General features: G+C 37.9%; 1 protein-coding gene and 1 pseudogene across 1 annotated transcript; both read left to right on the plus strand.

The window, feature by feature from the left end:
• The first annotated feature begins 294 nt into the window (after positions 1–294).
• Positions 295–88,289, plus strand: ENPEP (glutamyl aminopeptidase). Its single transcript, XM_024551066.4, has 20 exons — positions 295–1,139; positions 18,198–18,339; positions 20,293–20,424; positions 33,242–33,362; positions 35,729–35,883; positions 36,304–36,417; positions 39,138–39,272; positions 41,223–41,288; positions 46,849–46,914; positions 47,017–47,168; positions 58,315–58,394; positions 66,931–67,067; positions 67,174–67,229; positions 73,510–73,660; positions 77,566–77,639; positions 77,745–77,849; positions 77,938–78,108; positions 80,298–80,438; positions 86,401–86,479; positions 87,493–88,289. The coding sequence occupies exons 1-20, from the start codon at positions 502–504 to the stop codon at positions 87,658–87,660; spliced, it is 2,883 nt and encodes a 960-aa protein (XP_024406834.2). The 5' UTR covers positions 295–501; the 3' UTR covers positions 87,661–88,289.
• Positions 47,452–49,100, plus strand: LOC112320264 (large ribosomal subunit protein eL33 pseudogene; annotated as a pseudogene).
• Positions 88,290–139,407: the final 51,118 nt, after the last annotated feature.

The raw sequence follows: 139,407 nt of genomic DNA on the forward strand, positions 1-139,407 counted from the left end.
TGACAATCAAGAAGCCCTTCGGTCAGGAGAGAGATTGTGCGCACAGCAGGAAGAAGGGAGACCCAGTGACAAAGGTTGAGTTTTTCTATTGCAGGCACACACACCTCTTGCCCAAATGTTTTCCAGAAAGCTGCTGACAGAACTTTGGCCAAGTATCATCCTCCTGTCGGTTGATAAACGAAGCCCTGTTTTATATTTAACTCCCTCCAATGACAGCAGGGTGGGGTGGGATGCTCTGTTTATAAGGAAGCCGGGACAATTTTCTCCTCGGCCCTCTTCCTGCGGCTCAGCCCTCTGCTACCCCACCCCCCGTTTCCGCGGTCCTCCTTAAGGGGCCGGGCGGGACGTGCGGGGAGAGAGGCCAGAAGCCAGAAAGAGGTGCGGGAAAAGCGAAAACAGGCCACCGAACCAGGGCATTCCGTCCAAGTTAAAAAGGAAGTCTGCTGACGTTAGTTACAATTAACATCTTTTCGTGTTTAACTTTTGACTTGGGAAACAAAAATGAACTTTGCGGAGGGAGAAGACTCGAAGAGATACTGCATCAAAACGAAACATGTGGCCATCATCTGTGCGGTGGTGGTGGCTGTCGGGCTGATAGTAGGACTTTCTGTCGGCTTGACCCGATCCTGTGCCCTCCCAGAAGGTACCCCTTCCCCCAGTCCTCCCACGGCGAGCACTCCCACGGCGAGCACTCCCACGGCGAGCCCTCCGCAGGACCGGGGGGCTTGCCCTGCAAGTGCTGATGAAAGTGGAGCCTGGAAGAATTTCAGGCTGCCGGACTTCATCATCCCGGTGCACTACGACCTGGAGGTGAAGCCGGTGATGGAGGAGGACACCTACACGGGCACTGTGACCATCGAAATCAACGTGACCAAGGCCACCCGGCACCTGTGGCTGCACCTCCGGGAGACCAGGATCAGCCAGCTCCCGGTGCTGAGGCGGCCCTCAGGGACGCAGGTGACAGTCCAGCGGTGCTTCGAGTACAAAAAGCAGGAGTATGTGGTGGTGGAGGCAGAGGAAGAGCTCGCACCCAGCGGCAGCGAGGGTCTCTACCGCTTGACCATGGAGTTCGCCGGCTGGCTGAATGGCTCGCTCGTGGGATTTTATAGAACGACCTATGTGGAGAAAGGACAAATCAAGTAAATATTAATTTTTGCTCCATTTACCCTAAACTCACATATTTGCTTTCCATTTCTTTTTCTTTCTTTTTCACTTTCCACCTTTTAATTATTTTGCTGGTCTCATCTTTATTTAAACTTGTTGTCAATGCTGCCGGTTCGTCTGGGAAACAAAAATTACTGCCCTGTTGTATTTTCAGTGCTATCATAAAACTTGAGAATACTGAGTGAGCTGCACAGAGTGAAAAAAAAATCAGTGCTAGTCCTTCATTCCATTAGGACAAATCATAATGTACTGAACCTTATCCTTAATATTTAGTACAAACTAAGATTTGTAAAATACGTGCATTTGATAGATTTAACTGATGATATTCTTGGGCTCTATGGCAATGATTTTAAACTGAACCTTTAAAATGCTACTACACTAAATGTAAGTGAAAGTCAGCACATGTCAATTATAATTTTGACCGTTTTATTGGAGAAAAGACATTGAAAGAGTAAGTGATATTCATGGAATTGTCTTTGTATCTCCATCTGGAAATGAAGGCAGGACTGTGCCCTTTTATTTCATGTGGCCAGAACCATTTACAGATAAGCTTTCAATAAATCCTCACTGAGTCCACACATCAGGGGCAAAACAGATAAATCTTTGCACTTATTGCCTGTAATGCAATATGCATGTAACAGAAAACTCTATTAAGGACATAAAAATATTTTTCCTCCCCAGTCTTCCAAGTGTGTGTGTGTACACACAAGTTCATTTCCTGAGTCTACAAAGACGGTTACTTGCCTTGGCAATCAATCAGAGGCTATTATTAGGGCTGCTTTGAAGGCAGAAAGTCAAGGATCTTAACAAACCTTCACACTGTGGGTGTGGCCCTGTATCAGGGAAGAAGTGGACACCTGAGGTGTTGCTGAACATGAAACTGCTTTGGCCTTTGCTTACTTGGATTCTGACCAGGTAAATGATTAAGAAACCTTAGTGTCACAGCTAACAAAAGTGAAACCGGGGCCAGCTCACTGGGGTCAGCTCACGGATCCTTTAGCATCCCTTTCTTATGTTGTTTTAAGCATCTTATAGAGCAAAGCAAACCTTTTGGTCAAAATTCTTTCTGTTTGTCAGAGACACCCAAGGACTAAAATAAAATGTTTAAATAGCCCTATCTTACTGTGGTACACTAATACATTGAGTAGAAATGCTAGTTTGAAAAAAATATTTGAAGAAGGATGCTTGATGGTGTACCTTAATATTACTAGTAACAAAACAAACTTCTTTATTGTTTATATTTTTCTGTTTATAAAAATTACCAATATTGAAAGCATAGAAAATTATTAAAAAAGAAAATCAATAGAACCCATAAATACTTTTAACATCCAGTGGTAATCCTATTAATATGTTAATATAATTCTAATATTTTTCTAGGCAATCAAAACTGCAATTCTATTATTTCTATGTATCTAGAATCTTTGTTTAATCATATTTCATTGATTATACTATTACAGTTGTCCTGATTTTTCCTCGTTTGCCCCCATCCACCCGGATGGTTGCCAGATGGCGAGGGGCAGTCCCTCAGGCAATCCTCCCACTGAAGTTCATGTTCATAGATCATGTGTATAAGTTCTTTGGCTACTCCATTTCTTATACTGTAGTTTACATTTCTATGACTATTCTGTAACTACCTATTTTATACTTCGTAATCCCCTCACCTTTCAACCCATTCCCCCACACCCCCTTCCGTCTGGCAACCATTGAAACGCTCTGCGTATCCATGACTCTGTCTCTGTTCTTCTTGTTTTTTAGATTCAACTGTTGATAGACACATATATTTTTTTTTTGCCATTTAATAGTTCATAGTTTTGATCTTCTTTTTCTTAAATAAGTCCCTTTAACATTTAATATAATAATGGTTTGGTGATGATGAATTCCTTTAGTTTTTTTCTTGTCTGGGAAACTCTTTATCTGTCCTTTGATTCTAAATGATAGCTTCACTGGGTAGAGCAATCTTGGCTGTAGGTCCCTATTTTTCATGACTTTGAATATTTCTTGCCAATCCCTTCTAGCTTCCAAAGTTTCTTTTGAGAAATCAGCTGACACTCTATGGGAACTCCCCTGCAGGTAACTAACTTCTTTTTTCTTTCAGATTCTCTCTTTATCTTTAACCTTTGGCATTTTAATTATGAGGTTTCTTGGAGTGAGCCTCTTTGCAACCATCTTGTTTGGGACTCTCTGTGCTTCCTGGGCTTGCATGTCTATTTTCTTTACCAAATTAGAGAAGTTTTCTTTCATTATTTTTTCAAATAGATTTCCAATTTCTTGCTCTTTTTCTTTTCCTTCTAGCATCCCTATGATGCAAGTGTTGGACTACTTGATGTTGTTCCAAAGGCTCCTTACACTATTCTTGTTTATTGGATTCTTTTTTTCTTATTGTTCTGATTGTTTTTTGCTTCCTTATGTTCCAAATCATTGATTTGAGTATTGGCTTTATCCACTCTACTGTTGTTTCCCTATAAATTATTCATTTCAATTACTGTGTTCCTTGTTTCTGACTGGATCTTTTTTATGCTGGTGAGGTCCCCCCCTAAGTTCCTTGAGCATACTTTTAACCAGTGCTTTGAACTCTGCATCTGATAGATTGCTTACTTCCATTTCATTTAGCTCTTTTTTCTGGAGTTTTGGTCTGTTCTTTCATTTGGGCCATGTTTGTTTGTCTCCTCATTTTTGCAGCCTCCCTGTGTTTGTTTCTATGTATTAGGTAGAGCTGCTTTGACTCCCTGTCTTCATAGTGTGGTCTAGTGTAGCAGGTGCCTTGTAGGTTCCAGTGGCACAGTCTCCCCTATCACCTAAGCTGGGTACTCAAGGTGTGCCCTTCATGTGGACTGAGTACACCTTTCTCTTGTAGTTGAGCCTTGATTGCTGTTGGTAGGTCAATGAGAGGTTATTACCCAGGCCAGTCAGCTGCAAGGACCACTTATCACCAACCTCTGCCCTCCATGGAGGGTCAGCTATGCCGGGATTGGATGGTGGTATTCAGACATGGTCTGTAGCTATCCACTGTGTGCACTGTCCCTGAGGTTTCCCAGATGGTGCAGGCCAAGGTCAGCCCCAGCCTGTGTTTTGCCCAGGGTCATCCTGTCTGAATTATAAAGCAATCTGAGATGACTGCTACTTTTGCTGAGCTTGGAGATTCCCAGGTGAAGCCAAGCTGTGAATCTAGGCCGATGCTACTAGTGCAGGACCTGGGGCTCACTGAAGCCAGCTGTTGCTTGTTGAGAGGAGTTAGGAAGTTGTGAAGCATGAGCCAAGTCCAGCCATTTATATGGAAAAGCTGCTTGGGTGGGCCTGTAAGTTGGGTGGGGCAGAGTCTCTGGGAATCTCCAAGGTAGGTCAAACAGTGTTAGCCACGTTGATGAAGTCTCAGTTACAGCACCAGATTGCTGGCACTGTGGAGGAAGGGTTTAAAAAAGGGACAATGACGTCTGCATGTCTTGGTGCCAGACACTTCAGCTTCTCCCTATGTCACTGGTGCCTTTCAAGCTGCTACCCTGGTGCTGGCACTCTGATGGAGTGAGTCTGAGTAGGTGAGTTCATGTGTGGGTTCTTTGAGAACTGCTTGGAGTTCCAGCAGTTTCTTGCACTGATGCAATTCCCACTGGTTTTGCAGTCAGAAGTTGTGGGCATATATCTTCCCGGCCCTGGAATCTTGGGCCCCGGGCCCTGGTGTGGGGCTGGGAGTCCTTGCTCCTGAGATATCCCTCCTGAAACTTTTAATCCACCACACATGGGTCAGGGACCAGCCAGCTTCACATTTGCGCTCCTCCTACCAGTCTGGATGGATGTGGTTTTGTTAATTTCATAGTTGTCAGACTTCCATTCAACTGATTTCTGACAATCCTGAGTGACGATTATTGTATATTTTAGTTGTAATTTTTATGTGATTGTGCGAAGAGGCACACCTTGTCTGCCTACGCCTCCATCTTGACCAGAAGTCTTATCTATATTACTTTTTAACTTAACATATAAGAATTTCCCACCCTTTCTTAAATACTTTCAAGAGTCAGGTTTTAAAAATTGTGCAATATTCCATTGCATGAATGCACTTTTATTTTTTGTGTGGTTGCCTCTCATGTGGCCACCACTGGGGACCTGGCCTGCGGGCATCTGCCCTGACTGGGAATCGAACTGGTGACCCTTTGGTTCTCAGGCCTGTGCTCAATCCACTGAGCTACACCAGCCAGGGCTATGAATGCACTTTATTTTTTAAGACCAATTCCCTGTTGGACTTTTGAGTGCTTCCACTATTTTATTACTATACACAAGTCAGAAAAGAACGCAGTTGTAAGTTCATCTTTAAGTGTGTATCTGTGTATTACCTTATGTTAGGATATAAAAGGTATGCATATACCTGGAAACTTGTAACATTTATTTTATTTATTTCATAAATAATATACATTCACTGCAGAAAACTTGGAAGCCAAAGAACATTGTAAGAAAAAATAAAAATCCATTTATAGGTCCATCACTCAAGTATAGTCTTTGTTAATATTTAGGCAGATATTTTTCTAGTATTTCTTTTGGACACAGATAAACATGACATTATTATGCTGTACACAGTATTGTATAACATGCTTTTAGGATATATCAACACTTTACCATGTCATTTGGTATTCTTCCATAAATAATTTAAAGGATACATGGTAGTTCATTGTATGAATCTAATGTAATTTATTTAACTTTTCCTTTAAACCTGGGCATTTAAGTTGCTTCTGCTCTTTTACCTATAAACACCTAATGTTCTAATCAACAAAAGAAAAAAGCAAACAAAATACCACCAGAGACATTGAGGGTGGGAACAGTCTAGCAGTGGCCAGCGGGGAGTGAGGTGGGGACAGTGGGAAGAGGGGATTGCAGGAACTATTATAAAGGACACATGGACAAAATCGGGGGGGGATGGTGGGGGTAGGGGAGGGAGATGGGTTCAGTCGGGGTGGGGGGAGGGAAGGGGAGGAAAGGCATACAACTATAATTGAATAACAATAAAAATATAAATAAATAAATAAATAAACAAACACCTAATGTTCATAAAATTTAATGAACATCTCTATAATAAACTGTGTAACATTCCTAATATTTCTTTAGGAAAATGGTGCAGACTACATTATGTATGAATGCGTGCACACATGTATTTTATACACATGCATGTATAACCTATGCATGCATGTGTGTGTGTGTGTCTTCAAACTGACTTCCCAGAAGTATGTCCCAAATTACCTTCCCACCGACAATGCATGGAAGTACCCATCTCTCTGGGCTGCACTAGCACTAAAATGCTGTTTTAAAGGGTTTGCACTTCATTGGAGGAAAAGGCGTACTATTCTGAAGAATATCCATCTTCGAGAGATTAAAAAAATTCACTAGTGTAAATTAAAAATGAGTCAGAACTTTGAATGATTATTTCTAAGGTTTTAAAACTGTTTCTTAGGTTGTGAAAACAACAGAAATTTCTTCCTAGTAAAGCCATCAAAACACATTATAAAAATTCTGTACACTACAGGAAGGCCAAAAAATATGAAACAATGTTCCATTAATAAATTTCTGTTACATACTTTAAAAAGCACTATATATGAAAATATATATTGTTCACTCTGATTCTTTATGTTATTTTACTGTACCAGTTAATTTTACCATAAAATATATATGTGAGAGCTGGCATTCTGAAACTCAACTGTCTTAATTATTGGCCAAAAAACACTATGCGTCAGTAAGATTGGCCAGGAAGGCCGGTTCTCAGTCAGGTTCTCAGGGAAGACTGGCCTTCCCGAGCTGGTTTGTTTTCATTGGTAGCTTTCGAGGTTCTCACATTACACAGGATGCTGCCAGTTCTGCTCCGCACACATGCTTTGGAATAGTTCGGGCACATACTCAATAACTTCATTTAAGCAACATGGAAGACTTTTGGTTTTGCTTGTTATGAAATATTTGAACATGAGAAAATGCAGTTTTATAAGCCTTTGGACAATGCAAACCTGTCAGGGTTCCCATCTACAATCTCCATATATGGACCATAGGAGTGAGTTCACTGGAGCACCACCATCCTTTCACATTATACAGTGAGCTTTGTAATATTGGATGCTCATACAATTGAAAACTCCATTGTAGTAATAGATTTTTGGTGTGCGACCAAAATGCTGTTCTCTGACTTGTCTGCCTTTATGTGAAATTTAACTCCAAGATTAAGTATTAGCAAGATTGGGATATTATTTGGTGCAACCGTAATGCAAACTAAACATGACTGCACTCAGAAATAACCAAAATTACTTGATTTCTGAAAATATAATCTGTACTTGAACTTCACAGAAAGGAGACAACTGTCTGAGCTTCTTTCCCTCAAAATTGTGAAATAGAGTTGTAGAAGAAGGTGGAGCCAGCTTAACATTCCCTAGTGCCAGTCTCCGCATCATGCTGCTAGGGACGGACTTGTAGTGAGGCTTAGGAGCACAAAGTCTGGAAAACTTAAAAGTTACTTCTCGTTCTCTCTGGTCTGTTCCTTAAGGTCTGAGAAAAACCACTTAAAAGGATGGGAAGCTTTGAAATGTTTTCCTACCCACAACACCAAAACCCTCACTCTTTTCAGTTGTTCTTGTCCCAGGCGAGTCCCCTCCACTCACGTCTCCAGAATATGTAATGATATTTTTTCCTCTCCCAGGTTCAGCATTTCTTTCTCAGCATTTGGATCGCTCTTCCGCAGCATTTCCCAAAGCATGTCCCACAGAGCTCTAGCTGCATGGGTCATTAATAGATTTTGCCAAAACAAAAGCAGGGGAGGGATTCTGTTGCCAAATTAGTTTGGGCAATGATTTTAAATACAGTATGGTTCTTTAATGGTGGGACTTTTCAGAGACTTTTATATGACAGTGTCCATTATGAATTTCCAGAGACTGCCATAGTTGCCGTTTCCCAAACTTATGTGAGTGTGGACATTTCTGTGGGTCTCTGAGAGTACGCCGAGTCTCTCTTGTTCACTGCCTGGCACACAGTGAACACTCAAACATCATTGAATGGATATAGAGAAACAATTTCCCACAGGCCTTCTCCTAATGTCCTCTGGCACAAGCTGGGACAAGCCACAGTGCTGTAGCCCCTTTCCCATGAAGGACTCCAAGCTCTACTGATGACATCTCCACCTCCGAACTCAGTCAGGGTGAAAAACTTCCCTTGGTTTCTTTTATGCCCTTCTTATTGAAGAGAAGCAGAGTCGGTAAATCTTATTTGGACTTAAGAACACAGCCTTTATATTTTTAAGGACTGAGAATATTGGAATTGACAGGAATCACAAAAATGTAAAAGGGGGACAGATGGTTTCCAGTTTGAGTGTTCTGGGGTGTTCTTTGTAACATTGGTAGGCTTAACACTGAATTTTGATATTATGGTGGGATTTTGATAAGCAAATGAGAAGGTAAAAGCAGGCAAAAGGGAAAGACACTGAGTCAGAGAAGCAGAGTGGGGAGATAAAGTTAGTTTGTGTGAGAGCTTTATATGAGGAAGCTAGCTAGAGATAACCCTAGAAAACCTATAAGAAAGAAAGGGAAGGATTGCTAAATGATGGGCATTATAAAAGAAAAAGTAGCTGGTAACTGTTTAGATGTGGATGGTGAAGGAAAGAGCCAAGTTTATACTTGGGTGCATGGGAGACATTGCAATGACCCAGGAATGAGAAGATGAAGATCAGGTAGGACAGTGGATTCAAGACAGATAGAAGAGGACACAGTGGAGAAGACAGTTTGGAGGTAAGGGAGTCAAAATTTGCAAACTGATTGACTATGCACAGGGTTAAGTTAAAGTTATGGGTCTAGGATGCCCCCGATACCTGATCTGAGGTTAGAAGAGAAGGCCACAAGTTCAGTGTCAGGCATGCTGAATGCCTGTAAGACATCTAGGGAGAGATGTCTAGTAAGCATTTGCATAAATAAGTATGAAGCGCAAGGTGAAAGCTTGTGATAAAGATTTAGGAGTCAAATGGAAATATGATAAAAAAGAAATCAGTGTGATGGTCTTAGTGAAATGTGTGTGTGATATATTCTCACATGCATGGACATGCATACTCAATGGTAGTGTTGATCTTGAAATTTTAGTTGTTTGTCAGTTTGTTCATTATATTCTTAGATTGATACCATTGGTCAAGCTATTAGTATACCCATTATCAATAAAGAATCTATTTTTTTTTGGTCTTGTTTACTTACTGCAGGAGGCTTAGTTATTCCCATTGTTTTAGAAGAAAGGGAACAAAATGATTTTACTTGACCTTGAATGTCTTCTTCTTAGGAAAAAACAATTGGAAAAAAAGGTTAATTAATTAATGGGTTAATTCAAACGACCGAAAGCCTGTTGGAGTCTGAATAAGCTGGATGGGTTGTCTGGCACTGATCTGCTTCCCTGCTCAAGTTTGGAGCACTTGCTTTAGTCTGCGCAGGCACCTAGCAACTGGGGCCGCCTCGCTTGCATCGGAAGCCTTTTGTTCAAGGTTTTCACCCAGACCTTGCTATTTATTTTGTTGGATTAAGTTATTAAATTGCTGCCTATAGCCTGAGAGTCTTCACTGGAAATAGCATGCCAGGTGATTTATGATATAATCAAGTAGTTTGGTTCATTTTTTAAGTTGATTCAGAGTAAACTGGCCTGTGACTTGAATCATCACCTTTTCTCTCTCTATTCTCTAAAGCCTCCTTGATGTGATGGAGTCAGAGAACAGAGGGCTGCTCTTCCCTTTTACAAATTAATAAGCTGCATAGAATTATATTTTTAGTGTGCTGAGCCTCGAAAGTGCCTTATTAATGCAGCACAGAGAGGCCCTCATGGAAAAGTGGTTTACCTCAGCAGTTCACCCGGCCCCGTAATTACTCAGGACATGCCCAGCAGTCACTCCCGAATGTATTGTGCTATTAGCCAGGCGTTTTCCATTAATTGGTAACACAACTCAGCTGATTTTAAAAAAGAAAAAAGTTTAATCACTGAGTAAAACCTCCCACCAAGAAGTCGTGGCCTATAATTGTTTTGTACCGCTACCTCATATACCTTGTTTTCAAATTTGCATATCTTTATAAAACTTTAGTAACTTTGGATGGAATTTAGCATATTTAAATAGGAGCTTTTGAGTTCTTCAGGAGTTCATGAGAAAACAAGTTATATTTTTAAAAAAATCATATTGCCTGTAGTATTTACACACAAACTTTAAAAAACTAATTTTGTTCCAGTGCATATATTAGTGTCAAATGAATACATTTTGAAGTCTGTTGGTTGTGGGAGGTGCTACATCAGAAAGCATAGTTAGGCAGGCTCAGCCAGGCCTTGACCTATGTGGCACCCTGGATAGGACTCTGCTTTCTCATCTTGGGATGGTTTATAGGCTTTTACTTTGGAGCACGCTGTGCAAAGCTGTTTGTTTAGAGGGGCCTTGGCATCTGGCGTGGTCTGCAGGATGGAGGATCTTAACTGATCAAGTATGGTCTGCATGGTCTGGACACGGGAGTCCCAGTGTTGTCAATCCTGGAAATAGTCATTCTTTTCTTGTAAGATATATGAATGAAGTGTTGGTGTCTTCACCAAGAGGTGGCATCTAAGGGTTCTGAGGAAATAAATATATAGATCCTTATGTACAGACCTCTGCATAAACAAGTTTTGTATACACATTTAGGATAGCTGTTTTGAATTTATACAGTTGTACATAAAAGTAGCTGTATTATTTAAACCTGTGTCAACAGTTTAGATTTTTTTTTACTTGCACATTTGGGACTTTTTCATTTGGTTGATTAAAGTTACATATGCTGTGTGTACATGAAAAAAAAAGTATCGTTAGCCTTCTAGAATTTAATAAAATAGAATGAGGTGTATCCTAATCCGATTATGTAAGTTTCAAGCAAGTTTCAAATGTATTACTACATGTGACCTAACCCTTCTCTGTGCCCCCAGCCCTGTGAAGAGGCCAGATGTGCTTTGGTGACCAGCTGTTACAGACGAGGGCATTAAGAATCACAGATTTTGTACTTAGTTCAAGATCACACTTAAGGGGCTGAAGTAGAATTAGAATCTAGGAGGTTTTACTCTTAGTAAAGAGTAATTGACTTTGCAATTTAGAAAAAACAGTGCTTATTTTGTAACCCTGCTTGTTAATGAATGTCGCTTTACCTACACCAACGTATGTCCGGATCGTGGTAATGGAGTGAGTTCGCAGTGATTAACTTTCAGTGACAGGACCAGCAAACACCCCTCACAGAGACATCTCTCACGCTGTGTGCCATTTCCAAGGTATCTCTGAGATTTCAGGCACAAGCTCTTTTAAAGAGAAACAGAGAAAGGATAGAAAATTCTTCTATCTCTTGGGTGCAGGGACATAGAGCAGAAACTGGAAAAGAGTATTTGAAAACCTACCCTACCACTTTTGCTTAGGAACCTGGAATTCCACTCCCTCCTCGCCCTTCTCCCCCTCACACAAAGTGCTGTACACACACACATACATACTTCCATTCTCAAATTTCTGAGGTGTGACTAAGCTGCAACATTCTTGCAGTGGTTTTTCCTGTTCCTTTACCTATGCAAGAAATCAGAAGCCAGAACTCAGAATAAAAAGGCAGCTGACAAACACGGGATTGGAGCTGGGTGCAGCTTACTAGAAAACCTTAGTACTTGAGGGAAGTGTACAGATTTCTCTATAGTCTGATGTATTTGCAATTCATGGCAATCTGCACAGTGTTAGAAACTTCAATTCACTAGTTAAATTGTTATCCTCAGAAAAACTCATCAGTAATTATTTTATTGAAGAATACATTCTTGACTGAGACTTTGAGTAATTTTTTATTTTGAAGTAATTTCAGATTTACAGAAAAGTGTCATGATGGAACAAGAGGCTCCTGAAACACTTTACCCAGATTCACCAATTGTTTACATTTGTCCTACTTCCTCTTTCCCCCTGCCCCTTCATTGTGTCTCTCTGTCTCTCTGTCTCTCTCTCTCTCTAAGTATATTGAAACACTTTCCCTCTACCTCTTAACACTCAGTATATATTTCTTAACACACAACATTCTCTAATAACCACAATGCAATTATCAAAATCAGGAAATTTAACATTGTTATAACACAATTATTTAATCCACAGTCATAATCAATTTTCATCAGTTAACCACAAAATGTCTTTTTGAGCTATTTTTTTTCACAATCCTGAAGACAGTCTGGATTCATTATCACAAAGACTACAGTGCCTGTTAGATTCCCTTGAACTAGAACTGTGCCCAAGACTTTGTCTTTCACAACCTTGATATTTTTGAAGGGTTCAGGACACTTATTTTGAGAATGTCCCTCAATTTTAGTTTTTCAGACTTTCCTCATGATTTAAAAATGCAACTTCAGCATTTTGTCAAGAATTTCACAGAAGTAGTGCTGTGTCCCTGTCAAGAAGTCACATCGGGAGACTCAGCGAGTTGGCTTGCACTATTATTAATGATGTTATTATCTTTGATCACTTGCTTAAGTTGGTATCCAACAGCTTTCTCCATTGTAAAGTTAGAGTTTTTCCCTATGTAATTTTTAGAGAGATTTTTTAAAAACTATTTAGATATCCCTTTCCTCATCAAACTTTCACTCATTTGTTTTGGCATCCACTGCCCATCATTTCTAAACCCATCATTCATCCTAAAATTATTGGTAAGCAATCTATTGTAAAGAAGAGCCTCCTCCCCCGTATTTATTTGTTCATTTGTTTTATCAGAGTAAGGATTCTTATTTTATTCAGTGGATTATAATCCCATTGTTTATTCTGATGTTCCAATTCCCTCAGACTTGGCTAGTGGTAGTCCCCTCTAGTGAACCCCTGTGTCCTTTTTACTTGTCCCCATGGTTCTTTGAGAACTTCCTCAGTTTTTGGCACACCAACATGTTCCAGGATCATCTTGGACTTTTCCTGACCCCACACTGCAATCAGCCATTTCTGTAAGGAATCCTAGTTCCTTCCAGTAGAGGATGATATTTCAAAATGATCACCTGGGAACTAGTTGTGTTCATTGCTACATGCCTGTCATTGCTTCCAGTTCTCTTCAGCGGACAAAGCTAGGAAACATGTATTTTTATATCCTTTTACTGATATCTACTTGAAAATCATTCAGTTTATACCAAACCAACATTTACAATTTAATACCAAGGCTACATTGTAAACCTCCCTCCTTACAAATGTATAAATTATTTTCCCCAACAGGGAGAAAGCCGCTTTCCATTATTATTATTATTTTTACATTTGGTCAAACAGAGAGAGCTTTTTCTGAATTGCTAACCTATGCCACTGCAACAACACAAAACTGCTTACTGAGCTCAATATTCATGTATAGTTATTTTCAGGTAAAATTTATTTTTTATTTTTTATAAAAATATGGTCAGATTTATTTGTGATCAGAAAAATACAGCTTAAAATGATAATGAGGTATCACATCGATTAGACTGCCAGAAATTAGAAAGCCGAATAATGCCAAAAATTGGTGGGGAAGTCACAGCTGGTGGGAGGAGCCCAGGACACCCATTCTGAAAAACAGTCCAGCAGCAATGAGGGGAATCACACATCGCGCGCTATGACTCTAAAATCCAGCTCCTCTTCCTCTTCATCTGTAAAGCCCATGGGTTGGAGGTAGGGTCTTTGAGTGGTCCAGCCTGATGGTCCCTGGTTGGACACAGCAGTGACCTTTCTCCAGGTCACTCAAGAGGACTTGAAGGCCCCCCAACACTGGTGGCAGGTTTCTCCACAAGATGGCCCTCCTGGCTTTTCCATGTTCTTCGTATCTTAAGAAATTAGTGTATGGGGCGGTAAACAAAAGAGAACTGTGACTTGTGTTTTGCAGTCTGCCAAGCTGACTTCATGCTCCTCTGATGTGTGAGTGGTGTTCTGTTAGAGAGGCAGCATCCCAGGTCCCAGCCCTGACCTGCTGACTCAAAGCCTGCGTTTCAACAAGATCTCTGGTGATTCTTGTTTATGCTGAACTATGAGAAGCACTGCTCTGGGCTGTCCACACCACTTCATCCCACTCCATTTTTTACAGCCTTTTATTTTGATATTTTCCACAAGCAGATCTAATCTCTTGTACTGCCTTCATTTACTGAGCATCAGCTGTGAAGCAGACACTATGCCAGCCCTGTATCAGCATTATTTTATGTAGTCTTCCCACCTGCCCTTTGAGGTAAATGCTGTCATAAAATTCTACTTTTTAAAAATATGTTTTATTGGTTATGCTATTAGAGCTGTCCCAATTTTTCCCTCTTTGTCCCCCTTCTACCTGCCACCCCCCCCTTAACCTCCAGCAATCCTCCCCCTTAGCTCAGGCCCAGGGGTCATGCATATAAGTTCTTAACTCCTTTCCCTCTACTGTTCTTAACATCCCCTGTCTATTCTACACCTACCTGTTTGTACTTCTCAATCCCTGCACCTTTTCACCCACTGTCCCCATTCTCCCTCCCAACTGGTAACCATCCAAATGATCTCCGTATCTATGATTCTGTTTGTGTTCTGCTTGTTTGCTGTTTGCTTTTTAGAGTCAACTGTTGATCATTGTGAATTTATTGCCATTTTAAAGTTCATAGTTTTGATCATCTTCTTTTTCTTAAATAAGTCCCTTTAATATTTCATATAATAATGGCTTGGTGATGATGAACTCCTTTAGCTTTACCTTGTCTGGGAAACACTTTCTCTGCCCTTCCATTCTACATGATAGCTTTGCTGGATAGAATAATCTTGATTGTAGGTCCTTGCTTTTCATCACTTTGAATACTTGTTGCCAGCCCCTTCTAGCCTGCAAAGTTTCTTTTGAGAGGTCATCTAACAGCCTTATGGGAACTCCTTTGTAAGTAACTCTCTGCTTTTCTCTTGCTGTTTTTAAGATTCTCTCTTTATCTTTAACCTTTGGAATTTTAATTATGTATCTTGGTGTGGACCTCTTTGTGTCCATCTTGTTGGGACTCTCTGTACTTCCTGGACTTGTATGTCTACTTCCTTCAGCAAATTAGGAAAGTTTTCTTTCATTATTTTTTCAAGGAAGTTTTCAATTTCTTGCTCTTTCTCTTCTCCTTCTGACACTCCTATGATTCGAATGTTGGTACATTTGAAGTTGTCCCAGAGGCTTCTTAGTCTATCCTTGTTTTTATGGATTCTTTTTTCTTCTTGCTGTTGTGACTGAATGTGTTTTTCTTCCTTATGTTCCAAATCATTGATTTGATTTTCAGCTTAATTCACTCTACTGTTGATTCCCCGTAAAATTTTTCTTATTTCACTTAGTATAACCTTCATTTCTGCCTGGGTCTTTTTTATGTTGTTAAAGTATCTAATGAGTTCCTTCGGTATCCCAATAACCAGTGTTTTGAACTCTGCATCTGGTGGATTGCTTATCTCTGTTTTGTTTAGTTATTTTTCTGGAGTTTTGTTCTGTTCTTTTGTATAGGCTACATTTCTTTGTCTCCTTGTTTTGGAAGTCTCCCTGCATTTGTTTCTATTTATCAGGTAGAGCTGCTTTGACTCCCTGTCTTAGTAGTGTGGTGTATTGTAGAAAAGCACACCAGTAAGTTGAATGGGGCAGAGCCTTAGGTAATCACCAGGGTGGAGAAACTTGTGTGAATCAGGTTGATGGAGTCTCCAATATGGTGTCACTGCTCTTTGGCTCTGTGTTGGGGAGGGCACAGAAAGGAGACAATAGCTGCTGCCTGGCCTCTGGGGTTTTGTCGAAGGGGTATCTGTCCCCCAGTACTTGCCCTGATGCCAATCACTTCAGTTTCTCCCCCTATGCCACTAGTGACATTCCAGGAGGCTCTCTGGGCTGCCCTGGTGCTGAAGCCCAGGGGGAGTCAGTCTGTGTAAGTCCTAAGTCTTTTGCGGACCCTTTATGAGGAGACATGTGAGAATCCTACAGTTTCTTCTACTGCCCCAACTCCCACTGTTTTTACAGCCAGAAGTTATGGGGACTTATCTTCCTGGCACTGGAACCCTGGGTTGGGTGGTCTGGTGTGGGGCTGGGATCCCTCACTCTTTAGTATCCCCCCAATTTTTATCCACCACATGTTGTGGGGGGTGGCCCATTCTGCATCTCCACGTCTCTGCATCGCCTCCCCTACTACTTTTCTGTATGAATGTGACTTCTTTAATTCCATGGTTGTCAGACTTTCACGCAGCTCAATTTTCTGACGATTCTGGGTGATAGTAGTTTTGTAGTTTAGTTGTAAGTTTTGCTGTGGTTGTGTGAGGAGGTGAGCCATATTTACCTATGCCTCCATCCTGCTATTTTTAAGAAAAGCTGTGTACATTAAATGCACAAATCTGTTGGGCACAATTCAATGAATATTGACAAATGCATACACCTTTGTTACCTACACTTCTATGAAGATAAAGATTGTTTTTCAGGCACCACAGAAAACTCTATCTCTTAGTCCATAGTCTCTCCAGAGAGACACTTTTCTGGTTGTGTTTTTTACATAGATTAGTTTTCTTGGCTGAGTTTTTAACAAGTAATTTTTATATCTAGAGAGGTTTCTAAAATAAATTCAAAAATATTTTAATTTCTTATAGATGGTTGTTGACCTATGACATACTATCTTTTAAGTAAATTAATGTATATAATACACCATTGAACCAAAATGAAATCCAGATTCTTACCATGGCCTCTGCTGACCTCTCAAACATCTCTTTTGCCCAGTCCCTCTGGTTCACTGTACGTCAGCCACATGGGACACTTTTCAGGTCCTCAACCACATTAAGGTCATTTCCACCTTAGAGGCTGTGCACTTGCTGTCCCCTCTACTAGAACACATTTTCCTTAATCTGTGCCTATCTGGCTTTTTCTCACTGTTTAGATCTCGGCAAACCATCACCTACTATAAGAGACTGTCCCAGACTACCCTACTTAGTGTGGCTCACCACTGCTCCTGAGTCATTCTCTGTCACTCTCCCTGTTCTATTTTGTATAGAGCTCCCATCATGCTCCTTATTTAAATACTATTCATGTATCTATTTATATATCTGTTTATTTTGTTATTGTTATAACTTCAGCACCCAGAATAATGCCTAGCAAATGTGTGCATCTGTGAGAGAGAGAGAGAAAGGAAGTAAGGGGTTCAATAAATATTTGTTGGATGAATGAATGATCTAATAATTTAGCTTGGTAAACTTTATGATAAACCTTCCTTAGTTCCTGAGGATTTTGAAGGACAAAATATTTTCTTTGCACAAAATATTAATGCATATAAGTCAACATGTTTCTTACTTTTCCTTTCTTTTATATTTTTCACTTTGCTTATTGTTCTAATGAGTAACACAATAGTAATATTATCTTACTGTGATATTACTTCACATAAAAAGTATATATTCATTGGTTTTTTGAGGAATTACTCAGAAAAAATATTTCCACTTTGAAATGATGGAAACATTAAACATTAACGTTTTTGCTTACATAAGCATATGCAAGTTAGAACCATAAAGAAATGCTCTCCTCAAAAATGAGCTTTAAACCTGGCCCAAGTTTGCTTCCCCTGGGAGGATACTCAGAGCCTGCCTTTCCTTGGAAATGAAACTGAGTGTTTCCTCTGGTGTAAAATAAATAAGAAAGAAAGTGCCCTTAGGGACAGGAGCAGTGACTCTGAAATATGCTTTTCTCCTCCATGACAGACCACAGCTGCTCTCTCTCACGGGCTGTCCAAGACAAGCCCCTGAGGTGGCTTTGGGTTTACGTACTTTTTGTTCAACAGCTTTGTGGTGAAGGGAGTGATAGCTCATAACTGGGTTCATTTTTGCTCCTCTACAGTCGCCATATTTTTAATTGTGATGCCAAAATAGCTAAAAATTCATAGAAAATATCTGAAGTTGTCTCTGGACATTCATTTATTTGTTACTTTAAAAATTTCAGAAAAGTCTCGACAACTCTTTGATTGTTTCTGGATGGAAACTCATTTTAAGAAATGTAATGGTTATAATGACACCGTTGATTGTTTTCTATGGGAATAGAAACATAGGGGCTGTTAGAAGAGATCACATGCATTTTGGTATTTGTATGTGCGTGTTTGTTTTTAAGGAGCATAGCAGCCACTGATCATGAACCAACGGATGCCAGGAAATCCTTCCCTTGTTTTGATGAGCCCAACAAAAAGGCAACTTACACAATATCTATCATCCACACCAAAGACTATAAGGCACTTTCAAATATGCCAGTGGCGGTGAGTATTTAAAAAAATTTTTTGTTTACATAGATAGTCTGTTTAAAATATTGGGTAAACTACTTGATTTGCTATGAAAGAATCTTACTGATTTCTAAAATTGAATATGCTCTAGTAGCTTATTTAGAGGTTTCAAAACACATTTTGGGAATCTCTTTTCTTTGAATCCCCAAAGTCTTTAACCCAAGAGATCACAGTCCAGTCAAGAAGCCACCGTGGGTTTTTAAGCTACAGAGAATACCGTAGACAGACAGCAGCTGGGTTCTGCTTTACTGAAAGAGTGACAACTTAATGGCAAAGTAAAGAAATTACTGGCTGAAAAATACTCAAGGGCCTTGTCACTATTCTTATTTGTATTTAAATATAAATCCAGTTTTTAAGATAGATACATTGCAAAATATCATCACTTAAATATTGGAGTGTAGAAGCCAATTTCAGGAAACAACATATGCACAAATTTTCTGATGAATTAGACATACTCATTAAACATTAAAAAAAGTAGGCTACAGTAAGTTCTGTCTGTAAAGTTATTAACATAAGACTTTTTCCACAGTTACTGCTCCTCATCCCCATAATGGGCAATGTAGTTAACCAAAGTGACATTACCTTAAAGTTGAGGTATATTATACCTTAAACATTTGACATTTAAAGGGCAGTGCCTGTCCTTAGACATAATTCTCACCTAACTAGTATCAGAAGGACACTCTGCCAAAATTGTATTTCCCATCTTTCTGATTGACTATCCGAAATATCATTGCTGAAATCCATCCCTTTTTGTTATAAATATTTCTCCAAAAAAAGCTTCTGGGTGAATCAGTTCATCAACTTGTTTTTCTCTGGTGTCAGGTACCTGAGCAATTGAGTTTTGATTGGAGAAGAAACAGGAAAGAATAAACTTAAAATATGAGACACCAATCCAAAAAACTGGATCAGAGGAAAATGCCATTAGAACGTGGAATGGGGAAAGTGAGGTTGGGAGGAGAAAGAACACAAACTTTACGAACTTCTGCTTAGGACCTCCCCCATATTACCTTTGGCTTTTGCAGAGTATATTTCTGGAAGTCCTGGAAAAAAGAGACTATTCTGTATAATTAGATCAGAACTAACACCAGTAAGTTTTTATTGCAGAGCATCTTACTGTGCTGGGGCTTCAATACCAGCACATGTGTACACATGCTCGCCTTGTCAACCATGCATCAAGTTCAGCTTCCCTTGCTCAATTCCTTTTTGAAGCTTCTCCCTGTTGTGTGACTTACTGTGTGGCTACAGTGCATGTGGAAATGTTTACACAGTGGATGGCAGGAGTGGGAAAGCATTCATGGATGGAGTCTGAGGACTGGTGGTCGGCAGGGAGGAAGGCAAAGCTGGCATGGACAGACAGCGGACAGATGGGGTCAGCAGTTGCACCAAGCAATGGAACCCTTCTCTTTCTCCATGACCAGGGCAGGACTTTAGTAGTGACCATACCTGGGTCTTCGATATGGACAAGCAGAGATGGAAAGAGAGCCCGACATCCTGCTATGCCTGGTACAGCCAGTGCCCTACACATACTCAAATCAGAAAATACCTCCTTAGTTCTTCCTGCGGGCAAGGCTTTGAGCACCAGCCTCATCTTCCTTAAAGAATCATAGCAGCTCCTCAAATATTAGGGCCAGGCTTGTGCGTTTCATGTAGAAGGATAACTAAACTGTCCAATTTATATCCCAGTCAAAATTATATTTCTCCCTGAGAAACTTTACACAGTGTATAGTTCCATCAATCTTTCTTTCACAGTACTAAAACTAAAATAAATTTTCCTTTAGTCTTTTCAACATCACCATTTAGGGGTAAAAAGAAACTTTACCCTTAAGCTTTGGCAGAGGAGTTCTGAGCAGAAAGCCGGGTTCGGAAGAGTCATTTGTCTTTGTACATGATTGATCTTTTGATAAGTAAAAGTTTGTCTGTTTTCAACAGAAAGAACAGTCGGTGGATGATAAATGGACTAGAACAATTTTCGAGAAGTCCGTCCCCATGAGCACTTACCTGGTGTGCTTTGCTGTGCATCAGTTCGATCACGTGCAGAGAATGTCAAAGAGGGGAGTTCCTGTGAGTCACATTATATTATTTTTTTAATTTATCGCATGCATTTTTGGTTCACTTTGTATTTTTTGAATTTCTTTTTTCATACAACAGAGTAGAACAGCTCATTAGTTACCCAGGCCTGTGAGTTTGATGGTACCCTGAACAACATAGAAAAGATGTGAAGTAAAAGGACAGGTGAAGAATAAACAAACACAACAGACATAGAAATGGGAGTCTCAGATTATTGGGGTAGGCCCAAGTTAGTAAAGTGGTTGAATGTGTGTGTCTGGGTGGGGTCCCAGAGAGCCCAGAGAGGGAGAAGGAAACCAGAGAGAGATCAATATTCTTTGAGTGACTAAACCCTGAGAGGTTTATAGTGCTATTCCTATATGTAATTCAAAGTAAGACAACAGCAAAGGGTCAAAAGCATTTTTTTAAATGTAATAAAATATAAAATTTTTTTATCAAGATGAGTAATTCAGTAATTTTCTTTTGAAAAACCAAATACTTTTACCTAACCATTTTTCTCATTTTGGAGGCCCCCATTTGGCTTATGTCCTAAACACTTACCTTGCCTGTTATTCCACCTCTGTGCTACAGTATGTGTGTGTGTGCATGTGTATGTGTATAAATACTACTTAAGTAATTTCTCTGTCAAAGCTGAGTACATACGCTCTATCTTAAATTGGCAAAGATTTCCTCTTTTGAGTGGGAAAAATAAGATAATACTGTCATAATGTATTATTTTCTGATCATCTGTTTGATAAGAGAGGAACAGAAAGCCAAAGTCTCTTTGGATACTTAGCAGAGCTTCTGGGTCAGGAGAACTCAGTGAAATTGGGATGTGCAGCTGAGCAAAGTGGGTACCCCTCCCTCGGCCTCGTCTATAGAAGACATGTAGCCAGAGTTTTCTCTCTTGCAAAAACCTGTGGGCTGTTTGCCTCAAAAGTTGAACAGAATATGAAGGGAGAACTTTAAGGCATCCAATGTGAATGACAATTTATGGTAAATTCCACCTCTTTGACACTTAGGAAGTTCCCTGCCTGGCTCCCTACCCACTCACTCTAAACTGAAATCCTATAGCTGGCGACCAAGCACAAATGCTCCCAGCACAATTTCTCACTGCAGACTTACAAAACAACAACGCCCCTGCTTACATCTACTTAAATGTAACAGTAGAGGGGACCCACACCGGACTGACAGCACTGTGGGTTCTTAGAGCTGAACAGATAACCTGACACAAGCAGGCATGGGAGGAAAACAAGCAACATGGAAGAGAAAAATCCAAGACTTGGTGGGGGTAAATGGTGATAATTGAGAAAACAAAAGACAATCTCCCAAAATAACACACAAAATTAAACGCTTACACACTCAACCTTTGATTATTACACTCAGAGATTCAAGAAGCTATGGTCACAACAAATAAAAATAAAAAGTTAGGAGAAAAAAATCAGAAAAAGTACTCAAAGTTTAAAAACGTGGTTTCCAAAGCATGACCTGGCTCTGACCCCTAGGAACCTATTTCTGTCTCTTCAAAAACCAGCGTCTGATAAGCTTGTGCTTCAGTTTTTGCCCACTTCTTTGTGTTTTTGTCAACTCCATGGAGATGCCTATGTTATTTAAAGCCCTGATATGTCTCATGGGTTTTCTTTGTTTTTAATTGCATTTGCTATTTCTGTATGTTAGGAGCAGTGAAGGCATATCAAAGCTTCAATTTATTACTTGACCCAAAGTCCTTATGTTACTCTGTTAGTTAAAAAAAAAACTACGTAGTTATTGAGTAATACAATATTTTTAGTAGAAATTTCATGAATCAAAGGACCATTCTTATCCACTTTGCTTCTGACAGTATTAATTCTGATACATTAATCACCTGCTATTCAGAATCAGATTATACTGTGCAGTCCAAGAATCTGTAATATCCTGATTAAACTTTCTTGGGTATGGTCACCCTTCTAGCAAGAGTTCTTTATATCAATAAACACAGAATCAATAAACTTAATCAAACAGTTAAGGTCTTAATTGTACACTTGGAGAGAGCATAGCTGATTGAACCATTCATTATCTTGAAATGTCATTGTTGCTTATGAGAAAAATTATATTGGAGGACCCAGTCCTAAAAAATTGTTAACAAAAAAAGTAACTGAGTTTGAAGGTAGTTCAGAAGACTTTTAACTCTGCATAATTTTTGAATATTAGTTGTATTGCATTTTGATTTAATCTTGGAAAAAAAAACAACAGAGCAACTTGAAGAGTAACTTACAGTACTTTAGCAGAAATTGAGGCCTGTCATTGATGAATTTTTTCACAACTCTGTTGGCAAGATATCCACACCTGAAGTCTTTTTCAGGTTTAGTTGGTTGGTTAAGGGTTTTAAAGTAAATAATCACTGAATTCTACCCCCAAAAATCAAAAATAAAATACTCTAAACTGTACAAAATGTAGAGAGATTACATGACTTTTTAGTTATGTGAGTGAACTCTTGAGTTACAATGGGCTTCTCTTGCAGGAGTCATGTCTTAGGAAACAATGTCCCCAAGAAGCATATTATTAACCTCTTTAAAAAGATTTTATTTATATATTTTGAAAGAGAAGGGAAGGGAGGGAGCTAGGGAGAGAAACATCAGTTGTTTGCCTCTTGAATGCCCCCAACTGGGGCCTGTCCTGCCACCCAGGCATGTGCCATGACCAGGAATCGAACTGGCAACCTTTTGGTTTTGCAGGACTATGCTTAACCCAGTCAGCCACACCAGCCAGGGTGTGTGTTATTAACTTGATAGTTCAACTCAAAGTCTCCCATTGGGATATACTGAAATCCATTTTCAAATCCAGAACAATGTTATTCATATATTTTTAAGTTTTTAAATTATAGGTTTAATACACATACGTTATAGAACATTTGGAAGAAATAAAGCAAGTAGGAGAAAGGAAGCATTTCCATATTACCACATGTAAAGTTGTTTTAAATTTTTAGGTTTGTGATGCTGAGGTACACTTGAACTTCGTCCCTAGTAATTTGTTAGAATTTTTAACTTTGCAGTAGTCTCCTAGGAACCAAATTTAGGAAAAGTTAAACGGCAAGGGTGATCTTGTTCCTGAAAACCAGTAAGTTCTAATTAAGTCTTGAATTTCTTTGGGGCGTTTGACCTGTGTCTTCTGTAAAGAAGGCTGTGCCAAGAGGAGCAGTTACCTTAGTGGAGATTATTTCCACTCTTGACTCTATGAGAAGAGGAAGCGGGGAAGATTCACTCACTAAGAGAATGCTGGTTGAAAGCATCTGTTTAATATGGTAACTATAACCATATTAATTCTAATAACTTAGTAAGAGATTATATTGTGCCTTCTTTTGAAAAGTGTTACAGGATGATTTCTGAATAGTGGCACCTAGAATTATACCTGTGAATGAATCCTTCCTACTTGCCTATGGCTTTTTACTTGCTTCCATTTTGGTCCATTGTTTGTCTGAATTGGAAAGATTGGTTGAGGGCAGAAAATATTCATGTAATGAATTTTTTTATTCATTCTATTTTTTTGAGTTGTTTTATTTAGGTTTTTTAATTTATGCATTATACTCTGGTTTCTCTTCAGATCGTACAAATCTTTTGCCTTCTTTTATGTATGCATCCCTTACATGGAAACAGCATTATTAGGAAAAGTTATTGTTTTAATACTTAGATATATTTTTGAACTTTGTATTTTGAAATAATATTGGATTTGCAGAAGAGTTGCAAGGATACAACAGAGTTCTCTTAAAATGCTATTACCCAGACTCTCCCAATGTTAAAATCTTACATAACATTTTATCACTTACTAAAACTAAGAAATTAATATTTGTACAAAAATATTAACTACTACAGCCTTTATCTGAATATCACCAGTTTTTCCAGCTGATGTTCTTTTTTTTTAATTTGAAGATCCAATAGATGAGACCACGTTGTATTTGGTCATCAGGTGTCCTTAATTTCCTCCAATCTGTGACATTTTCTCAGTTTTTCCCTTTTTTTTTTTTTTGATGATCTTGACACTTTTGAAGAGTACTGGTCATTTTGAAAATGTCCTTCAATTTGGTTTTTTCTGATGTTTTCTCATGCTTATACTGGGGTTTTGGATTTGGGGAAAGTATTGCAGAAGTGAGGTGCCCTACCTATCACATCGTGTCAAGGGTACATGCTATCACAATGACATAATGCTGCTGATGCTAACTTTGATCACTTGGTTAAAGTGACGTGTGCTAGGCTTGTCCACTGTCAATTACTTTCTTTTCCACACTGTTTGTTAGAAGTAATCACTAAGTGCAACGCACATCCAAGGGAAAGGGAATTAATCTCCACTTTCTGGAGGGAGGACTATCAAAGAATTAATGGATATTATTATAATCACCTCAGTAATTAGTAAATACATGGGGAGAGATCATTAAAGGCTGTTTAAGTATCTTATTTCCCCTTATAGTTTTGAGCAGTCATTGTCGCACGCACCAGTGGGCCTTGCCTCTAACAATAACAGCTCTAGTTTTCTAATGGCAGTCGTTTTACTTCCCTCAGAGATATTTTAGCACAGGCTTATTTTACTATCTTAAAAAGATATTTTTGGCATGGTTTAGCTAAGTGATTTTCTGAAAAAATCATTCTGAATGAATGATTTTGAATTTTATAACATTTTATGAGTTAAAAATTTTTTTAATGGAAAGATTATTCTAAATTAAGGGCTCTGATTTTCTCCAAAAAAGTGTATTTAATTCAGGAAGCCATAGGTTACTGCTAGTGATTCTTATTCTTTATATAAATTTTTAAAAATGAAAACAAAATGTTAATGAAAATAATATAAAATTCTATGAAGTAAGTTAGGTTTTTCAAATGTTTATTTTTAGCTTTTAAAAAATGCTACTGCAGTAATAGTAATCACCAAGCATCGAACAAACTTTGACTTAAATGGAAAGTAAGCTGCGAGGAAATGCCTCCGTGTCCGAGCCCTAAGTGACAGTACTGGGTTTCTCCTCAAGCAGCGCTTCATAGCAGCTGAGTTCTGAACTCAAGGTTCTGAACATGTTTTCAATATCCATAGTTACAGCAGAAAAATAATTCTTAGTCACCCAAACATCACACCAAGGTTGTGCATATTTATAATTTATCTATGGGTCATGGGCCAATTAAAATTTAGAAAAAATATATCACAATCCTGTGGTAAGGCAGTCACAAACAAAACGTGAAAAAAAATAATGTGTCACTCTTTCTTTCTACCAAGTATTACCCCCACTCGACTTTTGCCCATGGTTAGAAAAACATATTGAAGACCATAAACTTGTAAAATTAAACAAATTGGTATTATCTTCTGTAATACCAACTATGTACCTTAAATATGCATTTATGGAATTAAAAACAATATAAGATTACTTTCTCTTTACCATCCTGCTAGCTCAGCCTTGATAATGAAACAGTTCCTTCAATCAGATTGTTTTATTGGTCTTTATTGAGAACCTACTATGTGCAGAGGGAAGATGCTAAGCTCTGAAGGGAGTGAAATATGCTATCTGTACCTCAAAAGAGATGTGAAATAAAGGTGGCTGCACTGTCTAGTGTCCCCCAAGTACATCTTCAGGTCTTTGCAGGTCATAGCATCCCTTTGACTCCTCACCTTTGGTTTTAGGAGTCCTGCAACCTGCTAGGCCATTTAAAGGGGTGTGTCTCCTTGGAGCAGTTCAGGTGAGACTGCAAAACCTCAACAGATGAACGAGTGTTAATTCTGCTGTATGATAGGCAGTAGACAGGCAGGCTTTTGTGGATAGGTAAAGTGACCATACATTTTACCATGTATAAAATATAAATAATAAGGTGTTATTAATTATGACAAGAGGTATAAACAGGGAAGCAACAAACTTGGAACATTCCTAGGCAAAGCTGGATGGATGGTCACCTTTATCAATAGAAAATGCTCAGCAGACAAGTGCAGGAAGGATGTGGCCCCAGGGCACAGCTGGCCCGCAGGGCTCCCAAGTGACGACGGGAATCCTGCAGGCATTGGCCCGCTTCTGACCAGGGGGATAGTGCAGCAGTGGCTTGCAGTCTGTTCAAGCTGATTCCTTTCTGTTCCTGTGGCCTGTCCAAGTTCAGCGCCACCTTCACCTCATACCATAAAACACCCTTCCAGGTTCTTGCTCCATCAACCTCACTATTCCTCTCCTGGCCCAGGTGACTTTCATCAGTTTTTTCCCTCAATTCTCTTTCCAGGCTATCTTTACACTATACATTCTTTGGTTTGCTTTTTTCTGTGTTTATTCTAAAAGCCTTTCCTAACAGGGTCTTGCAGAGCAAATGGTTTTAGCTTTCAAATTTAGTGTGTACTTTGGAAGTAAAACACTTAACTTTTCCTTTTACCCCTGCACTCTCCTAACGGTTCTAGTGGTCGTGTGGATACCACAATGTGGAGATCACCAACATAGGCGGACGTACAGGCAGGGAACATCAAACGGTTAATAACTCTACGTATTAACATTTCTCTAATGATGCCAATGCTCTTGATGAGACACAAAAAACTCTCACGTCAAGCACTGCTTAGGCTTCAGCGTGGTTAATGCTCACAACAATTCTATGACATAGGTACCATTGCTATCTCTGTTTTGCAGCTAGAGAAACTCAGGTTTCAGTGGTAGAAACAGAGGGAAAAGGCAGTATAACATAGTAAAAGCAAACTTTGTACTGAATTCTAATGTCAGTTCGGCCTCAGACTTCATTTTTCTCATCTATACAATAAGGAAGTTTATTTTTAAAACTGTTCAAATGAAAATTGTAGTTAGAGGTCTACAACTTTATTTAAAACCTGTGTGGCTAGTTGAATGTGGGACAGATTTGTGAAAAGTAATAATGTGAAAATACTCTATTTTATTAACTACAGTTGGATCTGGGGCAGCACCTTATAATATTTCTGCAGCAGAACTTTTGTAGAGAAAAATATAAAGAATATTAAAAAATCCCATCAGTTAAGGTTAGATGAATGCCAAATTTGTTTATTTTGAACGTATGAATATTTTTTGATTTTCAGAGCTCTCTCAACTTTATAATTGTGGAAGCTGGACTAGTGAAAAGATTGGGATAAAGTTATTATCAGTGATATAAAATATTCCATTCCATTATTAATAATATCAGACTCATTGAATTAATGTGTAGTGTGAGACATCATATGAAAAATGCTATATGACCTGGACATTTTTTAAGTACTTGGTAAGGCTAGTGATGACTCATAACGTGAGCACTGCTGGGCTTTCTACTGCTTGGTTTTGGTTTCAGGACCTAATGATCGTTGAATGTACTGAGGGTACATGGCCTCATTCAGTTGTTCTAACGAGGGAACCTAGTAGGTCTAATCATCACAGTCGAAGGGGCACATAAAGGGAGTGACAGTGACCAACCAGGAATCGGGACTTGGATCCAATTTCTCACTCCTGCAGACTCTGGAATAGAAGGACAATATTAAGCATTCTAAAACCATTCTTTACGGTAGGTTCCAATGTGATAAGAAAAAAAGCAGCAGCCATAGCAATGATACGGCGGGTGTGTCACACCTCCCAAAAGAAGAATCCGCTGCATGTGGGCTGTAGAGAGCACTGACTTTTACAACTGACACTAGCTCAATAGATTCAGTGCTGTGAGATATGACTAATGGTATCCAACACTGCTGTATCTCGGTAATTTGGTTCGTTAAGGGAACATACTGTTTTTATTTTTATTTTTTAAAGATTTTATTTATATATTTTTAGAGAGAGGGGAAGAGAAGGAGAAAGAGGAGGAGAGAAACATCAGTGTGTGGTTGCCTCTTGCACACCCCCTACTGGGGACCTGGCCCTCGACCCAGGCTTGTGCCCTGACTGGGAATTGAACAGGCGAACCTTTGCTTCACAGGCCAGTGCTCAATCCACTGAGCCACACCAACCAGGGCTTTAAAAACTAAATATATGCATACTAGTTAGTCTCTTGAATGATATTTAATTATAATCTAATTTGATATTTATATATGAAGCTTACATTTAAAGTTATAAATCTTATGTATAAGCTTGCCATTTAACTATTAGTAGATTCCTTGAATAAGAAAGGCGTGTATGACTCAGAAGGTAAGAAGAAGAGAGAATATGCATACGTGCCTACCTCCTCACTCTAAGCAACTTTAATAGGGCTAGTCATTTCCTTTTTAAAAAGTTATCTTGGTCAAAGCCTGCAGGTGATCTGGGAAAATGACATTTATTACTAAACAATGATGACAATTCATGGGTAATTTTCTGATCTTTGCCATGGACAGAAGTGCTGAGGCTTAGCAGATGATGGAGGGGTGTTAGCCCCCTCTCTAAAGTCCACAGAAAGGAGGAGAGGATGCAGACAACGCCTGGTCTGAAGATGAGGTCAGCAAGCAGGAAGGCTGAGCTGAGGATGAGTGAAGGCACCAGCAGAGAGGAGGATACTTTAAAAAATCACGAAATCTAAACATCACAGGTGCTCTGCTGTTAAATGGATGCCACATAAGCTACTTTGAAGCTTCAACTAACAGACAATGTTGACATGTTGGCAGTGTTTTAAAAATAAAAATATGTTTGTGATGTATGGCAAACTCAGATATGCTTTGTGATGTAGGACCCGCTCAAGGACTTGCTTTGGCTAATTACATTATGAGATGAATACTCTGTGATTACTTAGCTCAGTTGATAAAAGCAATGGTTGATCTATGATTCTTTGAGGTAAGAATCGTAGCTCACAGGTGATATGCAGACAGGCTAGACTGTAGAAATGGAACGTATTTCCATGGGGTTGTGTTTCTCAGAAACAAAAGAGGAAGGGGCTATTTTTATTCTGGTTGAATTTACATGAATATCAATCCTATTGAAGGACCCTGCATTCCTGTTGCTGCCAATAACAGAAATACAGAGAGTAAGAAAAACTGGATTATCTTGCCTCAGCAGCATTCTGCTTAAAGGAAGTCAGACCACTGGCGTGGGAAATGAGAAGCTTTTGGTGGAAAAAGCACATGTCTTTCTCCTCCATGTAGGATGCAGGCCTCACCATTGTCTCCTCTTCCTCTTTCTAAGCCCCCTCACTCTGCACACACTATGTGCAGCACAGAAGCGAGGAGTGTGTAGACAACAGTGGAATGGGTCCAGAGAAGCTGTCCTTGCTAAAGTTTTTAATGGTAGAAAACAGAGATAGTAGAAATTCTTAGGGAGTTTGGCCACACTAATTTATTCAGAGATGAAAAACTCAGAGAAGCATCCTTTAAAACATGACCATCTTGTGTGAATGCGATGGTTCTGATTTCTTATGGAGCAATCACCTGTGCTCTGTTCAGTAGCCGTCAGCTGGGTCCTAGTTTCAGTTAACCTTTTGGAAAATACTTGTCATTGAGGCAGGTCAGGAGGGCAGAGAGGAAATGTACCACCACTTACAGCAGGTTAAAAAAAATCTCCAAGAACATTGGGATGCTAATTGAGTGAGTTGTGTTGCCTTTGGAGGTAGACAGTCACATCTTTTCTCATGCAAATAGAGCAAGGACATCAGTTATCAGTGGACGTGAGAACAGTGAGGTAGCGCTGGCAATTTAAGGGATGCCCTTTCAGAAGTTGTCCTTTAAATTATTGATTTCTCCATTGTGCTTCACATCTAAAAAAAGATGGCTCAGATGTGTGCCTAAGTAAAACCAAAATTAGCAATGCATTTGAAATAATAAAGAAGAAAGTAGGCATAATTTTCTTTCTTTTTTTCTTTTTCTTTTTAATGACAAGGCACCTGTTCCCATGAGGTAATATTGGCCAGATGACTGCATCTTTTGCTTTACTTGAGGATTTTGAATCATTTCTGAAATTCAAATATACTTTATTTGAAGTCTTTACAAACTTTTTTATTTTATTTTTTAAAAGATTTTATTTATTTATTTTTAGAGAGAGGGGAAGGGAGGGAGAAAGAGAGAGAGAGAAACATCAGTGTGTGGTTGCCTCTCACATGCCCCCTACTGGGGACCTGGCCTGCAATATAGGCATGTGCCCTGACTGGGAATCAAACCTGTTACCCTTTGGTTTGCAGGCCCGTGCTCAGTCCACTGAGCCACATCAGCCAGGGCTTCATAGGCTTTTTTAAAAAGACATTTTTAAAGCAATTTTTAAGTTTAGCTTACCACTAAGTTAAGGGAAGGTACAAAGATTTCACATAGAAGGGAGGACCCAAAAAAACCCCCAGAATTATCTTCTGGAGGGCGGACCCATTGTAGTACAGGCTTCCCCCACTAGGTTAGTGTTCTAGGAACCCCTTTGTATCAGTGTACCTGCTGGAGTTGTTGTGAGAGGCTGTGGTTGACTTCAGTGAATTTTTTTGAAGAGTCTTTCAAAACATTTGCCCATTTCATGATGGGTTTATTTACAAGTACACCTGCCCATATTGCACTGGGTGTTCAGCAGTTTTTGACCAAAAACAACATGCCCCCCATGCCCCACCCTCCCTATTCACCTGATCTCTCCTGAGCAACTTGATGTGGAAAAGGTGAAACAAAAAATGGCAGAAACACTAAAAGGCATCAAAATCAGTGAGTTCAAAAACTGTGTTGAGCAGTGGAAAAAATGTCTCGATAGGTGTATTGTGTCAAATGGAGAGTACTCTGAAGGTGAGCGAAGTTTAAATGTGTAAGAATAAATGTACGATATTTTATATACCAATTCCACGTTTTTTGGGTCCCCGCTTGAATGCTCCCTGCTCTCACACATTCATAGCCTCTCCCATTATCAGTATCACTCCCCCAAATAGTATTTTTTTTTACCCAGGATGAACCTAAAATGGCACATCATGACGCCCAAAGTCCATAGGCTACTTCAGTCAGGGGCAAGCCTTGGTTACACATCCCACGGGTCTCACCAAATGCGCAACGATGTGTGTATCATCATCATATCGTGCAGAGTGTTTTTACGGCTCTGAAAACCCTCTGTGCCTCACCTATTCATCTCTTCCTCCTCCCCCGTAGGCACCCAGGCAATCTCTTTATTGTCTCCACAGTTTTGCCTCTTCCAAAGTGTCCTGTAGTTGGAATCATACAGGATGTAGCCTTTTCAGATTAGCTTGTTTCATTTAGTAATGTGCATTTAAGTTTTCTCCCTGTCTTTTCATAGTTCCATAGCTTATTTCTTTTCAGAAGTAAATTTTCCATTGTGTGAATGGAGCACCATTTATTTATCTATTTACCTACTCGAGGATACCTTGGTTGCTTCCAAGTTTGGGGAATTGTGAGTAAACCCGCTATAAACGTCTGTGTGCAGGTATTTGTGTGGACATGTGTTAAACTCCTTTGGGTAGATACCGAGGAGTGTGGTTGCTGGATCATATGGTAAGAGTATGTTTTGCAACAGCTGCCATACTGTCTTCCCAAGTGGCTTTGCAATTTTACATTCCCAACAGCAATGTGTGAAAGTTCCTGTCCTTCCTCATCCTCACCAGCATTTGGTGGTGTTAGTGTTCTGGATTTTGGCATTCTAGTAGGTATGTAGTGGTATCTCGTTGTTTTAATTTGCATCTCATTGATAACACATGATGTAGAACATCTTTTCACATATTATTTGTCATCTGTATATCTTCTTTCGGAAGGTATCTGTTAAGATCTTTGGTCCATTTTTAATCTGGTTGGTTGTTTTCTTCTTGTTGAGTTTTAAGTGTTTCATGTATATGTCACATAACATACCTTTATCAGATGGGTCTTTTGAAAATACATGTTCTCGGGCTGTAGCTTGTTTTCTCATTCTCTTGACATTGTCTTTCACAGGACAGAAGTTTTTAAGTTCAGGTTATCGATTATTTCTTTCACGGATTGTGCTTTTGGCGTTATATCTAAGAAGTCCTCTTTGCATCCAAGGTCATTGCGGTTTTGTCTTATGTTATCTTTTAGGAGCTTTATAGTTTCATATTTCACATTTTGGTCTATGATCCATTTGGAGGTAATTTTTATGAAAGGTAGAGGGTTTGTGTCCAGATTTATTTATTTATTTTTGCATGTGGACGTTCTGTTTTTCCAGTACGATTTGTTAAAAAGACTGTCTTCCTCCAATGTATTGCCTTTGCTCCTCTGTCAAAGGTCAGTTGATTATATTTATGTGGGACTATTTCTGGGATGTGTATTGTGCTACATTTATCTATGTGTGTATTCGTTTGCTAATACTTCATTGCCCTGTTACTGGAGTTTTACATTAAATCTTGGAGTCAGGTAGTATCAGTCCCCCAACTTCGTTTTTCCTCTTTCAACATCGTGTTGGCTATGGTGGGTCATACATGCTTAGAATTGGTGGTGGGAGGGGATCTGTACTTGGTTTGATTTATAAATGATGTCACAAAAATTCCTGGAGACTTACAGAATGATGTAGCTTATCAAGCTTCTTCCCTTTCAGGAAATTTTGAATCACTTTATTTTAGATTCTTGGAGTAGAATACAAATGATGGACAGACAGATAGGTATATAGATAGATAGATAGATAGATAGATAGATAGATAGATAGATAGAGGAGAATGGACAAGTTGGTAAATGCATAGATACATAGACATTAAAAAGACAGTATGTATTCTAAGTAGAAAAAAAGTAATAACGTTTTAAAAATATATTGAACAGTATGCCAATCATTGTCTCAAATTATTTCTAGTGATTGAAATCACTCAGTGAGCTATGCAGTATTATTTTGCTTTACATATGAGCCTCAGAGAAGTGCAGTGAATTGCCCATGTAGAACGAGATTCAGATTAGACTCACTTGGCTCTAAAGCTGACCTTCTTTGCGCTACTTCATGTGTTTTATCAAATGAGGAATAATTTTCACTGAATGTTTGTGTTTTGTTTAATAGCTCACTGTATATGTCCAGCCAGAGCAAAAGCACACAGCTGAATATGCAGCAGACATAACTAAAAGTGTGTTTGATTATTTTGAAGAATACTTTGCTATGGATTATGCTCTTCCTAAATTAGGTGAGAATCATTTTATTTTCTTATTTTTAATATTTCTTTTGTTTTCATCTAAGTTAACTCACTTCCTCCAGTTGTATCATCCTTAGTTAATACTCATCCCCGAGTCCTTTTTGTGTGCCTGCAGTAGGTGTGTAATACTTGGTTGACGTGGAAAGATCCATGCTGGATCCCCCAAGAATAAACTCTATGCTCTGTTCCTACCTGATAAATATGTAGTCTTTTACTTAACAAAGAAAGATTAAAGTACTGTATGTGCACAAAACTGCAGATGTTGATAACGATGGAGCCAGAAATGGCAGCCTAGATCGGCTGATTTCAAAATTAGTACCTATCCTAACAGCTTACGTTGCTTCCCTGCCATCGATGATGAGTTAGGAAATAAGAATAAATGAGGCTGTCAAAGTTCCGTGTGCCTCCAGTCTTTCTATCATTGCACAAGACTAATTCCAGATTCTCCAGCAGTTAAAATGAAACAATGGTGCTCCTTCCATGAATATTTTTCTAATGTGGAAAAGTTTTATTTTTAAATAAAAATTGAGCTATAATCAAAATAGTGTCAGTATGACACTTGTATCAATAGCAGAAATTCTTTATTAGTAAGCTTGGGTGGTATTAGCAAAGACTTCACATGGAACACCCATATAGATGTCTGAAGAAATGAAGTAAAAGCGACAAAGAAGCAAACCAATCAACAACCGACTTCTTTATTTCTTTCTGCCCTTATTTTGGTATAATTCTCAATGCAAAGCAACTGGAATGCTTTGTTTCTCCCTCTCCACCACTGCCACTACCACCCCCACTGCGACTGCCACCACTGCTACTACTTCGTCTACTCTTACAGTGATGACGACGACTCCTACAACTACCACAACTACTGTCGCTACCACAACTGCTGTGACCACCTCCACTAGTACCTCTGTTCCTGCAACTACTACATTCATGACTACTAGGACTGCAACTATTATTGCTACTATAACCACTACAATAACAGCTATTACACCTGCTTCTATTACAATTGCTACCACAACTACTACCACAGCTACTACTACAACTACTGCAACTAATACTACAAGTTCTTTTCCTCCTTATCGTCCTCCACCTCCTCCTTCTTCATGCCTTTACATGCATTTTAACCCTTTCAGAATTGACTCTATCTTAGACTTTCCTTAGAAATGACTTCTGCATTTATTATACGTCCCCAAATTAAATTCACTGGAGTTAATTATAATGTCAATGCTCAGCCAAGAAACTAGGTTACAAAAACTTCCTTTTTTCCAAGCAGTAGGTGCAAATTACACTCCATAATATTATGGAAAAAAATGGCCTTGTGGGGGATATTTCTCCACCTTTTAAGTGGTAATCTTGTGAAAAAAATAACCAAACCTAAGAATGAAGATAACACGAAAAGGAAACTATAGCTTTAATCTTGACTTCCATTTAAGATAAATCTATTTTCATTCTCTTATAAAAACCTTTAAGAATCATTATTTTAATCAGAAAAGGCCTTCCTTACATGTAGATGAAATTTTAATTTATTTTCATTTATGTGCCTCATTTAAATTCTGTGTAATGATAAAGAAATTATAGTCTTTTTATAGTTCATTAACTGGAGAAGTTGAACTCTGTCCAGTATTCAAGCTGAATATTTTCTGTTTTGGGATTTAACACAGAACTGGTCAACACTGCCTCTTCCTGTTTGATAGTATGTCCAAGATAATAAGCCCCGGAAAAAATAAGGAATAGAGAGTTATGATAAAATTCAACATTTTAGACCTGGAAGGGAATTTAGAGGGAATGTGGTCAATTTCATATTGATCCAGCTAATTTAATACATACAGATTTAAGGTAAGTTACTTAAGTCATAGAGAATCAGGCTGACCTCAAATTGTACAGAGTTAGGGAAAAAATAGAATTTATATTTTCTAATGTTCTATAACTTTAGATAGAAATATATTTTTGTGCACTTGGAAGCTCTGTACTTCTAAATCCTCATTTGAAAAGTTTATTCTCTTAATTTTTCACAACTTATCCCCAAAACAGATACTCTGTGTTATCTAAGTGAAAATTATTTAAAAAGCTAATAAAAAAGAAGCACAGTAAGGAACAAAAGACACAAAATTATAGAGGACTTGAAAAGAGCATTGCCATTAGTAAAAATGTGTAATTAGTAAAATTGTCATAGAAAAAAACAAGACGCTGATATCTAGAGCCAACAGGAAAAGGTCCATGGAAATTCTGAGTTCATGAAGACCGAGAAGTTATTTTTAGACTTTTTAAAATGCATTCATCCAAAGAACTTAAATTGGTAAGAAATGTCATGAACAAATGGAAAGAATGTACTTCTCACTGGACTCTTTTTTCCATAGATAAAATCGCTATTCCAGACTTTGGCACTGGGGCCATGGAGAACTGGGGACTCATCACGTACAGAGAAACGAACTTGCTTTATGACCCCCAGGAGTCGGCCTCATCAAACAAACAGAAGGTGGCCAGTGTGGTTGCCCATGAACTTGTGCATCAGGTATACAATCTTTATATCAGATTCACTCATTTTAAAACATGGTTTAGACCACAGGAATAATTGAAATGAATTATAACTTAGCAAATTAAAAATAGCCAACTCAGAAAGTCCTGCTTGAAAGTCTTTCTTAGTGCTGATAAATATTTTACCATAGAGAAACTTTTAAGACACATTGTTTTGCCTTTAATAAATACACAATATGACTTCTTATAACCTTAAATATTCACAATACCTAAATCAAGACAAGAAACTAAAGAAATTTTAAGATCATTTTAAAACCAGGAGATAAATGCTAAGGATGCCTTCCACTTCTGTGTCAAGTGACAAAATTTACATGAACAAATGATTTATTGAAATGTTCTAGGTCTCTCTACCAAAGCCATGAGAATTTAACTCTCACTTTACTGCTTATAATTTCAGTGGTTTGGGAATACTGTGACTATGGAATGGTGGGAAGACTTGTGGCTGAATGAAGGCTTTGCTTCCTTCTTTGAGTTCCTGGGAGTAAGTCATGCAGAAGGAGATTGGCAGATGGTGAGTCCTGAACACATGCGCTCCGGATCTCTGTTTTTCTCATGCAGAGCAGATCGAAGCGTTTGGACTATCACCCTGAGTCAGGGGCCAAGTGAAGGGGTGAATTGGGAATTCCATTGTGAGAATGGGGTGCGGCCAGCTTCTCAACTGAACTGTGCCTTGCTTACAGCCTCGGCCCAGGCCCACGAGGGCAAATGGCCACCAGGATTTGATAGATTTACTCAGGAACATGTGTCAAGGCAGGAAAAAAATAGTTTAGACAATGCCAAGTCTGTGTTCAAGAAAACACCTGTAGTCCTAACCCTTTGAAAAATGTCTAAGCTTAATTTTGTAAATGACTTACCTTACACAGGTTGCTTAAATAATGTGGAAAAAGATGAGAGCAAAAACTTAGTAGTTAGACTCAAGTTCAAATCCTGGATTCATTATTTTTTAGATGCTTTCCAGGGAATGTGACCTTGAGCAAGTTCCATATTCTCTTTGAGTTAGTTCTCTCCTCTATGAAAGAACACTGTTCTCTGTTTTATAAACTTAAAAGCTCCCAAAATGTACACACAATTATTATTATCATACTCTGTGTCCCTGAGGGGCCTACAACGGAGGCTTCTATGAACTCTACAGATATTTCTTTCCAAAAAGCTATAGGTTTTTGTATTTATATTTAGGTAGTGAAAGTATTCTTATCTGTGTGTAAGTATGAAAGTATAAAGTGTAGATGCTTGAAATAGAGAATTACAGTTGCATACTGTATGGACTACTGCCCTCTACTGGACAGAATAAAAAGACAATGTTAAATGCTGGAAGCTCCTAATTTCCACTACTTTAAAAAGTGAGAAAGTTAATTTGTAACAATTGTTTCTTTACTAATTTAATATTCACCAGGGTTTTCAACCATGAAACTATTGACATTTTGGGCCAGATAATTCTTCATTGTGGGCTGTTGTCCTGTCTCTTGTACAATATTTAGCAGCATATTGGGCCTCTGTCTACTAGATGCCTGAAATCATCCCATTCCAGTTGTGAAAACAAAAATGACTTCCATATTTCCAGATGACCCCTGGGGGACAAAAATGTAGTCCCTTAATGGAAACTACTCATCTATTCTGAAAATTGCTGATTTCATAATTTATTGAAATTAAGCTATATAAATGAAAACATTTTGTCTTTTATTTTCTATAAAGTAATCTGGTGCACTTCCTGTGTCAAGATATTATAAGCAATTAAAACATTTTTATATTGCTGTATATAATACATAATATTTTAACATTCCAATTGCAGTTTTTCAAAACACTGTTTAAATTCTAGAAGAATAGTGTGCAGTTCTAAATGAAATGTACTCACATGATTTCAACTCATTCACTCATTCCTCATTCAGTTAACACTATGAAGAACCCAAAACTGAATAAAAATTTGTCCTTAAGAAGTTCCCAAATTAGTGCCTTGTGGGTAGAAGAGACAGGTAAATAAAGATGCATCGTGAGGGAGCTTGGTAAGCACCACAATCGTGGAGCCTCAGTTCACAGGTGAAAATCTCATGCCCAGGAAGGTAGTATCACTTTCCATCATCACACAGACAGTCGGCTGCACATAAGACTAAAGCCAAATGTCCCCACACTGAGAACCAGATCCTGTCTACTTACCTAAATGTCTTACAGGGACAGAGGGAATTAAAGTCCCAGTCAAAATGACCTTGATTGGCAGTCATCACTCTAATATTCTGCATCCACCTTGGAAGCACGGTACTTCTAAGTCCTCATCTGAAAACTTTATTCTCTTAATTCCTCACAGTTTAACTTGACTGACAATAGTGCCTTGCCTATTGAAAAGGAGACCACACAATGAAAAACGTAAACTAATATTTTTAATTCAGTAAGACCAATAAAGGTTATGATCTTTTTATTAGTAGTGATTTAACAGTTAGATTTTAGAGTCTAATTGGTTAAGAATCAAAACAATAATAGCAGCTGTGTTAGGTTTTCCCTCTATGCCCGTTGCTGTGCTGACTGCTTACCATGCTTTAGCTCATTGAACTGGCTGCACAATTCTAAAAGTAGATGCCATCATTACCCCTGTAACAGTTAAAGGAGCTTGTTTACACTTATGTCCAAGAAAATGGAAAAACTGAAAAATGGAATAAAGGAAGCCTGACTATAGGACTGGATGGCTCAACTACTTTATTTTGCTGAGAAAACAGGACTGGGATGAAAAGATGATTATTAATTAGATCTAAAGCAAAAGTTGTTTTCTTCAATTAATTATGAGTCATCCAAGTTCCAATGATTAGTTGACAAAAAAATTTTTTTAACCTAAACATCAATTTTTGACAAATCAACTTGCCTCCTCACTTAAATCTCAGAACAAATCTGTGCGATGATATCATATTCCCATTGCACAGATATGGAAACAGGGCTTGAAACGTTTGGCACCTGTTTGAAAGTCACACAGAAGTAACAGAAACAGAATTCACAGGTGCTTGTGTCTTCTGGGCCTGTAATAAATATAGAGGCAAAATGAAAGGAGTTATGAGAAGGAGAAGGTAACATAATCAGTACAGACCAACTAGTGGAAAACATGATTAATTTGAACACTTAGTGCTTGTTTTGAATATTTTGAGTCATTTGTATTTATTTCCCCCAATTTGTATTATATACATGATACGTTGCTATATGAATCAGTATGAAGAAAGTACTATATTTCTTGGGTTCATTCTGTCATTTTAGCGGGAACAGATGTTGCTTGAAGATGTACTACCTGTACAAGAGGATGACTCTTTGATGTCTTCACACCCAATTGTTGTCACTGTGTCAAATCCTGATGAAATAACATCTGCTTTTGATGGAATATCCTACAGCAAGGTGAGGAAAATGTGGCATTGTTTGTAATACCTTCCTGCTCAGTGTTTTTTCTTTTAGTAAATGCCTAAAAGCGATGGTAAGATAGTTAGACCATGTTAAAGGGCTTTAGAAACCGTGTAGAACGTTCTCTGAGTGTTGAATATCCAATGGCTTGTGTTCTTCAGCGGAAGTGAACAATGCTGATCACTGTGTCCAGATTTTGAATCACAGTTTTAAAAAATTTTCTACTTGTGTTTATAAGAGCTCTCATGTTGATAATTGAACATTTTAACTTTAAGCATCAAATTTAAGATTGTTTTATTTGATTTTAAAAAATACAGTAAAACTTTTTCTGCCATGTAGTCAATGAGAAACGCCATGTATGTGGACACCTTTTACAGTAGAACCCTTCTGTACTGCTAATTGGCATTTAAATCCAACTCAGTTTGAGGAATTGCTTTTACCTATTTTTAGATAAGATTTAATGACGACTTTGTTAACATGTAAATGAAGCATTTTTACCCATTATAGTTTTGTGGGAAGTTGCTGAAAATCTTCGGTGACCCACAGTTTCATGTTACCCAGTTTCTCTTACAATATCTCCTACAACTTCTCCTCTAAACACGTTCATGCCTGAGTGCAGTATCGTTCTGTACCCACTATATTAAGTTGCTCAAAAGCCACTGAAAACTGATACATTTTGTTATTCTTGGTGATATTTAAAGTTTCATATGAGATGAAAAATTATAATTACTAAAGTGTATCTTAGATAAAATGGACCAAAGCGAGCCTGGTGGGCGCATGCCCAGGTTGCGATCCCCGGTTGGGTTGCGTGCAGGGGACAGCCGATCGCTCAGTGTTTCTCTTTCTTTCTCTCCCTCTCCCCCACTTCCCTCCTTTCTTGAATAAGAATAAAATAAACCTTTTAAAAAAATTGACTTGAGTGGGGGAAAAAAGCTTTATATGTGTCTATGTATATTAGTATTTGAAATATGTAGCATCATCTTTTTTGTCTTTTTCTCTCATATTATCCCTATGGGATTGTTCGGGCTTCTTTTATTTATTTTGCTTTCACATCATCAGTGATTCTTTTTCTTCTGTTAAAACGAAAGTTTCCAATCCAGAGTATATTCTAATAATTCACAAGGTGAAGTTTCTATTTATTGAATCAGCTTTTTCCTGAATCCTGGATACTCCATAGGTTTGAGATATTAGGCCTGAAATAAATAATTATTTATAATCCTCCTACTATGTACAAAACCAATTTATAGTAATCAATAAGTTATAGTAAAAATTACTAATTTAAATGTTTTTCTGGTCAGTTACTTGAAAAAATTGATTAAAAAATCTATTAACAGGAAAAGTTAGTACTAATGTTATAACATGGAAAAGACTATAGACAGCAGGGGTAGCAATCAGACTCTTCAGACTAAAGAAAACCCAGTGAAATAAATCACTTTTGAAGAACGATTTTATACCTAAATTATACATCTACCTATATTAAACTAGTTGACAAGGTAATACCTCAAATATCTGCTTCCTCTGTTAAATGTAATTTTTTCAATTATTTAAGTATACCTTACAAACAGCCAAAATTTTATTCTGAAACTGTTTTCCTTATTCATGAAAGAACCCAATTATTTCTAAAACTTTCCTCCTTCATTAGGAAAGCCCCCTCTGCTGGTTCATTTGGTGAAGTGCAGTGATTTCTTGAACCTCAAGTCACTGAAATGCTGGCCATTTTATCGATTCCTCTTTACCTTTAAGTTATTTCAGAAACACAGACACAGGGAGCATGCCAAGTGGTATTATAACCCTAAAATCACAAAGCTATAACCACATAATTTACCAGAATCATATTCAAGAAATCTCATAAATATGATCATGAAATACTAGTCACAATAGTGACTACTGATATTTGTCCCTTCTGTGTTTTTTATTAGTTTAATTTCTCATTCTTTTTGATCATAGGGAGCTTCCATTCTGAGAATGCTTGAAGACTGGATATCACCAGAGAACTTTCAAAAAGGATGTCAGGTATGATTTAGCATTTTTGATGATATTAAAAGTAAATTACACTGATATGTGGCTGATGAATGTTAAGATATGTGATTAATTAAGGGCAATTCCCTTTTTACTTTTACTTTCCTTACTCAAGGATAGAGAACATAGCAAAACATTAAAAAGGGATTTTACATCCATTTAAGTGCCTACATTGTGTCGGTAATTACCATGTGGCAGGGGTTTCATGGAGAATTTTAAACAGATTACTTTGTTGTGGTGGTTTTCTAATCCTTTACATGTGTGTGGAGCTGCTGGGGTTGCCATAACAAAACCCCAAAGTATCACAGACTAGGTGACTTAAGCTGCAGACACTTACCTCTTCACAGTTATGGAGGCTGAGGAGTCGAAGATGAAGTTGCCAGCACATTCAGATTCTGGTGAGAGCTGTTTTGCTGGCCTGCAGATGGCTGTCTGCTCCCTAGGTCCTCAGGTGGCCGAGACATTTGAACCTAAATACCTCTCAAAGACCTCATTTCCAAATACGATTATGTTGACATGGAGGATTAGGGCTTTACTGTATGAATTTCTAGGGCTTTACTTTATGAATTTAGTCCATAGCAACATGATAGAAAAATATAAACCCATCTATTAAAGTCTTCTCTTACAGTTTTTAGAAAGACTTTTTCCTTACTACTGGATTTGAAAATGGTTAATATAAACATCCCTATTATGATGGTGTCAGTAAATAAAAAGACCCTGCTTCCTTTTGGAAATGGAAATGACAATAAACTTTCTAAAGCATTTCACATATCCCACTTAATCATATTACTGTCATTAGATGTTTTGGTTTCATTTTGTTCTTCTAGCAGACTCTAAGCCAATTCTCTCAGGGTCTTATATTACCGAAGTAGCTCCAGTGTGTCCCTAATCCGGTCTGCAGGTTGGCCCCTCTGCAGCCTAGAGATGGAAATGTCTTCCTAGTGTTTGCCTTCCACCGCCAGCCTCCCGCTCTGACGTCCCAGGTAGTTAGGCAGGGCAGTGCTGATGGCGCCCAGCCGCTAACGCAGGGCGCAGGTCAGAGCAGCGGCCCTCTAGCCTTCCCGAAGAGTAACGGGACGGCGGTTCCTGTAACTCTCACTGCCACCAGGTCTGCCTATGTGGCAGTACTGTCTGTACTGCCCCCAAAGGAAATGGTCCCCTTCTACCTGATACAAAAATTCCCAGGTGACTATTAATGTAAGAAGTAAGACTAAGATTTAGGAAATATTCAGGGAGTACATCAGTACCTTTTCCTTCTGTCCATCGATAAGGTATTCTGTGCGGACATTAGGTGGAAAGGGAGAGGCTATGTGCCTGTTCTTAGATGTACATTAGAAAACCTTGTAAGCTTTCCATCCGCCTCAAACCCAGATTTCCTCGTATCTTTGCTCGGTGTAGGCACCGTTGGTGTGGAACTCTGCCATCCGTATTTGTGCATGCCCCCCAGTGCCTAGCAGGATGCTTTACGCGTGTTAGGTGATCCCAAAAATGTTTCTGGAATGAATGAGCGGATAGTCTATGATAAGTAATACAGAGATAAGCAGGCAATTCCTTTTTAAAAAATTAAAATTCCATTTTCATCATTTTCATTCCAAATTAAACTAATGAACAAAACATTCCTGGACTCTTCAAAGCTGACTTTAAATTAAACGATTTTTCATGTTAACTTCTTTAGAGAAGTACTGGAAGAGTCTTTACAAGTGAGTAACTACTCTAATAATTCAATAATAATGTTGCATTTTCTTTAGCCCAGGATCTGTGGAATAATTAGTTAAAAATGCAGCCCTATCTAAAATGAATATTCCTAAAGTTAAAACTGTATTCCTTCACTCTAACTGTGATTATAGATGGCGCCAGAAGCTGAATAGAAAAATAGATATTAAGGTTTCATACTATTATAGTGCTATGAAGTGAATTTACCAATAAATAAAAATAAAACCCCCTGCAAAAGAGTAACTCTTTTCCTCCAATCTTTAAGCACTAGCTAAAATCTGAAAATAGTATATGAGGCCACACTCAATAAGCCTCAATAAACTCTCACACCAATTGGAACATCCCTTCGCATAGTTCAAGGATGCAAACAGAATTTTACCTTGAGTTATCATCGTACTGCCTGTCATTGTCTGAGATCTTTCCCTTGCAAATACTAACGTTATGCCAAAAGCGGCTCTTTATTAGCTAACCAGGTGCGGCACTAGCTCTGGGGTGGCCGGCTGTCTCTTCTCTTTCATGCTCATCGCCTTTCCCCAAGCACAGATTAGACAGCAAAGCAGGTGTGGAGTGAGGGGAAATAAGAGCAAAAGCACCAACTGGAAGCTCTTTAAGGCTGTGCTCATCCAGAAACAGAGCATAATAGATAATAGTGCCTTCGTAACAGTATGGTCATGAAATGTTCAGAAGCTCAGAAACATATCCATCCTTTCTTTTTCTCCCAGTTGTCAGTAGTACCCTTGATAACACAGGAATGGCTCAGCTGGAAAATGTTCTTTCCCTTCCTGTGATACTGGTAATAGCAATGGTCCTTTCCTTTTCTGAGGGACTATTATTGGTTGACCTAAGTCATCATGAAATTTTTACTGGAATTGTGATCTTTCAAGGTGAAGGAGAAAATTTCTTAGTATAGAACATTCAGAAGTACAAATCTAGACAAAATAAAATGAGTGGCTTTTTTACATTTAATACTATTCTGTATTAGTTTCAGGTGTACAGCATAGTGGTTAGACAATCATATACTTTACAAAGTGTTGCTTCTGATATTGCCGGTACCCACCTGGCACCATACATATCACGATACTATCGACTGTATTTCCTACTTTGCACTTTACATCTCTGTAAGTATTTTGTAACTCCCCATTTGTACTTCTTTGTAAGTATTTTGTAACACCCAATTTGTATGTCTTAATCATTGCAGCTTTTCACCCACTCCCCCAAAACCCCTCCCCTCTGCAACCACCAGTCTGTTCTGAGTCTGAGTTCATCTGTGAGTCTGTTTCAACTTTGTTTGTTTATTTTGTTCTTTAGATCCCACATATAAGGGAAATCATATAGTATTTATTTTTCTCTCTCTGACTTATTTCACTTAGCATAATACCCTCTAGGTCCATCCGTGCTGTCATAATTGGTAAGATTTCATTTTTTTATGGCCTAGTGACATTCCACTGTATGTATGTGCCACAGCTTTCTTATCCCCATCTATCAGTGGGCACTTGGGTTGCTCCCATATCTTGGCTATTGTAAATAATGCTGTAAAGAACATAGTATTGCATATATTTTTTTATATTAGTGTTTTGGGTTTCTTCAGATATATACCAGAAGTGAAATTGCTGCGTCATGAGGAAGTTCCATTTTTAGTTGTTTGAGAAGCCTCCATACTGTTTTCCACAGTGGCTGCACCAGTCTGCATTCCCACCAGCTCTTGTAGTTTGTTGATTAATTGATGATGGGCATCTGCAGGTGTGAGGTGATATCTCACTGTGGTGTGCATTTACATTTTTCTCCTGATTAGTGATGTTGAGCATCTTTTCATATGTCTGTGGGCCCTCTGCGTGTCCAAAATGAGTACCTATTAGTATAAATGTTCATTTAACCTCTAGATCAGTAGAAGCAAGCAAATACAATTTTAAAAAAGTAACAGTAACTGCAGTGATGAAAACCACACAAACTGGTCCAGGATTCAGAATTCTTTACATAGTAATGTCAGGCAAATCTCTTTACCTCTTCAAGCACCATTTTCCTTTGCTCCTCCCTGAAAATATGGGAGCTGTATTAAATAATATGTAAGGTCCCTTCCAGTTCCAATATGGCTCATTTCTAAGCTCAAGACATTGTGAAAATACTAATAAATTCCTCTAAATTAATTTTAAGAAGCTACTATTAACTAGAATTTGTAATTAACAGATATCTATGGTTATAATTATTAGTATTCTGAGTATGCAGTTACTTTACTAAGATAAAATGAGTGATTTATGCAAACTCTAGAATGAATACCTGAAATTGACAGAGTATGTACCTGTCCTTTCTTCTCCCTTCCTTTGCCTGCCCTCTGGTGGCAGGGCTGACTGGTGGACTAACCAGAAGAACAAATCTGAAGGCAGCATTCCAGACCGGCCTGGGCCCTTTCAGGCTCCGTGGAGCAGTCTGCCAATGCTGTTTTATCTCTCCATGCCTAAAAAGGAAAGGGATTTAGAAGCTAATGTGACTTAGGTACAGCACCTCCTAAAAATTATAGCAACTTAGAGTGAACATTATATGTGCGAAGTCAACCACTAGTTATTTTCTTTGAAAGCTGAAAGAATGCTAAAGAAGCTTCTGCTTCTGTCAAAGACGTCCCACGTTTTAAGCGGGACCACACTAGAGAGAAACAGAGGAGTGATGCAGGGGGAGCAGTGCAAGGGTTCCTGGAGAAGCAGGGGTGGGCTCGATTCTGAGGTTAGGAGAAGACAGGGAATGTGCTCTGGGAGATGTCACATTATATCCGGAAACTCAGATGTAGAGAGATTTTTGTGAGTAGAATTGCCTACAAGGGAAGTCCTCTAGTTTAAAAATTGTATTTTAAAAATATTTGAAGAGTGAAGACTTATTTAAAGTGAATAACTTCCCCAATTTACCCACCATCGTTATCGTCGCTATTCACAGGCTTGCATACTCATCTCACACTCATTTGTGGAGCAGGGCCTGCAGACCGCTGCCGGTGGGCAGAGTCTGGCCCGCCACTCAATTCTGTAAGGCCCACAAACAAAATTCTTTCTAAATTTTTAAATGGCTTAAAAAAATCTGTAAAAGAGGATTATTTCAGGACACGTGAAAGTTATGGGGAATTCAAATACCAGTGTGCATAAATGGAAGTTTTATCGGAAGAAAGCCGTGCTCATTCATTTACATATTACTCATGGCTGCTTTTCTGGTGTGGAGGCAGAGTTGAGTAGCTGCAACAGAGATTTTTATGGCCCACAACACTTAAAATCTTTGCTGTATAGGTTTTTATAGGAAAAATTTGCCGAGCCCTGGCTTAGAGCCAAGCTCCTTTGTTTTATGTTTGCACATCACTTTAATCTTTCATGTGTGTGATGGGGTCATATAGCATCCGAGGTGAGAGAACAGCAGTATAAATGAAGGTAGGAGATGCAGCCGGTAGTGGACAGGTTTGCACCACTAAGCAAAATCACAGAACTGTGGATCTTTCTTCAGAGTGGATCAGAAATGTTAGGGACTGTTGACGGCTGAACACTTGACTCCCCGTAAGTATCTTATATTGCTTGTCCTGGAGAAATGAAACTCTTTCTCTCTCTTGTTCACAATTCCATTGATGAAAAAAAAACCCTATCTCATTAATAAGAAAAATATTTCTTATGCTTTATAAGTAAGTTATTGTTTGTGCAGTGTTTTTTTAGGTTAAAAATGCTTTTCATACAGTGTATCATTTGATTTTCATTCTAGGTACACTTGCTATCTTATACTTCTCAGTGAAATATTTCCAGGGTGTTCAGGTCATGTTGGGAAAGCAAGAGAAAAGCAAACAGTGACTCCTAAAGAACTTGTTATCTTTCACATACAGGCTTATTTGAAAAAATACAAATTTAAGAATGCAAAAACTTCAGATTTTTGGGGAGCACTTGAAGAGGTAAGGAAGAGTATGTACCCAAATATTTCTTTGTTTTATTAACAAATGATTTACCAATCGTTCCTTTATCTGATTAATTATCCCTTGTTTTTAAAATCTTAGGCAAGTAATCTACCAGTGAAAGAAGTAATGGACACCTGGACCAAACAGATGGGTTATCCTGTACTAAATGTGGAAAATAAGAGGACCATCATACAGAAACGCTTTCTATTGGACGCAAGAGCTAATCCTTCTCAGCCACCTTCAGATCTTGGGTAAGGGCCTATAATGCATTTCAAGAGAAAAGCAGGAATTTGATGGAAATAATGGCCATTTGTTTAGATCTTGCTCTTCAGTACATGATTGATGGGTGGTAATATAAAAGTACCGTGTCTTTAGGGAAACAAAGGCATTTAAAAATAGCTCAGTGGTCTCCAGGTTCAAAATGCATCAAAGTCCTGTTCTTCCCAGATATCACTGAATAAAGAAATAGAAGTGCTGAAAGAAAGAAACTTAGAAAAGAAAAGAAAAGAAAAGAAAAGAAAGGGAAGGGGCTACATGTACCAGAGCATTCTAGAAGAAGGAAACAGGAGAAATATTGACAAAATACAAAGTAAAGAAGATGCAGCCAATGAAAAGACACTTGCAGTGTAAGTGAAAGCTGATCTTCCCTTGCCCTAGACAGGCTCTGGGCTCAGTGTCAGCGAGAAGAGTTGGGGGCAGCAGTGAGAAATGAGGCTGAAAATAGGCAACTAATTTGAATTCTAGACTCAGGACATTGTAGCCTCAGAACTTGCCCTCTGCTTTCCCTTTATCTACTGCCATTCTTCCTTCTGTACAGAGCTCTCAGAAGTCTGGCAAAGTCTGGCAATGACCCAAGGCAAAAGTCCCGAGGTTTTTTGTTTTTGGGGGTTTTTTTTGTCTAAAGAAATTGACTTAATCAGTAGAGGAGAGCTAAGGATTTCCCTTAGGTTGAGACATCCAGAGTAAATCTTGCCTCGTTACGGTAGGATGGATGGGAGGAGACACCAGCTCCCCTCATTCATGCACAGAGCTCCCAGTCAGACTTCCTGTTCTTTGGAGAAGACAGTGTCAAAAAAACGTGACTCCTGCCCTGGCCAGTTGGTTAGAGTGTTGTCCCCATATGCTTGGCTGTGGATTTGATCCCTGGTCAGGGCACATACAGGAATCAACCAATGAGTGCATAAATAAATGGAACAACAAATCAATGTCTCTCTCTCTTTCTTTCTCCTTTCCTCTGTCTCTCTAAAATCAATCAATAAAGTGTGTGTGTGTAATGACTCCCTTCTCAACAGTAGAGTGGTTACATACAAGACACTAAGAGTAATCAATTTTGTCCTTTCTTAAATATGAATGGGTGATCAAGGATAAAAAAACACATGAAAAGAATCTAAAATCATAAAGGATAAAATCCCACCTGAACAAACATAACACCTGTCTCTGTAAGAAATATAATTGAGGAAACAGAATAAATTTGTGGAATAGAGTGAGAGATCAAAGAAACTATTCTACCCATTAACTAAGAGCAGAATGACTTTTAAAGGATAAAATGAGAACACAAAAGATCTCTAGAAGATTAAATTTTGGATTGTAAAAACATTTAATAGACCAACTCTAAATAAATGTGGGGAATTTTCTAAAAATATAAGGCAAACACACATAGAACTGGCAAATAGGAAAGAGAAGACAAATATGGAAAGTCTAGCAGCCAACTGATAGAAGCCGCACATTAAAGAAAACAGAGAAACTTGAGGGGCAAGTTATATCAAAAAATAATAAAGGTCTTTTTCGCCATCTTGAATCCTGTGGTGCCTGCCAGAAACAGGACTTCTACAACAACAAATAGGTCTGGAAGGCTGTGGTCCAAGGCCATTTTTGCTGGCTATAAACAGGGTCTCCAGAACCAGAGGAAGCACACAGCTCTTCTTAAAATTGAAGGTGTTTATGCTCGAGATGAAACTGAATTCTATCTAGGAAAGAGATGTGCTTATGTGTACAAAGCAAAAAACAACACAGTGACTCCTGGTGGTAAACCAAACAAAACCAGAGTCATCTGGGGAAAGGGAACTCGAGCTGCTGGAAACAGTGACACGGTTCACGCTAAATTCCGAAGCAACCTTCCTGCTAAGGCCATTGGACACAGAATCCGTGTAATGCTGTACCCCTCCAGGATTTACACTTATTGATAAACAAATAACAGCTCTGACCGTGTGGCTTGGTTGGGGGCCCTCTGGCAAAGCAAAGGATTCTGGGTTGGGGGACATGGGTTGCAGGTTCAGTGCCTGGTCAAGATGCAAAGGGGAGCCAACTAATGAATGTTTCTCTCACATGTCTGTGGTTCTCATCTTCTTTTTCTCCCTCCCCTCTCAAATAAGTAAATAAAATCTATTTTAAAGAGTAAAAAAAAAAAAGAAATAATGAAGGACACAAGGATTCTGATGAAGAGACCCCATTGAGTACACATGTTTTTGTATTGCGTGCACAGATACCTAGCTACGGCCTCCTAAATTTCAGAAAACAAGGATGTACGAGTTTGTGGGGCATTAGTCTTCTTCACATCAACCCTGAATGCAAGAAGAAAATGGAGCAACCATCTAAAGCGATGAGGCAAAAAGTATTTTCAACCCATTCCCATTCTCTACACAGTGAAACTAAACCAAATGCCAAAAAAGCACAGCGAAAATGTTTTCAGACATGCAGTCCCAGAAAATGCTTTCCACACAGCACTTCTTATAAGTTGCTAAGACTGTGCTCCAGGAGGTTTGGAAGAGGGACAAAAAAATATGAATGCATCAATAAAAGAAGAAATGAGATCCAGGCAACAGCGCATCCTACCTAAGAAAGCCAGGAAAGGAAACCCAGGCCAACAGTGATCCAGGGCGCAGGGCCCTGCGTCAGAGCAGGTGCCTGGGTAAGGTGGGTGATCTCCAGGAAAAAGTGGGAGGATGGAAAAACTTGAGGACTTGATGAAGGCCCATCATTTTGCTCAACTATAAAGAGATAAATAAACAGTTACATGTAAAAATTGTGATTAAAAATATGAAGCAGGTAGAATGATTTCATGCCATTGGTAAAGTATCAGAAAAAAGGGTCCATTTGACCCTTATGTTAGGACGTTAGAGGAAATTTTATTTATTTACGTGACTCTTGGCCATGGAATTAGACTGTAGAGAAGGACATAGGAGTCCTGTCCAGAAAAAGTCCAGCCATTGTTAATATAATATGAATGATTTTCGTGACTTCAATGTAACCGGGCAGCCAAGGAGAGAGGACTGGCCTGCACATGGATGAGCAATGACAACATCACTGTACTCGTCAATTGGGGCAGTAGACGCCACTGAGTGAGCATGTGTACTGTGTGACCATCACATTCAAAATGACTTAGCGAGTACAGCAACGAATCTGCATCAAATTTTGCATTAAGCTTGAACATTCCTCTGTGGAAACTATTTGGATGATTCAGAAGGCCACAGCTTTGGGCAACTGGTGATGGACAGCTTAATCAAGACAACGCACCTGCTCACGTGTCATGTCTCGTGCAGTTTTTTAGTGAAACATCAAATCACCCAGGTAACTTAGCCCCGCTACAGCCCAGATTTCATGCCCTGAAACTTCTGGCTTTTCCCAAAACTAAAATCACCTTTGAAAGGGAAGAGATTTCAGACCATTGATGAGATTCAGGAAAATACAGTGGGGCAGCTGATGGCGATCAGGAGAACTGTGTGAGGTCCCAAGGTGCCTACTTTGAGGGGGACTGAGATGTCATTGTCCTGTGTACAATGTTTCTTGTATCTTCTTCAATAAATGTCTCTATTTTTCATATTACATGGCTAGATATCTTCTGGACAGACTTTGTATAACTCCAACACACTTCTTGTCCAATAATTTGTGTATAGTATAATTCCATAAATGTTATTTATTGGCTTTTAACTTTTATAATCAACCAATGGATAACAAATATAGAAATCTTATTATGGTGGCAGAGTAGGTTGTAAACAAAAATATTCAACATTGTAATAATAAAAAAAAGGTGACAAAGAAGGAGCTAGAAGAGGGAGAAAGGTGGAAGAAAGCTGAGATGCTAATTCAGTCATGTGCTGGAGCTGGCTCCAATCCTAACGCAGTAACATCATGCTGGTACCTTGAAATAATTGGTCATAATGTGAGTTAATGGAAATGAGCTAATACTACACCCTCCTCCCCTAAGCCAGTTTATTACCAGTACTCCACAAGATATCCTTCCTTTACAGTTAGAAGGAGTATCAGTACTCACATTTATGAAAGAAAAACAGCAGAATGAGTATATTATTTAAAGGAACAATTGTGACCTACAGAAAGTCTAATAATAATAATTTTACTTTATTAAATTTTGACTGTTAAAAGGGGAAATATGAGAAAGTAATATAAGTAACTAAATCACCCTCTTTCTTGGGTGAGTTAATAAATACTATCTAAAAAAACAGAGGTGTTGAGAGTTACGGAGTTAGACATTGGAAGAGTTAAAACCAGAAGCATTTAAAAGAGGTTGCTTCTAAGAGGTGCTGGCCTGTGGGAAGCATGGAGAAGGAGACTGTGGCTTTTCAACAATCCTTTTTCTAGATTTTGATTAAGGATGTTTTACTTACTAATTATTCAAATGAAGTTTCCCTGAGCACTTAAACAGCAATTACAAACTCAAATTCCCTTGCATGTATCACTTATAAGAAATTTTTGAACATCACTTAAAATTTCATTAAATTCCACTTATAATTTCAAAATACAAACACCTAAAGACACAGATTTATAAATCTAATTTTAAAAACCTTCCTATACATTTTTATGAATTTAACGAATTAAAATTTATAAATACAGTATATCAAATTTCTTGGGCATTTTCAACATATTAAGAATCAAACCTTTAACTACAAAATCGGGAACTTTCTAGACAAATACAACTGTGAATTAAGGTACTCTAAGAATTTCAATTAAAATTACAAATCAAATATGTCATTTCCTCTAGTTTGCCAGACTTTTAAAAATTTGAAATATGTAAAAGCTGACAACATGTGCAACACAGCTGATAATTTCACAGCTCATCACCCTTGTATAAATGCTACTTGTACAAAAATCTTCATACTGTGTCCCTTCGTGTATAACTGACGGGTTGTTTTTGTATATGTTTCTGAAGTGCCAGCCACTCCCAGCTGGAGAGAACAAAAATCAGGATCTCGGGACCTCCAGCCCCTCAGTGTACCCCTCTGGGGTTATCACTCCAGACCCCCATTACCCAGCTGAGCCTCTCCCTAGGCTGGATCCTGGCTACATGGGAGCAACACAGTGTGGCACTGGTCCCCTTGGACATCGTCCAGTCTCACCCATGCTAATTTTCATTGTCCCTTCCTTAATACAGTTCTTGTGAAAAAAATTTTGCACCCACCCCAACTCAGGTGGCCTCTAATCTTCACTGCCTGATTTCCACGGGAAAGACCTTTCACCCTCTTTATCTCTTTTTTAATAGTCTCATTGGCCTTATTTTATAGTCACATATATAAATCATCACTGACCAATTATTCAGTAGCAATTAGGATAACACGAGGAAGGAGAATTATAGGATGTGAAATGTCTCAGAAAGTATTTTATTTAAGAACTGTAACCTCCTCTCTTTATAGTTATTGTTCTATGTTCTAGCAGATTAGATTGGCCAAATTTAATACTGGTGGAGCCTTTAGATATTAAAATTTAAAAGTGTTTCTCTCTTGTGAAAGAAGCTTCCATTCGGAAGTTTCACAGCAATTATTCTCTCCTGTTGTACGTATCCACTGGCAAATTCAGGCGGAGTTAATGAGTAGGTCAGGACGTGGGGTGGGGGGGGGTAGGAGGGCTACAGAGGACTTTCTTTCTTGAGGAAGTGATTTTTAAGCTGTGGGGGTTTGACCAACAAGGATGTTCAAAACAGAAACTATGTGCCTGACGGCTCCGGAGTCAAAAAGGAGCATGAAATGTGTAACATGCAACACTCATTGAGAATTTTCTAAGTAGCTGGCACTATTTTAAACCCTCTATAGTGTATTATTACAACGGATGGGGAAGCAGAGGCAGCAAATGATTAAATACTTCATGCACAGTTGCACAGAGTATAAGCGATGGGGACTTGAACACAGGCAGTCTGGCCGCAAGAAACCGGGCGATCGGGAGGCACTGGGAAGAGTGGTGGGAGATGCAGCTGGAGAGGAAAGCAGATGCCTGGCACGCAGACCGTGTTGAACAGAGGTGTGCTAATTCAAGGACTTTAAGGAGAGAATTGGTGGACCTTATTTACATTTTTCAAAGTTCCCCTTGGCTGCACTGTGGAGAACAAACACATCAGAGGGCAAAGAGTGGGACAGGGAGACCAGTTGGCAATGCTGTGGGGAGACGGGAGAGACGATGGAATGATGCGCTGCACTGTGGGTGGCTGGAGAGCTGTGGCCGATGTTTCAAAGTTTAGGCTGAGCTCAAAGTCCTAATTAAAGAATAAACAATACTCAGGGAATTCGGTCAGATGCATTTTGCAAAAACAATCTCCTTTTAGAATATTGTTGTATAGTGTTCATAGCCATTTTTCTAGAGAAATGCAAGATCTTTACAGACACACTTTGTGACATGTACTCTATGCGGTAAGTAACAGAACCTGTTTTCTGGCTTCCGGTTCAGAGCTTTGGGAATTAAGTCACCAACAGCACACTCAGTGTTTACAAAAATTCAAATTGGCAAAATACTTTCTGTCCGTGGCCTCAGAGAATGAAGAGCACTGAGAATTGTTAAACGAGCTACTTGCATGGTACTGGTTGGCACCTGCAATGGAGAACCACGGAGGAAGTCCGCCGTGCTCCCTGTGGAGCCTGCTCCCAGCCCCCTCCAGCAGGCCTCAGGCAGGCAGCTCTCCCAGCCTAAAGGAACCTCAGAGACACTGCATATCATACGCTCATCCAAGTTCTGAAAATTAATAGTTCTCCCCAAAACAAAGGAAAATTTGAGTTCCTAGACCAAATGAGATCAGTCAGGGAGTATCTGTGTATACTTCTTTACCTGTTGTTTACTTTGGAAAGCACAAATTATGATGACAAAAACTTTTTTTTCACTCTTTCTTCTTCACAGTATAAGAATGAATGGAAACAGAGAGGTGACTTGTTATCAACATAATAAAGTCTGATTGCCCTGTTAACTATAAACTTTATTTTATTGTTACTGTTTTATGTTCTAGCAAATTAGATTGGCTGTATTTAAAATTGAAAAAAAGATTTCTGTCTGGAGAAACAAACCTCCAATGGGAGAACATCACAGTAATTGCTCCCTTCTGTCTTATGTACCCACCGATTCCTTGGGCCAAAGACTTATAACACTGTTTGTGAACCAGAGAAATTGGATTTTTTAAACTACTCCTTGGTTTTGGATTCTTCTTCACACAGAAAAAAAACAATTATTTAGAAGTGAACTAAATATATATTCACATCTAAAATTATGTTTTAAGTCATAATAAAACTATAAATTGCATTCACGTTTTAAAACATGGAATTATATTAACATTTGCATTTTCTCTAATATTTTCTTTAATGTCTACCTTCAGCTACTGTTTTTACTTTAGGTTGATAAATGCATGATTTTTTAGTGCTCATTTATCATAAACTCAATCAAATTGTACCATTTAAAAAAAAACAGTTACATATGCATAGAAAAATTAACCTGGGAAACAGATGCTTCCCTGTTGAGACCATTTGTTAGAAATCGGTAGTTGCTCCTGAGCAAATAAGTGAGATAAAGACATATCAAAAGTCATTCTTCCATATTTTTCACTTGATTGAAAATTTAGATTGTAATATATTCCTTCACGCCCCCAGAAAGTAATGAATTCCTTCTCCAACCCTAGTGGCCTCCCACTCCCTGTTTAGATATATTCGTGACAGGTGGAGAGTGGTTGGTTAAGTCGCACTATAAACTCAATAGCATCCTCCTCTTTCTCGCTGTTTAAATATTCCCAGGTTAGGGAATTCTTATGACCAGAAACTTTTTTATAATCCAAATGGTGTAAGTTATGGTTTTAACGCTATGGCCTCAGCCATCTCTTAGAAATGGGCGCCATCCACGTCTCCATCAGGGGGAACTCGCTGTCAGGCAAACTCATGTCTTAGACAGTCCACTCAATGAGCAAGGATGGGAGTAGGTGTGTCATCTGGGCCAAAGTCACTTTCCTTATTGAAAATTAAAGTGACCGTATTTAATACTGCCAGAGCCTGTTATATTGTCAGATATAAAGATAAAAGTGAATTATACTTTTAAAAATGAAATCTGATACTCCTGAATTTTAGACAACATATAGGAGACTCTATTGCTTCATTGATGTGATTTCCATTGCTTGACATTTTGTATTTTATAGTCTATTATTTTACTTGGCTTCAATTAGAGTAGCTCCTGGAAGTGATTCTTTTTTTTTTATTTTTATTTTTTTATTTTTTATTTTTATTGTTATTCAATTACAGTTGTATGCCTTTTCTCCCCATCCCTCCACCCCACCCCATGTGAACCCACCTCCCTCCCCCCTCTCCACCCTCCCCCTTGGTTTTGTCCATGTGTCCTTTATAGTAGTTCCTGTAATCCCCTCTACCCACTGTCCCCGCCCCCACCCCCCACCCCCGCCCTGGCTATTGTTAGATTGTTCTTAACTTCAGTGTCTCTGGTTATATTTTGTTTGCTTTTTCCTTCTATTGCTTATGTTCCTGGAAGTGATTCTAAAACTATAAAACTATATAGCCTCAACCCTCTATCCTTTTTGTCTTAATGATACTCTTACAGACCTTGGAGCAACATTTTTAACAGGACCGTAGCAGTTTAACTGCTGCCCACTTTTGGAACAGTGCAGCCCCAGACACCACATTTTAGAGGAAACAGTTGAGTGTGTGCACGAGGCTCTGTTGTTTCCATCAGGTTGGCGTTGGGGACAGGCAAGGAGAAATGCAATAGTAGTAGTTTACATGCAGCAGCAATGAGCAGAGCAGTGAAAGAGTGAAATGTGTAGGTAGGATGTGACTTTTAAAAATGCTTCTTTGTCTGTCTGAGAAGCTACAAGGGATCACTCTTAGGATGGCTTCCTTAAAAGCAGACCATAAGGTGATCACTCCAGTGAAAGTCACTCATTAGGATTGTTTCTAAGAAAGACTGGCAGCGGACTGGGAAGTGGGACAGAGGACTGGGAAGCAGACAAGGGTACAATATCAAGCAGGTCTTGCAGAAGACAGTGTCTAGAGACAGTGCTTCAGAGAGGTCCTGACAGATGAGGCAAGTCTCTGCCCATCCGTCGCTGGCTGAGGGCTGCATCCAAGAATGTAAGTGCCCTGGCTGTTCTGGCTGTCCTTGCTCAGGCAGCCAGAGGGCAGTCCTCCGACAGGGAGACCCAGGTGCGTTGTGGGCTGTCGCAGGGAAAGCACAGTGGAATCTGGGGTGTACAAAAATGACAAAGAGACTCCAGGGGTTAGGGGTGGAGCACTGACGTCGTCTGCTGCAGCACCCAAGAAATGATTTATTTTGGTTCTATGAAACTTACAACCAAAAATATTCCACTGCAATAGAATCCTCCAAGACAGCTAGTAAAAACTCATCCCTATAAAACATTTCAGTTGCTGGGAAACAAAGCACAATTTCTTTCATGTAGATAGCAAAATATATTCTCCCCGAATTACATAAAGTTTATTATATACTGAAAATAGGAAATATCACTCCCCCATTTTCAATTAGGGGCTTAAACAGAAGAGAAACAAGGCCAACTGTGAGTTTAAACCCAAACACAGACTCTTCTCCCTAGATTTCTTGTATTTTTCTGACTGATAGAAGATGATATGAGAACAAACAATGAAAAAGACATTGAAGATCTCATTTAATTTGTTTTTTATCTAGTTTATTTTTCAATTACAGTTTACATTGATTATTATTCTGTACTAGTTTCGCATGTACAGCAAACAGTTAGAAAATCATGTACTTTACACAGTGGCCCGCTGCTACTGCTTCAGATACCCACCTGGTCCAGGCATCCCCAATCCCCAGTACTGGTCCTGGTCCAGAGCTGGTCAGGAACTGGCTGCACAGCAGGAGGTGAGCGGTGGGCCAGGGAGTGAAGCTTCTCTTGCATCATCTCCTGAGCTTCGCTCCCAGTCCTCTCCCTGCCCCTTCACCCCACCCCATCCATGGAAAAATTGTCTTTCACAAAACCGGTCTCTGGTGCCCAAAACATTGGGGACCACTGATCTGTCCCCATGCATAGTTACCAGGATATTATTGACTCTATTCCCTACCTCTGCTGTAATCTACATCTCTGTGACTATTCTGTAACTATAAATTTGTACTGCTTAATCCCTTCACCTTTTCACCCAGCACCCCCAAACCTCCTCCCCATGACAACTGCCAGTCTGTTCTCTATATCTATGAGTCTGTTTCTATTTTGTTTATTTTGTTCTTTAGATTCCACATGTAAGTGAAATCATATGGTCTTTGTCTTTCTCTCTCTGGCTTATTTCACTTAGCATAATACCCTCTAGATCCATCCATGCTATTGCAAGAAGTAAGATTTCATTCTTTTTTTCTGGCTGAGTAGTATTCCATTGTGCAAATCACAGCTTTTTTACCCACTCATCTATTCATGGGCACTTGGGTTGCTTCCATATCCTGGCTATTGTAAATAATGCTGCAATGAACACAGGGGTCATATATCATTTAAAATCTCCTTTATGAGTTTTCAAGACTAAAATGTTAAATATATATTGTATCAAAATACAAAGGTAACCGCCCCCACCCCGCACCACAAGAAAATACTAAGTAGCCAGAGGAAACTGAGACATGCTTGCTTGATGGTGTTTTCTTGGTGCACTGGTTCACATGGTTCTAAATAGGAGATTTTTAGAGCGTGAGAAATTTGAAGAGATGATGGTGGTGGTATAATTTCGGCATAATTTCTAAAATGTGTTATTTCCTTTACACCATTTTAAGATTGCCCTCTGAATTCTAAAAATGCTCTGTGTTCCTTGACAGAAACTATAGCATATTAGAGCATGTGCAAGTATATGTATGAATGTTCGATATTATCATATGATGTTATATTTATGCAATATCTTTCTTCCAAAGCCTCGGGGCATTTTATTGAAATAATCATCTTTGTCTTCAGCTATCTTTTGATCCAAAGTTCTAAGTTTTAGAGGCTTATAGACATTGAAAGCAATCACATGGCCTGTCTCCAGCACTCAAGAGTGTCGTATTAACTGTATTCATTGTAGTGCCTACACTGGGTGATCACTTACAAAGCACATATGCTTGTCTCATTTTTTAATTATATTTACTTTGGATATGTTTTAATTTTTTATTAACAAAAGTCAAATTTTTCTTTTTAAAACACTTTAGTTACACGTGGAATATTCCAGTTAAATGGACTGAAGATAATGTGCCGAGTATTACTTTCTACAATAGGTCAGAAACAAAAGGTAATTGTCATCAATTTATTTCTTCTTTGGACTAATATAATACATTAAACTGATACAAATGTAAAAACTAACACTAAAGCTGGACTTACAATGCAAATTGCAGCTAGATGAGATATCTTAAATAATTTATTGATGTGTACAAATACTTACCTACCACCATGAGAACTTTCCTACCTTGAGATATTCTTTTTATGATTTACCACGACTGACACGGTATAAACGCCCTTATTCAAAGGAGAAGTGTCACGTGCTCGACAGTTGGAAGATCAGTCTATGTCGTCTCCTTTTCTTTCTTCCTTCCCTCCCTCCCTTCTTTCCTTTCTTCCTTTCCTTTACTTCTTTATACCAGATTAGTAAGCTACTGAATTTTTAAAAATGTTATATGACAAGCCTGGTTTTTTAAATGCCGTTATTAACTTAGACCTACCATTTTCCCGAATCAACATATTGGAATCTTCAAATTATCTCTTCTGAGATGTGAGTAGTCATTAATGGCTCAAGACACTACCAGTATCTACATCCACCCACCCATCCATCCATCCGTCCACCCATCCATCCATCCATCCACCCACCCATCCATCCATCCATCCATCCATCCGTCCTTCTGCTGTCTCCCTAAATGAATTACCTGGGACTTGCCTGTGTTAAAATTCAGCTGTGCCTGTTCTGCTCACCTAAATTGAAATATATGTATTTCTGTATCCTGTCTCCATTGATTTGCCTTTCTTGGAAAGTTTTACTTATATAAAAATAAGGAGAACTTACAACATGTTGTTTCCTTCAAATCACTGAAAAAATAATATAAGGCATGTTTTAGCACCCATCCCAGAAGAATCCTGCTTTTTATACTTTTACCACTGTATTTGTTATGTGTTCCCAAACCATTGCTTATCTAAGACATGAGACACTTCTTCACCCCCTCACACTAAGACTTGGTTTCAGAATAGCATTTGGTAAGGGAGGGAGGTGGGTTTGGCTGGGGTGGGGGGAAGTGGTGAGGGGAAAATGCAGACAACTGTAATTGAACAACAATAAAATAATTATTTAAAAAAAGAATAGCATTTGGTATGAAATTTCACCCTTGGCTTCTCAAGCATAGAAGTATTTAGATCACCTATCTTTTATTTGCGTATATCTATTTGCTCCTGCAAAATATTCTAAAATATTAGTTAGGTATTATTTCCCCTGGCATTAAAATTTTACTCTATTTTCAGTAGATTATTTATAAAAACAGCTTTATTGTGATAAGATTCACATGCTATGCAATTCACACATTTAAAGCGTACAGTCCAATAGTTTTTATTATATTCATAGGTACGTGTAACTATCACCACATGCAATTTTAGAACATTTTAATCACCTCAAAAAGAAACTGCATACTCTTTAGCTGTTAACACCTCCATCCTCCCATAACCCTCACCCTAAGCCACCACTACTCTACGTTCTGTCTTTATGGATTTGCCTGCTTGGGAAAATTCATGTGAAAGGAATGGTGTAGGTAGTATTTTGTGACTGCATCTCACTTAGCATAAAGCTTTTGAGGTTCATTCCTCTCACAGCTCGTGTTAGTATCTCATTCCTTTTTATTGCCAAGTTATACCCATGTCATGTCAATACAGCTTTTAAATGCCTAGCTATCAGTTGATGGGCATTTTTTATTGTTTCTGCCTTTGGACTCTTTTGAGCAATGCTGCTATAAACACTTGTGTAGAAGTTTTTATGTGGATAGAGTAGGTTTCTTCACTTTTGGTTTTTTTTTTTTTACTTTCTTTATAAATTGTTTTTGTGATTTTTTTTGTACTTTTACTGTAATCTCTACCAGCTTGCAATTGTCCAGCTAAGATCCTTTTTCTGTGGCTCTTACAACACAACTTTCTCTCAGTCATTTATGCTACGATGACTTTAATTGTTGTCATCGACAACAATTTAATTGAGTGTTTCTGAACTCCTCCAGAACTCCCGGATCAATGCCATTTCGTCTTGGTGCTTTATGATTATGCTGTGTTTGAGTGCTAGGTTCTATTGTTTCTGAACTGTCCTCGGATCGTTTTCATACTCGTAAGCACATTTGCCAAAGGAAAATTGAGAATCAGAAAGAAGACACCTTTAAAAATGTGTAATAGCCCTGATTAAAGGCATAATGAGGCCAAGATTCCATTGGGAGGTTTTCAGTAGATTTGGTTTAACTGTTACCACATATTTTCCCCATTGGTCACTGTTGGTTAACTGAAGGTTGGAGAAACATCTTGGAAACTGCTTGATTTGCTGTGTACAAATTTAAAAGCATGAATAATTGATTTACACTGACATAATTTGCCCATAATTTTTATAAAGTGAGGTTTCCACACCGTGAATTTCCCAGATAACGAAAGCTTACTCAAGTGTTGGTGTGGCTCAGTGGATTGAGTGCCAGCCTATGAATCAAAAGGTTGCTGGTTCAATTCCCAGTCAGGGCACATGCCTGGGTTGCGGGCCAGGTTCCTGGATGGGGCAACCATGTATCTCTTGCACATTGTTTGTTTCTCTCCTTCTCATTCTTCCTTCCTTCCTTCCCCTTTCTCTAAAAACCAGTAAATTTAAAAAGTTAACAACAATATTTATATATATATTATTTATATATAGAACATTTGAATAATAAATTTCATCTTTAATTAATTAAATAAATAATCGATTCTTTCAAGCAGGTATTTATTGAGGACTAACTATGTGCCAGACACAGGGATAGGCATGGAGACAAACTGAAGGGGAAAGTAGCGCAGTCCTTACCCTGTGGCACTTACTACTTAGGGAGGATGTGGACTCATCAGCAGGCAAATATAATATTGCGTCGTAAGTGCCTCCTGCAGTGATAGCCAAGGGTGCTCCCTGGAGGAGCACCGGCCTAGATTTGGGAGTTCAGGGAAGGTCATAAAGAAAGAAAGAGACATCTAGGCTTAGAGTTAGGGGGCCTAAAGGTAGAGTTTCAATGGGTGCTAGACTTGCCCGAGTGTAGGCAAGAGCTGTGCTCTGGACGGTGGATACTAGCATGAAAGTGGGAGAGCAGAGGGCTCTCCCAGTAACTCTCCTCTGTCCGTCATTAGTTAACACGTTTTTTCCCTATAGCCACTGACTCATCTGTCTCGTCCCTTTCCATAGAATATTCCTTGAGGAAATGGAGCTTGTCTTTTGTTGTTTTTCTATATCTCCTGCATGTACCTAGTAATTGTTTATTGAATGAATGAATCAATGAATCAATGAATTAATTAATAAACTCTAATGCCCACAGAGCTTTGAGGACAAAACCTATTTTTATCAGAAACTTCAGAATCATGACTAGTCAGTCACTTAGCCAAAAGCAAACTAGTCATCTCTTCCTACCTCAAAGTGCCTGCTCCATTCTTAGGCTATACACTAAGTTCCTGTTTCCTGTTTGGGGACACCCTCAGCTCTCAGCTAAGTGTACTGAATAGGCAATCAGCTCAGGTTACCAGCCTTACCTCTGTCCTCTTGGCTGCTTTGATGACTCATCAGTTAGAAATTTCCCAGGCAATGGTGGGACTTCCCCCAAGGTCTTTTATTTACTTGCTATATAAAACAAAAGGAGAGAACCTTGCCCTGAAAAATCTCTCTTCTTGCCATCTGTCATGTATTTTTTGCTGTCAGTTTTATTAATCCTTATTCCTAGTATTACTACCTTATATTTTAAACAGCACCATTGCTGTTTAAGTTTCATGTGATTTGTCTTTTCTTTTTAAAGTAAATTATAAGCTCCTTGAAGATATAAACTACGTGTCAGACTTCTTGTCTCCTGCCCACCCCGTTCCCAACAGGGTGCTGTGCGCATCTGAAAACTTGCTAAGAGTTTAGTAAGTCATTGCTTAATAAAGGCTTGCTCGCCACCACACTGCTGTGCTTTTAGAGATGACCCGTGCATCCTTCATGCCTCTGTCTTAGGTATTACCTGCTATTTGGGCTATTGTCAGTGCATCTACCTTTAGTAGTATTCCACCTTTTTGTTTTTAATCTCCCGCTTTCTAACATTTAGAATAATTGAAGGTTATCACATGATACCTGATAACTGATCTTGCTAAAACACAATATTTTAAAATAGGCATTTCTCAACACATAGGATCTTGGAGAGGGTCTAGGGCATAACCCTTCATCAGGACTTTGTGATGCCTGATTTCATATTTGGGAACCCATTCTGGATGGTGTAGATGGCCAAATTCTGACTACATATAAATAGAATATTACTAAAATTTGATGGTAGTCATATTTAAATTTTTCATATTGAAATAATGATGGGAATATATTTTAAGATTTAATAACAAAGAAAGAGCAAGAGATGTTCTTTATTCTTTCAAGTTGAGCCTTATGGAATGTTTAGATTTTGATTGGATCATTAATGATTCAGTTTTGCAGGTTTAGAAGCTCAGTTTCATTAATTCAGCCCTGGTCAACCAAGTCTTGGAAGATTTATTCACATAAGTCAAGAGTTTCAGAACATTATTTTATTATTTACACAAATAAGAATATGCTTGCCAAGGTGAACCAGAATACTCATATCTGGTAATGAGGTTATCTCTTTCCAGGAAGAAAGTTTATTTAATAAGGATAAAGGGAGAACTAAGGTAGATCAGTTATTTAGAGCTGTCGTACTGTGGTAGCCTGATGTGCTACATTAACCAGGGGTGTCTAATTATTTAATTTAGAGGCTATTAGTAGTGACTGCATGAAATAAAAATTTCTTGTTCATGCAATAGTCCAAGAGAAGTTTTCTTGACTTGCCATCTCTCCTAGGCGGTTGTCCCCCATATAAGGACTTAGAAATTATTTTTTTACTTCTTATGGCTCCACCTCCCTCCTGGATCTTGGACTCCCCTGCTGGATCTTTGGCATTTGGTCCCATGACATGAGAAGATAATGAAGGCACCAAACCTAGAAGGGCACTTACTAGTTTTGCCCACGTTCATAGCCAGTTTTCAGTCGTGTATTGCCGCCTCACTGTAAAGTAGGCTAACAAATACAGTGTAGCTGTGTACCCAGGAGGCAGTGGGAACGGTGTGCTAAGTAACTGACAGGTCTCTGCCACATACACTGTTCTCTATAGGAGCAGATATGTCAAAAGGCCTGGAGCACATATACCAGCCCACTAGGTACCTGGTTCCCTGGACAGACTGGAGACACACTATCCTTCACTGTCCATCCAACTCTTCTTTGCAATTACACCTTCCCCATCGCCAAAATCACAGCCCATGAGAACCTTCATCAGGATAGCCAGTTTTCATTGTTCCAGATTCCTGTTTATGATATGTTAAATATTAATATTATGCCTTTCCTTTCTGGGAGATTCTCTAGGCCATGTGCTGAGTTTGAGGAGGGACAGAACCATTAACACTTTCTTGAATAAGTAACTTGGTGAAGACATTGCCACAAATGGATAAGCGATGCGTTTGACAATGTTTCATGTTAGTCTTAGTTTCAGAGATAGAAATTTTCTTCTTGACCCCGAATCCTGATAGTGCATCATCCTACTTGAAATTTTTAGCTCCCCAGCACAATTTGTGTGTCATAAGTAAAAATTACTACCCTTTACCTTTCAGCTGTTTTACTATTGTGTGATATACAAAATTTAATAATATATAAACTGCCATTTTACACTGAAAAATAATTCACATAAAAATGAATGCAACACAGCATTCTTATAGCCAAAGAAAAAGATATTTATTTTCCTAGAAATCTCAGGCTATCACAAGTTGTCTAGTTGTCTAAAGTTTGTTGTAATTATTTATATAAAATAGTACATTAAGGAATTATTATGTGTGCTCTCTTACCGAAATCTATTTGGGTTGAAATTAAATAGCCACTGCATGAAATTTGGAAATGGTAGTTATTTGTGCTCTATATCATCTAAGAATAATAGAAAAAAATTTTCTAGAAGGAGCACCTACCCAAAAATTAATTCATTCAATGTGTAACACTTTTGTGCATAAAATTACCAAGAAACAAAATAAGTAATTCATAAATTGAGTGATAGAGTATCATGTGACCATTAAATTTACATTTTCATGTATAGAAATCAAAATTGCAGGTGTTTACAATATAATTCCAAATGAAAAAGATTACTAATTATAAAAACAGTAAGGTTCCATTATGTGCATTTTCTGTGCATGTGTGTGGAAGATACACATTCATACAGAAGATAAAAACATGTTACTTCCATTCTCTATCTGGAATAAGCATCAGTATTTTAGTCCTGATTACTTCATTATGTAACTAAACAACCAACAGTATTTTGCTGTTGACAACTGTTCTGAAAGTAGCATGAGCTTGGAAAGTCTCTAACTACTAATTTCCTGGATCTCAGCTTCCTCATCTATAAAGTGAGAAAAATCACAGTAACTTTAGACAGGCTTAACTAGGTATATATAAAGCACACTAAAATACTGCAGTATTTAGAGGGATTGCCAGGTACTTCTCAATGTTATTTATATTTGCTTTGCTATTTATAGAACTGGAGGCATATCCCCTTTCATAATAAGGGGGATAGTTACCATCTGTTGCGCACATAACTATATGACCAACACTTTACTGTGTTATCTTATTTAATCTTCACAACAACCCTGTGAGGGAATTTTATCCCTATTTCCCTCATGGTGAACTGGGACATAGAGAAGTCAAGTGATTTGGCCAAGATCAAACCACTAGTAAGTCACAGAGCAAGGATTTTATCCTTGATCTGTCAGCCTTGAAAGTCCATGCTCTTTCTCCTGTAACGTGTGGCTCTGTGCTTAGCAAGAGGCTCTCCTCCTGATACAAACATTCAAAGTGAATGTTGCCCAAAGATTAGCTTCCTTTTAACAACTTGTCCATAGGAGAATGACAAAGAAAGAAATGCTACATGAGTGAGGTAAAAGTTTATAATTTGTCAAGTGCCTACTCTGAAAGGTCCTAGAGAAACTTATTGTCTTGTTGAAGAGGGTACAAATACATTATGAAAAACTACGGTGTCCTGGGTATCTTCTAAACCATGCAAATACTTCCAAAATTTAAATCACCTTTCCTCCCAAACTGATGCATACTCCTCTGTTCTCTAAGGGCAAATTCATTATTCATGCAGTCACGCAAGCCATTTTCCCACTGGCTGACTCTCCACATCAAGTCAGAAAGAGAATTGTGCTGATTTTATCTCTTGTATACATCATCTCTTTTCTATTTTCATCATCTCCACTTTAGGGGAAGCCCTCCTTCTCTCTTGCTCCACATTACTACAATGGACTCTAGAATCTCCTTCCACTATGTCTCTCATACCACTATCAAAATTCTTTCTAGAAAACAGACTTAAGCATGTCGTTTCCCTGCCAAAAGGTCTTTACCATCTTACCATCCTCAGAAGATGGATTCCTTAACGTGGCTTCACAGTGAAGCCCCAGCCCGTATTTCCAGCCTCATCTCCTATTTTCCAGTACCACATTCTACACTGTCAGTACACCAAACTATTTGCAATTCCTCAAATATACTAAGTAATCTCACACCTTATTTAAATTGTCCATTGTCCATGCAAACTATACATATTTATTTAAAAGTATAGGAGTAATCCTAACAAATCTGGTCATGTCAGAGCATAGCTATTATGTGAAGGGTGTATTTTACCTAAAACATAAGTCTGTGTTCCTTCAATGGTGAGCTCCTGAAATCTATTTACTGGAGCCTTGTATAAATAGTGGGTGCTACTTTAAAAAGTTAATTCAGGGGACTCAAAGAACTTGTATGTATAACCCATGGATGTGAATTAAGGGGGTGGGAATGCTGGAGGGTTGGGGGGGCAGGGTAGAGGGGGAATAAAGGGGGAAAAGTTGGAAAAACTGTAATAGCATAACCAATGAAAAATACTTTTAAAAAAGTTAATTCAGAAAAATCTATTGATAAAAAAACATGAATGTAATCAATTGAAATAAAGTAGAAGACTTTACAAAGATAAAATTGGAAGAGCAAGCATGAAATGGATTATAAAGTCAAAAATGTCACATTTGGATTTCAGTTCTAGCACAAGTCTTCTTGACATTTTAAAAGGTTTGCTGCTTCTCAAATCATCCTGCATAGCAATAGCCATTTCCATCAATTTGAATGTTGATTTTAATAAGCAAACTATTCTTTGAAATGTTTTTACATGTTTGTCCCCTCCCCAGGCTGTTCCAGTGAATATTCTTTGTATAATTAATCCATCACGACCTCCTTGTTTTTAGGCTTTGTTTTCTTTTATTGAAGGATTGATAAGCACAAAATTATTTTACCCCTTTGGTAAGCTTCTGCCAATAAAATATACAAATCACAAGTTACAGGACACTTACTTACATTTCTTTTTTTTTTCAGTTCACAGTGACATTCTAAAGTTGGGCAACGAAATAAGAATTAGGTTTTGGGGTTTGGATATAAGTCAAACTCAACAATTTGACCTAATATTTCTTCTCTTTTTTCTTTACCCTCTGGGCCTAATTTCTCTGTGTTTACATTATATGCAAATGTGTTTCTCATTAGTGTTTATTTACTACCACAGGAATCACTTTGAACTCTTCTAATGTTAATGGCAAGGTTTTTCTCAAAATAAACCCAGATCACATTGGGTTTTATCGAGTAAACTATGAAGTACCAACTTGGGACTCGATAGCTACCACTCTTAACTCCAACCCCAAGGTAAGAAGAGTAGCAATGACTGTGAGTTGTTTTGTTTTTGTTCTAAGAAGAGCATCTTAACACTTTAAGCATCCCGTTTCTTACCTCTTTTTCTTCCTCTTTCCAGGACTTTTCTTCTGCCGATCGTGCAAGTCTTATTGATGATGCTTTTGCCTTGGCAAGGTGGGTTTTGGAATGAGATTAGATCACTTAAAATACTGTGGATTTTGTCATAAATTTTCAAAATGAATTACAACAAATTTAAGAATTAATTTTAGTTTAACATATCCAAAGCCACTATTTATAACATTGTTCTTTTCTTTAACTCATGTTTTAAAATTCATAGGAACCTCATAGCCAGAATGCCGATGATACCCTTAACATCCACACAAAAACTCACCCACCTTGTTGATTCTGACTTTGTCTACCTCAGAGTCCTTGAGCTAATTAGGAATGAAGTTTGCAAATGCTCAAAAGTACACCTTCCTAATTTGATGTAAAAAGACAAACAATGTGTTTTGTAAACTCAGTTCTGTGAGCAGAAGCCCATTGTAAGATTTTTATGGCTGGAGTCATCAAATATCGTTCAGGTCCCTGGAGTAAGGAGAATGAGACACGGTGTGCTAGGATTGTGCAGAATTAAAATACCATTAGGAAATCTGACTCCTTTTTCATGGCCTGAAGGTAACCTACCCTTAAAAAAAATAATTAACAAAGACTGGGAGAATGGAGTAGTAACTATAGTAACTCTAAGGTTGGTTTTTTTTTCAGGTAGTCTAACATCAGTAATTCAATAGGTATTTGTTGAATTTGTGGCACTTTTGTGGGAGCTGACCTTTTTGCTGGCCGTGTAGTGGCTTCATGCTAGATATGAGCTATGTACCGAGATTGAGACGCAACTCCAGTGCATGCTCAAAAAATTGTAAAAATGCACCCACCACTGATTAGTGGCAACAAGGAAGCATTTAGAAAAGCTCTTCTGAATTTGTAATGTGGAGTCCCTTTTAGGTAATAAACACTATGATTCACTTTATTGAATCTCCAAGTTTAATCTCCTGGGAATATAACAAATTAATGATAGTAGTTGCCCCTTATTTGTGGTTTGCTTTTCATAGTTTCAGTTACTTGAGGTCAACTGGAGTCTGACACATAACTTTTATTACAGTATATTGTTATAATTGTTCTGTTTTATTCTTAGTTATTGTTGTTAATCTCTTACTGTGCCTAATTTATAAATTAAACTTTATCACAGGTAAGCATGTATTGGAATATATATATATTCCAATGTACAATGGAATGTACATACATACATACATACATAGGGTTTGGTACTCTCCACAGTTTTCAGGCATCCACTGTGAGTCTTGGAACATGTCCCCTGTGGAGAAGGGGGAACGATATTGTATTTTCATTATATTACAGTAAGTCAGTCACTTATTTAATAAATATTCATTGAGCACATTACTCTGTACCAGGCACTGTGTAGACCTGGGAAATTATAATAGAACCATTAGAAATTTTTTTCGGAAAACTCTCCTGTGAATATATAATGACATTTTCCAAAGCTTAGCATCTTTGCTGTTAAAAATTACACAGATCTGTGATGCCGTTATAGCTTAATTCCCATCACGGCCCAATGCACACAGTTCTTTTTGCTTTAAGAAGTGAAAGCCACTTGAACAGCTATCTCGGAGGAACCGTGTATAAAGCAAATAACTCACACAAGTGAAAGACTTTCTTACATTTGCTCAGCTCCTTGGCCATAGCCCCATAAAATTTTGAAGAGCTGCGGAAAGGAAGTGAAACAAATTTGAAAACCAAAAAACTTGAAGAATCGCACAAAATCAATCCAGAAAAGACCTAAAATATGGCCTAAGCTATTGAGCTGTCCTCCATTTCCTTTTGCAACACGTGAGCAAAACAGGACTCCGAGAGGAACACAGTCCGCCAGTTTTAGCTAGCGACGCATCCAGGCCAGTCTGAAACCTTAGGAGGAAGAAAAGGAGAAATGTTTAGTGAAATAGGGAAGTGCTGTGGTAGGACTAGAATTTATGCAGTTCTACTCAGGTAGAACTCAGGTGTTCAAAAAGAAGTGTAACTACAAGATATCATGTTGCATAAGCGAGACTAAAAGGGCGCATCTAAAAGTAAATGTATTCTTGCTTCCCTTGTCCCGAATTTGAGGAGCTAGGCCTCTTATTGCCCTGGATGGAATATCCAGCCAGATACATTTGTTAAGATAAGGTGTAAAAATTCACCCGGTCACTTTGAGTCAGTCCCCCAAACGAGCTCAGTTTGATGATATGCCCAGCCCAAAGAAATCATCAAAGTTGCCAACTTCAAAGTTTCTCCCAGCCCCCAACTCAGGCCAGCTTCAGCCCAGCCACCTGCAGGGGGCACAAGGTGCTTGATTTCCTCTCCATTTCCCTGCGTGGAACATCTACTTCTCACCCATTACGCTGCCTCTGGTCCGTCCAGCCTTAAAGCAAGGAGAGCAGGTGGAAGGAGGAAACTCCCGACATGCTGTCTACTTTTGCTCCTCTCTGAACCTTGAAGACGTTTAACACTGATTCTTCTTGTGTGGTGTCTTCATGGGTTGTTGCTGCTCACACCCATTTCATGGCCAAGGGTTTCTCCTGCAGTTATCTTGAGGGGCAAGTGACTACCTCTGACGCACTTCTGGTCCTTAGCAGGCATTCATGTATCCTTTGCCCTGACAAAGTCTGAAAGGACAGGCCCCTCCATTGTCCCACTACTTCAGTCTGAGGTCGTAGCACTAGCCAAGCATGGCCTCTTATTCTTTAGATTTCTCGGGGTAGGGTGTCCGACACCAGGCCGCCATGCCTCTGAGCTCCAGGATGCACATGTAAAATTCTTCAGGTGGTCCCATGAAAGGCCCCTTTCTTAGGCTTGATGTGAGGGGACAACCTCACAGTAGTCTGACAGCACTCCCAAAGCCCTCTTCTAAAATGTCCCTCTCTCCCGCTTAGTCATTCACCCTCTCTACTAGGATGGTGGTGGCTTATTAGCCAAGGGTCACAAAACCTGTTTCTGACCATGTTAGCTCCGATTTTGTGGGCTGCATCTTACTTTGGAGGGTAGGCCAAAGGGCCGAGTTTTGGGTCCTTGCCAAAGCTGAGGCAGAAAAGAATTCTTTGTTGTATACCTGTTACAGTAGATTTTATCCTTTTCAATAGCTTATGTTGTGCTCTGCAGCCCACTGTGTGCTAAAGCCAGGAGAGGGGTCAAGACTAACAGAAGGGAAAGCAGAGCTGACTAACAGGCCCATGGTGGGGAGCAGGAGTTTCTGGGTGAGGGAGGAATGACACAGAGGACGGCTTCAAAGAACACCTAAGCTGATGATACAAACAGAATTCCGGCCAAGTTTAAAGGATCAGTGGCTCCAGTGCAAGGTGAGGGCCAGGTTAGCAAATAAAGACCACCAGGGGGGCATCAGCCATGCCAGGATGACCGGTTTTACCATTTTATAGGTATTTGCAGTGGTGCAGAGGACAACACAGAACTGGATAAGCAATGTTCCTGCCTCCTCATGGGCAGTGCTTTTTAAATAATAGGGAGAAGTAGGCAAATGGAGAAAGGTAAAAAGGTTTGACTGTTTTAAGCCAGAAATCTGAATTTCACTGGCAAGTTAACATTGAGAGACCAGATACGTGGGAACTTTCCAAGCTCTCCACACTACCCTAAGGCTTTGTTGGACATGAGCACGTGGGGCCAGCTCCATCCACCCAGGCAGGCACCCCTCTCAAGTGTTCTAATATCCCCTTCCAGAGCCGTGTGTAATAAGACACTATGCTTAACCCAGGCTTCTCTGAGAAGGACCATCCAGTCACACCCAGGGGAGCAAAAACAAACCTCTGTTACAGGATTCCTCACAGTTCCTGCATGCCTCGGCCCGGGACAGGAGAGCATGAATTCTCTCGGAGGACCCCTTTGTCCTCTTCTCCATCGAGTTTGGGAGGAACTTTCTTTAAGTCATAGCCTCCATCCTCTCTACACTATGAATTATAAGAAAATTCTATGATTTGAGTCCTTCAGGCTGGGTTCTCACTGTATAATGGAAGATTATGGAATAAAGAAAATTCTCAATCAAGTCTGGCTTTCAGAACTGCTGTTTGCTATGGATTTAAAAAGAAATGAAACTTGAGACTCAATGTTGAATAAGGATGCTGTCTTAGGTAAAGTTCCCTAAAAGCAGAGTCTGAAATGGGAGGTTTTGTACACGTGGTTACTGACACAGTACTCTCTCGAGGCAGAGAGTACATGAAGCAGGATGGAACAGGAGGAAAAGCTGAGCAAAGACTTGATCTCATCTGGAGCCTGGCGTTGTCAGATTCTACCAGAAAGCTACGAATTGTGCCACAGAGAGGGATCAAGTACAGGAACCCAGGATGGCGTGTTGCATTCCTGAATCCGATGATTGATTCGTGGTCAGGAGTAAGGGTTGTATAACCTCTTAGGCAAGATAGATGTTTCTGGCCTGCAGAAGGTGGCAACTGTGAGCCAACACAGAGCTGTAAAGAGATACGGGTGGGGCACTATAAAGTCTCTGTTCTAAAAAACCTGTTCTTCACCTGTGGTCCCGGCAGTATCAGCGTTGCCTAGCAACTTGTGAGCAATGCAAATGCTTAGGCCCTACTCCAGACCCATTGAATCAGAAATTCTGGGAATGAGACCCAAGAGTATGATTCAACCAGCTTTCCAGTACTGCTGATACAGTCTTAATTTGGGAATCATGGTTCTAAATGGTATTGTTTTTCCTCTGAGGTATCAAATACCACTGATCCCATGGGTAGGAGCTGCAGAGTAACATGGCTTGTAGGAAATGAAAAATGCATTATCTTAATTCTCAAAACATTATCATCTGTAATATCAAGCATCAAAAATGCACTCCCATTCCAGTGTTCTGTCCATATAACTCAGACTTGAAGAAAACAAGTGATACCAAAGTGGAACTGTTGCATCGCTATCAAGTATACTGGGAAAATAAGACACCAGGGAGAGATACTGGTTTTTCAACATTGGGATACATAGTACTTACTCGGGGCCTCTAATCTTTGGATCATCAGGTGTATAGTGCCCAAATAACCAATTCTTCTGGTCCTAGGAACCAAGACCCTTCTAATCTCTCCACCTCCCAGGAATGTGCAGCCCACTTGATTTCTGACCAAATTATCTGCCGTTCTTTCTAAAATTTCACTAACCGCTTTGCTAATTTGATCCTCAGTGCAACAACTATTCTTCAGCACTATCGTAAGAAAACACTGATTAGATGTAATCGTTGCTCTGTCCTCCTGGGAAAATAGAGAATGATTAAAATTAGCAAATTATCAAGTTTCAAATGTCAACACAACGTTCTACAGCTTTTTAGTTAACACATATTCTCAGTAAAATACTCTATTTCTCAATATTATTTATACTTTTATTAAAGGAGACTGAATGCTCCAAAATATAACTCCTAAACCAGATCAGGAACTGAGACAAGAAGAGAAATCAGCTCCTTGAACTGAAAAGAAAACACCGTATCATATCTCATTATTAAAAATCATGTGATGCTAAAAATTTTTATTCTTGTCTCTCTCTGATACTAGTTTGATCCTCTAATCAAACTCTTAGGGAGAAGTCAAGGTATAATTACATTATTCTTTATTCACAAAATGACCTCAAACATAATAGCACTCAATGCTTCAGTATTACTAATTCAATAATTTAAAATGTATTTTTAATGGAAACTTACAAATATGATTTGGAAAAATAAGATTCTCATAAAATTCTTTCTAAAACCTAGGCTAAAAATTGAACCATGACAGATTTCTAAGAGTATGATTTCAGAAGATTGTAGAGCTCTTTCTAAGGAGGAAGAAATGGGATTCTTTAAACTTTTCAATGCCAATAGTAACTTCAAATTTTCTGGAGCAACAAAGTTTATTTTTATTTAGTCATATTATTGGGCAATCTGTAAAACAGGAGATGTTTTATGGGAAATATAAGTTCACTTGGAATGTTTTAAGCATTCAAGATTTGTGAGTACTGTTATTCATGTTTATTATTCATTTCAAATGCAAGTAATTTCATTCAGATACATTAATAATGATGTATTTATCTATTATAATTAGTTTATAAACCTAACATTAAAAAGTTTCTATTCATCAATATTAACCACATAGCTGAATGACTTTTGTTTTATCTCAAATTTTGCCACAGATTTTTCAAATGTACATCTTAATGTTCTATCTTTCCATTTACTATTGAATGTTTGAAAGCATAATACATCATTGTAAACAAAACTATTCGCTTAAGCTTCAAAAATACATAAATTTTCTAAATTGTGTAATAGAAGGATTCTCATTAACATTGAAATCTGTAATCCCCATATTAATTCTTTCAGTTAAATGGAAGCTAATTAATCTTTTTAATTAACTGTGGCTTGTTTTTCCTTTTTTAGAGCTCAACTTCTGGATTATAAAGTGGCTCTGAACTTGACCAAGTATCTCAAAATGGAAGGGGATTTTTTACCATGGCAGAGAGTCATTTCAGCTATAACCTATATTATTAGCATGTTTGAAGATGATAAAGAGCTATACCCTATGATTGAGGTGATGTTAATTGTATATTGTATGAAAGTAAATGTTTAGTCATTAGCAGAATAGGAAAATTTCTGAGAGAAGGAGCTCCTGGGAGATAAAACATAGCTTTCTTGCCAAGTGAGATCAAAGGAAAGTACAATGACTTGATGAGTCGAAGCAAAGAGGTGCTATTTTTTTCCATTTTTATTTTATTTTAAATTATATTTTATTCATCATACTATTACAGTTGTTCCAATTTTTCCTCCTTCTCCCTACTCCACCTAGCACCCCCCACTCCCTCAGGCAGTCCCCACACCGGTTCATGCCCATGGGTCATGTGTGTAGGTTCTTTGGCTACTCCATTTCCTATAGTGTACTTTACATCCCCATGGCTATTCTGTAACTACCTATTTGTACTTATTAGTTCCCACACCTCTTCACCCATTCCCTATAACCCCCACCTATATGGCAACCATCAAAACACTCTCTGTATCCATGTTTCTGTCTCTGGTCTTATTGTTTGCTTAGTTTCTTTTTTATACTCAATTGTTGATAGTTATGTATTTATTAACATTTTATTGTTCATAGTTTTAATCTTTTTCTTGAATGAGTCCCTTTAACATTTCAAATAATAATGGTTTGGTGATGACTAACTCTTTTAGTTTTTTCTTGTCTGGGAAGCTCTTTATCTGTTCTTTGATTCTAAATGATAGCTTTGCTGGGTAGACCAATCTTTGTAGGTCCCTGCTTTTCATGACTTTGAATATTTCTTTCTTGCCAATCCCTTCTAGCCTGCAAAGTTGCTTTTGAGAAATCAGTTGACAGTCTTATGGGAACACCCCTGTAGGTAACTAATTGCTAAGATTCTCTCTTTATCTTTAACTGTTGGCATTTCAATTATGATGTGTCTTGGAGTGGGTGTCTTTGCATCCATCTTGTTTGGGATTCTCTGTGCTTCCTGGACTTTCATGTCTATTTCCTTCACCACATTAGGAAAATTTTCTTTCATTATTTTTTCAAATAGATTTTCAATTTCTTGCTCTTTCTCTTCTCCTTCTCGTACCTCTATGATGTGAATGTTGGGAAGCTTGAAGTTTTGCCAGAGGCTGCTTACACTATCCTCATTTTTTTCTTTTAATTCTTTTTTCTTCATATTGTTCTGGTCAGTTGTTTTGTGCTTCCTTGTGTGCCAAATCATTGATTTGATTCTCAGCCTCCCCCACTCTACTGTTGATTCCCTATACATTATTCTTTATTTCAATTATTATATTCTTCTGTTCTGACTGGATCATTTGTTGCTGTTGGGGTCCTCACTAAGTTTCTCGAGCATCCTTATAACCAGTGTTTTGAACTCTGCATCTGATCGATTGTTTATCTCCATTTTGTTTAGTTCTCTTTTTACAGTTTTGTTCTGTTCTTTCATTTGGGCCATGTTTCTATGTATTTGGTAGAGCTGCTATGACTTCCTGTCTTGGTGCCATGGCCTAATGTAGTAGGTGTCCTATAGGGTCCAAAGGAACAGAAGCCTCCGCTATCACCCAAGCTGGGTACTTGAAGTGTACCCTTCATGTGGGCTGAGGACACCCTCCTCTTGTTGTTGAGCCTTGATTGCTGTTGGCAGGTCGATGGGTGGGATTTACCCAGGCCAGTCAGCTGCAAGGACCGGCTATGACCACTGACCACCAACCTCTGACCTCTGTGTAGGATCAGCTGTGCAGGGGCAGGGTGGTAGTACTCTCCTATGATCTTAGCTGTCCAATGGGAGGGCAGGCTCAGTGGTTTCCAGGGTGGTGCAGGACAAGGTCAGCCCCTACCTGTGTTCTGCCTGAGCTCACTCTGCCTGAGCTATAAAGCAATCTGAGGTGGCTGCTGCTTGTGCTGTACTTGGAAGTCACAGGTGAAGCCAAGCTGTGACTCTAGGGTGACTGCTGCTAGTGTCCATCCTGGGGCCACTTAGCAAGAGGTACTGGGGCTTTAGGTCACTGAGGACAGCTGTTGCTTATTTGAGAGGATTTAGGAAGTTGTGAAACATGAGCCAAGACCAGCCATTCATATGGAAAAGTAGCTTCGGTGGGCACATAAGTTGGGTGGAATAGAGTCTTTGGGGATCTCCAGAGTAGGGCAAACAGTGTTCACCAGGTTGACGGAGTATCAGGTATGGCACCAACCTGTTGGCTCTGTGGCTCTCTTTGGCGAGTGTTCAGAAAAGGGACATGGTCTCTGCCTGCCTTTTTGTCTGGGTGAAAGCTGTTCCCCAGCTTATGCCTTGATGCCAGATACTTCAGTTCCTCCCTGTATGCCACGAGTGCCTTTCAAGCTGCTACCCATGCAGAGGGAGTGAGTCTAAGTAAGTCCATGTGTGGGTTCTTAAGAGGAACTGCTTGGGACTCCAGAAGTTTCTTCCACCAACTCAATCCTCACTTTTTTTTTGCAGCCAGTAGTTCTGGGAACTTTACTTCCTGGCACTGGAACCATGGGCTGGGGGTCTGGTGTGAGGCTAGGATTTCTCACTCCCAAGATATCCCTCCCGAGTTTTTATCCATCATACATGGATATGGGACCAGTCTGTTCTGCATCTCCACCCCTCCTACCAGTCTGGATAGATACAGTTTCTCTTATTCCATAGTTGTCAGACTTCCATTCAACTCAATTTCTGATGGTGCTAAGTGATGGTTTTTCTATATTTTAGTTGTAATTTTGATGTGGTTGTGTGAGAAGGTGCGCCGTGTTTACCTATGCCACCATCTTGACCAGAACTCTGCTATTTATTTTTTCACCATGAAATGTATCAATATTTCTGGTTCAATAAGAGCTGAAATAATAAATCACACAGAAGAAAACACAGGATCTCAGCCTTAGAGAAGATTTTATGAATTTGACCTCAAAGGCAAGGGAATTAAAGGTATATTTTAGCGTTACAAGAAATACAATAATTAGTATTTTATTTAAAATAGGCTACATTTTTCGCTGATGGTGTGGCTCTGTTGATTGGGCATCACCCTGCAAAGCAAAAGGTCACTGGTTGCATTCTGTTCAAGGCATCTGACTGGGTTGCAGGTTTGGTCCCCAGTTGGGGCGCGTATGAGAGGCAACCAGTCAATGTTTCTCTCTCACATTGCTCTTTCTCTCCCTCTCTTTCTCCCTTCCTTCTCCTCTCTCTAAAAGATAAATAAAACCTTTTTTAAAATAGGCAACATTTTAAATCATAGATACTAACTAAATCCTATCTTTTAATGAATTCTAGGTCAAAATGAATTTATTCTTTCCAAAACATAACATGATATTTCTTTATTATTACTATAGTTATTTTTACATTGAGATTTTATTATAATATATTCTAAATACTTTGCTTTGTGATTTCTGTAGCACTTTGGCAAGGCACTTGTAATTTTAAACAAATTCTGGATTAGAATCTCTGTATCTTCCCCTTGGTAAATGAAAGAACTTGGACAAATGATTTAATATTTGTGAGTCTTAATTCCTTTGAACAGTAAAAATGTCAGCACTTGGCTGCCTATGGTAATGGGATAGTTAAGATTATATAATATAAACAACCTTTGTAAATCCAAAGGCAATATACAAATATTGGAATAATATTATTATTTCATTAATACTTGAGCGAACTTCTCAGTGCAGCAAGTATGTCAAGTGTTACTCTATTTCTTATAAGTGTTAAGTAAGAAGTGGAAATTAAAAGGGGCTTACCCAAAGTTTTATAAAACACTGGAGAATGTTCAGGATGTCATTATTTTCAGGATTGAAGCAATATTACATTGTGATAAGAACCGAATACATCTCTTTCCTAATGACAGGCCCAAAGTTCTCTGAACTAGTAGGAAAAAAGGTTAAAACTGGGGGGCTGTAGATTATAATAACTGAAAGACTGTTGATAAATAATGAATGATTACTCATTGTACGTGGTACTTTTATTTCAGGAATACTTCCAAGGTCAAGTAAAGCCAGTTGCAGACGTTCTGACTTGGAATGATACTGGGGACCACCTCACAAAGTGATTTTTTACATTTTTAAAGCTAATATCCATTCAATATCTGTTTGTTTTAAGTTGTGTTGAAAAGTACGTCAGGCCCACCTTTGTGTGTGTTTGTTTTCTAAGGTTGCTCCGTGCGTCTGTGTTAGGGCTCGCCTGCAAGTTGGGAGACAAAGAAGCCTTGGACAGTGCTTCCCAGTTATTTCAGCAGTGGCTCACTGGGACTGTAAGGTGACTGTTCACCATGTTTTCATTTCTAGAAGACTTTAAATTGTGAAACAAAAAATTAAAATTTTTGAAACACTTTTTATTCTTCTAGGATTCCTGTAAATCTCAGGCTCCTGGTGTATCGGTATGGAATGCAGAGCTCTGGCAATGAGACTTCATGGAACTACACTCTCGATCAATACCAGAAGACCCCATTAGCTCAAGAAAAAGAAAAACTGCTGTATGCATTAGCATCCGTGAGGAACATTACTCTGTTGTCAAGGTAACTTTTAGCTTTTTTTCCCCCACTTCTATGAATGATATTTGATGGTTTTTGTGTTACAGTCTCTTATAGATGCTATTAAAGTATATTTTTCCAAGAAAATCTATTAAAAATTATTTTCCCTGCAAGAAACAATCTATCTGTGTAATAGTGGCTTAAACAGTAAATACACGTAATCTCATGTGAAAAAATTCAAAAGGTAGATAGTTTTAAGTTGTGAGCAGTGGTTCAATATTCACCCAGGACCTGGGCTCTTTCTTTTTCTGTTCTGTCATCCTCAACATGTTGGATGTCTCCTGACCGCCAGAGTTCCACACATTTTGTCTTCCTACATATACTCCTATGTTCAATGGAAGAAGGGCAGGAGCAAAAGAGTTCCTCCTCACGAGGCTCTGTCTTTTATGTTAAGAGATCAGTTATCTCCACTTCCCCTCACAATCCAGAAGTGGGTCACACTTGATTGTTCTTGGTCATACACTGGGTCTATCACATGATCATTTGTGGACGAAGATGAACTTGAATTATCTGACTGGCTTGGATCAGTCAGGCTACCCTGGAGCTGGGATAGGAGTCTAGCTTTCCTAGGATCAAGGACAGCTTGACCCAAGCCCAGAACAAAACTGGCGTGTCAGCAGAGGAGTGTCTGCCAGAATATGCATACGCACACAAATAAAGTGTATTTACATTTCATTCAGAAGGTATAAAGGCTTCTTGAAGCTCATCTGTGAATCTTCTACTCCACACCTATGCCACAAGTCAACTAACTTCTGCCTTAATGCATTTTTTGCCTAGTTATGGTTTCTGAGTTATTTATTAATTTAACCAAATCTTATGTTATTTCTTTGTATAGATTGTGGGACTAAAACTGAATATGATATGATATATACCCTTGAAAAACTTAAAGGTTCATGAGAGAGGCAGAATGTACATTATAAATTACAAGTGCAACAACCAGTTTAGGATGACTACCAGAAACTGTTTATACCTGACAGGGCCAACAATGCACCATCACCATCTTGCTTCAGGGCTGTGTGTCGATTCTGCTCACTGCTCTAAGACAGTCTATCAAGAGCTTGATCACCCTGACCGGCCACAGAACATTACATTGATCTATTACTTGGATGGCATTGTGCTGATTGTATCTGATAAGAAAATTAGCAAAAACTTAGATGCCTTGCTAGACTCTTGTGAACTACAGGGTTAAAGGTAAATTGCACAAAAATTCAGGGGCCCACCACTCCGGTGCAGTTTCTGGAAGTTCAGTGGGCTAGATCATGTTGAGATATACCCTACATGTACAGCCATGGCATAAATTTAATAAAAATCTATTGATTTGGTCACTTAATCTAGTGATTTGGACTTATTTGAATTATACTATAATTATAACCAGCTAATCTAACTACACAGGTTATGTTAAGAGATTGTTTCTTACAATCAATGAAAGAACAAATGAGACTTAACTGTTCTCCCACAGAAATCAGAGCATAAGTACTTTCCCTTAACTTACTGGCTTCTTTTTTATAGGTCAGTGGGATAATAGGTAAGTGGGCAAAATGCTTCTATTCAATAGATAGAATTATTTTTTATTTTTGTTATTTATTGGGGTGATGTTCATTAATAAAATTATATGTTTCAAGTGTACAATCCTATGATACATCACACAAAGTCAAATCTTCTGTCACTGTATATTTGACCCCTTTGCCTTTAAGTCTGCCCCCCCCCGCCAACCACCATACTGTTGTCTGTGTCTATGAGTTTTTGTTTGTTTATTTGTTGCTTTCAGTTTTGTATGCCACATAGAAGTGAAATCACATGATTCTTGACTTTTCTTGTCTGACTTATTTTGCTTAGCATGATATTTCAATTTCCATCCATGTTGTCACAAAATAATTAATAGTTAAAACTGTGTTTTTTAAATTGTTTTTAGTACTTTCAAAATAATTCAAGTTTTAATGTTTCTGTAGTTTTTACATCACACTAGCCCTCAAAATTATAGGTTGCTTTTTTAAAAAAGTAGTTGAATGTTTTAGAAAATTTTAAATTGTGTTTTATTATTTGTCATGTTTAATTAACTTGGTTAGTTGGTGCCTCAAGAATTGAATTACAGGAATGAAAGCTATGTTCTAGTGGAATTTAGCTAAGGATGAATGAACATTAAAAGTTCATTTTGAGTTTTTGGCTTCTCTTAGGTATTTGGATTTGCTCAAGGACTCAAACCTTATTAAAACTCAGGATGTGTTTGCTGTCATCCGATATATCTCATATAACAGCTACGGGAAGTACATGGCCTGGAACTGGATACAGCACAACTGGGAATATCTGGTCAACAGGTGGGATGGTCAGATAATGGTGTGTTGTTCTCCTTGTTGGATACTGTCTGCAATTCTTTCTCTCCTTACTGTACTATCTCTGATATTTATCAGTATCTGAAATGGCATATTACCAGAGGTAAAGGGTCATGGTGTCTTCCTTCCAGGGAAGCAATGTACTAATTAATTTTCATCATAATTTATTTGTGGAAAGTATTCCACCTCATCTGTAGAATTCTGAGATCTGAAGAGATGCCTAAATCACATTACTTTTAGTTTGGTTAAAACAAGTTAATATAATTCTGCCTGTTGTGATAGTACCTGGCATAATGCCAGGCACATATTTAGTTTTCAATCAATATTTAATGAAAAATAAATGGGAATTCTGAGACCTGGGTTCAGATTGGAGCCCTATATCTTACTGGGCTTATATGAATGATACATTTTATCTCCCTTGACCAGATAGTTAAACTTCAGGTAATTTGAAAAGTTCTTAAAAGGAATCTACACTTCCCAGGCAATAACTGTTTTAAAATAGAAAACACCAAATTAATTAGAGAAATTCTTTCCCAATATTTTAATTTCTTCAGCCCCCATACAAATGAAATATTGCTATTTTTGGTCCTGATTCTCTAAATGTAATGCTTATTTTCCATTAAAAGGATATTTCTTTCACAGAGCAAAAAATATATATAGATTATATATCCCAAACAAATATGAAAACACTGACTAGAAGACCTTTACCATATGAAATCCCCACACCAAGAAATAGATTCTGTTGGCCCCTTCCGGTCTCTTCTGTCTTCCCATCAACACTGCCTAGTTAACGGCCTTACCAGAAATATTAAATATGGCAACTTCTCTTTATATTCTCTTTTCAACCCCACAGTTCACCAGGAGGCCATCATGTTGATTCATATTTCCCATCCTTCTGAGATCCAGATTAAGTCTCTAGCTCTCAACCAAGTTATCCTACATTGTAGGGTTTTTTTTTGCCTATTTGTGATAAATTTTTGCCTTTTTTATTCTTGCAATGATTGATAGTAACGGCTCAACCATCTCTATGGAGACTGGTGCGCATGCGTATGATACTGTGTTCATCTGTAATTATTCGATAGAATGCTTGGTTTAGAATTAACAAATATACTTATTCAGAACATGTTATCTAGGGGTAACAGTTCATACTATGCAAGGTAATGCCTTTCACTTTGAAAGATATATGCCTAAGGACAAACACTGTGTATTTTGTTTTAACTCAAAAGACTGTAAAACTTTTATTGGTGTATGCTGCCTGAAACCTATGTAGATGAAAAACAATGCTTACTTTTGAATTATTGTGAAAAGACAAGTAAATAATGTTCATTTTGCAAACTGTTTATTACAAGGCTTATTTAAACAGCTCCGGTGTAATTTATTTCAAATAATGCATTTTTCACTTTTAAAAATTAGTTTATTGTTATTCCTCTTAAAAATTAAGAAGTAGAAAAAACAGGTGTTATCTTGTCATAAAAGTTAGAAACGTCTGGCCTTAAAATAAATCTATTAGACATAATACTGAATTTTTTCAAGAAAAATGAATTGATAAAAAATTTCCAGTGCTAGTTCCAAAACCCTCACCCAAGGGTTTTAGTATTCCTTCATAGTCTAGCAATCTAATTCTCATAAAGTATTATTTCAAAGAGCTCCAATGGAAAATTACGTAATAACCACATGATGGACACACACACCCAAGATACTCAATATTAATTATGACTAGTTTGAATAAATAAAATTTTCCCATTAACATTGGATAGGACAAATTAAACAAAAATGAACCAAGCTTTATCCAAAATTTCTAAACTCTTGAACATTTTCCAGACTTTGAAATGAGTGGTTTTATTGCCTCCATTTCTGAACAATTTATTGTCATGCTACAATAAATAAGCTGCTTTTTAATAAAGTTTTTGTTATGTGATTTTTATGACCACATCACTAATGTCCTTTTCCAGTTTGAGACTTAACCACGAAGTTCCAAAGATACTGCAGAATTTTTTTTTTGCTTTTATTTATTCCACTAAACTCTTAGAAACTGTGAAGTTGGATGAACACAATAAATCAATAGTGTAGTAAGGTAAAATTTGCTTTTAATTTATGACTCTAGCTGAAAAATTAAGTCAATGGAATATGACTGAAACCATTCAAACACTACCCCATAAACAAAATAATTTGAGAAACAGAAGTTTCATGTATGTCAGAATCACTTGAAAAACATAATACTTATGTAAATATTAAATCCAAGAAGTTTATTTTCATATTAATTCTTATTTTAGTTTTAAAAGTAATCAATATGATAAATGTATAAACATATTTCTTCTTAAATGCTATATACTTTATATGATACTGGTTTCTTGGGTATGAATATATTTGTCCTTACAATTCTAGTATTTAAACAGATAGTCGTAGTTTTTATTCAGTCTATTCATTGCTAGTTCTCAAATATATCCTTTAATTTTTAGTCTCTAAGAACAAAACAGAGGAGGAATATCACAGAAATTATGGAAGGTTACTGATAAAAAATGTTTTCTTACCTGTAATTAGCAGACTTTCTTTTAATCTATAGATTAATCTATAGATTAAATCTTTTAATCTATCATGATAGCAACTTAAGTGTAGTTTCTTTTTTTAAATTCCCATTTTCTTATTATGAGTTACTGTTTTGTACAAAATGCAGGTAAGCAAAATTAAGGATATAAAAATCACCCATAATTCTACCTAGAAATAACCCCTGTTGTCACACTACTGTTTTTTCCTTGAGTCTGTTTTTTAGGAGAAATAATCTGGTTCCCTATTTTTATGGATCTTAAGAGTCTAGTGACAGAGACAAATATTGACCTGAGAATCACACAAATTCTCGTATACTTAAAATTGTAATAATTACAAATAGAAGAGGTTCAGAGCACTCCGAGAGAGTATAAAGGGAAAACCAACCAAGTCAAGAGAAGTTGGAGGTTAAGGGCTTTCCTAAAAGAAGTGATGGTTGTGTTCAGTTCTGAAGGAAGGGCAGGAGTTAATGGGGTGAACAAGAGTTGAAGCATTCCTGACTGAATACTTACTATCAGCAAAGAGAAAAGGTAAGTGCCCAGCTTTGCAGGGTCATGTTAAGACTTGAGCTTTTGTTCTAAAAGTGGTAAGTCACTGAAGGGTTGTAAGTAAGAAAATGAAATGTTCAGTTTTACTTTGAAAAGAAAGCTCTGGTGCTGAGATAAAGTACAGGCCTAGATGGAGGCCAGACTGAATTCGGGAAAAGCAGTTGGAAAGACATTGCAGTAGGTTTGGCAAAAGATAATGGTAGATTAGACTATGGATGTAATGATGAAGATGAAGACATAAAAAGAACATTTAGAATTGGGTGGTAGAGTAGAAATGGAAGACAAATGTGAGGTGTCAAAGATAATGGCTAGATTTCAAGAAAAGATAAGATTTGCAGAAGGAGAATGATGAATTCAGTTTGTTATGTGTAATGCTTTTGATTCTCTTTCAAGATGTTAAAGTGAAAATTGGTTCAAGGAGATTATAGGTCAAATGTTACTTAAGGTTTAAGTAAACTGAAGACAAAAAAATTCTCATTCGATTTGTTGGCATAAAAGCCATTGTAACTCTAGAAAAAGTTTTCCAGTGGAGTGATAGGAGCAGATCTCAAATTAAAACAGACGATAGAGTCAGTGGTGAGGAGATAGAGACAAGAACTGTAGAGAAATATCTTGAAAAGTTTGACTATAAATGGGGAAATGAGAGAAAGGAAATTGAGAGAGATGCCAGATCAAAGGAAAGATTTTTTTTAATTATGGGAGAAATTTTAGTATAGTTAACATATTTAAAAACTGGTAAGAAAGATCCAGTGAAGAATGAGAGATTTAATATGTAAGGCAGAAAAAAATATTTTTTAAATAAAGTTTCTAAGAAAGTAGGGTAAAACAGGAACCACAACACAAGTGATAGGAGGAAAATTGATATATTTGCATATTTGTAGGATAATAGATATAGGGGTTACTATGTATTTTTTCTGTGAAGTAAAAGGCAAGGTCATCTTTGGGGGGAGGAAGGAAAGCGGAGCATGTTCAGAGGTTGGAAGAGAGTGAAAACATTTGAAAAAAGCAATTCAAAGAGGAAGAAGAGGAGTTGGCCAGAGTAATGTAGGAGGATTGTCAAGGTGGAGAGCTTATTTAAGATAGATAGCCATGAATTTATAGTGAGACATTATGGGGATAGTTGGGTGACCTCCCTTGATAGAACTTGGCTGCTTGGTGCAAACACAGAGAAAATGGCTGTTTATTTCACCAAAGCTAGAGTTTAGCTAGACACAAACAGTTAAAGTATAAGGGAACAATGACCGGTGTGGTTTAGTTGGTTGGGCATTGTTTTGTAAAGCGAAAGGTCGCTGGTTCAATTCCCAATCAGGACACATGCTTAGGTTGAGGGTTCAGTCCCTAGACGGGTCACATTTGAGAGGCAACCAATAAGTGTTTGTCTCTCTCATCAATGTTGCTGTCCCTCTCTTTCTACCTCCCTCCCCCTCTCTCTAAAAATAAATAAATAAAATCTTTAAAAAATATATAAGGAAGTTCAGGACTTAGGCAAAAATGTTATTGAAAATGGTAGACTGTGAAATCTAAACTATGTAAGGAAATAAGCAAAAGAAAAGGAAGAGCTGATGGTCCAGGAGGAAGTAGGAGTAAGGATGCTCGAAGGGCCAGATAAAGGGAAAAACTGGTCTAATGGAAACTGAATGATAAGTTATGTCATGGAGGGTGCATAAACAAATCATTTTGGAGGAAGAGTACTTAAGGATGATCGCAAGGTATGACAATGGGAATTGATAGCTGAAATAGAGTAAAGAAAATATCACTAGAATTGAGGAATCAAGAAATGAAGGAGCTAAAATGTTATGTTGACCATCCATGTGAACCTTGTAATTGCCCAGCATGATCGAATGGCTTGGATTTAGGTACCAAAGTATATCATAAATGAGGTGAGGAGGAATAACCTGAAGGAACATATGTTTTTAATGATAGTGAAAATAATGGTCTGGAGGCAGCAATGAGAAGCTCTGCACACCTATTCCATTTTTGACCTGGTGCTACAAAGGGTGTGGGATAATACACATTCCCCAAATGCAAAGTGGTATTCCCTGGAAAGGGATATTTCCAGAGAACTAGGGTGAAGGCTTGAAGAGACTGGGGCGATCTAGGAAGCTAAGACAGAGAGACAAGGCGGTACACATTACGGGGACAGTGTTGAGAATACATGCCTCGGGGGTCTTAGATTTGGGATGATGACTGCTGACATTAAGTGAGGGGAAGTTGCTCGCCTTAGACTTCTAAGACAAAAGAGGAAAGACATGGGGGATTTAAATTCAATGGTGTCCAGGATAAGAGTGGACATTGGACCTAGTGCACTGAAGATCATGGTTAATTATTAGAACTTTTTGTCTTTTACACACTGGTATATTTTCTCTTTATATTTCTTTTGCCAACTACTGATTCATTATTTTGCTAATTTCAGGTTTGCACATTGCTCCCTCTCACTGATTTAAAGGATTCTTTATATAGGGAAAATATTTGCTCTTTTCACATCAAAGTAATAAATTATGACTTTTAGTTTGATGGCATTTTTAGTATAAAACTTTTTTTAAAGTGTATGCAATGAACTTTATAAGTTTTTATCTTTTTGGTTTCTGCTTTTGCTAGGTGATCATTTTTAATGTAAAATTTCTCCTTCTGCTTGTTTACTTCTTTATCTATTAATGTATTTTATTTTATCCTTCCCTAAGATTTCAACAGTTCACATTTTTAAAATTATGTTTTATTGACTCTGTTAGTCCTGGCTGGTGTGGCTCAGTGGATTGAGTGCCACACAAAGTACAAAGGAAACGTTTGCATCTAGAGAAAAGATTTCAAGTTCTGTGTGCTTATATTCTCTTTTACTCCCCTAAATTCCTCTTCAGGTACACCCTCAACGACAGAAACCTTGGCCGGATTGTCACGATAGCAGAGCCCTTCAACACTGAACTGCAGCTCTGGGAGGTATGGAGACAGATTCCTCTGTAACTCATCTTGGAAGGGACACAATTAAACTTTTCTGTAAAACAGAGATGGCATTCTTTTCTGTTCAGATCAGAGGAACAAGGAGAAAGAAATAATTCTCGTATCTAGTTAAATGTACACCTATTTTTTCCTAAATGGAACAATATCAAATAAGCGAGAAACAGACAAAGTTTAAAATCTGAGAAAGGCAAGCTTTAGAAGTCTTCATGGGATCGTTCAGCTTACCAATGCAGGAACAGTGGGCCTTTCCTTTCCTGGTAATTGTTACCCAGGAATAAGTTGGTCAAGATGTTATTCCTTTCAAAATTCATGGTTTTGGAATGTCAAAACTTAACCCAAATCTTTTAGATTTCAAACATCTCAGTTCCCTGATGGAAAAATGTATATTAATGTTGGGCACATTGTATGAATTTTCAGTATCCGTTTATTAAATATTGGAGCGTGAACATTCTTCTGTGTGTTAAGAAACAAAATAATTCTTCTTTTTTAAATGGCAAATAGTTGAGTTTTAGGGAAAGTTCTGGAGGAAATCGGGAGGATAGAACAAATTTAACAAAGATTTTTTTATGAGTCCTTAATAAGTGAACTGAAAGTATATGAAAATGCTCCTGACTCCTGCAGTGAAAGGCTAAGCAAAGCCACATCCCACAGACCAGATTTTCCAGGAGTGCCCTGAGGCGTGCACAGAAAATAGAGAAACCAGCAGAAGCAGGAGTGGGCGTGCCAGCTGTTTGTTGCTGCCCTCCTTCCCCAGTATGTTAAGAGTCTTTTGTGGCTTGATGCTCTGCCGGGCACCCAAAGCCATGGGTGATCATGACTGTTTTGAGAGATTGGCTCAATCTAAATGATGGACCAAAAGATATATCTCAGTGTTGTGTAGTGATCCCAAATTTCCAGGTAAGAAGGAAACCAACCCAGTTTTGTAAATGACATTCTTGAAGACTAATTGGGCTTTAAAATGACTTGCTTAATTATTTCCCTCTCTTTTACAGGTGGAGAGTTTTTTCAAAAAATATCCAGACGCTGGAGCAGGAGAAAAACCGAGGGAGCAAGTGCTGGAAACAGTGAAAAACAATATTGAATGGGTAAAACAAAATAGAAAGAGTATAACAGAATGGTTTTTGGATTTACCTAGGAATGGTTCAAATATCATATTTTAATTTTGGGAATCTGTTGTTTCTACTATTAAGCATTTGGTGACCTGATATACAAGCACTGTGGGGGGAACCTTATGCCCAGATTCTGCTTTTTCTGAGTATTATGTTTTATGTTTTGCCAGGCTTTAAAATTGTTTGTCTTTGTTTATGAAAGAAGATACAAAAGAGGAGATAATGTACTCAGGGATTTCTTCTAAGTGTACTTCATAGGAGATTCTTTTCAAAGTGAAGAGAATGTAATAGCCATTTTAATATCTTTAAAAGTCATTCTTTTTATTTCAAATCTATAAAAATAGAACAATTGGGTCTTAGCTTTACATTTTCAGTACCAAAGAAACACCACTAATCTTTTCTCTTGATTGATTTTTAAAGTTGAATACTGGCACTTGAGGGACCAATATTACATCTTAATCTTTATTTTATTATTCAGAATTATACAGATCTAATATCGTTTCATTCACATATGTCTTATTCCTTTAAATCCTACCAAAGTAACTGAGCTTAAATTTTACTCAAGGATTGCATAAATTAGCCAAAGAAATGGCTGACTGTTGCCTTTGCTCTTATAACATCAACATGAGAACTCTCCTCTCCTTTTTGAAATAAATCTGAATGATCACCTTGAAAAAATATGTATTGTTTTTCAGTGTCACTTTACTCTTGAATAACAACAACTGTAGTGTTCCCTGAATAATTTAGCACAATGCAACCCTGATTCAAGAACCCCGCCTTTTTCATGCTTGGTGCTCCATCCACCTGTTCCATTCCCTGCAAAGCTCCCTCAAATATGCTATGAAATTAGAGGGAGGATAGCGCTTAACTCTGCTCCGTGGACTTTAGAGGGAAAAGGCTGAATAATTGGAAACTGGTCAGGAAGAAGCAAAGGCTGATTATTCTATAACACTAAATGGAATTAAAATTTAGCTTCAACCTAACCTAGCAATCTAAGTGTGAAAATGAGGAAACACGTGGATGTCTACAGCATGACTCTGCATATCTGAGGCTGTATCTTCTCATAGTAACTTTTATGCATTAACCCCTATCCTAATCCATACAGAATAGCATGGATCAAATTTAAATCCGTGACTTGATTAAAGACATCAGTTATATTTAATATGGTACTTGATGCCTAGTAGATCCACAATTTAAGTAGAAAAGATGGTAAATTACTATGTCCTAATCTTCTATCTTTAGAAAAATCTAAATTTATTTAGAACCTTCTGAAGTATAAAATCATTTAAGATTGGCTTGATGGTAATTGAAGCACATGAAAACAATCGAAGTTTTAGCATTGCCCTTATTTTCATAACAATGTGTCCTAATCAAATCTTGTCAAACTTTGTAAACTTTCTTACTGCTGTCTCTCAATGGTCATTTTCTCAACCTACACAGATAATCTGACAAATTTACATGTAGACTGGGAAGAAATCAAAAGATAAAAACGAAGAAATTTCCAGACCAAAACTTAAAAACTATTATTTTAAATTACTTCAGAAGAAAAGACACATTAACATTCTAAGTCATCAGGAAAACTACACCATGAACTTCAAATTAACCACAATCGAAACCAGCACTTGAAGTCTAGTATTGTTTCAAGTATACAAATAAGGAAGTAAGATGGTTTATTCTTTGGCTTTATGTAATAACTAAATTTTTAAAGGGAAAAATATACGATGGAAGTAAAACAGATTTTGTCTTGTCTACAAACCATTCTGTTTCATTCTATTTTAAGCACTAAAATTGGGAAGGAACTGTTTAATCCCTTTACCCCACATGAAGAAGAGCTGTGCATACTTTGCCATAATTAATTCACCGGCCCACCAGTTGTTCTCTTTTTTTTTTTAATATTTTAAATCCTCACCCAAGGATATGCTTGTTGATTTTAGAGAGGAAGGGGGAGAAACAGAGACAGTGACAGAGAGAGAGAGAGAGAACATCCATGTGAGAGAGAAACCTTGATCTGTTGACTCCCTTACGCACTGCAACCAGCATCAAACCCACAACACTTCGGTGTACGGGCCGGCGTTCTAACCAACTGAGCCACCTGGCAAAGACAACAGCATCTGGTTTTTAAAAGGCTGATGAGCAGTAGGCAGACCTGTGCCAACCACAACTTACTACTGTAAAATTGTGACTTGGTTTTGTCACAATTTTCACAGGGGAAAATTTCGTATGTTGTTTTCAAAATTAAACCACAGTAAAACCTTCAACTTTAAAAAAATAACTGGAAAAAAAAGATAACTGGAAAAATGATCGGCAAGGTCATGTAGCCAGAGGCAGAGCCAGTGGCACTGCCTTCCCTCTGGGCAGCCCGTTCCTGGGTTGCAGGTCGTTGTGGTGCACCCACATAAAATAAACTGGAAGTTTAAATAATGAGCCAGGAATGTAAAAGTGACAAGCAAGGAAGGCCTGGGAAGCAAAGGTATACAGCTGGGTTGAAGGCAAGGGTATTCCTACAGTTCACCCTCCATGTTGTGAAGTATTAGTCCAAAAATAGATAAATATGAGATGGGAACAAAAGTCTCGACTAGTAATTCTCAAAGGAGATTAGGGATAAAGAGGGGTAAAAGGAAGGGGGGTAAAATTACCTATAGAGCTTCCCAAGACCTTGTTAAATAACAACAATATCAAACAATTTTTTAATTTGCCAGGTACTATTCTAAACACTAGCACTGCGAGTGCATTGAGTTTTACATTTAAACTTTACAAAAACCCTATGACATGGTACCGTTAATGCCTCTATTTTACAGATGGAGAAACTGAGAGAAGTTAGAGAACTTGCTGAAGGACATAAAAGTAGTAGCTGGCACCAGCCAGGATTTGAATCCAGGAAGTCCATCACCAGAACCTATGTTCTTAACCACTATGTCAGAGGAGAAACACGAGTGTTAAAGTTAGGGTGATCTGGATTTGAATTGCAGCTATTTGTGATTAAGAGATTAAGTCCAGTGCCCTTAATGTCTTTATCGTTCAGTTTCCTCATCTATAAAAGTAGAGATAAAAGTGATAACTACCTCAAAAGTAGTTATGAGTTGTTGTGAGAATTAAATGCAAAAATGTATGCAAAGGATGCACGTATGGGAAACAACCGTTCAGTAAACATTAGTTAAGTTAAAATAAAAAACTAATGAAGGCCAGCCTTGAATACACCCTGAGCGGTCAAAACCAGTTTAGTCACATAAGCAAAGCTTAATTTACCTTTGTTTTCAGGACTAACTTGACCTGGGTCATTTCATGTTTATATCTCTGGAAATCATAAACTAAACAACATGTTTCCCAAGGTTGACATGAGGTAGCCACTAACCAATTCCCTGTTGTGTAAGAAAATTCTAGTATTATAACCAATCACCCTGAAAAATAAGCAGACATTGCCTTCTCACTGTCTAAGCTACCTTACAACCATTTGCCTCTGAGCTTCGCTCATGTTTTGGTTAGAGTGCTCCCGGTCCGTGAACTATCTTTTTGGTGTGTGCACAATGAATTTTTACTAATTACTACTTCAGTGGTTAATTGGTTTTACTTTAGCTGTTTCTAAACGTTTGACAGGTGCTATTACTGTAACTATTATGATATCTCCCAGGCCCTTCCTTAAGACACTAGTTTGGAAAATATAATACACTTGTTTCAGAACTAACCAAGCCTAGGCACTAAGGGGAGGCAATGAGTCAGACTACGTTATTGTTCACAAATGATCACTTCTCCCCCTGGGAGAGGATTCTGTTATGTCACCCAGTGAAGTCTGCATGGGTGTGTGACGTGCTTTGGCTACTGAAATGTGAGGGAAGGTGATGTGTGTTGACTTCAGGCAGAAATGTTCAGAGCCAGCAGTGGTTTGCCATGTTCTGCATTGTCCTTCTGCCACCAGATCTAGCAACGCTCCTGATAGAGGCTGGTCTTTTAGCCTGAATGTGGAATGAAAACAACATGGAGCAGAACTTCGGCAACACAGTGCACGTGCGTTGTGCATGAGAAGTACCCTTTGTTATTGGCACTCACCGAAATTTTGAGGCTGTCTGTTACCTCAGCATAATCTAGCCTCACCTGTCTAATATAAACACCAAGCTAACGTGGCGCCCTACCATAGTTATTTAGTTATTTATTTCTAGTCCTTACTCGTCCTCCTTCCTCTATCAGGGTTAGCAGCTTTGCCTGATTATTTTTGTAAGACCTGCAAGCTAAAAATAGTTTTTACTTTAAACTGGTTGAAAAGTCAAAAGAAAAATAATAGTTCATAGCATGTGAAAATCATATGAAATTCAAATGTCCGTGTCCTTAAAGTGTTGTCGGAACACAGCCACACACATTCACGTATGTATCAATTCTGCCTAGCTTCCTGCTACAACGGCAGTGCTGAGTGGTCACGATAGAGATCATAAGGTCCACACAGCCTAAAATACACACTATCTGGGTGTTTTACAGAACACGTTTGCCCACCCCTGCTGGATCTCATCTTTACTCCTTTCCTTTTGCATTCAATTCCCCTCCCCCACCCCCTTCTTCTTCCATACTCTAAATAAGGGTTTCCCACTATTGACTTTTGGGGCCTGTGAATTCTTTGTTGTGGAGGGCAGTCCTGCATGTGGTGGAATGTTTAGCAGCATCGCTGGCCTCTCTGTCCTCTAGTCAGTGGCACCTCCCCCAACCAAAAATGTCTCCAGACATTGCTTACTGTCCTCTAGGAGGTCAAATCACCCCCATTGAAAAATGCTGCCTAACCTTGAACTTGGCAATAGATGTTATAGTATTATTTAGCCATCCCACAAGACAGGTGAGGAGAATACTGCGGACTGAGAGCAATTGTGCCTGGAGTTACAGTAACTGAAGAACCAGTGAGAGAGAAAGAGGCTTGGAGGAAAGAATGGTAATGAAGAGAATACTGGATAAGACATTCATTCAAATAACTAAGATTTATAAAGTACCTGTTGCATGACAAACCTTGTTTCAAGTACTGGTTGTCCTGGATTTAAGAGTGAACTTAGAAGACAACAGAAAGAAAAATTGGAAAATCAAGTCAGGGTAGCAGTGGAGTAAGAGGAGACAAATGGGCAAGGAGAATACAGGAAGGCAGTGAGTAACTCCAGCAATCGGCAATATTATGACCTGATACTCCACTAGAGAGCCCTTCAATACTCATATTTGCTACATATATAAATAAAATGTTTAGGATCTAAGACAATTTAAGTAGATTTAAAGACGTGCTAGATATTGTCTACTGTCACTGGGCCACCATTTCTACCACCTTCTATGTACTAATCTTTCTCCATTGCCAGGCTGGGATCTTAAAAATGACAGCTCCTAGGTTCCTATGTGATTTACCAGTGTGTTCTGCTGTCATTATGCGCTTGCATGAGATTTGGAGGGAAAAGGAGAAGGATTATTAGAGAACACTTTTGAGGAGAGTGCAGGGGAAAGCAGGTACTGGGGTAGACATGAGTTGGCAGCCTCTGGACACTGCCCTCTTGTGTATTGGCCATTTCTGCAGCGCCAAGAAGCTCTGATATGACACTAGCACTTCCTCCCTTCTGGATGAGGTGAGTGGTTTCTGGTATCTGGGCCAGGAAAGCAGTGATGTGCAACCTTGAAGCCGGGGAGCCTGGCAGTGACCCTGTAACTTCTATTTCTCCAGACCCTATAATGATATGTAAGTGCCTAATTCCCTGAAAAAAATCCTTTTCTGCTTGAAAAATCTCGTGTATTTTCTTAACTGACCCCTGAATGATACAAAGTGGAACTACAGGTTTTGTTTTGCTTTATAGCAGGGCTCCTTTCCTGCCCGTTGCCCTTATGATATAACAAGCTGCAAGGGGCATCTTTATTTGGGAAAGATGAATGAAACAGACTGACCCTCAAGGAGTCTACTCAGGACCTGAAAATTTTTAGAATATGGAAAAAGTTATGATAGACAACATTTGGAACACACTATTCCCCGTAGTAAAGGAAAAGGAGCTGGAGCAGTGTGTTCCCTTTTGTGTGGGAGAGGGGCACACAGGTTCATTGGAAAGTACCACTGATAAACCATCACTGTTCACTCTCCCCTTCCCTCATGTTAAATATAGAGTTGCCAAGTGACCCATTAATTCCATTCCTAAGAATATACCCAAGAGAATTGAAAATACATGCCTACACAAGAACTTCTATGTTAATGCTCATAAATAACCAAAAAGTGGAAATGTCCCAACTATCCATTAACTGATAATTGGATAAACAAAAGGTGGTACAGCTATACCATGGAATATTATTTGGCCATAAAAAGGAATAAAGTAATGGTACATACTTTAACGTGGATGAACCTTGAAAACATTATGCCAAGTGACAGATGACAGTCACAAAAGACCACACATTCTATGTCTATGAAATGTCCTGAATAGGCAAATCTATAGAGATAGAAAGTAGGCAAGTGGTTATAAGGGCTTGGGAAAGGGGTATATGAAGTGACTGCTAATGCTTCCTTTCTGAGGTGATGACATGACCTAATCCTAGATAATAGTGATGATTGCACAACCCTGTAAATAAACACACACACAAAATCCACTGAATTGTAATACTTTAAAAGGGTTAGTTTTATGATGTATGACTTGTATCTCAATAAAGCTATTATTTAAAAAGCTGTCTTCCTTCTTTGGAGCCTCGCTAAACAAAATGACAGGGGGTGCTGGATCATGCAGAAGCCCTATATTCTCTGCAATAGTGGCAACTTCCCTTCTGCCAAGATGTACAAATTTGTCTCCTTAAAATTGTTTCTACTTCCAGATTCAAGAATTTGCCTCCTTAATTCAAAAGATGTTCATATTTTCATTCAAAGATAAAGCTGGTTCTTAAATTGAATTTTCATCATCAAGACTGCAGGTGGTCTTGACTGAATTAGAAGTCACCATGCTGAGTTCCCTCACCTCCCATCCTTCCCACCACAGTCCCCGTCCCGAAAGCACATTGGTAAACTCGAGTGACCACTCTACTGAAGCAGAGAAAATTAATGTATTTTTGGGTTATGATATATGAGCATTAAAAAAGAAACATTTTTCTTTCTGCTGGGGCTGCTAAGCTAGCAGATCCTCAGAGCGGATCTATCCACATGGAGAAGCTGAGCAGAAATAAACAGTTAAGCGTAGAAGGATAGAGTCCTGACTATTACTTGAGCCCCTGAATCTAGTTGCCTGTGTATAGACTGTCCTTAGATCTTTGAAATACATGAATCTATAAATCTTCTGTATATTTAGATTAGTTTAAATTGAGTTTGTCTCTCTTTCAATGAAAAGAGCCCTAATACAATGTTGCTTCACATTCTCCCTTCGTCCCCCCCTCCCCGCACAAATTAATTTTGTAGGTAGGGGAGAATATTATGGAAAATAAATTACTAAGGCTAATTGAAAGGGTCAACAATTTTTACTGGATAAAAGGAAGAAAGGAAAAAAGAAGGAAGAAGAAAGGGAAAGGACAGAGGAAAGGGGCACTTCATTTGAAAAGGAAGGAAATCTAAGAGAATGTCATAATTTTTATCACATATCAGCATGTAACAGAAGGGATCTTCTGATTTGTCTTCCAATATTCCTACAGGTAATTTTTCCATCCATTTTAAAACAGATAAAATTTTATATAATAAAATGTTACCATTGATCTGGTTACCAAGATCAATGTAATAGTTATTACCATCCAAACGAAGGCAATCATTGATCTTCCAGGACCACGCGAAAAACAAGCAAACCTCTCCCTGCCCCAGAGGAAAAAAAAGACTAAGAATAGATACTGAGGGAATAAACTAAGTTACTTGAAGAAAAAAACAAATTAATGAAGAAGGATGAAGCACATAGCCTAGAAAATATTGGTTTGTTAATTTAACCATGTGTCATGTTACATTATGTATTTTTAAATACCTAGGGATAATTACATGTCTAATTAAAAGAATATGATCTTATAATCTAAGGAAGGATAAGGTCCAGAGGTGTGATTGAGGGCAACATAGTTTTTACAGAACACTTATAACTCCTATTTTCTATACATGTAACTTATATAGTCGGTATTCCTCTCAACCAGAGTTGCTCTCTTTATTTTTCTCAATGTAATACATCCTTTCCTACATCAAAAATTATGATTATGAAAAGAAAATTCCCCAAAAATGTACAGAACACTTCACCCAACACCAATTTGATACCCGTTCTTCTCAGGTGCACACGGAATGTTTATGGGACATAAAATAAGATTTAATACATTTAAAGGAATTTAAATCATAAAAAATATGTTCTCCACCTACAATGGAATTATGTTCAAAATCAAAAACAAGAGGAGATTTGGGAAATTTGTAAGTATGCACAAATTAAATGACAGTCCAAAATAACCAATGAATCAATGAAGAAATCACAAGAGAAATTAGACAATACTTTGAGATGAATGAAAACAAAAACACAACACATCAAATCTTACGGGATACAACAAAAGTAGCTCTCAGAGGGAAATTCATAGCTGTGATTATCTATATTAATAAAGAACAAAGCTCTCAAATAGATAACTGAAGTTTCCACCTTGACAAACTGGAAAAAGAAGAGCAAACTAAACCCAAAGCAACTAGAGAAAAGGAGATGATCAAGATTAAAGTAGAAATAAATCACAAAATAGAAAATATCAACGAAACCAAAAATTGGTTCTTTAAGAATAATGACAAAATTGACGGACCTTTACCTAGGCTGATCAAGAAAAAATAAGATTTAAATTCTAAAATCAGGGATGGAAAAGGGGATAATACTACCAACCATACAGAGATAAAAAGAATTATAAGAGAAAACTATGCCACTGTATGTCAATAAATTATATAACAGACAAAATGAACAAATTCTTAGAAAAATACAAACTATCAAATTGACTCAAGAAGAAATAGACAATCTGAATAAACCTATAACAAGTAAAGAGATTGAGTTAGTAATTTTTTTTAAAATTCCCACAAAAAACACCAGGACTAAATGGCTTTCTTAGTGTATCCTACCAAACATTTAAAAAAATTATTAACACGAATTCCTTTTTCACAAACTCTTGTGAAAAATAGAAGGGAAGCCTTTCTGCTGGACTACTGCCACTGTCATGGACACAAGTCATGTGCAACCTATCAAGCTAGCCAGGGTCACTAAGGTGCTGGGCAGGACCAGCTCCCAGAGACAGCGCATGCAGGAGTGTGTGGAATTCAAGGACGGCACAAGCCACCCCACCATCTGCAGTGTGAAAGGTCCTGTGCTCAAGGGCGCCACCCAACTGGAGTCAGCGTGAGAGGCTTGAAGGCTGCACTGAGTTGGGGTCTGAGTCTTGGATGTCTGGGTGGACCAGATGGTCCATAGGGATGACATTCAACTGTTAATAAAGCATTTATATTGTATGTAAAATAATAGAAGGGAAGGGAACACCTCCAGTTCCTTCTGTGAGATCATTATTGCTCTGTTTGTTACTAAACCAGGTAGACAAGAAAAAAAAAATCACAAGAGAAAATAACCCCCAAACTACAACCAATATCTCATTTGAATATAGACACAAAGATCCTCAATGAAATACTAGCACATCAAATTCAGTAACATAGGAAAAATATTAAAGACCATGACCAAGTCCCAGGTGAAATTCATCCAGGAATGAATTTGATATATGAAAATCAACCAATGTAGTATACCATGTTAACAGAATAAGAACAAAAACTGCATGATCCTCCCTACAAGTGCAGAAGAAACATTTGACAAAATACAATACTCTTTCACAGTAAAACATTCAACAAGTTAGGGATAAAAGGGAATTTCCTCAACCTGTTGAAGGACATCTATGGAACACCAACACCTAACCTCACAATTATAGGTAGAAGACTAAATGCTTTCCCCCTAAGATTAGGAACAGGACAAGGACATTCTCTTCTGTCAGTTTACTTAACTTTGTACCAGACATTCCAATGAGGGCATTTAGGTAAAAAGTAATGATGATTAATGAAAGACATCCAGATGGAAAGGGGAAAAGTCAAATGATCTCCAGCATCAGATGACATGCTCTTATACATGGAAAACACACACTTAAGGACTACTAAATGAGCTTGGCGGTTGCAGGATACCACATCAACGTACAAAATCAGTTGTGGTTTTATACACCGGCAATGAAAACTCTGAAAACGACATTAAAATCAATTCCATTCCAAGACTACCTAAATGGATAAAATACTTAGAAATAAGTTTAACAAAAAGTGCAAAACTTGTTCACCTAAAACTATAAAACATTGAAAAAAATTAAAGATCTAAATGAATTGCAAGACTCCTCAGGTTCATAAATTGGAAGACTTAATATCATTAAAATAACAGTAGTCCAGAAATTGATACAACATTATCCCTATGAAGTCCCAGTGTGCTTTTTTTTTTTTTGCAAAAATTTGATCATAAAATTCATATGAAAATGCAAGGTATACAGAACAGCCAAAAGAATCTTCAAAAATGAGAACAAAGTTGGAGGACTCACATTTCTCAATTTTAAGACTTACTACACAACCACAGTAATTGATACAAAGTGGTACTGACATAAGGGTAGACACAGAAGGCAATAAAGTAGAATTGAGGTCTCAGAAATTAATCTTTACATTATGGTCCCTTGATTCTTGACAAGAGTGCCAAGACAACTAAAGGGTGGGAAAACAGTCTTTTCAACAAGTGGTACTGGGATAATGGAATATCTACATGCAAAAAACAAAAAAGAAGTTGGACCTGTTTTGTACACCATACATAAAAAATTAACTCAAAATTAACCATAGACCTAAGAGCTAAAGCTATAAAACTCCTAGAACAAAACATAGGAGTAAATATTTGTGACCTTGAATTAAGCAGTGATTTCTTAGCTATGACACCAAAAGTACGAGGAACAACAACAAAATAGGTAAATTAGACTACATCAAAATTAAAAACTTTTGTATTGTGAGTTATACTTTCAAGAAAGTAAAATGACAACCTGTAGAAGGAAAGAAAATATTTGCAAATCATATATGTGATTAAAGATTTGTGTGCAGAATATATAAAGAATTCTTATACCTCAATAATAAAAAGACAAATAGCCCAATTTAAAAATAAGTAAAAGACTTGAATGGACATTTTCCCAAGATATAAAAATATCCAATAAGCACATGAAAAGATGCTCAACATCATTAGCCATTAATTAAATGCAAATTAAATCCATACAAGTCAGGGGGATGTAAAGTACAGCACAGGGAATATAGTCAATTATAGTGTAATAACTAGCATAGTGCCAGGTGGATACTTGAAATACTGGGAGGATCACTTTGTAAAGTATATGAATATCTAACCACTATAGAGTACACCTGAAACTAATATAAAATAATATTAAATATAGACTGTAATTGAAAATAAAATAAAAAACATGAGATGCCACTTCACACACACTAGGACGGCAATAATAAAAAAGACAGACAATAAGAACTGTTGGCAAGGACATGAAGAAATTGGCACCTTCATACATTGTTGGTGGGAATGTAAAATGATGCAGCTGCTTCAGAAAACAGTTTGGCAGTTTTTCAAAATATTAGATATAGAGATATTTTATGACCCAGCAATTTTGCCCCTAGGAATATATCCAAGGGAAATAAAAACATAAGCCCATGCAAAAACTTGCACACAGATGTTCATAGCAGCGTTATTCATAATAGTCAAAAATGGAAACAACCTGAAAGATGAAGGATTTAAAAATATGGTCTCTCAATATAATGGAATATTATTGAAAATAGAGTGAAGTTCTGATACATGCTACAACATAGATGAATCTTGAAAATAATTTAATTGTATGCTTTAAATGGGTGAATTTCATGGTATATGAATTATGTCTCAATAAAGATGCTTTTAAAAATCAATCAGAAATTGAAGAGAGAGAGAGAGAATGTCTTCAAATATATAAAATCAAACTAAAGAAATATCATTTCCAGTTTTTACCAATCAGATCACCAAAATTAAAGAGATTGGAAAAATTCACTGTTGGTGAGGGGATGGGAAAATGGCCCTCTTACCACTGCTGCTGGCAGTGTGTACTGAAATAGTCCTTCTGATGAGAATTTGGCAACATATACTGTATTACCTTGGTATCTTTTGACCTGGCAATACAATTTCTAGAGATTTACCCTGTATATCCTGCACAAAGACCTTTACATAGTATACAAGGATAAAAGGATTTTCACTGCATAGCCCCTGAAAGTAAAAAACCTATGCCCACCACAAAACTTTTACATTAATTATGGTTGCCATACACTGCAATAAGATACCAGCATTCATAGCCATATTCTTTACCTTCTTTGCTATTACCAGTAAGCTTGTAGCTAAAGCCAGTGCACTAAGTCCCATCCTTATTCAACTCTAAAAAACACTGCACTAGTAAATCTACATTCTCTCTTACATCATTGGTGTTTACTTCTCTACTGGACTCTTTGCATCAGCAGAAAAATATTATTTCCCCAAAAGTTAAAAAAAAATCTCTTTATCCTGTTTCTCCAGATCTCTCCTTCTCTTTACTGCAAAATTCATCTAAAGAGTTATCTATGCTAAACATTTTAGAAAAAATATCTAGCAAAAACAGACTTCTGGTCAAGATGGAGGCATAGATAGACATGTTTTGCCTCCTCATGCAACCACAGAGAGAATTACAACTATATCTCAAAACAAATAACAACCAGAACTGTCAGAAAATTGAGCTGTATGGGAGTCTGACAACCAAGGATTTGAAGAAGCTACATTCATCCAGACAGGTTGGAGGGGCAGAGTCATGGTGTGGCATGGAGATGCAATGGTGGAACAGGTGGTCCCACATTCACATGTAGTGGATAAAAACTGGGAGGGATACCTTCGGAATGAGGGATCCCAGCACCAGGACAGACCCCACAGCCCAGGGTTCCAGCACCAAGCAGATAAAGCACCATAACTTTTGGCTGTAAAAAAAAGTGGCTTTTAGGTGAGTGGAAGAAACTGCCAGATTTTCAGGAGAGGCTGTTTAAAGGGCCCACACAGACTTAGAACATACATAAACCCACCCACTCTGGGACTTACCACTAGGGCAATAGCTGGAAGGGTGCCAGCTGCATACGGGAAGTGGATGAAGTGACTGGAAAGGACGAGTGCCGGCCAAACCTCCAGAAGCCAGGCAACAGCACTGTCCGCTCTCTGAGCCTTCCCACTATGCAGAGCCACACAGTGGTGCAGTGGGTTGCCTCACCCTGGCAATTACCTAAGTCTCCACCCCACACAATTTACAGATGCCTTTTCTAAGACAGGGAGTCAAAGCAGATCTACCTAATACACAGAAACAAACACAGGGGAGCTGGTGAATTGGGAGAAAAAGAAATATGGCCCAAATGAAAGAACAGAACTAAACCCCAGAAAAAGAACTAAAGGAAATGGAGATAACCAACCTATCAGATGCAGAGTTCAACACACTGGTGATCAGGATGCTCAAAGAACTCATTGCAAAAGTATAAGGGAAGAAATTAAGGTTACACTAAGTGAAATAAAGAAAAATCTATGGGGAACCAACAGTGGAGGGGATGAAGCTGAGGATCAAATCGACAATTTGGAACCTGAGGAAGGAAAAAAGCATTCAATCAAAACAGCAAGAAGAAAAAAGAATTAAAAACAAAACAAAACAAAACATGGATAGGCTTAGGAATCTCTGGGATAATTTTAAATGTACCAACATCCAAATCATAAGGGTGACAGAAGGAGAAGAGGAAGAGCAAGAAATTGAAAACTTGAAAAAATAATGAAAGAAAACCCCTCCAATTTGGCAAAGGAAATAGATATGCAAGTCCAGGAAGCACAGAGAGTCCTAAACAAGTTGGACCTATGGAGGACCACACCAAGACACATCATAATTAAAATGTCAAAGGTTAATGATAGAGAATCTTAAAAGCAGCAAGAGAAAAGTAGTTAGTTACCCACATAGGAGTTCTCATAAGACTAACAGTGGATTTCTCAAAAGAAACCTTGCAGGAGAGAAGGGACAGGCAAGAAGTATTCAAAGAGATGAGATGCAAGGGCCTACAACTTAGATTATTCTATCCAGTAAAACTATTATTGAGAATTGAAGCCCAGATGAAGTGCTTCCCAGACGAGATAAAGCTAAAGGAGTTCATCATCACCAAGCCATTATGAAGTGAAATGTCAAAGGGACTTATTCAAGAAAATGAAGATCAAAGCCATGAACATTAACGTGGCAACAAGTTTACTACTATCAACACTGAATCTAACAAAAAACCTCAAAAAGCCAAACTCAGCAAACAACCAGAACAGGAACAGAATCATAGGATGGAGATCATTTGGAGGGTTATCAGCTTGGAGAAGGAGGGGGGAAAATGAAGAAAAAGGTGCAAGGATGAAGAAGCATAATTGGTAGGAACAAAGGTAACAGGAGGATGTTAAGAACAGTATAGGAAATGTAGTAGCCAAAAAACTTATATGCACGACCCATGGACATCAACTAAGGGGTCGGGACATTGTTGGATGGAAGGTGGGTACCCAGCAGAGGGACGCAAAGGAGGAAAAATTGAGACTACTGTAATAGCATAATCGATAAAAATGTATTTTAAAAAATTATCAAAAACTTTCTGATTTTAAATGGGTATGACATCAAACCTTGCAATTCCACTGTTGGGATCCCTAAATCTTTATATGTGTCCACTTAGAGACAGTCATTTATTTGTTCCACCAATATTATATAACATTTTTTATGTCCAAGGTCTGCTAGAATCTGGCACCATTTCTTTTGTCAGAGAATAAAAGACTAAAAACAACAACAACAAAGAGTTGTCTGTGCTTATCTAAAGTTTCTTCTTGAGCCCATTCTAACTGAGCTTTCGTCCCCACTATTTCACTAAAACTGTGCTTTTTAGGTCACTTTGCTAAATTCAAAAGTCAATTCTCAAAGCAATTCTACAGAAAGGTAAGATAATAGCATCCAAGTATATACTGATACCTGGCTTAACTAAAGCTAAATTTAAGATTATTTAGACAAATGAAATGGGCTGTATTCTTTAGATAGTCTCTCAAAAATAACATTTTAAACTGAGTTTTAATAATTATATCACAATAGTGAGTTTGAATGCAGATTTCCTCCCTTGATACTTTAATAGTCAGATGAACTGAGGATTATGTTGACATATTCTTATAAAAGTTGAGACGCAACTGTCTGAATGGAAATCCACTCAAAAAGTAGAACCATTGTTCAAAGCAAGATCTTCCCAAATAATGGTTTTGCATCCGTCTCCTCTAACACATAGGCTGATTATTGGCCCCAGAATTACAGGATATAGACTATGGATCTCATTGCTTTAACCTGTTAAAGGTTTTAGGAAAATATTGCCATTGTTCTTCCTCAGCCGTCATCCCTTAGAAGGAAGAAGTAAAACAACTTAATAAAGTATTAATAAACTCTATAACTCTAATCAATACATCTTTGCAATTCACTTCAAAATAAATTGAAGGTGTATTATAATGGGAAGGATCTGTGTCAACATTATAACAATGATTATTCCTGAGTGATGCAACTGAGTCCTACACAAGGAATTAAAGTTCCAGGGCTAAGGATCAATAAAAGCTCAAATAAATGCATGCTCTTCCTAAAAGATTTATCCACAACGTGATAAGAAAGAGAATCCATGCTCTGATTTTTTCAGAAAAGTCCAAACTTGAAGTTTACCAAAAAGGTAGCTGTAAAATTTAGACAAAATGCATGGAAAACTAGCAAGTACCTGGTCTGGGTTAGTACAGGGCTGTGGGGAAGTGTGTGTGTGTGTGTTTTCATCTTTTAAGTATGAAGGGATAGACTACATTCTAGATCCAGCTAGGATTAGTCGATGCCTGTACCTGTAGTGTCAAAGCTTAGCTTAAATTTTTAAAAATCAAATGTACACTCATAAAATGAGAATGTAACAGCAACACAGGACCTTCCATCCTGTTCAGAGGGGCTGGCCTTGGTTTGTGAAAGTGAGAAGTGCCCCAGTGGTCCATGAAGATCTGATCTTCGAACCCCACTCACCGAATTCCTGTTTCACATAACTGTGCCCCAGAATCTACCCTAAGTCCTGGTTCTGGCTGTCATGCTCAGACTTTCCTTACATGGATATTTTTATTTTCATATTTCTTGATGGCACTGGGAGAGAAGTCTCTTTGTTTTTAGGCAATAAGGAAAAACATTGAAGTATACAAAATCTCATGTGGACACTGATATGGCCATAGTTTTAGGCACGTCTTCTTTTGTCAACTGCCAACCTCTTTCAAATGAGACACTGTCAACAAGAGGAAATTACGAGTATTAACTCAAGGGTGTAGCTCTCTACAAAGTAAACTCAAGAATTAAGGCGATATTTTGGTTGTTTCAGAATTAGTAGAAGAGAAAGATTCCATTCTGCAGTTTTCCAGAATGTTGATGCAAATGCTATAAATCCCTAGGAAACTTCTCTGGCAGGAATCTTTCCTTTTCTTTCTTTCCAAATGTTAGGTGAGAATTTATTTTCAACTCCTAATGTGTCCTTCAATGTGGAGGTACCTTCCAACAGAATGTAAGTACTGGCCTTTCTCTGCCTCTTACTTCTCTCGTCGTATTTAGGAACTGGGAATACATGGGTCAGTCCTCCCCTCCCCTTTCTTTCCTCTTCCAGGAGCCTTCCTGTTGTGCAAGCATATGCTCTAACCCGCTTTCAGCAACAGAGCAAACTTAGCCATGTAGGCTCCCTGTGGGGAAGGGAAGTGGGCATAACGTTGCCGTGGGGCTGTGACAGGGTGGCGAGCCTACCTAATGCTTTGGGTTCATTATTATCACTGCACACTGAAACTATGTCCTCCAACCTAGTCTTTATGGTAATAGTCCCCTATTTATCTCGCAGTTGGCTGAGAATTCGGCTGGGGGCAAGGCGGGACACAGATTACTGATGTGCTGAAACTCTACACCAATACAGAGTCCCTCCCAGGGCTGCACAGAGCTACCTTTGCCCAGCTGTACCAGTTAACTGACCTACCACGTGGGGGTTTTCAGAGAAACGCAGGATTGTCTGACGAGGATTATTTAGAAATATTCCCAATTGTCCACTCTTTGCTTCTGAATATACATCTTTAAGTGTATAATGGTAAATAAATATAAATTATTAGCTTTCAGCTGGTATTTTAATAACAGAAGTTAGCCTAAACAGTAACTTGAAGACTTGGCCAAGTCCTAACAGAATGAGGACCTAAACTCTGACTTGAAGAATTAGTAACACAGAGCTAGAAGGACACGACAAAGTGGGGAGGCTGCAGTTTTTAATAAACTGGATATATGTATGTAGAAAAGAGGGAGGGACTAGGGCCAAATACAGGATCACAACAGTGAAAAGGAAACCTGACCGGTGTAGCAGGGTCCAGAATATGTGAAGTCTGGAGGTTAACCTGAGGCCTTTATCTTATAGGCAGTTAAGGAAGGTGTTGGGGCTGTTTATTTGTGTTCCTCCATTGCAGTGCTGCCTTGGCATCCATTTGGCTTGGCCAGTGGCCTGTGGGATCCTTAATCAGACACTAGACTCCCTCATGTATGCACATCCCCTAGATAAGAGCCTACAGAGTCACAAGCAAATGCCAATTCCCAGTAAGTCTTCCCAACAGCCCTTGTGACCACGTCTCCCCTGCCTCCCAGGACTTTCCCCTATGTGCTCCTGAGATAAGACTCCTGTGCGGCTTGTCAAAACCCTGCTCTTCTAGTTTGAATTGATCAATTCCACCTTAGCCTGAGACCCTCAAATCACCCACGAACCTAACAAAGCATGTTCCCCAGGTCTTGCCTCTCTCTCCCTGCCTTTACTTTACCTTGACCTCCCCACGGGGCCCTTTGAGGTGCGTTGTGTACCTCTGCCAGGACCTGTGAGTAATAAAACTTCTCTACCTCAATTTCTCTTCCGGTCTGTTGCTGAGCTGAAACTCACTATCCAGCATCCTGTGCTCCACTTAGCAAATGTTATTTTTAACAGAATCATAACAGAACTACTAAAATCTTTAGGCAAAGAAATAATACACTGAAAATAAAGACTTAGAAATACTAACTTGATGTGTTGTAATGAAAGGTGGATAGAAGTTGTAACAGAATCAAGTACAATGATGCAAGAATTCACAAGTGATGAGAGCCTTAAGAAACTGCCTTTCCTCCTTTTATCACCAAGTCTATTTAAAGCAAAAATCTATGATTAATCTTCATTTGGTCACCTGGTATTCACTTCTCAATTCACCCGCATTATTATTTCTGCATTGGAAATCATTCTCCTGTATTACTTTGCTAACCCAGTCATAACCCAGTACTACAGACTGGTGGCTTACACAATGGACTTCCACTGTGTCACAGCTGTGCGGGCGAGACGGCCGAATTATGTTGTGTGCAGAATTGTTTACTTCTGAGGGCTGAGGAAGAAGGGTCTGTTCCAACTCTGTAGTCGGGATGTAGACAGCTAGCCTCGCGTTCACACGGCACTCTTCCTGAATGTGTGCTTGTCCAAATCTCTCCCTTTTATTAGGATGCCAGTCATGTTACATCAGGGCTCACCCTAATGATCTCCCTGTAACTTATCTCTAGTAGAGACTCTATCTCCAAATAAGGTCACATTCTGAGGTATGGGGGGACTTCAACATATGAACTTGGTTGGTGGGGGGCACGCCTCAACGCTCTCCTTCTTGACGTTTTCCTCTCCTGGCTTCTTTAGAGATGTCTCTCACACATCTCTGACTACTCCTTCTCACTCTCTTTTTCTGGCTTCTCTTCCTTCACCTGATCCTTAAGTATTGGTGTTTCCTAGGATTTTCTGCTCCTTCTTCCTGTTTTTCATTCTACCTACACCCTCAAGGGCCCTGTGCCTGCATGGCTATAACTGTCATATATGTAAGGGGGCCTCCAAACTGTATCTAAAGCCCCATCTCTTGCATTTGTCAAAATCCATAGAATTTTACAGCACAAAGAATAAACATTAACATGTACAAATTAGGAAACAAATTTCATTTAGGAGGACAGAGGATCCAGAATACACAATGTGACTAAAACAATTTAACTTATTACAAATCTATTTACAACTTCACTGAATGGGGTAGAGGAAAAGGAGCCAACCTGTGTAACTGTGAAGATCAGTGGAATCTGTAAGACTAAGGGCAGAAAAAACAATACAGAAGCGTCGTACTTTAGTTGATGTAGTTTTTTCCTAAAGGAGTTCTGGTTAAGAATTCTAATACTGCTACATGTGGTAGAATTGAACCATTAAGCAAATGGATGGCAGATGGTGGGAGTCAGGTTTTTCACTATTGGAATGGAAGCCTAGAGATGAGCAAAGGGAGGAAGCTAGAATAATCCACGTGGTAACAGATTAGACTGTGAGGCATCGGTATGAACTTGTGTTTATTTTAATATGATCACAGGTGGTTACATATAGAGATACTTACAGATATGTATATACAGAGAGATCAGTTTACACACGTATTTCCTTGCTTTATCAGCTGACAAAAACTGGAAGCAATGACACCCCAGTAGTATTGAGCACATTTAGTATGCATGTTGGTTTCTAGGACTATTCTCCAATAAACTAAACCAGGACCCCGTGGAAAACTGACTGATTCTAGGATTCTGGCTGGAAATACACAAAACAAGCCTGGAGCACCTTATAGTGCCAGAAAGTAAGGAAGTGCTGAAAAACAACACAAGACAAAAACCTCCCAATTATGGAGGTAAGTCAGAGGGACACAGGAGCCACCTGAAAGAGCTAAAACGGCCCAAGTTGGACTACTTTGATAAATGAAGTAGTACTGAAGTATAGCCCAAAGTATAACATAAATATCCATGAGTCACAGTGATCTAAATAAGTAATTAAATAAATTAATAAATGGGGTGGGTGCATAAATCTCCCGTGCAGAAGTCCACATAATTGGTGTAGATACTCCACCTTCAAGGAGGTGGAGCACACACCTCCCTTTTGCTGACTCAGTATTTGCCTACTGGAGGTCTAACTATATCTTGCCTATTTAAAAAGTCCTTTTTTTTAATTGCGTTTTTAAAATTTTATTGTTGTTCAAGTACAGTTTTCTGCCTTTTCCCCCCACCCCAGTAAAAAGTCCTTTTTGAATATGCCTTTTATTGAAAACAGTGGATAACAGAGAAAAGCCAGTTAATTCACTATAATGATTAATAAAAAAAAGTGATAGGCACAATTTCGGCCATGAATTATGCCTTAGTAAACAACTAAAAAGTACTGGTAGGTTTTCTGCCTAATTGCAAAAAAAGGAAATTCAGTAACATCAGCCAGAAACATCCCAGGCCTACGTCTATGCTGACGTACAACAGCATAGGCCAAGAGTAAGTGTGCCTTCATCTTCTATTTAGACACCACGAGCAAAACATGAAACGGACCTGATAGGAGCCAAAAATGATAATAATAATGTAAAATAAAAGAACGGACTGTTAATGGAGAAAAAACCATCAAAATGGGAATGGCAAAGACACACTATTTTCAAAGTAATTTCCAGTTCCTTACTGACTCCGGGGGGGAAAAGCTCTTTTAAGTAGATTAGTCCTCGCATGCTAAGAATTAAGAGCAACCTCTAGTGGCAGGTAAAGGATTTTACAAAGTGGCCTTGCAGAAACCCAAACAGTCATGTGCCACATGACTACATATATGATGGTGATCCCATAAGAGTATCATGGAGCGAATATTTCCTACTGCCTAATGGTGTCAGAGCTGTCTTAAAGTCATAGCGCAACACATTGCTCACGTGTTCGTGGCAATGCTGGCATAAACAGACCTACTGTGCTGCCAGTTGTATAAAAGTATAGCACATACAATTATGCACAGTACATAATATTTGATAGTAATAAGTGACTATGTTATAGGTTTATGTATTTACTATGCTATACTTAAAATTTTTTTAAATTAAATTTATTGGGGAAACACTACTTAATAATGATTTAGTTTTCAGGTGTACAAGATTATAATTTGACATCTGTGTACTCTGTTGTGTGGTCCTCACCCAGGTCTAGTTTCCTTCCATTGCCATATATTTGACGCTCTTTACTCATTTTGCCCTCCCCTGCCCTCTTTTCCCTCTAGAAACCCCCATTCATTTAGTACACCTTTTATTGTTATTTTAAAGTGTACTCTTCCTACTTGTAAAAATAAAAGCTTGCTGTAAAACAGTAGTTCAGTGTTATGCATACAAACACATACACATGCAGCCTTATATTCTCTGTTTACCACATCACTTTATTCCATCATTTTTTCTTGTGCTTGATTTAATTTCATGTTGTTTTATTAATTTAGTGTAGCCTAAGTGTATGGTGTTTATAAAACCTATGGTACTGTGGAGTAATGTCCTAGGCCTTCACATTCACTCACCACTCACCCACTCACTCAGTCACCCAGAAAAACTTCCAGTCTTGCAAGTTCCACTCATGGAAAGTGCACAATACAGGTGAATCATTTATCTGTTATACCATATATTTTACTGTGCCTTCTCTATGTTTATGTATGTTTAGATACAAAAGTACTTGCCATGGTGTTACAATTGCCTACAGTATTCAGAAGTACAGTGGCACGCTGGACTGGTTTGTAGTCTAGGAGCAATAGGCTGTACAGCATGTATGGCCTATGTGTGTAGTAGGCTATTCCATCTAGGTAGTGTAAGTGCACTCTCTGATGTTGGCACAATGGTGGAATCACCTAATAGTGCATTTCTCAGAACATATCCCTGTTGTTAAAGTAGTTTATGACTGTAGCTGTATTTGCTTTGAGCGGAAAGTATCCAAGGAACCTGAGGAAGATCAGAGCCAAATTTTCTAACCAACTTTGGCAATTATGCATAGTTTCACCACACATTGAGTGTTCTTAATACTTATACTTTATTTGTACTCTTTTTTTATATGTGTAGTTTAAAAATCTTCAAATTCTTTGTTGACAGCCCTGGCTCATTGGATTGAGTGCCAGCCTAGGAACCAAAAACGTTGCTGGACTGATTCCCAATCAGGGCACCTGCTTGGGTTACAGGCCAGGTCTCCAGTAGGGGGTGCTCAAGAGGTAACTATACATTGATATTTCCCTCTTCCTCTCTTCCCCTCTCTTTAAATAAATGAAATCTTTTAAAAAAGTTCTTTGTTGATAGAGATAGGCTATCAACTGAATCAGCTATTATCTGAATCATGGGGAGGAGGTGAGTATTTTATTGTAAGAAATAAACCAACAGACAAAATCCTAAATGAAGACAGAGGTTTGATGAAATGAAATACAGGTCTCACTTAGGCTTTTCTAGCTCTCTGAATAAAGAGTGAACGAAAGTAGAAATAACTTTGAGGAAAAGAGAAATATCTCCACCACCTGAGAAACAATGAGTTTATATGAATCTTATTGCATTTTTTTCAAAAGGGGCCCTTTTCTCCAACAAGGCAACAGAAAGGCTGAGAATATACCAAATAAATATTTTTGTTGTTGTTGTTTTATATTCCTGTTTTTCCTTCCTCTGAACTCTAGTATACTCATCCAAACCGTTGGTTTCTAACCTCTTATGAAATTAAAGATGAAAAAATAAATAAAATGTGTTCTTTCTCATCAATTATCGCTACAAAGACACCAGTGTTACTTGTGAATAAAACTCAGGAGACGTAAGGGATCTAAGCTACTGGGATGTAAGGTTTGCCCACAGTGACAGCGCTACTGCTGTGGCAAACGACGCTCACAGGACACGCCGCCTACAGGAACAATCAGAAAGTTCTGTGAATATCCAAGGGTAGACTTTTTTATAAGTTCTCCCCAAAAGAAAGTGCCAGAGAGTAAGACAGGAGTTACTGCGTTCGAGAGGCCCTGCACGGAGTTTCACATATCCTTGCTTCCCTCGGCTTTTGATCAGGCACCACCATTTAGAAAGGTGTGGAATGGCGAGGCCGCAAACCTCGCGCGCCTCCCAGGAGTGTGAACACCCTTCCCTGTTCTCAGGAGCCCCAGGGATTGTCCTGCGCCGCGCCCGCAGGGACCACCCCCGAGCCCAGTCCCGCGCCCGGCCCCCCGCGCCCGGTGCAGCCTCCGGCTCCAGCGGTCCTCGCGCAGGTCGGAGCGCGCGCCACGGCAGAGCCAGAAGCCGGGGAGGCCCGGGGCCGGGTCAGAGCCTCGGGCTCTTCAGCAAATGGCGCGCTCGGTCTAGGAGAGGAAGGAGGAAGCCTCCGGACAGGCGTAGAGGACCTAGGTGGGCTCCCCACGAGGACCCAGGTGGGCTCGCCTCGCCACGCAGACCCGCGGCCGGCGAGCGCGCGACGAGGATCCCAGGGACCCGGGAGGCAGGCCGGCCCGCGATCTGCCTGCAGCCTTGCCCCTTGCCTAGACTTAGTCGCGTCTCCATGGAAATAGTGCCAATTGTTCCTTCGCTTGAGAAAAGAGAGTGGAAACAAAAATTTTGAAACCTTGACAGGCCCCTTATTCCCATGAGATCCTCCTGAAATTACTTCAAGGGAGAGTGATTCATTAAACAGTATTGCCTTCTTTCACATAATTAATAAGTCATTTAATTTTTTTGAGTTTCTCTGCTTGTCTTTCACAGGTGCTTTCAAATAAATTAATCTAGAGTATATTTTATTATATTTTATTTATTAAAATTTCCTACCTCCTCCTAGGAGTGCTAAAATGATGAATTAATATTTGCTGAGCATTTGGAAGGTGGAGTTACTTTATTATTATTGATACAAAAAACAACTTGATGGGATTGGTAACCCACGCCATCTGCTATATTAACTGAGATTACAGTGTAAAAAGGCTTTGCCTATTCAGGCAAAGTGGTTGAGTATAGAAATAATTATCCAGGTAATTTAAATTTCACAGAAAATGGAATCCTGCTTTGAAGAAGACTAAGTCTCCTGATTAATTTTGTTTTGTTTTGCCCTATTATTATTGCCATGTTTATTTTAATCGGTTGTATAAATGTAATCACGTGTGTAACTCCTCAATTTTAATTTCTCCTTCCTGTGATTTAAAATAAATTATTTTAAAACCAGGTCTGCATTAGCAATTGGAGAATTAAACAATGCTCTTCCTTTCACAGCAACCCCAGTAGTTTACTTTATATTCAGGTATAGTAATTTAAATTTAAATAAAACTCCAAAGCATTTGAAATATTTTTATATCTGTATCATTGTTTGCACAGCATTTCTGACTAAGAGGAGTAAGGTTGATAATGTCTAATTTTTCTGAGGTATATGGTAACCAGAGCAAAGACAGCCATTACATCTAGAATTAGATTTCCAGTTAAACTTATTCCTACCATAACGCTTTATTGGGACAACTGCTTTAATTCCCCCACTTTACGTTGGTAGTGTCAATATGGCCATACATCTCAAAATAACATGGTTCCTAATGGGATTCAAAAGCAATCTGAAGAGTTTTAGAAATAAATTATTTTTTCAATGCAGGATTTTTAAATGTACTGTTCTAAAATATCCAGCAAGCAGCTCTAATTAATCACTATGAAACTTCCCTATATCCAATCACAGAAAACATTAAATGCAATATCACAAAAGTAGGCCAGACCACTATCATCAACCTAATAGTCATCATTATTTATGTCATTTATTGTATTACTCAGGGCCAACAGTGCCAAAAAGTGAAGTAATATTGTGAATTCACTAGAGGGAGCAATTTTTTTTTTTTTTAGTAAATTAGTATTACTTTACTTACTTCTGTATATTTAGTAGTCCTAGACTGGATTTGGACATTTAACATAATTTGAGTAAAAATATGCAGAATTTATGAGAGAGATATCAGTGAAGATGTCATTTCCAGATTTGTTTAGAGGTTTTCTTTAAAACATCTAAGAAGAGCTTGAAAACACAAGATAGATCAAATCCAAGGTAATACTCAAGCTAACATCTATCAGCATTTTCATTTTATTTTAATTTTCACATACTTGTACTTTTAGGCAAGACATTATTGCTTACAAGAAATTACTGGCATCTAATCCATTAAAAGTTCAACAACAATCACAGGAACAATAGCTAGATTCCAAGTGTTTGATATAAATATAGTCAGATCCAGTTGAATGAAGATACTTATTCTAGTTAAAAACAAGAGACAAATGTTCGGATCTACTCATATTTTTGCTATACATTTCTGTTTTCTAGCTGTTGATAACTTTACCTCAACAATTCATTTAGATTTGCATCCTATTTGATATATTTAATGCTTAGGATTTAGCCAGAAAAAATATTTTATGCTAAAATTAATATGGAATTAATAAGTAGTATTTATACAATTGCGCTTAGTTGTATTAAGTTTTGATCACCTGTTAAATGTTAATGTTTAATGATATAGATTTGGCCCTTGAAAACAGAATAAACTTTGAGTTATTATTGAACTAACCCCAAATTTAATAATACCAAAGATGCTACATTTTAAAGGGTAATCTTATTTTATTTATGAAATAATTCATTCAATATATATTTAGTGAAGTTCTACCTGATGCTGGGTACTGTTAGGATCTGAGTATATAAAGATAAATAAGATCCATTTTAGCTCACAATTTAATGATCTTTTTAAATAAACATTTCCCTAATAATTTAATTACATTTATGTCTCTTAACTGTGTGTTTAAAAAGCTTTCTCAAATCCTTTATTGAAAATAGTGACATTTCTCTCCCTTCCCCTCTCTCTCTCTCTCTTGCTCTCTCTCTCAACACTGGAAAACAAGCACAGGAGCTCAGAATTTAAAGAAAAGTTTTAGACTCTTCCAATATATGAGACATGTTTAGAATATAAATTGTCAATTCTGGCAGCTCAATGTCGAGTAATCACTACTGTTTATTTGTATGTGGATGGGCCAGATGTTCTCCACACTGCATTCTCCAAACTCTTTTCCCTAAAACATGCCTCAAAAGAATGTAATCTGAATATTTGTGTTATTGAATTAGCAGTTTTGATGTTGTTTTCACTTAAGAATGAAGAAACAGGATAGGTGACTTAGGAATCTCTGGTAATGAATGGTCAGGGTATCCCGCACTGAATCTCTATTTTCCTATTACATTATCTAAAACAGTACATTTTTCTACAGTGTTATAATGTACTGAATTAATCATAGTCTTTTATAAACCATAATAATGTATCAAAGTGTCTATGATATCACATTCTAAAATATGAAGCTCTATATCCTTTGTCACACTGTTAGTGTATTCCAAATGTGATTTTATGAATTTAAGTGTAAATATCAGAGCTACCAAGGAAGAACCATAATTGAAACACATTAAGGACTAAGGATTACAAAAGTTGAGGATGGATTAATTTTCATTGAAGTCAAACTCTGTAAAAACTCTAAAACTTTAAACTATGACTTAAAAAGAATATTGAACTTTCTTAAATATTCTACATACCAATAACAATGAGATATTTTGATACTGGCATTTAAGTTAAAGAGACAATTGAGAAAATAGAAATTCATTCACTCTATATTTACAATTTTATTTTCTTTTAAAGTTGTGAGCTTACCCCCTATTATAGAAAATAAGTACCATAGCAATAAGTAAAATTATATTCAGTATTAAAATTTTACTTGGTTTATGTCATTTTGTCTTAAGACTAAATCTTCAAGCATGGTTAATTTAGCAGTAGTTTTAGAATTAAAGCCCTCAGCCTCTGTAAGAAGGGAACTAACTGGCCCTGACTGGTGTTGCACAGCGGGTTGGGCATTGTCCTGAAAATCAAAAGGTCACTGGTTTGATTCTGGTCAGGGTGCATACCTGGGTTAGGGGCATGCAAAAGGCAACCGATCAATGTTTCTCTTGCACATTGATATCTCTCTCCCTCTCTTCCCCCCTTCCTTCCCCTCTCTCTAAAAATAATTTTTTTTAAATCTTTAAAAAATAAGGGAAGTAACTATGTTAATTTTTCAGTATTTTACATATTTAACACTGTCACACACAAATAGCCATCCAATGTGAAAAGTGGATACTCCTATCATGATCAGAAATATACTGTCTCAGAAGATTTCCAGATTCTAAACCCAGACCAATGAAGTTTTTAAAGAAACTAAATTTAATTGCAATATACATTGAAAATGAGTGCTCTCTATTCTCTTTAATGATAATTAAGATTACCTCATTTTACCACTCCAAGGAAAATAAAATTATACCTATTTGGAAAGCCTTAGCCCTTAGGTATTTGTGTACTTGCAATTTATAAATGTTAATCACAATGGATCCCAGAGACTGGAGGATGCTCATAGGCTGGGAACATATTTTGTAAGGCATGAAAAAAGCAGACATTCTTCCTCAGTTAGAAAGCAAGGAATTTTAAGAACTTTGAATTACAATCTGAAAATCCTGGCATATTAACTAAGATTTTGAAAGGAAAGTATCTTTGATTGTTGATGTTTTTATGAGTACTTTGCCTTATATATTTTCTTCTTAATCTTTACTGGTAATATAAAATAAAATAATGATGGTAGAAAAATAACTTGGGAGGCTTAGCCTGGAGAAGCAATGATAAAAAATATTCTTCCATTAAGAATTTTCTGAGAAAGCAATTTAAGAATGGGCTTTTGCATTCTTGAGGAAGAGCTCAAAACACTGAGCCAGTGTAACATCAAAAAAATTGTTCACTTAGGCTAAACTTGGCATATTAATATACATTATTCTAGTGAAAATATGATTACTATCCTAATTTGAAAAATGAAAATATTTTTAAAAATGTTTGTTGACTTCTGGTAAAGATGGAGGCATAGGTAAGTACACCTTGCCTCCTCACACAACTATAGCAAAAATTACAACTAGACTACAAAACAAATATCACCCAGAATTGTAAGAAAATTGAGCTTTGTGGAAGTCTGACAACCAAGGATTAAAAGAAGACATATTCACCCAGATGGATAGGAAGGGTGGAGACATGGAGATGCGTGGAGAGATGTGGTGAGGTGGAGAAGCACTGAGAGGCACAGAGATGTGAGACGGGCAACCCCACATCCATGTGTGGTGGCTAAATATTGGGAGGGATACCTCAGGAGCAAGGGATCCCAGCCCCAGGCCAGACCACCCAGCCCAGGGTTCCAGCACCAGGAAAATAAGTCCCCATAACTTCTGGCTGTAAAAACCAGTGGGGGTTGGAGTAGCAGAAGAAACTGCAGGGTTCTCAGGAGACTCCTCTTAATGGGCCTGCAATGGACATAGGACTTACACAGACTCACACCTTCTGGGATTCAGCACCAGGGCAACTGCTGGAAGGGCACCAGTGGCATACAGGGAGAAACTGAAGTGACTGGCAACAGGGCAAGTGTCTGGAGACAGCTTCCTTCCAGGCAAAAACTCCAGTGGCCCGGCAGCAGCTTTGTCCTCTCTCTCTCTTTTTTTAAAGTACATTTTATTGATTATGCTATTATAGTTGTCCCATTTTTTCCATTGCTCCCCTTCTCCAGTGCTCCCCTTCTCTCCAGGATTCCTGCACCCCTTAGTTCATGTCCATAGGTTGTGCACGTAAGTTCTTTGGTTTCTCCATTTCCTACTGTTTTTAACATACCCTTGTCTATTTTGCACTTATGAATTATGCTTCCTAATCCCTGAACCTTTTCTAGAGTTATGCCTCTTCCCCACTTATAACCCTCCATGTGATCTTCATTTCTATGATTCTGTTCCTGTTCTGTTTGTTTTCTTAATTCTTTTTTGTTTGTTTTTAGATTCAGTTGATGATTGTTGTGAGTTTGTTCTCACTTTACTGCTTGTAGATTTGATCATCTTCTTTTTCATAAATAAGCCCCTTTAACATTTCATATAATAAGGGCTTGGTGATGAGGAACTCCTTTAGCTTTATCTTGTTTGGGAAACACTTTCTCTGCCCTTCAATTATAAATGAGAGCTTTGAGAGATAGAGCAACCCAGGTTGTAGGTCTTTGCTTTTCATGACTTTGAATACTTCTTGCCAGTCCCTTCTTGCCTGCAAAGTTTCTTTTGAGAAATCAACTGATAGCCTTATGGGAACTCCTTTGTAGGTGACTGTCTGCTTTTCTCTTACTATTTTTAAGATTCTCTCTTTATCTTTAATCTTTGGCATTTTAATTATGATGTGTCTCTTTGGGTCCAACTTGTTTGGGACTCCCTGTGCTTCCTAGACTTGCATGTCTATTTTCTTCACCAAATCAGGGAATTTTTCTTTAATTTTTCAAGTAAGTTTTCAATTTCTTGCTCTTCCTCTTTTCCTTCTGGTATCCCTTTGTACAGGAGACCGTTCTGCATGGCGTGGGCCCAGAAACCACTCAGAAAGGCCAGTGGAGAGTGAGATCCAGCACACAGGACCCACACCCACGGATAGGTTCTCCCGTGGGGAATCAGGCCTTCGTTGTACCTAGGCCCCTTTGATACTCGCTTTTTGCTAAAACTCCCTCACCCTGAATTGAGGCAGTAAATGTTTACTGCATATCTTTAAAGTAACTTCCTAAAATCTATGCTAAACCTTCCAAGGATGAGTGTAACCAGCTTAACCACTTTTCCCTTTACATTTGCAAATATCCTTCCTCTTTTATTAGCAACATCCTCTCCTTCGTTTTCTGTAAAAGGTAACCACATAAAGCGAACCTGTGCACAGTAAATGAGGATCATCCTCAATGTAATGTGCCCAGAAAAGAAATAAAAGTCTGTCAAGGCAAGGGTCGAGGTGCTCTCCTTTTGAGAGAGTGACCAAGCCGTCCCTTTTCCTCCACAGGACTCGGTAGTCCATGTGAATTTGTCCATTGCTGCCACAACACATGGCTGGGATCCGCATCACCTATGATCTGGATGTTGGCATATTTGGAGACGTGACAAAGTTTTCTTATTCTCTGTTTGTTTTTCTGAATTCTTCTTTCTACGTTCTGTTCTGGTTGACTATTTGTTTCTTCCTTATGTTCCAAGTTGTTGATTTGATTCTCAGCTTCATCCCCTCCACTATTGGTTCCCTGTGGATTTTTCTTTATTTCATTTAATGTAAATTTTATTATATTAAATTAAGCAAATGAATGAAGCAAACAAACAGAACAGGAACAGAATCATAGAAATGAAGATCACATGGAGGGTTATCAGTGGGGAAGGGGAAGGGGCATAAGTCTAGAAAAGGTTCAGGGATTAGGAAGCATAATTCATAGATGCAAAATAGACAAGGGTATGTTAAGAACAGTAGGAAATGGAGAAACCAAAGAACTTACGTGCACAACCTATGGACATGAACTAAGGGGTGTGGGAATCCTGGAGGGAAGAGGAGCACTGGAAAAAGGGGAGCAATGGGAAAAATTGGGACAACTATAATAGCATATTCAATAAAATACATTAAAAATATAATTATTCATATCAGGGTCTTCGTTTTCAAAGTACAACAGATAATGAATCAATGTTTGCATAACATTCTCATATGCTCTATATGAATATTACTTTATTGATGGTAAAACTAAGAAAAGATTATTTTATAACTTCAGACAACTCGTAAGATTGGTATTGTTTTTCACACTTCTGTTTAAAGAAATATTATTAGATAGTTTTCTAATAAATAAAATGTTGCAGATATATTGTTGTTTTTAATACTACAAATACTATCCTAACAATAATTTCTAAGTTATTTTTGAGGATGAGGACATCAGTTGATCTTCTGTGTAGTTTTATTTTTATTATTTAAGAAAAAAATTATATGTTTCTAAAGACCCCAAAATTATGAGTATTACCTTGAGAATTAACAGTTAGGAATTTTAAGTTTTTTCCAATTCTGTCATCAACAATTATATGACTTTGTTTAAATGATGATGTAGTCGAAGTAACACATAATGTTTTTAAGTACTTATTTCATGCTATTGTCTCATATGGAAGTTGGAAATTACTGTATTAGTTATCTGTTGCTGCATGAAAACCTACCCCCCAGAATGGTGGCTAAAACAACAAACGTTTTTTGTCTTACAGAATTTCTGTGGTTCAAGAATTTGGGAGCAGCTTAGCTGGGTAATTTTGGTTCAGTGTATCTCATGAAGTTATAGTTTAAATCACTGCTAGGGCTACAATCCTCTAAAAGGTTGCTGGGGCCGGAAGACCTACTTCTAAGAGGGCTCAATTACACGGCCGTCGGGTTCATGCTGGCTCAGCTCCTTACATACTGAGCTGTCCTGAAGGCTGCTTGACATGACTCTGACTTCTCCAAGAGTGAGTGATCCAAAAGAGAGCAAGGCAGAAGCCACCATACCTGTTATGTTCTAGTCTTGGAAGCCACACTTTGTCATTCCCATAATATACTATTGGTTACACAGGTAGGCCCTGTCTAGCATGGGAGGAAACTACACAGAAACATGAATACTAGGAATTGGGGATGATTTAGGGGCAGGTTGGAGGCTAGCACTAGAGTGCATCTTCCCTCCCTCAGTGAGAGAGGTTATAAGTAACCTCTCTCCCACATATACTCACATTTTAAGGACACCAAAAGTTTCATCCTATTAAATATTTTCTCGAAGTCTAGAATCTTATCATCCTAACTAGGCTCAGATGTGGATGAGGGTTTGAGGTGTTGTTTCTTGAGCACAGCTCCTTAGAACAGTCTTGTGATCTGAAGACCTGTGAACTAAGGAGATGAGATACCTGCCCTTCCACCCCCACTCCAAACATACAGTGATAGCGTAGACATTTCTGTTCAATGGGTGGAAAACAGGAGGAATACAGGAGCCACTGGTCCGCAGTGATTCCATAATCCAGCTAGGTAAATACTGAAAGTGCTTTCTCTAGAACTTATTGCTACTGCTTCCTGGGAATGATTTTCCATGTCTCTTGGCTCTTACCTTTAAGCTCTTGGCTCTGCCTTCTGAGCCAACTTATTTTCTCATGAAAGGTAGCCTAGGTTTGCAGCTCTGTAGTTTTCTCAGTCTGGTTCCTGCCTGTAGAAATTTTCAGGTCCAAAGACCCCTTTTCCTTTGTTCTATCTTTGTTCCTTTCAGTCCACACTGCTAATGTTTCTAACAATTGAATACTCTTAAAAACTCTGTGGTTTACCTCTGAACTTTACTGGGGTTTACTACATTGTGACAAAGCCACACCTATAAATCTGTTTGAGATAGGCCCTTTTCTACTCAGGGTTCTTGCTGAGATTACTGGGAGAGAGTACCCTTAAGCTCCCTAGAAGCCCTAGTGTCTGACTGAATGGCTCTCTGAGTCACAACACTAGATCTTCCTAAAGTTTTAGCAAATGACTTTACAACCACACAACCAAAGAGCTTCATTTTTATATCCTGATTGCCTGGCAGTGTATGGATTTGATCTTTGCCCAGAAGCCATTTCTTTGTTTTAGCATTTTCCTCCATCTTGAGAGGCTGGCAATTTTCAAGACTCACAAGTCTTGGCTCCTTTTGGGTTAACAATTCATTCTTTAGCTTATCTTCCTCCCTCTCACATTTTACTGTAAACGACAAGAAGAAACCAAGCAGCACCTTCAACACTCTGACTGAAACGTCTTTGTTAGATCATCCATTTTATTAGATATATTTTCTAATTTCCATATCACTGCAGCTGACCGTGTTGCTCAATTTCTGCCACTATATTAAAATTATCCTCCTTTCCTCCAATTTCCAATAATGGTTTCCTCATCGTCACCTCCTCAGAAACCATCAGGCTTATAATAATAGTGTTTCCAAGGCATTTTCTACTGCCACCAGCACTCTTTTTAATGTCTTTCAGTCTCTGCCACTGCCTAATTCCAGTGCCTCTCCTATATTTTTTGGATTTGTTATGGCAACAACCCCCCTTCTAGATGTATTATCTATTAATGTGTAGCAAATCACTGTGAAAGCCAGTGGCTCAAAACAAAATAAACATTTACTGTTTCAGTTTCTGCGAGTCTTGAGTTTGGGAACAGCTTAGCTATGTAGTCTGGTTCAGGGTCTTTTAAGAGGTTGGATTCAAGACACTGGCTGAGGTTATATTCATCAAAAAGTGTGACTGGAGCTGTACATTTGTCTCAGAGATGCTCCTTCACACAGCTGGAAAGTGCATGCTGACCGTTGGCCGGCAGCCTCAGTTCCTCACCACACGGACCTCTTCACAGGGCTGCCTGAGTGACCTCCAGAGAGAGTGACCTCCAGAGAAAGTGACCCAAAGGAAAGCAAGGAGGAAGCTGCTATATCTTTTAGGTCCTAGAATTGCAAGCCACATATCATCATTTCCACAACACCCTATAAGCTACATAGGTCAACCTTATTATGGGAGGAGACAGCAAGAATATGTGAATATAGGACCTTATAAGAATTATTGGGGACATCATGAAGGCTGGCTACCAGAGTCACTAAACTCCCTGATAATTTAATTTTAGGAGTTTTATTAAACTAGCATCATCCTTTTGGCATTTATTGATTTTTTTAAACCTAGAAATTCTCTGTATCTATCATTAACTTTCAATTGTAGCTTTAATTCTGTATTTAAATACATTCAGATATTTTTATCACATCAACAACACTTCCCAGCTTTGAATCACTGGTAAGTATGCTAAATTATGGATTTTAAAAATCCAATTTATTGATAAAGATGTTGCTGAACATTTGTGTCTCTAGGTCAATTCATACTTTTAAAGTTGATAAAGTAAGTACATATATCCTTACCTGCACCATTATAAAATGACACTTGCATTAAGTCCATTCTCTGTCAAATATCAGCAGGGATCCCATTCTCTCATGCACCTTGATAATATAGTGTGCTAAGCAATGGGAAGCTCCCCCTTCATCAGGAAATCTTAATATGTTTTGAAAGACTGATTGATTAGACTGGCAAACCCCTCAATTAATGAATACTAAAGATTACAATGTCTAAAATATTCTAATTTGGAAACCTGAAACATATAACTTAATTGCTAGGGCTGTACACAAAATACCAACCTTTGGTAAAATTATGAGGTAAGGTAAATCTGTTATCCTCTGCATACTAAATTCCTTAAGAATAGAACCCTGACCTGTATGGCTTAGTTTGTTGGGCATTGTCCCGCAAACCAAAAGGTACACAGTTCAATTCCCAGTCAGGGCACATGTCCAGGTTATGGGTTTGGTTCCAGGTCAAGGTGTGTGCTAGAGGCAACCATTGATGTTTCTGTCTCACATCAAAGTTTCTCTCCCTCTCTTTCTTCCTCCCTTCCCCTCTCTCTAAAAAAATTAATAAATCATTTTAAATGGAATGGAAACAAGGTTTTTATCATTGTTGTTTTCTCCCATTGGACTTAGCAAGATGCTCTATACACAGATTTAACAAATATTTTTAAATTGGTGCATAAATTAATAACTTATTGACAGATTATGAATGTCCCTCCCCCAAGCTTCTAGGTACCTGATTCCTCTTGCTTGTACTGGCAAACCTACCACAGTCTTCCCTCAGTGTTCTAAAATAGGAATCTTTTTCAATCTCTTTCTATCTAATCAAAATTTGATTTATTTTGATTGGGAAGAAGTTGAACAATCTAATAACATTTAAGGACATTTTATTGTCAACATCTGGGTCCATTAGGTCTTCTAATGGTGTAGATTATCTGATACAGTTGAAAAATGAAAACTTTGGGGCAAGCTTTTGGCTGCCTTGCAAACCATAAGTTAGCATCAATTTGACTTCTTAGTTAGGATCAGTTTTGGCTAAATATGTCAGCTGGTAAATACTCTACCAGGGAAACTTTGACCTTCACTGATGTTGAGATACCAAGACTATATTTCTCAATATCTGCCTTGCCGTCATTCCTTTTCTTGTTCACTGAAGTTAAAATTTTTTTAAATGAATAGCATTTCCCTATTTCTGTTAATGGTCTCATCAGTCAGTTAGTCACACAAACTCAAAAACTTTCAGTTTGTAAAAAAAAAAACAAACCAACTTTCAGTTTGTGTGAATATGTTCATTCCTTAAGTCCTTTCACCCAGTATAGTCTTTGGCTATCATTCTCAGCCCTATCTCTTTTCTTTCTACTATACCCCATTTTGAACCTTTTCTTTTACTTCTTGTTGCAATTTGGTTGCACATCTTTGTCACATTAACTTGCTAAAGCAGAGCATGTATTCATTCATTGTTGTGCTCAAAATCTCACTTTTATCCTCTTGGTGCCTATACAATGGACTCCAAACTTCCCAGTCTAGCTTTCAATGTCTGCTACATCCCAGCCACAACTTCGCTTTCTGGCCTTATCTTCCACTACTTCTCCACACTGGGTTAATCTTGTTTAACCAAACTCATTCCACGTTTACTATTAAGTCTTTCTAGTGCTTTTTTCTTTGCCTGAAACGTTCTCCCTCTACTTCTGTTGAAATCCTACCTATCTTTCAAAGCCAAAACCAAAAGGAATCTCAAACACGACATCTTGATCCTCCCAGAAGATCAAGAAGTATTCTCTCTTTTCTGAAAGTTGAAGGTACTTTGTAATACTCATAAGGTACTTACTGAATTCTAACTTAAGTTATATGCATACGTAATTTATCTCCTCTTGTATATTTTAAGCTTCCTGAGAACAGCAGCTGTATAAGTCTGTGTGTAAGTAGTTAGCACATCTCCTTTACTTAGAGGTGGTTGTTTCTGAGTTGGAACGATCATGAAATGAGTTTGGTAAGTATTGTAGGTTGGTTTTGGGGTGGTGAGTAGGAACACAGCAATATGTGGTTAAGAGAAAACCCTTTGGATGTCAAACAATCCTATATTTAAATTCAGTTTTACCAGTTTCTAGTTAGACGATCTTGGGCAAATTAATTATCTCTTGGTGCCTCAATTTCCTTATCTGTAAAATGGGAAAGCAGTGCCTATTTTATAGATTTGTTGTCATAATTAAATGAGGTGGTGGGTATAGAACACTTACTTTAATAGATTATTATTTTTATCTCCTATTGTTTCTAGACAGACTTGCAACAATGTTCAATAACTTTTGATTAAATAAATATATTATTTAGAAAACAAAAAACAGATTATGAATTACTGTATATTTTAAATATATATATACTTAACAATTAAGAAAAATATTAGAAGAGTATAGAAGATTGGTTAAAAATGGAAGAGCAAAGAAAGAAATCAAGATATAATATGTATTTTTTAAAGTGAACAAGAAGAAATTTAACTTTTGACATAGATTTATAGTTTTAAGTCTACAGAATATGCTGGAAATTCCTCACCATTTTCTAATGGAAAAAAAATCTAATTACCTATTTTTAATTCTAACAGTTCACATCTTAAATTACATGTAAAAATGTTTAAATACTGCAGCTAATGGGAGGCCCAGCCAGACTCCAGATTCTCAGCCACTGGGGAATTTCTGTGTCAGACCACCCACTGTGAAAATGAAAAGTTGGTGCCTTTGCCAGTGTGGAAATGTCTTTACAAGAGAGCTCTAAGCTATTGTAACCATTTTCCCTGAGGAAGAGCGAGGGAGTAAAAAAACACGTGAGAAATTACTGGACAAACACTAGTTGTCCCAGTTTCAAAGTAATAATGAAAGGTGGAATTACTGCCTTTTACACCACAACTGTCCCGAACTGAAGTCTGTTTACATAGATTTGGGCTTACTGGTTTCAGTTCACTTCTTTGGAAGACACAAGCTTATATGAGTAAAGCTAGGATTTCAAGGCAAGTCATGCTATTCAATTACAGTTTGGTTTGGATTTTTTGTCCATGTTTTATAATTTTTCTCAAAATATCTTTAGAAACAAGTCATTCAAAGAGTAATACCAAAATAGCAGTTGCATTTGAAATCTTATTTCAAATTTCTTGCTATAAACTTTTATTATGAAAACAAAAGCGACATCCAAATGGTGTTAGACCTGGAAAAGGTACAGAAAAGTGAACAGGACAACAGTCTTTGCTCATAACTTTTCTATTCTGTAAAGACTAATGTTTAGCATCTTTTATCTTAAAGGTGTTATCTCAACTGTAATTAGGATCAGTCTGAAAATTTAGTTTCTTGAACTAATGCAGGATAGATGTTTGTGAAAGTGCCTTCAGTAAATACTGTGTTGGCAAAAAAGCTTAACAGTTGTGTGTGTGTGTGTGTGTGTGTGTATACAACTCTCCTTCACTGCCCGCCCCCCCCGTACTTCCCAGGCAGCGTTAGCAGAGGGCCACTAGAAGATACTTTTTGACTTCACTGAAGGCTTTTATGATCCCAAAGGTTATCTCAAGTCATGGCTCCAAATGCACTTTCTTCTGCTCTCCCCAGAGGAGAAACCTATTTATGGAGGTGGGGAAGGGACAATTTAAAAAAATATATAAAGTACACTTGGTATAGTTGGCATACATTATTATATTAGTTCAGGGGTATAATATAGTGATTTGACATTTATATACCTTAAATGTGATCACCACAGTCAGTAAGTTTAGTAATCATCTGTCACTGTGCAAAGTTACCACAATATTGACTATATTCCCTTTCACATTTTTCACCCATTCCCCCACCGCACTCCCCTCAGGGAACCATCAGTTGATTTCTGTTTCTATGGCTCAGTTTTTGTTTTGCTTTGTTTTTAGATTCCACATTTAAGTGGAACCATATAGTATTTGTCTTTGTCTGACATATTTCCCTTAGCATAATACCCTCTAGGTCCATCCATGTTGCCATAAATGGCAAGATTTCATCCTTTTTTATTGCTGAGTAATATTCCATGATTATACATACACACACACGCTCACACACACCTCTCCTAGGTTGCTTTCATAGCTTGGCTATTGTAAATAATGTTGCAATGAACATAGGAGTGCATATATCTTTTCAAATTAGTGTTTTTGTTTTCTTCAGATAATGCTCAGAAGTAGAATCGCTGTGTCATATAGATAGATCTTTTTTTAGTTTTTTGAAGAATCTCCATACTGTTTTCCATAGTGGCTGCACCAACCTGCAGTCCCACTAACAGTGCACAAGGGTTCCCTTTTCTCCACATCCTCTCCAGCACGTGTTATTTGTTGGCTTTTTGATGATGGCCATTCTGACTGGTGTGAGGTATTATCTGATTATGGTTTTGATTGGCATTTCCCTGGAGGTTAGAGATATTGGGCATTTCTTCATATATATCTGTTGGCAATCTATATGTCCTCTTTGGAGAAATGTATCTTCATGTTCTCTGCTCATTTTTTATTGGATTTTTTGTATGTTATTGAGTTGTATGAGGTAGTTATATATTTTGAATATTAACCTTTATCGGATATATAATTTAAGAATGTGTTCTCCCATTCAATATTTCTGTTTTGTCAGTAGTTTCCTGTACAGAAGCTTTTTAGTTTGATAAAGTCCCATCTGTTTATTTATTTTTGTTTCCCTTGCTTGAGAGGACATATCCAAAAAGATACTACTAAGACTAATGTGAAACAGTTTACTACTTATGTTTTCTTCTAGAAGCTTTATGATTTTAGGTCTTACACTTAAGTTTTTAATCCATTCTGTGTTAATTTTTGCATATGATATAAGAGAGTGGCCCAGTTTCTTTTTTCTTTTGCATGTATCTGTCCAGTTGAATAGATTGTCATTTCTCTAATGTATATTCTTGCCTCCTTTAGTATAGATTAGTTGACCATATATGTGAAAGTTTATTTCTGGGCTCTACTCTGTTCCATTGATTTGTGTATCTGTTTTTTTGCCAGTCCATACTGTTGTGATTATTATAGCTTTGTAATATAGTTTTAAATCAGAGCACATGATTACTCCAGTTTTGTTTTTCTTTCTCAAGATTGCTTTGGCTATTCATGTTCTTTTGTGATGCCATATAAATTTTAGGATTATTCATTCTAGTTCTGAGAATGTCGTTAGTATTGTGATAGGGATTGCATTGAATCTGTAGATTGCTTTGTACATTACAGTCATTTTGATGTTAATCCTTTCAATCCATGATATATCCTTCCATTTATATGTGTCCTTTACAATTTCTTTCCTCAGTGTCTTATAGTTTTAAGAGTACAGGTATTTCACATCTTTGATTTACTTATTCATTTTGATGCAGTTTTAAATGGGATTTTTAAGTATATCTTATTGATTATGCTATTACAGTTTTCCCAATTTCCCCCCTCTACCCTGCACCCCCCAGCCCTCCAACATTCCCCCCTTTAGTTCATGTCCATGGGTTGTACATGTAAGTTCTTTGAATTCTCTGTTCCCTATATCATTTTTGAACTCTCTCCATCTATTTTATGCCTACCAATTATGCTTCTTCTTCTCTGTACCTTTACCCCCATTCCTCCCCTCCCTCTCCCCACTGAAAACCCTCCATGTGGTGTCCATTTCACTGATTTCATTCCTGTTCTAGTTGTTTGCTTAGTTTTTGTTTTCATTGGTTTTCCTTTTTTTTTTTTTTAGGTTCATTTGTTGATAGTTGTGAGTTTGTTGTCATTTTACTGTTCATAGTTTTTGATCTTCTTCAATTTGTTAGATAAGTCCCTTTTACATTTCATATAATAAGGGCTTGGTGAGGATGAACTCCTTGAACTTTACCTTATCTGGGAAGCACTTTATCAGCTCTTCCATTCTAAATAATAGCTTTGCTGGGTAGAGTAATCTTGGATGTAGGTCTTTGCTTTTCATCTCTTTGAATACTTCTTGCCTGTCTCTTCTTGCCTGCAAGGTTTCTTTTGAGAAATCCTCTCATAGCCTTATGGGAACTCCTTTGTATGTAACTGTCTCCTTTCCTCTTGCTGCTTTGAAGATTCTCTCTTTATTTTTAATCTTGGGTAACTTAATGATGATGTGCCTTGGTGTGTTCCTCTTTGGGTCCAACTTCTTTGTGACTCTCTGGGCTTCCTGGACTTCCTGGAAGTCTATTTCCTTCATCATTTTGGGAAAGTTTTCCTTCATTATTTGTTCAAATAAGTTTTCAATTTCTTGCTGTTGTTCTGCTCCTTCTGGAACCCCTATAATTCAGATATTGGAATGTTTAAGGTTTTCCCAGAGGTTCCTAAGCCTCTCTTCATTTTCTTGAATTCTTGTTTCTTTATTCTGTTCTGGTTGGATGTTTATTTCTTCCTTTTGCTCCAAATCGTTGATTTGAGTCCTGGTTTCCTTCCCTTTCCTGTTGGTTCCCTGAATGTTTTGCTTTATTTCACTTTGGGTATCTTTCATTTGTTCTTTCATTTTGTGACCAAGCTTAATCAGTTCTGTGAGCATTTTGATTACCAGGGCTTTGAACTCTGCATCAGATAGGTTGGCTATCTCCTCTCCTCATCACTTAGCTCTTTCTGGAGTTTTGCTCTGTTCTTTCATTTGGGCCATATTTCTTTGTCTCAGCCCACCTGTTAAGTTGTAAGGGGGTGGGGCCTTAGGTGATCACCAGGGCTCGGCAACCCTCCTTGCTGCACTGCCTGCTGCCTGTGGGGGAGGGGCCAGAGAGTGAACAATGAAGCTGGCCTGCTCAGCTCTAGTCCCACAGACTCCCATGTGAGACTGGGAGTTTCTCCCACTGTGGCAACCACCGCAGTCCATAGTCAGCTCTGAGTCTAAGTTTCCTGTCCAGTCAGTGCCGCCTGCTCAGTACACCACCTCACCATGAGTCTTTTCAGCCAGCCTCACCCACATGCCTTGCCGTGGGTTCTCTCCACAGGCCCATCTTACTGGTCTGGTTAGTCTGGTTGACTGTTTCTTTAATTTATTGGTTTTCAGAGTTCCATGGAATTTGATTTTCTGACACTTCTGGTTGTTTGTTGATTTTAGATTGGTTGTTATCTTCTTTTTGGTTGTGTGAGGAAGTGAAGGGTTTCTACCTATGCCTCCATCTTGGCCAGAACTTTAAATGGGATTGTTTTCTTAATTTCTTTTTCTTATCATTCATTATTATTGTATAGAAACACAATAAATTTTTGTATATTAATTATGTACCTGATACTTTACTGAATTCATTTATTAGTTCTATTAATTTTGGGTAGCTTCTTTAATGTTTTCTGAGTATAGTTTTATGTCATCTGCACATAGTGACAGCTTTCTTTCTTTCCAATTTGGATGCTTATATATATTTTTCTTCTCTAATTCCTGTGTCTAGGTCTTCCAATTCTATAATGAGTAATAGTAGTGAGAGTGGGTATCCTTGTCTTGTTCGTGATCACAGAGGAAAGCTTTCAGCCTTTCACCACTGAGGATGATGTTAGCTGTGGGCTTGTCATATATAGCCTATATCATGTTGAGATTTTTATTAAAATGGATGTTGAATTTTGTCAGATGCTTTTTCTGTATATACTGAGATGATCGTATGATTTTTATCCTTCATTTTGTTGATTTGATGAGTCACATTAATTGTTCTGCAAATGCTGAACCATGCTCACATCCCTGGTAATAAATCCCACTTGACCATGGTGTACACTCTTTTTAATGTATTGTTGAATTTAGTTTGCTAGTATTTTAGTATTTTGTTGAGAATTATTGCATCTATATTTATCAAGAATATTGGCCTGTACTTCTAATTCAATCTGCTCCCTCTGCCTCTCCTTTTCCCTTCCACTCTCTTTTCCCTCTCCCTCTTCTCTCCACTCCACTCCTTTCCTCTCTTTTCTCTCCCTGCCCACCCTGCACTGTAGTGTCTTTGTCTGATTTGGCATCAGAATAATGGGGGCCATGTAGAATGAGTTTGGAAGAGTTCCTTCCTTTTCAATGTTTTGGAATAGTTTGAGAAGATAGTTATTAATTCTGCTTTAAATATTTGAGAGAATTTACCTATGAAGCCATCTGGTCCTGTGCGTTTGTTTGTTGGGAGTTGTTTGATTACTGTTTCAGCTTCATTGCTAGTAATCAGATTGTTCAGATTTCCCGTTTCATTCTGGTTTAGTTGTGAAAGGTTGTATGTTTCTAGAAATTTATCTATTTTTTCTAGATAGTCCAATTTGTTAGCATATAATTGTCCATAGTATTCTTTAATTGTCCTTTGTGTTTCTGTGGTGTCAGTCGTACTCTCTCCTCTTTCATTTCTGATTTTATTTATTTGAGCTCTCTTTTTTTTTCATAAGCTTTGCTAGAGGTTTGTACATTTTCTTTATCATTTCAAAGAAGCAGCTCTTAGCTACAGGACAAAGCAAAAGCAGTCCTGAGAGAGAAGTTCACAGCACTGTAAGCTTACCTAAAGAAGATAGCAAAACCTCAAATAAAAAGCCTAACCTTACACCTAAGAGAACTAGAAGAACAACAACAAACAAAGCCCAGAGCAAGCAGAAGGAAGGAAATAATCAAGATTAGAGCAGAAATAAATAACATAGAGACCAAGGAAACAGTTCAAAAGATCAATGAATCCAGGAGCTCATTCTTTGAAAAAACAAACAAAACTGACAAACCTTTAACCAGACTTATCGAGAAAAAAAGAGAGAAGACTCAAATAGATAAAATTGGAAATGAAAGAGGAGAAGTAACAACTGAAATGCAAAAGATTGTGAGACATTACTACAAACAGCTATGTCAAGAAATTGGACAACCTGGGTGAAATGGATAAATTTCTAGAAACACACAATCTTCCAAAACTGGATCAGGAAGAAACAGAAAACCTCGATAGACTGCTAACAACTAGTGAAATTGAAGCAGTAATCAAAAAACTGGCACAAAAAAGCCCTGGACCATATGGCTTCACAGGCAAATTTTACCAGTCACTCAAAGAAGAACTAATACCTATACTTCCTAAACTATTCAAAAAAAGTCAAGAAGAGGGAAGACTTCCAAACTCTTTCTACAAGGCCCATATTATCTTAATTCCAAAGGCAGGTGAAGACACGACAAAGAAAGAAAATTACAGGCTAATATCTCTGATGAACATAGATGCTAAAATCCTTAACAAAATAGTAGCAAACCATATCCAGCAATACATAAAAAGATCATACACTGTGATCAAGTGGGATTTGCTCCAGGGATGCAAGGATGGTACAATATCTGCAATTCAATATACAATATACATTACATAAAAAATGAAGATCACATGAACATGTCAATAGATATACAAAAGGCATTTGATAAAATCCAACACCTGTTTATGATAAAAAAAAAAAAAAACCTCAGCAAAGTGGGAATAGAAGGAGCATACCTCAACATAATAAAGACCATACACAAAAAACCTACTGCCAACATCATACTCAATGGGCAAAAACTGAAAGCATTTCCCTTAAGATCATGAATAAGACAGGGGTGTCTGCTTTCAACACTCTTATTCAACATAGTGCTGGAAGTTCTAGCTACAATGATCAGACAAGAAGAAGAAATAAAAGGCATTCAAATTGGAAAAGAGGAAGAAAAGGTGTCATTATTTGCAGATGACATGATATTGTACATAGAAAATCCTATAAGCTCCACCAAAAAAGTACTTGACCTAGTAAGTGAATTTGACAAAGTAGCAGGGTAAAAATATTCAGAAATCAATGGCATTTTTATACACCAATAATGAACTATCAGAATGAGAAACTACGAAAACAACCCCATTTACTCTAGCAACAAGAAAAATAAAGTACATAGTAATAAATTTACCCAACGAGGTAAAAGCCTTGTACTCAGAAAACTATAGGACACTGAAGAAAGAAATTAAGGAAGACACAAATAAGTGGAAGCATATACTGTGTTCATGGATTGGAAGAATTAACATGATTAAAATGTCCATAATACCCAAAGCAATTTATAGATTCAATGCAATCCTTATTAAGATACCAATGGCATATTTCACAGATCTAGAACAAATATTCCAAAAATTTATATGGAACCAAAAAAAGATCCCCAATAGCCTCAGCAATCTTGAGAAAGAAGAACAAAGTTGGAGGGATCACAATACTTCATATCAAACTACACTACAAGTCCACTGTAATCAAAACAGTTTGGTACTGGCCTAAGAACAGAAATGTAGATTAATGAAACAGAATAGAGAACTCAGAAATAAACCCATATCTTTATGGTCAATTAATATTTGAGAAAGACAGCAGGAGCATACAATGGAGCAAAGACAATCTCCTCAATAAACAGTGTTGGGAAAACTGGACTGGTACACGAAAAAAAGTGAAACTAGACTACCATTTTATGTCACATACCAGAATAAACTCAAAATGGATAAAAAAACTAAAATAAAAAGCTTCTTTACAGCTAAAGAAAACATTAGCAAAATGAAAAGGGAACCAACTGTATGGGAACATATATTTGCCAATGATCTCTCCACCAACGGTTTGATCTCCAAAATATATAAAGAACTCATATGACTCAACACCAGAAAGACAAACAATCCAATTAAAAAATGGACAAAGGACCTTAGCAGACACTTCTCCAAGGAGGACATACAGAGGGCCCAGAGACATATAAAAGGATACTCAGCATCACTAACCATCAGAGAAGTACAAATTAAATCACGATGAGATAGCACTTCACACCTGTCAGAATGGTCATCATAAACAAATCAAAAAACAATAAGTGCTGGTGAGGTTGTGGAGAAAAGGGAACCCTGGTATATTGTTGGTGGGAATGCAGACTGGTGCAACCACTGTGGAAAACAGTATAGAATTTCCTCAAAAAATTAAAAATGGAATTGCCTTTTGACTCAGCAATTCCACTTCTGTGATTATACCCTAAGAATCCTAAAACACCAATTCAAAAGGACCTATGCACCCCAATATTCATAGCAGCACAATTTATAATAGCCAAGTACTGAAAGTAGCCTAGGTGCCCATCAGTAAATGAGTGGATGAAAAACCCTGTGGTACATTTACACAATGGAATACCACACAGCAGAAAGAAAGAAGGAACTCCTATCCTTTGTGACAGCATGGATGGAACTGGAGAGCATTATGCTAAGTGAAATAAGCCAGGTGGTGAAAGGCAAATACCATATGTACTCACCTATAAGTGGAACATAATTAACAAAACAAACGAGCAAGCAAAATATAACCAGAGACCTTGAAATTAAGAACAAACTGATAGTAACTGACCACAATGAGGGGGAAGGGGAAGGGAAATAACAGGGGAAAGAAGGGAAAGGGTCGTCAATGAACATGTATAAAGGACCCATGGACAAAGCCAAAGGGGGGCAGGATTTAAGGTGGGAGGTGGGCATGGGTGGGGTGGAGGAAAGTGGTGGTGGGAAAATGGAGACAACTATATTTGAACATTAATAAAAATTATTAAAAATAAATAAATAAATAAACCCAAAATATAAGTCATGATAAAATTTCTGGTGGAAAACATAGGCAGTAAAATTTCAGACACCTGGAGTAGCAATATTTTTGCCAATATATCTCCTAGGGCTAGGAAAATAAAGGAAACAATTAAACAAATGGGACTATATCAAACTAAAAAGCTTTTGCGCAGCTAAAGAAACCATCATCAAATTGAAAAAGGAACCCACTGTATGGGAGAACATATTTGTCAACGATACATCAGACAAGGGTTTAATCTCCAAAATATATGAAGAACTCACATGACTCAACACCAGAAAGACAAACAAAACAATGAAAAAATGGACAAATGACCTGAACAGACACTTCTCCAAGGAGGACATACAGATGGCCCATAGACATGTGGAAAGATGCTCATCAGAAACATGCAGATTAAAACCACAATGAGATATCACCACACACCTACCAAAATGGCCATCATAAACCAAATCAACAAACAGGAAGTGCTGACGAGGATGTAGAGAAAAGGGAACACGAGTGCACTGTTGTCGGAAATGCAGACTGGTGCAGCCAATGTTGAAAATGGTATGGAATTCCCTCAAAAAACTGAAAATGGAGTCGCCTTCTGATCCAGCAATTCCACTACTGGGAATATACACTAAGAATCCTGAAACAACAATTCAAAAGAATTTATGCACCCCAATGTTCACAGCAGAGCTATTTACAATAATCAAGATTTGGAAACAGTGTAAGTGCCCATCAGTAGATGAATGGATTAAAAAAAAAAAAAAACTGTGGTAAATCTATAGAATGGAATACTATGCAGCAAAAGGAAAGAAGGAATTCCTACCTTTTGAGACAGCATGGATGGAACTGGAGACTATTATGCTAGGAAATAAAACAAGCCAGTTGGTAAAAGACAAACACCATATATCACTTATATGTGGAATCTAATGAACAAAATAAATAATGAGCAAAATAGAACCAGAGGCATGGAATCATGGAATTGACTGACAGCTGTAAGAGGGGAGGGGGGAAGGGGAAGACTGATTGAAAAAAGGTGAAAGGATTAGTCAAAGAACATAGATGAAGGACCCATAGACATGAACGGTGAGGGGACTGATTATGGAAGTGGGGGCAGGTTGAGTGGAGGGGTTAAGGGGGAAAAAGTGGGAAAACTGTAACAGCATAAACAATAAAAGAAAAACAAGAATCAGCTTTTAGTTTCATTAATCTTCTCAATTATTGTTTAAGTCTCTATTTCATTTATTTCCACTCTGATCTTTTATTACTTCCTTCCTTCTACAGTACTTTGGGTTTTCTTTGTTCTTCTTTTTCTAGTTCCTTTAGGTGAAAAGTCAGATTGTTCATTTGGAATTTTTCCTACTTCTTAGGCCTGAATAGCTATGAACTTTCTTAGAACTTTTCTTTGCTGTATCCCATAAATAAATGTGTTCTCATTTTGATTTGTCTCAAGGTAGTTTTTTTTTAAATTTCTTGCTCGATTTCCTATTTGATGCATTGGCTGTTTAATAGAGCGTTGTTAAATCTCCACATATTTGTGTTTGTTTGCTTGTTCTTGTTTTCTTTATGGAGTTGATTTCTAGTTTCATGCCATTGTGGTCAGAAACTATGCTTGATATAATTTCATTCTTCTTGAATATACTGAGGCTTGTTCTGTGCTTTACTATGTCATCTATCCTAAAAAAATATTCCATGTGCAGTTGAGGAAAATGTGTACGTTGCAGTTTGGGGTTGAAAGTCTCTATAAATGTCTATTAAGTCAATTTGTTTTAATGTGGTATTTAAGTCATAATTTCCTTATTAATTACCCATGAGGTGAGTGGCGTATTAAAGCCCCTAACTATCACTGTAGTAGCCCTTGTGTTCATTAATATTTGCTTTATATACTTGAGTACGTGTTTACATTTGCTGCACCTTCTTCTTGGGTTGATCTTTGTATCATTATTTAGTGTCCTTCTTTGTCTCTTTTCATATTCTTCAGTTTAAAGTCTATTTTGTCTAGTATGAGAATTGCTACCCCAACTTTCTTTTCATTTCTATTTGCATGAAATATCTTTTTCAATCCTTTCAAACTTTCAGTTTGTGTGCTTATTTTGATTTAAAGTAAATCTCTTGTGCCCTGGCTGGTGTGGCTCAGTGGATTGAGCAGCCCGCAAATCGAAAGTTTGCTAGTTCAACTCTTAGTCAGGGCACATGCCTGGGTTACAGGCCAGGTCCCCAGTTGGGGGTGTGCGAGAGGCAACCGATCCATGTCTCTCTCACACATCGATGTTTCTCTCCCTCTATTTCTCCTCCCCTCCCCCCTCTCTAAAAATAAATAAATAAAATATATTTTTTAAAGTAAGTCTCTCATAGGCAGCATGTAAATGAGTCTTTTTTTTTATCCATTTTCCCACTCTGTCTTTTGATTAGGTCATTTGGTCTATTTCCATTTAAAGTAGTTATTGGTTACTTATTGCCATTTTGTTAATTGTTTTTTAGTTGTTTTTATTGTTTTTTCCTGTTCTTTTCTTCTTTCAATCTCAATATTTTTGCTTTGCCGGTTTCTTTGGTGTTTTGATGGGTTTCCTTTCCCTTTGTTTTTTTGTGTATTTTTTGTATGGTTTTGGTTGGTAATTACCATGAAGTTCATATGTATTCGTCCACATCTATGAGTCTATTTGAAGATGATAGGCATTTAAGTTCAAAGGCATTCTAAAAGCAGTACATTTTTACTCCCCCTCCCACTCTTTATGTTTTTGACATCATATTCCTTATCTTTTGTTTTGTGTGTCCCCTATTTATTATTGTTATAGTTAATTTTGCTACTCTTGTCTTTTAACCTTTATATTAGCTTTGTAAGTGGTTGATTCCTTGTGTTTCTTATCTATTTGCCTTTACTAGTCAGGAGGAATTGCTCTACACATAGGGGTACATTTGATGTGATGTTGGAAGGGGGTAAGTTCAGCATCCCTCCATGCACCATCTTGGACCTACCACAGGGACACTTTTGAAGCAAGAACTCTTCTGGTTGCAAGCAACAGAAACCCAAGTTGAACTACCTTGAAAAACCCCCCAGGAACTATATTGCCAGAGTAGCACAAACGCAGGAGAAGCACGGTTTTAACTGGCCCTCAAAGATCACAGGAACAAGGACGCTCCCAGGATTCTTTCCAGCCAACTCACATCAGTGTTTCTCCCTATGTCAATTCTCCATCTTACTAGAAACTGCAACCTTCTTCCCAGAGTGGGCTTTTGACATCCCATCTCCTCACCGTGAAATGAACTATTTCTCTAAATCCCATTTGAAAAGTCCCAGGAAGGGACCAAAGTGCCAGCCTCCATCATATGAACAAAAAGATCAGTTTTATACTTGGCAGCCTCCACGAGAACAATACAGTTTAAGTGAAGAGAAGAGCAGGTCTTCTAAAAGGAGGACAGTTCTTTTTTTTGTCTTTGAATTTATTTATTTATTTATTTTTATTGTTGTTAAATTATAGTTGTGCCAATTTTTTCCCCATTGCTCACCCCTGCCCCACTCAGCCCCCGGTTCCCCCAGTTTTGTTCCCAGAAGAAGGAGAATGGTGTTGGGCAGACAGAAAAAGTGTTCCTAAAATTATATTTTTAAAATCAGAATTAGATTTATTAAATATGAAATAAAAATATCTTTTCATTCACATTATTTTCTGTAAATGCCTTTCTCTGTTAATGTTTATCTCATATCTCTTCTGTCTCAATTGTTTTTCTTACACAGCACCACTACGTCTTACTCTTTACTTCCTTCAAATCTGTGATAAAGATTCACTTTTTGGACTTGTGGTAAAAAAATATGTCAGTTTAGTACATTCATTTATCCTTATTTTCCCCAAACTGTTATTAAAATAGAAGTTAAGAGGGGGATAATAAAGAATAAACCCTTACGTGCGAAGAAGGGGAGAGACTCTAACAGAGAAAGAGGGACAAAAACTTTTGAAAGATAGGAAATAATATATAGTGTACTGCAATGTAACAAAGTACTCCAAAATTTAGCATCTAAAACAATAAACATTTTTTTCTCTTACAGTTTCGAGGGTCAGAAATCTTGGAGCAGCTTAGGTTGCAGGCAAGCTTTCGGCCTGGGCTGCATGCAGAAGAGCTGGAGAGTCCACTTCCAACCTACTGACATGGCTTTTGGCAGGAGGCTTCAGTTCCTCACTATAAAGCTGCTTGTGAAATACTAATGAAATGGGCAAAAGTATAATAATTCGATAGAGAAGCTAGGAGAAACCACTTTAATCAAGTAATTAATTTAATATCACTAAATATTATACCACTGGACATTGTGTATCTAAGAACACAGTTTCACCTCTGTGATCTTCCTGAATGTCATAAAAGATACACAATCTGAATCTAATCATGTGAAAATATCACACACATACACATTCACACAAATTGAGAAACATTTCACAAAATAACTGGCCGATAATCTTCAAAAGTGTTTTAAGTTCGTGAAAAGCGTGTTGTATGCTTTTATGTGGCGATAGAAGCACACAGCCTGCCTGGCACCTTCACCTGATCAGTGTCGAGATGTCAGAGGAGCCTTTTGCAGAGTAGGATGTCTAAGCTCAGATCTGGAGTTAGCCCCCAAAAAGGGACAGTGGGGGTGGGAAGGGTCAAGAAACAAGAGACTAGGTCGTAATGTACGAGACCAAGGAAGGCACTTAACCATAGGCCAACTGATAAATGTATGTGTGTGTGTGTCTCTGTGTATATTTTAATATAGCAAGAGTTTGCTCCTTTTCCTATCATTTCTAAAATGCCACGTTTTAAAATATCTTAAGAAGGTAAGTCTATTGTGCTAGTCTAAAAAACATATCTCGAAACACACGTGAAAGAGTACTTTACCTTTGGCTCAGTCACCACAATCTTTTTTTCAAACACTATTCATATCATACACTCACTAAACAATGTTATTTTCATAGCACTTTTAATATATTTTTCTTTTATTTTATGAATGGTATTTTCTCATGGTATCAAGAGAAAATGATGCACAAGACGAGCAATTCTTTCATAGTGGTGTATGTTTAGTGGTTGGGAGAACAAACCTCTCGTCAGATTGTGCCTGATTTGAGTCCTATTCTAGGTCTGACTCTGCTACTCATTAACGAGGCAGCCTGAGGCAAGCTACTTTTGAGCATCAGTTTTCTCATCAGTCAAATAAGGAAATAATAGTATGTACTTTATAAGGCTTTTGTGAGAACTGATTGAGATAATATATGAAAAGCACTTAGCACTGTGCCTGGCTCATAAAAAGAACTCAGTAAATTGTCTTCTGCATCACCCTATAGTTATATACTGTGGGGCAAGAGCAGGTTTACAGTTGTTTGTATGGAAAATAATACAATAATTAATAAAGAGTAAACTCTGTTTGCATACTCACAATGGTAAATGTACTTTTGCCCAACCCTGCATTTAGAAAAGCTTAGACATGAAATAAAGTCATAATATCATGGTAAAAGGATATTAAGAGTGTTGTGAAAATAATAATGGCCCATCATTTTATGGGTGTGTAGATAATTTTTTAAAGGACAATTGTAGTCCTTAAGCCAATCAAAGGTATTTTGTTTACTCTATCATATTTTGTAAGTTTGCAATCATTCCCTCCTTTGATATTTTGAATCCCCAGCCATGAAACTCTCCCTGGAGTTCCTTCTAAGAAACAGCAAGAGCAGGCCTAGTGATTCTCCAGTAGAGTCTGGGCTCTTGGGAAGCCCTCTAGCGAAACTCACTTCATTCTAACTGGCCCCTGCTCCAGCCCCACATTTACTTGTTTGTTCGTATATGTATTTGTTTGTTCATTTTTTAGAGTAATAAGGCAAAACATTTTTATGGTATATAATGAGAATTATGAAATGGTCTCATCAAAAGTAATGCCACACTTCCCGTTGTTTCTGATGGTATGTCTTTGTAGTAGCAGCTGGACAGTGGGGGTGGGGGAGGCGATGAGGCAAGTGATCTAAGGAATATTTTGCCACCAATGAATTAACCAAAAATGTCTGAGGCTTATTGGTCAGCAATTAACAGAAATAAAAACACCTATGATTTGTTTGATCTGTGAATTTAATCAAAATCTGATTGGGTTAATACTTTTTGTTGTTGTTTTTGAGTTGACAAGTACTTTTTAACTTCTCAGATTTTCATGTGTCTACAAAAATGAAAATCAACTTTGTCCACAGTATATTTTGATGCACTGTATTTTACTGCATATTATGAATAGTAATTTTTCATAATATGAATATGAATAGCGTATTTTTCAAAGTATAAAATAATTGTGGGGATTGGAGATCATAATCTTTAACTAGTAAAATCATCCTTGGTTCTGATACCTGTAAGCGGCAAACATTTGTTTTATACGTGTCTCCCCATCCTCCCTCCCACACACGTGTCTCCTTTCTCTGCCTCCCTCACCACAACATTGCCCACGCTGTAGACAAGATGGTGCAAAAGCAGCTTTACAGTGGTGAGTAAGTAAAGCACAGAGTTTATTTTTGTATTATTATTTATTTATTAATTATTGTATTATTTTCCATTGTGGCCTATAAACCTACTTATGGCCCACCCTGTACCTTTAAACCTTTATTTTAACATACACATGTTAAGATATGTTAAGATTTGTCCAGTATCCTATGAACCCTGATCATCGTCCTAAAAATGATGAATGGTGTGATTCACCAT

Source organism: Desmodus rotundus, chromosome 4, assembly GCF_022682495.2.
Source record: "Desmodus rotundus isolate HL8 chromosome 4, HLdesRot8A.1, whole genome shotgun sequence".
Lineage (NCBI taxonomy): Eukaryota > Metazoa > Chordata > Mammalia > Chiroptera > Phyllostomidae > Desmodus > Desmodus rotundus.

Excerpts from the sequence above, each read along its gene's own strand:
- ENPEP (XM_024551066.4), top strand. The coding sequence starts at position 502 with ATGAACTTTGCGGAGGGAGAAGACTCGAAGAGATACTGCATCAAAACG. Across the intron at positions 18,340-20,292 it reads TTTCAAATATGCCAGTGGCG|AAAGAACAGTCGGTGGATGA; the intron begins GTGAGTATTTAA and ends TGTTTTCAACAG. Across the intron at positions 77,640-77,744 it reads ACTGGGGACCACCTCACAAA|GTTGCTCCGTGCGTCTGTGT; the intron begins GTGATTTTTTAC and ends TTGTTTTCTAAG.